We start from the raw sequence: 144,179 nt of genomic DNA on the forward strand, positions 1-144,179 counted from the left end.
CAAGAATCCATTTCCTTCCATGCTCCCAGAAACCACCATCCCACTGGGCACAAACTGGTTGAATCAACATTGTTTCAACGTAATTTCTCAACTTAATGTGATGTGGAATCTACGTGGAAAATACATTGGATTCTAACAAACTGTTTTGTGAAATTTATTCCACAGGATTATGTCATCATAGTAGTCAATTTTCAACATAGTCAAACTTTATATAAAATATGTTGAATTTGTACCATTGAAACAACGTCAGATCTTCAACATAATATCCCCTCTAAGAAGAAAAAAACAATAGGCTGGGCTGCACCTCCTACTGGAGAGTTGATCTATTTAACCAAGCCCTGTTTAGATATTTGCCACTGACTACTTACTACCAATGTGCTATTGTGAGAAGGATTGTTGAGAAAGCTCTACTGTTTCATGTTTTGGTTGATTTCAAATGGAATTTACAAGTTAATAATACATATTTTGGATTCACTTCATCTCAACCAAAAATCTAAGTTAAAGAATATAACTAAATTAAATCAAACTGTATTTAAAGTGCATTTCAAATTTGATTTAGTCCCATTCTTTAACTTTGATGTTTGGTTGAAATGGAGATGTGATTCCAACATATCTATTAATTTGTAGACAAACTAGGATTAAAGACAGACTCAGTGGCACAGATGGAACTATCCAAGCAGAAGATACTGTACATCTCCTTCAAATGTTGATATTTGGTTGCATTGACAACAAAACAATATTCACTATCACTTTTGCAATACAGTAAATAGCCAGTTAACAAATTATCAAATTATATGTTGGATCCAGTTCTCCATCTCAACCAAAAATAAAATTTCAAGAATAGGATTAAACCAGTGGCTCAGATGGAACTATCCAAGCATTAGATACATCTCCTTTAAATGTTGATATTTGGTTATGTTGTCAACCAAACTCAATATTACCATTGTAATATAGTAAATAGCCTATAGTTAAGGCTATCTTACAAACTAATGTAACCATATTTATTCAACCTTAAAATGAATAGCAGGTTCAAGATAGCATGCAAAGGAAATCTTCACAAATTCTAGAATAATCTGCAACGGCACTGATCACTTGCACCGTGTACTTTAATGTAATCTCAACTGCAATCCAGGTTATTTGGTTGTGCTATTAGATGTGACAAAATATAAAGTTGTTGTACAAGTATTCAAAATATCTCACATTGTATACCCATTGAGCTTTGTTGTGCTTTTAAATGGTTAAAAGCGCAGTGATAACACATTAAGGTGAAAACAAAACCAAAAATCGGACATTTACATTTTCCATTGGAATTTGGTTTTGCTTTTAGATCAGGGACAGGCAACATTGATGGGGTGGGGGGCCCACAAAAAATGAGTGGCCACGGTGGATCGCGGGTCTGCATACCCACACATGCTTTCAGAGCACTAGCGAGCAAAACATTTTAGCGGCACTTCACTTGACAGCGGAGAGTAAAAATGTACGTTTCAGAGTTTCTTTAAATTCTACACATGTTGCCACGGGGCGTAGAGAAAATGTTCTACACATTTCACCAACTACGAACTCTCACACGAAAATACACACACAGTTGATAAGAAAGATGGCACCGACAGAGATGGTCGCCTCGCTTCAGGTCCTTAGAAAACTGTGCAGTTTTGTTTTTCTCTGTATTATTTATCACGTTGTTAGCCCAGAAAATCTCAAGTGTTATTACATACAGCCGGGAAGAACTATTGGATATAAAAGCGATGTCAACTTACCATTGTTACGACCAGGAATACGTCTTTCCCGAAGCGGACCCTTTGTTCGGAACCTCCACCATAGACATGCGATCTTATCCCAGAGGCCGACAGAAAACAACGCGGTCGCCGCAGGAGAGGCAGATAGAGCGGCCTACTGGTCAGACTCAGAAGGCGAGCACACCATCCACCGCTTCCGAGCATATTACTCGCCAATGTCCAATCTATAGATAACAAGGTGGACGAAATCAGGGCACGAGTTGCAATCCAGAGAGACATCAGAGAATGTAACAGTATCTGTTTCAAGGAAACATGGCTCACTCGGGATATGTTGTCAGAGTCGGTACAGCCATCCGGTTACTTCATGCATCGCGCCGACAGAAACAAACATCTCTCTGGTAAGAAGAAGGGCAGGGGTGTATGCCTTATGATTAACAACTCATGGTGTAATCACAACAACATACAGGAACTCAAGTCCTTTTGTTCACCCTACCTAGAATTCCTTACAATCAAATGGCAACCACTTTATCTTCCAAGAGAATTCTCTTCAATTATAGTCACAGCCGTGTATACCCCCCCAAGCAGATCTCTAGTCGGCCCTGAAAGAACTTCACTGGACTATGTAAACTGGAAACCACACATCCTGAGGATGCATTTATTGTAGCTGGGGGTTTTAACAAAGCTAACTTAAGAACCATACTTCCTCAATTCTAGCAGCATATCGAATGCGCAACAAGAAATGGTAGCTTTCTGGATCATTGCTACTCGAACTTCCGTGATGCATACAAAGCCCTCCCCCGCCCTGCCTTTGGCAAATCTGACCATGACTCCATTTTGTTGCTCCCAGCCTATAGACAGAAACTTAAACAGGAAGCGCCCGTGCTCAGGTCAATACAACGGTGGTCTGACCAATCAGATTCCAAGCTTCAAGATTGCTTCGATCACGTGGACTGGGATATGTTCCGGATAGTCTCAGACAATAACATTGATGTATACGCTGACTCGGTGAGCGAGTTTATTAGCTAGTGCATCAGAGATGTCGTACCCTCTGTGACCATTAAAACCTTCCTTAACCAGAAACCATGGATTGATGGCAGCTTTCGCACATAACTGAAAATGCAAATCATCGCTTTTAATCATGGCAAGGCAACCGGAAACACAACCGAATACAAACAGCACAGATATTCCCTCCGCAAGGCAAGCAAAGCGTCAGTATAGATAGTCACAATTCAACGGCTTTCGAACACGAGACGTATGTGGCAGGGTGTACAGTTAAAAACAGCCCTGTCGCGGACATTGACATCTTGCTCCCAGACAAATTAAACAACTTCTTTGCTTCCTTTGAGGACAGTATTGTGCCACTGACACAGCCCGCTACCAAAGCCTGTGGGCTCTCCTTCTCCGTGACCAACAGGAGTAAAACATTTAAACATGTTAACCCTCACAAGCATGCCGGCCCAGATGGCATCCCTAGCTGCGACCTCAGAGCATGCACGTTTACGGACATATTCAACTAATCCCTATCCCAGTCTGTTGTCACCACATGCTTCAAGATGGCCACCATTGTTCCTGTTCCCAAGAAACCTAAGGTAACTGAACTAAATGACTATCGCCCCATTGCACTCACTTATGTCATCATGAAATGCTTTGAGAGACTAGTTAAGGACCATATCACCTCCACCCTAGACCCACTCCAAGTTGCTTACTGCCCCAATAGGTCCACAGTCGATGCAATCGTCATCACACTGCACACTGTCCTATCCCATCTGGACAAGAGTAAGAATGATATTCATTGACTACAGCTCAGCATTTAACACCACTTTTCTTTTCAGGGGCAGAACGACAGATTTGTACCTTGTCAGCTCGGGGGTTTGAAATTGCAACCTTCCGGTTACTAGTCCAACGCTCTAACCACTAGGCTACCCTGCCGCCCCCACCACAGTACCCTCCAAACTCATCATTAAGCTTACGACCCTGGGTCTCGACAACACCCTGTGCAACTGGGTCCTGGACTTTCTGACGGGCCGCCCCCAGGTGGTGAAGGTAGGAAACAATATCTCCACCCCACTGATCCTCAACACTGGGGCCCCAGAAGGGTGCGTTCTCAGCCCTCTCCTGTACTCCCTGTTCACCCATGACCGCATGGTCATGCACGCTTCCAACTCAATCATCAAGTTTGCAGACAACACTACAGTGGTTACAAACGACACTACAGACATTAGAGTGGACACTACAGGCCTGATTACCAACAACAACGAGATAGCCTACAGGGAGGAGGTGAGGGCCCTCATAGTGTGGTGTCAGGAAAATAACCTCCCACTCTACGTCAACAAAACAAAGGACATGATCGTGGACTTCACGAAACAGCAGAGAGAGCCCCCCCCACCCCCCCCACCCCCACCCCCACCTCCCTCATCCGCAAGACTCTCCAGAGGGTAGTGCGGTCTGCACAACGCATCACCGGGGGCAAACTACCTGCCCTTAAGGACACCTACAGCACCCAATGTCACAGGAAGGCCAAAAAGATTAAGGATAACCACCCAAGCCACTGCCTGTTCACCCCGCTATCGTCCAGAAGGTGAGGTCAGTACAGCTGCATCAAAGCTGGGACTGAGAGACTGAAAAACAGCTTCTATCTCAAGGCTATCAGACTGTTAAACAGCCATCACTAACAGAGAGGCTGCTGCCAACATGCAGACTCAAATCTCTGGCCACTTAAATGAACAGACTTAAAGGTATCACTAGTCACTTTAAATAACACCACTTTAATAATGTTTACATTGCGGTATCACTAGTCACTTTAAATAACACCACTTTAATAATGTTTACATTATGGTATCACTAGTCACTTTAAATAACACAATTTTAATAATGTTTACATTGCGGTATCACTAGTCACTTTGAATAACACCACTTTAATAATGTTTACATTGCGGTATCACTAGTCACTTTAAATAACGCCACTTTAATAATGTTTACATTGCGGTATCACTAGTCACTTTAAATAACGCCACTTTAATAATGTTTACATCTCCTACATTACTCATCTCATGTGTATATACTGTATTCTACAACATGTACTGCATCTTGCCTGTGCCTCACGCCATCGCTCATCCATATATTTATATGTACATATTCTTATTCATCCCTTTACGTTTGTGTGTATGAAGTAGTTGTTGTGAATTTGTTAGATTACTTGTTAGATATTACTGCATAGCCGGAACTAGAAGCACAAGCATTTCGCTACACTCGCATTAACATCTGGTAACCATGTGTATGTGACCAATAACATTTGATTTGACAAGCATATTGACGCCACACACACACCCACTCACACCCAGACACACTTTCACACTCTTCACATATGCTGCTGCTGTCAGAATGTGCGCAGCTGGTCGAAGGAAGTCAGGTGCAGGAGAGGAGAGATGAGTGAACAGGCACACTTTATTCAGGCAGAGGAAAACAGTCGGACGCAACTGCGTCACAACACTCCGGCCCAAGGGGAAAAGTGATAGCGCACAAATTTCTGAAAATGGGTATAAATAACAAAACCACGGGTTACAACAGTACCCGGCGCAAAAAAAAACAGCCTGAAGTGTCACACACTTAACGAACAAACAATATCTCACACCAGTACTGGGAGATTTGAAAAGCCATAGTCAATCAATCAATAATATAATAATTATTTTAGCAAAAATGTTTATTTTTCATTTACAATCTGTAGAAGCTATGAGAATAGAAAGGTTAAATTATTTTGTGAAGCATCACAGCACAGTTGAAAAATATATGGCAAATAGAAATCCGAAATGGATGTTGTTGAGAGATAGATGGGAGGGTTTGAATGGAGCAGAAGGGTGGGACTGAAAATAAGATAATGTCACGTCCTGACCATAGAAAACCTGTATTTCCTATGGTAGAGTAGGTCAGGGCGTGACTAGGGGTTTTAGTCTATTATTTCTATGTGGGGTTCTAGGTTTGATTTTCTATGTTGGTTTGTGCATGATTCCCAATTAGAGGCAGCTGGTAATCGTTGTCTCTAATTGGGGATAATACTTCATTTGCATTTTTCCACCTGTGGGTTATGGGATATTGTTTATGTTTAGTTGCCTGTTCGCGCTACATTGTCACGGTTTGTTAATTCTTTGTTTTGTATTTGCTTAAGTTTCACTTTATTCATTAAAAGTATGTGGAACTCAAAGTACGCTGCGCCTTGGTCCAATCGTTATTACGAACACCGTGACAGATAAACAATGTAAAACACACGGGGTCTGTAAATGTATATAGGTTCAGAACTTTGGTGAAATAGCACAGTTACAAATGGAAATCAAACTGGATGGACATCAGAAATAGGGGAAGGACTAAAAACAAACAAAAAATAACTATTGTAAAATAGACTGTTTCTGTAAAATGTGTATTCAGATGTATCAATTGAAGGTGAAAGCCGAAGTTTTTATTAGTTTACTCCAATTGGGGGATCGATGGTAGGGTTTGCGGGGAATAATAATAAAGGTATATTCTTTTAAAAAAGTATTTATGTCTATATAGGTATGTGTATATGTATGCATGCGTGTATGGATATATATATTTACCAAAAAAATACATGGGGGATTGGAAATGATGCAGACAATTACATTGATGGAAGCAACATTCTTTCCGCAATATTAAGCTGATCCACCCCTTAAACTTAAAATTAAAAAAACAAAACCACACACATACATGGGGGGAACAGAGGATAATATACACATCGAGTAATGAGGGGATGTAATCCAGGTGTTGTAACGGCTTTCTTCTGTGGACGAAGGATCGGACCAAAGCGCAGCGTGGTTAGAGTTCAACATGTTTAATAAAGACCATAAACACTACAAAACAACAAATGTGAAAAACCGAAACAGTCCTATCTGGTGCATAGACAGAAGACAACCACCCACAAAACCCAACACAAAACAGGCTACCTAAATATGGTTCCCAATCAGAGACAATGACTAACACCTGCCTCTGATTGAGAACCATATCAGGCCAAACATAGAAATGGGAAAACTAGACACACAACATAGAATGCCCACTCAGCTCACGTCCTGACAACACTAAAACAAAGAAAACACAAAATAACTATGGTCAGAACGTGACAGGTGTGTGGGAAAACAAGACAAAACAAATGGAAAATGAAAGGTAGAGCAGCGATGGCTAGAAGACCGGTGACGTCGACCTGCCGAACGCCGCCCGAACAAGGAGAGGGACTGACTTCGGCGGGAGACAAGACAGCTGCTATTCTGTTTATTATCCATCCTGATTGACTAGTAACTTTTAGCCCTGCCTACAGTAGATGTACATACAGTGCATAAGAAAGTATTCAGATCCCTTTACTTTTTCCACATTTTGTTACGTTACAGCCTTATTCTAAAATGGATAACATCGTTTATTTCCTCATCAATCTACACACAATACCCGATAATAACAAAGCAAAAACAGGTTTTAAGAAATGTTTGCAAAAGTATAAAAAATAAACTTAAATATTACATTTACAGAAGTATTCAGACCCTTTACTCAGTACTTTGTGAAGCACCTTTGGCAGTGATTACAGCCTCAAGTCTTCTTGGGTATGACCCTACAAGCTTGGTACACCTGTATTTGGGGAGTTTCTCCCATTCTTCTCTGCAGATCCTCTCAAGCGCTGTCAGACTGGATGGGGAGCGTCGCTACACAAGTATTTTCAGGTCCTTCCAGAGATTTTTATTTTATTTTATTTCACCTTTATTTAACCAGGTAAGCTAGTTGAGAACAAGTTCTCATTTGCAACTGCGACCTGGCCAAGATAAAGCATAACAGTTCGATACATACAACAACACAGAGTTACACATGGAATGAACAAAACATAGTCAATAATACAGTAGAAAAAAAAGAAAACAAAAGTCTATATACAGTGAGTGCAAATTAGGTCAAATTAGGGAGTTAAGGCAATAAATAGGCCATGGTGGCGAAGTAATTACAACATGGCAATTAAACACTGGAATGGTAGATGTGCAAAAGATGTATGTGCAAGTAGAGATACTGTGGTGCAAAAGGAGCAAAATAAATACAGTATGGGGATGAGGTAGATAGATGGAGCGTATACAAATGGGCTGTGAACAGGTGCAGTGATCCGTGAGCTGCTCTGACAGCTGTTTCTTAAAGCTAGTGAGGGAGATGGGAATCTCCAGCTTCAGTGATTTATGCAGTTCGTTCCAGTCAGTAGCAGCAGAGAACTGGAAGGAAAGGCGACCAAAGGAGGAATTGGCTTTGGGGGTGACCAGTGAGATATACCTGCTGGAGCGCGTGCTACGAGTGGGTGCTGCTATGGTGACCAGCGAGCTGAGATAGGGCGGGGCTTTACCTAGCAGAGACTTGAAGATAACCTGTAGCCAGTGGGTTTGGCGACAAGTATGAAGTTAGGGCCAGCCAACGAGGGCGTACAGGTCGCAGTGGTGGGTAGTATGTGGGGCTTTGGTGACAAAACAGATGGCACTGTGATAGACTGCATCCAGTTTATTGAGTAGGGTATTGGAGGCTATTTTGTAAATGACATTGCCGAAGTCAAGGATCGGTAGGATGGTCAGTTTTACGAGGGTATGTTTGGCAGCGTGAGTGAAGGAAGCTTTGTGGCAAAATAGGAAGCCGATTCCAGATTAAATTTTTGATTCGAGATGCTTAATGTGAGTCTGGAAGGAGAGTTTACAGTCTAGCCAGACACCTAAGTATTTGTAGTTATCCACGTATTCTAAGTCAGAGCCAGAGTAGTGATGCTGGATGGGCGGGCAGGTGCGGGCAATGATCGGTTGAATAGCATGCATTTAGTTTTATTTGCGTTTAAGAGCAGTTGGAGGCCACGGAAGGAGAGTTGTATGGCATTGAAACTTGTCTGGAGGTTAGTTAACACAGTGTCCAAAGAAGGGCCAGATGTATACAGAATGGTGTCGTCTGCGTAGAGGTGGATCAGAGAATCACCAGCAGCAAGAGCGACATCATTGATGTTTACAGAGAAGAGAGTCGGCCCGAGAATTGAACCCTGTGACACCCCCATAGAGACTGCCAGAGGTCCGGACAACAGGCCCTACGATTTGACACACTGAGCTCTATCAGAGAAGTAGTTGGTTAACCAGGCGAGGCAATCATTTGAGAAACCAAGGCTGTTGAGTCTGCCAATAAGAATGTGCTGATTGACAGAGTCGAAAGCCTTGGCCAGGTCGATGAATACAGCTGCATAATGTCTCTTATCAATGGCAGTTATGATATCGTTAAGGACCTTGAGCGTGGCTGAGGTGCACCCATGACCAGCTCTGAAACCAGATTGCATAGCGGAGAAGGTACGATGTGATTCAAAATGGTCAGCAATCTGTTTGTTAACTTGGCTTTCGAAGACCTTAGAGATGCAGGGTAGGATAGATATAGGTCTGTAACAGTTTGGGTCTAGAGTGTCTCCCCCTTTGAAGAGGGGGATGACCGCGGCAGCCTTCCAATCTACGTTAACGTTGTTAGCTATGTTGGCCATAATGTCTTTACATGTTAGCTAGCTAACGTAGCTAACTAACTTACCAGTCGCGCAGTCCCACTACCACCATCTCTATGATGGGCGACACTTTCTCCTCCAGCTGGTCCACATGAATGGTCTCTCAGCTCCCTTCTTCTTAGCAGCCAACTTGATGTCGGACCACTTCTTTTTTACGGCGTCACTGTCCCTTGCTATACCACCGATGGCAGAGACAGACTTGGCCACTCTCGCCCGTCCTTTCTTTTTGGTCTCTTCAGTGACCCCCGCAGTTATCAAGTCTCCCGAACAATAACCTTTCATGGCTGCTATTTCCTCCACCATCACTTCAATTTCTTTTCTTGGTCATCCATTTTGGATTTTGATATAGCTAGTCTGATGGCTATAATGTGTGAAAAATAATGAAATAACCAAATCTGATAATCCCTGTAACATAGGCTTATTTGCTGGTTTCAAGCAAGCCACTAATGTCAATGGCACATAAGAAGATATTTACGAAGTTCCTAAGAAAACTACAAATTCCTAAGAACATTTTGAGGAATTGCATTTACAAACTAGTCCACCTGTGGTAAATTCAATTGATTGGACATGATATGGAAAGGCACACATGTCCATATAAGGTCCCATAGTTGTTAGTGCATGTCAGAGCAAAGGACAAGCAAAGACAAACAGCGACAACCGAGGAGAATCACAGGCAGACAGAGTGACAGACATACAGCGACAGACTGCACAACAGGGAGGCAAGAGGCACAGTTATAGTGGTGAGTTTTATCTCCAGTGATGCGTTTACACATTGTAATTTGTAAGGTTAAAAAAGGAGGACTATGTTTCACCAGTCACTGGTACGGTAAAAGTTGAAAAACGCTGTACTATAATTAGCTATGTTATGTGTCAGTAACATTACTGCCTGTGTGGGCTGGTGTGGCTCGAATGTCAGGGAATAATAGTTTTTGTCCCAGTCCGCCCCTGGTCTCGAGACTGGAACATTCACTACAACACTGCTGGCTAGGCTAGCTTACCAATTTAAAAAAATGTTAGCTGACATGGGCTAATTGAGTGACTGTCAGTGACTGACAAAACAAGAGAAAAACTGATGTACAAGCAAATTTGAAATTTCACCTTATGTATTCTATTATTAAGTTCCTAAAAAAATTGGGACATTTACCAACTGGCCTACAAAGGGGGGCCCCCAGTTGCCCATCCCTGCTTCAGATGGTTGAAAGCTTCGTGATAAAACATTGGGACTTCAACAAACTTTTGTATTTTTGAGTGGGTGAAAATAGGTTGTACGCTCATTGATTACGTATCAAGCAAATATTACCCAATTCTCCATGTTAAAAAGGATGTGGTTTGCCCAGTGGGATACCTCTGGACTGCATTCCCTCCTGTGGGCGGCTGCACCTCAAACAGAAAGAAACAGGGTTTTATACAAGTCCTGAACATAGTGTCCTGGTTCCTTGTGGATGTGGGCCATTGTCCTGGTTCTTTGTGGATGTGGGAGCTTGTCTGCTGCATTAGTTGCCTTTTGTTTGTAGTTGTCAAATGTTGGCATTGTCCTGCTTGAATATTTCCCAATCGAAGGCGTCTAGGCAGTGCTTTAACGCACTCTGGATGTCCTCATTTCCCCGCCGTGATCTTGACAGGCTTGGCTGTCAAAAACATGACAGTAACACTTTACTTAAATCATCCAGATATAATGCATTATGTATCCTGACAAAATAACGGGCAGTTCAACCTCTACAGGATCGGTGTCCCTGTACCGGGATGGTTGAGCTAACGTGCGCTAATGTGATTAGCATGACATTGTAAATAACAGCAAATTTTCCAGGACATAGACATGTTTTATATGGGCGGAAAGCTTAAATTCTTGTTAATCTAACTGCACTGTCCAATTTACAGTAGCTATTACAGTGAAAATAATACCATGCTATTGTTTGAGGAGAGTGCACAACAACAAACCCTGGTTTGATACATTCACCTCTGAAGGTAAATATTGTACTTACATTCAGTAATCTTGCTCTGATTTGTCATCCTGAGGGTCCCAGAGATAAAATGTAGCATAGTTCTGTTTGATAAAATCAATTTTTATATTCAAATGTAGGAACTGGGTTCTACAGTATGAACCCCTGCGGTCTTTGGCTCCACACCCACCCCGCCTGGCCATCTAGATGTGTAAAAGTTAGTGTATAAGCTAATGATACATCATGTACAGTATGACATTCTGGGAGTGTGTAAACTTAAATTTTGCATGACCATATCATTTTTGTATGTTCTCTATAGTTATGTACTTAAATGTATCAATTCGGCACATTTGGGCAGACTTGATATAAAATATTGTCCACTATTGCAATGCTTCACTGGATCAATCTGAAACTTTGCGCACACACTGCTTTGCAAAATCTAAATTATATTATATTATGGCTTTTCTCTTGCATTTGAAAGATTATGAAAAAAATAGATTGTGAAAACGCATGTTTATTTTCTTTGTATTATCTTTTACCAGATCTAATATGTTATATTCTCCTACATTAATTTCACATTTCCACAAACTTCAAAGTGTTTACTTTCAAATGGTATCAAGAATATGCATATTGTGACGACCCTCCCACTCTGTCTGCCGTATTCTGTCTTTGTTCTTGTTTCCTTATTAGGATGCTGGTGGGCGGAGTTGGGAGGGTCGTCAGCTTCATGGGAAACACCTGGGCCCGGTGTCTCCCAGGATAAATAGACCTCTTCCACATTCATGGAGGAGACTCTCTCCATGCAGACACCTTTGTAGATTGTGTTGTGGTTCTTGGTGGCTTTTTGTTTGCTTTGGCACCTTTCAACACCCTGCATTATCACATTCATGCACACAAAACTCACTTACACTACTGATTACTGATTACACACACCATTGTATATTTTCCTTAGTTGCTTTAGTTAATAAATATATATTTTGTTACTCCTTATCTCCACGTTGTCTCCCTTTGTTATGGGCTTTGAGCCGGTTCGGGATTTTTGAACTATTGGTTTGGGAGACCGTGGAGGTACGTGTTTGGTTTGCATATTGTGTTTGAGTTTGATAGGCCCAGAATTGGTTGCCTTTGTTGTTTGGTTTGTGGGCTGTGTTGGAGAGAGAGATAATGTTTAGTTTCCAGGCCCTGCCTAGCCTGGAAACTCTTGTTCTACTTTCTGTTGGGAAGTCAGTCTGAGGAGGTGAGTAAATCGGCTGTGTACCTTGGTAGGAGATTTGTGTAGGGTAGTGGAACTTGCTACCTGGAGCTATAGCCTTTTTCCCCTGATAGGCTTAGCGGCGTGTTTCAATTTTGGACATGTTGGGCATGGTTAAATGTTTGTTATTTTTGTGTGGTGTCTGTGGACTGAGCAGTTGTCTCGGGGGCACATCTGTGGCTTGGTGGAATTTGCCAGCATGCTGGGGAGTTCTATTTCCTTGCCAGTGGCTACAGTGCGTAAATACCCACCGCAAATCTGCACGAAGACTAGGGTTGCGTTATTATAGGTTTTGGGGAAGCTCCTTCTCATCTCTCTTCTGTGGTGCTCAGGGTGATTGTCATTTCTCTGGTTGTGGTCTGATGTGCTCAGCAGAGGGGTTGAGCAAGATTATTTATTTATGACTATGGTGTTCATAGTCAGTTCATTCCCTTTCCATCAGAGGACCTGTTAGAATTATGTACTAAAGAACAGCTGTTGAAGATTGCTGAACACTACAAGGTTAAATGATTGAAATTAGTGAAATTCTGTTTCGTTGGCAGTGACTATGAATCGTTGGCAGTGACTATGAATCGTTGGCAGTGACTATGAATCGTTGGGAGTTGTAAAAATTAAGGAGGACCCTGATGTTCTTTTCGTTGGAGTTTGTAGCTGTTGTGGTCTTTTGTGCCATGTTCCTGAATGTTTACGTGACTGACCATTGGTTGGTTGTCATGTTCTATCTTTCCTGTCTGTTCCCTCCTGGTCTTGTGTTCTTTCCTCTTAAATATTGCTTCCTATGCGCAAAGGTTGCTGAGGTCTGGGGAGGAGGAGGTTGGCTGGGGCAGGTGGAGGTGTGAACACATAACCCCTCATCAATTTGGGACGCAGGAGGCTGTGTCAATTTGGGACGCAGGAGGCTGTGTCAATTTGGGACGCAGGAGGCTGTGTCAATTTGGGACGCAGGAGGCTGTGTCAATTTGGGACGCAGGAGGCTGGTAATGTTGTTCCGGGGTTGGGAGGGTTGTCAGCTTCATGGGAAACACCTGGGCCCGGTGTCTCCCAGGATAAATAGACCACTTCCACATTCATGGAGGAGACTCTCTCCATGCAGACACCTTTGTAGATTGTGTTGTGGTTCTTGGTGGCCTTTTGTTTGTTTGCTTTGGCACCTTTCAACACCCTGCATTATCACATTCATGCACGCAAAACTCACTTACACTACTGATTACTGATTACACACACCATTGTATATTTTCCTTAGTTGCTTTAGTTAATAAATATATATTTTGTTACTCCTTATCTCCACGTTGTCTCCCTTTGTTACGGGCTTAGAGGCGGTTCGTGACAATATCCTTGCTTCAGGTCCTGAGCTAAAAGGCAGTTAGATTTGGGTATGTAATTTTAGGCAAACATTTTTTTTAAAAGCGTCCGATCCTTGACAGTTGAAAGTGTTATGCAATGAGATATGAAATTGTAAGCCTTGTTATAGGACATAAAGGATCCTACATGCTTACAAACAAGCTATAAAGCATTACAGCTGGATACTTTAAATTAAGTGTTACCAGCAGAGGATTTTGGTGAGAAATATTCTCACTTTACAGTGCCTGTTTGTCACCTCCTAAACAGTATCCTGTTTCGTGTAGGTTTGGTTTGAGGCAGTGGGACAAAACCACATCACATCATGACAACCTGTCATCATTTCCTTGTTTAGACAACGCCGTATATTAATAACTAGATTCTCCGAAGATAACTAGGTTATGTGACAGTCAGAAGCCTTATGACAGTCATGTCAGTGTTTCTATCTCGTCAGAGGAACAAGATGCGTATCTGTTACAGCGGCTTTGTATAAACAACATACAAGCTAATAAACAGTTAAAAAAACTCTTAAAAACTACTGTTTAATACTTGTTAAAGCATAACTGAATGTAAAGTGTTACCAAAAACATTTTCCTTTTCATGGAAGAACAACCCAAAGTGACAAAGCAAGTTCCCTTGTATTGCTTACACACAATACACTGGGTCAGTGCATGCACATGGAACTCAATTGGACACCTGTGCATATTTATGACCTATCTATGACGTCTATAGTCTCGCTGTATCACTATATCTATTGTCTGGTTCAAAACATAACCTCAGACCAAATCAAGAATACACTGCATCAGTCCAAGTCATGAGACGAAAAACTCTTTGCTAATCATATGGGAATCTATAGACAAACACTGTGTGAACGCATAAGGGAAGCCTTGTACAGTATGTCAAACCAAAGAAAGGTGAAGATGCTTGCTTCATTGAAGGAAAACAATGTGAGTGTTTCCAACGATTGTAATATGTTTTGATCAGCAGGTTCTCACTTCCTCTGCGTCAGAGACAACTGGGTCATCACACAAATTATGTTTTCTTACATAGCCATTGACTACACAACTCTCTACCTACGGTATATGAACAGTAACCTACTTTATATGTTCCGCATTTTTAACAACTGAAGAAAAAGGAAAGCCAGGCCCTTCAGAGCATGAGAACAAAGGAAGGAATGTCTGTTTTGGCTACATTTCTGGGCCTGTATCCACAAGTCTCAGACCAGTGCTGAACTAGGATCAGTTTGGGCTTTTAAATCATAATAAATAGGAGAGAAGACCTGATATGATATGCATTTCTACTCTGATACACTTTGTGAATAAGGGCCCTGGTGTTAGACTATTCTAAGGCTGACTACACATACTGTTGGCTATAATCTTTGGAAATTATTTGGTCAGTATGACCTCTGAATATCTGAGGCGTCTCACATAATTATTCTTTGTATCGCTGCATGAATATGCTGCTCTATGCAAATATACTTTTCCATTCCCTGAGCTTATAGAGTAGTTACCCAATGCAAATTCAAAACAACGAATCCTCTATGCTGAGTTGGTGGATTTACTAGTTTGACATCCACACACAGAGCCCATAGATACTTGACTGGTTTTCCACACAGCAACATTAGATCATGCATGGCCAAACAAAACAAGACAAACAGGACAAGACGATGGCTAAAATAGATCGGTACACATACTACCACTTTTTCTGTGACACTCATTTACTGTACCACATGACCCAATAAACACAAACCTCAGGCAGTCACACAGTTCCCTGTAGCATCACAATAATGTTAGGGTTGAGGCCAAGATTTCCAGGACAGTAGACAATTAAGTTATTTCAGCAATAAGGCATGAGAACCCAGGGATTATTGTGTGATAACTGTTCTTAGGCCAGAGGTAGCAAACTATGATAGCAAACTACGTGCATTTTTGTTTGTTTTACCTTTTTTCTATTGCCAATTATAACGGTTATAATGATCCTAATAAATGAATTTGAATGAATGAATGAAATGCCCTTACATTGATGATTTTTTGCAAATCCAAATCAGTTTTCCACATTCTGTCATCATAACATTGATTTTTTTGGGGTTGAAATGATGTGGAAACAATGTTTTTGCCCAGTGAGCTGTTGCACAGGTAGGATAGGCACATAGCAAGGCTTATATTAACCCCCGCTGTACCAAACCAAATATTAGTAGCATGGGGAAATATTGTCTAGATGCTTTTTCCAGGAGAGATGAAGTTTATCAATTGACTGGCTGGGCTTTAACAGTGGATGCGCATTGAAAATGAAAATAGATTTTTGGGGGGTTTGTATCATTTGATTTAAACAACATGCCTACCAATTTAAATATATACATATTTTTTTGTGAAACAAACAAGAAATAAGACAAAAAAACAGAACTTGAGCGTGCATAACTATTCACCCCCCAAAGTCAATACTTTGTAGTGCCACCTTTAGTGGCAATTACAGCTGTAAGTCTATTGGGGTATGTCTCTAAAAGCTTAGCACATCTAGCCACTGGGATATTTACCCATTCTTCAAGGTAAAACTGCTCCAGCTCCTTCAAGTTGGATGGGTTCTGCTGGTGTAAATCATACCACAAATTCTCAATTGGATTGAGGTCTGGGCTTTGACTAGGCCATTCCAAGACATTTAAATGTTTCCCCTTAAACCACTTGAGTGTTGCATTAGCAGTATGCTTATGGTCATTGTCCTGCTGGAAGGCGAACCTCCGTCCCAGTCTCAAATCTCGGGAAGACAAACAGGTTTCCTTCAAGAATTTCCATTTATTTAGCACCATCCATAATTTCTTCAATTCTGACCAGTTTCCCAGTCCCTGCCAATGAAACACATCCCCACAGCATAATGCTGGTGTTCTTGGGGTGATGAGAGGTGTAGCGTTTACCTTGATGGCCAAAAAGCTCAATTTTAGTGTCATCTGACCAGAGTATCTTCTTCCACATTTTTGGCTTTTGGCAAACACCAAACCTGTTGGCTTATTTTTTTCTTTAAGCAATGTATTTTTCTGGCCACTCTTCCATAAAGCCCAGCTCTGTGAAGTGTATGGCTTAAAGTGATCCTGTGGACATATGCTCCAATCTCCGCTGGGGAGCTTTGCAGCTCCTTCAGGGTTATCTTTGGTCTCTTTGTTGCCTCTCTGATTAATGCTCTCCTTGCCTGGTCTGTGAGTTTTGGTGGGCGGCCCTCTCTTGGCAGCTTTGTTGTGGTGCCATATTCTTTCATGTCTTTGTAATGGATTTAGTGGTGCCCCGTGGGATGTTCAAAGTTTCAGATATTTTTTTATAACCCAACCCTGATTTGTACTTCTCCACAATTTTGTCCCTAACCTGTTTGGAGGGGTCCTTGGTCTTCATGGTGCCGCTTGCTTGATGTTGGCCCTTGCTTAGTGGTGTTGCAAACTCTGGGGCCTTTCAGAACAGGTGTATATATACATGTGACAGATCATGTGACACTTAAAGTCCAGCTGTGTACAATCTAACTAATTATGCAACTTCTGAAGGTAATTGGTTGCACCAGATCTTATTTTGGGGCTTCATAGCAAAGGGGGTGAATACATATGCACGCACCACTTTTCTGTTTTTTATTTTTTATAATTTCTGGAAACAAGTTATTTTTTTCATTTCGCCAATTTTGACTATTTTGTGTTTGTCTACTACATGAAATCCACATCAATTGAAATTATAGGTTGTAATGCAACAAAATAGGAAAAATTCCAGGGGAGATGAATGCTTTTGCAAGGCACTGAATACAGGAGGCACCGGTACAGAGTCAATGTGCGGGGGCACAGGTTAGTTGAGGTAATTTAGGTAATATGTACATGTAAGTAGAGGTAAAGTGACTATGCATAGATAATAAACAGAGTAGCAGCAGTGTATAATGGGGGGGTAGGTAATGTTATAGGCATTACCCGTGGAATGCGGGGATTGTGGTGCAATAACTTCTTGTTAAAACCAATCAACATCCAGTATCCAAACAACCCGTTTTTATGCTCGGACACAGTATGTCCAGAAACTGTTCAGTAAATCCCCACAAACCACCACACTCACCTTTAACGTCTCCGACCACATCCGCCCGTCTCTCTCATAAATGTCAGTAAATGGCTATGAACTTGCTCAAGGTTGTGCATGCTTATCCACCCCACTGAATGCTAATCAAATCAAATCAAAGTGTATTTGTCACTTGCGCCAAATTCAACAGGTGTAGGTGGACCTTACAGTGAAATGCTTACTTAAAGAGGGTTTGGGGGGCACACAATGCAAATAGTCCGGGTAGCCATTTGATTACCTGTTCAGGAGTCTTGTGGCTTGGGGGTAAAAACGGTTGAGAAGCCTTTTTGTCCTTGACTTGGCACTCTGGTACCGCTTGTCATGTGGTAGTAGAGAGAACAGTCTATAACTGTGGTGGCTGGGGTCTTTGACAATTTTTAGGGCCTTCCTCTGACACCACCTGGTGTAGAGGTCCTGGATGGCAGGTAGCTTAGCCTCAGTGATGTACTGGGCCGTACGCACTACCCTCTGTAGTACCTTGCGGTCGGAGGCCGCGCAATTGCCGTACCAGTCAGTGATGCAACCAGCTCTCGATGTTGCAGCTGTAGAACCTTTTGAGGATCTGACGACCCATGCCAAATCTTTTTAATTTCCTGAGGGAGAGTAGACTTCGTCGTGCCCTCTTCGCGACTGTCTTGGTGTGTTTGGACTATTCAAGTTTGTTGGTGATGTTGACACCAAGCAACTTGTGGCTCTCAACCTGCTCCACTACAGCCCCGTCAGTGAGAATGGGGGCATGCTCGGTCCTCCTTTTCCTGTAGTGCACAATCATCTCCTTAGTTTTGGTTACGTTGAGGGATAGGTTGTTATTCTGGCACCACCCAGCTAGGTCTCTGACCTCCTGCCTATAGGCTGTCTCATCGTTGTCGGTGATCAGGCCTACCACTGTTGTATCATCAGCAAACTTAATGATGGTGTTGGAGTCGTGCCTGGCAATGCAGTCATGGGTGAACAGGGAGTACAGGAGGGGACTGAACATGCACCCCTGAGAGGCTCCAGTGTTGAGGATCAGCGTGGCAGATGTGTTGCTACCTACCCTCACCACCTGGGGGCGGCCTGTCAGGAAGTCCAGGATCCAGTTGCAGAGGGAGGTGTTTAGTCCCAGGATCCTTAACTTAGTGATGAGCTTTGAGGGTATTATGGTGTTGAAAGCTGAGCTGTAGTCAATGAATAGCATTCTCACATTCTCACTGTTCCTTTTGTCCAGGTGGGAAAGGGCAGTGTGGAGTGCAATAGAGATTACATCATCTGTGGATCTGTTTGGGTGGTATGCAAATTGGAGTGGGTCTAGGGTTTCTGGGATAATGGTGTTGATGTGAGCCATTACCTTAGAATTTTGGTAGGATTTAACAAATGGAGGGCGAGGGAGATCTTTGCATGCTTCTCTGTGTGTGGAGTACTAGTGATCTAGATTTTTTTCCCTCTGGATGCACATTTAACATGTTGATAGAAATGAGGTAGAACAGATTTAAGTTTCCCTGCATTAAAGTCTCCGGCCACTAGGAGCACCGCCTCTGGTTGAGCGGTTTCCTGTTTGCTTATTTCCTTATACAGCTGACTGAGTGCGGTCTTAGTCCGTCTGTGGTGGTAAATAAACAGCCACGAAAGGTATAGCTGAAATCTCTAGGCAAATAGTGTGGTCTGCATTTCATCACAAGATACTCTAATTCAGGCAAGCAAAATTTAGAGACTTCCTTAGATTTCGTGCACCAGCTGTTTACAAATATGCACAGACCGGCCCTCCTCGTCTTACCGGAGTGTGCTGTTCTATCTTGCCGGTGCAGAGTATATCCCGCTAGCTGAATATCTATGTCATCATTCAGCCACGATTCCGTGAAACATAAGATATTACAGTTTTTGATGTCCCGTTGGTAGGATATTCGTGATTGTACCTCGTCTAATTTGTTGTCAAAGGACTGCACGTGAGTAATATTGATGGTAACGGCAGCTTTCTCACTCGCCTTCTGCAGATCCTTAGGAGGCACTAATGCTAGTCATTGCTAGCTTGCCTTAGTGACTGTCACTGATATATTAAAAACACAATTAATTATTCAATGAATGAATGAATTACAGTGAATTAGGAATGAATTACTTTTAATTATTTGTATTAATATTATACATCCGGGTTCCTACACCTTTTCAGAAATAAAATTCAAGCATCACTATCAAGGTTTTTCCAGCACCTCAAGACATCACTATGCTAAAACAACTGTTAGTTCCTTGAATAAAACACACAAATACACTTCTTGAAGGATGACAATTAATTTCAGTAGAGCAGGAGAAAGTGGTTAATAGCATCTGCATTTAGTCTAAGCAGGGCCTGAAACTAAAGTAACCCCCATGGAAGCTTGCCCTTGGCCAAACCTGTATGACTCCTGCCAGTACTCTGCTCAATTATTTTAAACACTTCATCTTTGAATTTCAAATGTGGTGCTTACCTGCTTACATGGGTTAAAGGGGTGTGGGGGTATATCTAATTTGGAGGGAAATTAACGAGCCTATTCAAAGATCAACAATAGTGTTCTCAAAATAATAAAGCACAGTACTGACAGGAGTCATTCAGCTTGGCCAAGGGCGAGCCTCCATTGGGGGTGCTATAGTGTTGATTGGTCCATGGGATATAGGTTGCTGTTACGGAGTCTAGTTGATAGGTAATCGACTAGCTGGGCTGTTCCCCAGACCCCGTATGTAGGGACTTTGTACAATGCTTGAACAAGGCTGTTGAACTTGACATTTTGTGTCTGTCTTTATTCTTTAATCTAACATATCATACAGGAACATGGTATCAGAAGTGGCTCGAGAACCACACGTTTGTTATTTTTGTAGCTAAGTGCTGTATAGGCACAGTTAGGTTCCATATGCGAACGCACGCCGTTTCCTACTGCTAACGTTAGTCACACCACTGTTCAACATGTTGTTAGCTGGCATCACTACCCACCTCGATGGCTGAAGGCAAAGAGATATCCTATTCCATTACAATGGCCGCAAACATTCCACCACCAAAACCCATGGTTCTCACAGGGGACTGGAATACTATTAGGGACTAACTTCAAGGATGAATTCGAGGACTATGCACTGGCGACCGGTCTACATGAAAAACCCAACGAGGTCCAAGCGGCAACTCTGAGGAGCTTAATGGGCAGAGAATGCCGGCATATCTACCGGCACAATCTTACCCTCACAGCACGACAACAGGGTGACGCAAAGTATGACGCCATACTGGATGTATTGGGGAATTACTTCAAACCTGCCAGGAACGTAATTTACGAGTGGTTCGTTTTTGGAAGCTGCAAACAGGAAGAGGGTGAGTCAGTACACAACTTTATAACCCATTTGAAAAGATGAAAAGGGGATTGAAAGATGAACTGATTTGTGACAAAATAGTGCTGGGAATTGCAAGAGAGAGAGAGTTAACATTAGTGACTGCCACTGAAATGTGCCGCACTGCCGAAGTCACTGAAATGAGAGCAATGGAAATCGAAACCCCACACACCGACGCTGATACTGTTCATGCTGTTGCCAGGCAGACATTCAGACAAAACCAATTGAGGTAGAGTAATTCACCACGAATGGTGAACACAGACAGCCCCATAGCGAGCAAATACTGTGGAAATGCACACGCATGAGGCGAAGAGCACTATGGAAAACCATGTAGAGCTTGTGGAACTAATAATCACTTTGCAAAAGTGTGTCGCAAAACAAGGGTGAGTGAGGGCAAGATTCGCTGTGTTGATGATATCACATGTACATGCATGAATCCATTGTGGCTGTACACTTAAGAGGGAAGAAATGGTTTGTGACACTACAATTACATAACAAGCTGCAACAATGTCAACTGGATTCCGGTGCTACGTTACAAAGACAAAATCAATCTTACACTTTACACGCATCTCTTTCCCAGCGTTACTAGACTAAAGCTGTACTCGGGAGTGCTAATGAGCTCTCTGGGCATATTTGAGGCCGAAAGTGTTATTCAGGGTCACAAACACAAGCTGGAGTTTGAGATCGTGAAAACCAGTCAACATCCTCTCCTCTCGGGCTCTACATGCGAATGCCTGGGACTGATGCAGTTCACCATACCAAATGACCTGCACATCGTGGAGCATGTCCAGCAGGGACCCCTGTCCAAAGAACAACTACTCAGCAGATATGACGATGCATTCAACGGACCCGTTGAATCAGTACCTGGGGAGGTACACTTTCAATTGAATGAGAGCTTCACTCCAGTCCAGTGCGCTCCTCACAATGAAAGTGGCTGTGAAGGCCCAGCTGGAGTAAGTATGAGGCCGATGGCCACATGACATCTGTGACTGAACCAACTGACTGGATCAGCAATATGGTCCTAGTGAAAAAGCCAGAGAAGCTGAGGGTCTGCATCAACCCAAAGCATCTGAACCAAGCACTGAAACTCACCCATTACATTATGGCGACACTGGAGGATGTCCTCTACAAGGCCTGGATTTTCACCTTGGGGGACACCCAAGATGCATTCCGGCAATGCAAGCTGGATGAAGAAAGCAGCTCTTCATGACTACCTTCTGGACCCCCTGGGGTCAGAAATGCTGGTTCAAGCTCCCGTTTGGTGACTCAGTGGCAACTGAGGTATACCAACACAAGCAGAACAAGTTGGCTGGGCTCAAGGGCACTGAACCCATCGCTGATGATGTCCTGATTGTAGGCTGTGGTGACACAGACAAAGAGGCAGAACGCGACCACGATGTGAAGCTCCTGGCACTGATGGAGCACTACCGCTGTGCCTTGGCCTGAAGAAGCTGCAGGTCAAGGTGAAAGATGTCCAGTTCTATGGCCACATTCTCTCGGCCAAAGGCCTGGAGCTGGAACAACAAGATGTTCAACAGATCAATCAGGCAGACTACTTAAACGTCACAGCCCAGCCCAGATTAGGCAACACACTGACTAGGACGAACACCTACAGTAACTGAAGTCCATGGTTCTCACAGGTTGGCCGTACCTGAAAGAGGAGACACCGTTCACAGCGAGAGAATAATAGACCTTTCAAGATGAGATCTGCTTGCAAAATGGCATCTTGTTCAGAGGTCAGAAGGTCATTATCCCCAAATAACTACACCCAGAGATGCTTACTCGAATACATTCCAGTCACATTGGAGAAGACGCATGCTAACGCCAGGCACATGAAACATTATACTGTCAAACATGCAAGCAGAAATTAAAGACTTTGTCAGCAGCTGTACCACATGCAACGAGTACACTCATGAAGAGCAAAAGGAAACCATGACGTCGCACGAACTGCCCACAAGGGCCTGGCAAATCGTCAGCATGGACTTAGTCTTTTTGTCTGTGGCTGAATGTCTTCTCATTGTTGATCACTACTCCGACTTTTGGGATATTGAACTGCTCCCTGACTTGTCTGCAGAGACGGTCATAAAGTGCTGCAAGGCGCAGTTTTCAAGGCAAGGCCAGCCTGACAACGTCATCACAGACAATGGCCCACAATTCACTGCACAGTTCAAGCGTTTCGCCTCAGAATGAGAGTTTGACCACTTGCCCCCCTCTCCAAGTCATCCAAAGGCACATGGCAAGGCAGAGTCAGTTGTCAAGATTGCAAAAAAACTGTTAGGCAAGGCCTTGCGTGACAGCAGCGAGCCCTGAAAGTAATCTTACAGTGGGGGAACATACACACAGAATACATGGACAGCAGCCCAGACTCCCATCCCCATAGCTAACAAGCTACTTGAGCCCTGCGTCATTGTTGGCATCACGGACAACTGCGCCACAGAAAGTGCTTCTACATCCGGACTGCTCGAGACCTACCAGAGCTGGAGGTGGGTGAAACGATAAGGATTGTACACATACCTGCCGATAACTGACATCTGCAAGCAGACTGGTGGCCCCATATGTCCCAGAGCGGTGGGGCCATTTTTAACAGTTGACTGAAACATCGTTTAGGTGTAGCCTAGGCTGCTGCAACATTTATGTCATGAGTGTTTGCTTGTCTGTCCAGAGTGATTACGTGTTATCATCTTTGCTAAATAAATACCGGAGGCAAGTGGAAATCCTACCTGAGCGCACTCTAAAAAATGCACTGTGTCAAGGTCTCTCTTTAATCTAACTTTAAATGGTGATGCGATGGAAGCTATTAAATCATTCAGAATTGTTTTTCGACATTCCAGAAAAGACAGTCGAAAATTCGATATGTTCAGCAAGTAAAGCATCGTAACGTGCAATTACCTGCAAGCTCCTTGTAGTTGTTAACAAGTTTGTTAACAATACTTTCCCTCTCGTCGTGTCCTCTAAAAGCAAATTCTTGCTTACGACCAAGGCTCAGACTTTCCAAGAAGCAGGGCCAGCAATACTTTTGATACCAGTTGGTATTGAATGCCCTCACCTTTTCATCCTTCATGAAACTGATCTTTTTTAAATTCACCCCTTTTCTATGTACCCCAGAGAATCAAAGGGGTTCTTCAACAAAAAGTCCACAACATTTTTGGCAGCATTGGCCATTCTGGCAGAGAAAACTGCACACTGGTGCTGGTAGCTAGCTAACTACTGAAGTTAGCAAGGAACATTTTTATAAATTGCACTAACTGGACACAAAAATAAAGTTCTAAAACCAAGAAAACTACAATATACCTCCTCTGTCTCCTGTAATTTGAAAAAACTAATTTGAATTGAATAATATGACAAAAATGCTAAACTATCACTCTTCACTCAATCTCTATCCAACAATGCCACCAAGCCTCTCAACACATAGAACCCCCAAAATGCTCTGTGGCACAATCCCAATACAACTCAATAGGTTCGTTCTCTGATCCTAATTATATGATTGGATGGACAATATGTCAGTTCATATTGCGAAAGCTTTGATTGGTTGGAGGACGTCCTCCAGAAGTGGTCATAATTACTATGTCTGTCTATGGAAGGGGGTGAGGCCTACAAGCCTCCTAGGTTTTGTATTGAAGTCAACGAAGCCAGAGGAGGATGGAAGCTAGCTGTAGCACCAGCTACTCCATGGTGCTACCCCAGACAGTGCTGTTGAAGTTACTGTAGACATCCATTGCAAAACAGTGTATTTTAATCAATTATTTGGTTACATATCAAATCAAAATTAATATATTTAGTGTTGTTTTATCTAAAAAGGATAACATTAACAATGTTATACTATTTTAATGAAATGTCACTCAGGAGGGTGGTCGTCCTCTGAGGAGACCACTGGAAGATTGTGATCATTGCCTTTTTTTTCTCTATCAGGTGAACGTCGATTTCTACACAAGAGACACCATTGCTTAGAATCTCCTCTAGCCAACGCCATCTTGTTTTGACGGTGCCCAGAGGAAGGCCTATTGTCACGGCCATCATGGGAAGAAGTGGAAGTATTCAAAATATCGCCAACAAAAACAAGGAAAAAAAAAACAAACAACCAACCAACCAACCTTGCCACTTACAAGGGCCGTAGTGCCCCTAACAAAATACAACTTCCCACAACTAACAAAGGGGAAAAGGCTGCCTAAGTATGATTCCCAATCAGAGACAACGATAGACAGCTGTCCCTGATTGAGAACCATACCCGGCCAAAACATAGAAATACAGAACATAGAATGTCCACCCAAATCACACCCTGACCAAACCAAATAGACATAAAAAGGCTCTCTAAGGTCAGGGCGTGACACCTATAGCCTTATGGAAAATGAGGTGTACCCTCGATTCATTCAGTCAACAACTACAAGGACCTGTGTTTTACTGCTGCTGTGGGTGAATTGTGCACTGGACTTGAACACTCCCTCTCCTGGATTGGTTTGCCTGCTAAACAGCTGAGGAAATCTATTGACTTCCATTAGCCTTAACAGTGTCTGTTCTTTGTATATATTTATGATGATGTATTTGTGTACTTGTAAAATTTCATATTTATTCATTTCATTGCAAGTTGTACTTGTAATTCAGCCTGTTGCTATAATGATTTAAACAATTTTAAAAAACTATCATGGATTTAGGGATGCTGAAACTCCCAGCAACCAATGCTTACACCAAACCCATGCTTTCAAAACCATGAAGGGGAGTGTACAAGTCCACACTTCCGGAGAGTAGAGAATTGGGGTGCGGCCTTAGTCCGCTTGACCCCCTTTGGCACGTTAGGGCATCAACCATGGCTCTCCACCTACACTGAACATTGGAGGAATGGCTCACCTGAGAAACACAGTCAAAGCCAGCTGTGGCAGCTGAGATTCAGAGATTTATCAATCCCAAAAGTGACACCAGACAGTGACTGAAAAACAGTGTGAGGGAAAAGTATATGTCTGGTTAAACAAAAGTGGAGATCTGGAATCTGGATTGAAGACACACACACCCCTTCCAGTTGGCATATATTGGCTAACTGCTTTTGGATCAGAGATAACTTATACTTGAAACTAAGAGGAATATTGTATTTTAAATGTAACCTTTATTTAACTAGGCAAGTCAGTTAAGAACAAATTCTTATTTACAATGACAGCCTACCCTGGCCAATCCCGGACAACACTGGGCCCATTGTGCTCCGCCCTATGGAACTCCCAATCACAGCTAGGTGTGATACAGCGTGGACTCAAACCAGGGACTGTAGTGACGCCTCTTGCGTTGAGATGCAGTGCCTTAGACAGCGACGCCACTCGGGGGCCCAAGAGAACAGACATTTCATACTGCAACACTTTGTATATTTCATACATAGGATACTACATATACAAGTACTTTACAAAACCTCTTGGTCCTTAGACAATGATTAGTGCCATACTATTATGCTTTTATTAGCAGTACCCGAATACCAATTCATGCTTGCTGACGACATATTGTCAAAGAGAAGTGTTTGACTTGACCACAAAGTTACTGACTGTTTCAGTTTGGCAGGGAGGTTGAAAGAAAAATGTAATGCTAGCACTGCAGGTATTGAGTAAACTGTGATGTACTTTCCCATAATAAAACAATTCTATTTTTGACCTACAGTGTGTTGCCTACACTACATTAAAGCCACTAGTTACATTGTACCATCAGAATATTGACACATGCATACAGTACCCGTCCAAAGTTTGGACACACCAACTCATTCAAGGGTTTTTCTTTATTTTTACTATTTTCGACAATGTAGAATAAACTATGAAATAACACATATGGAATCATGAAGTAACCAATAAAGTGTTAAACAAATAAACATATATTTTAGATTCTTCAAAGTAGCCACCCTTTGCCTTGATGACTGCTTTGCACATTCTTAGACCCACTCCAATTTGCATAACGCCCAAACAGATCCACAAATGATGCATTCTCTATTGCACTCCACACTGCCCTTTCCCTCCTGGACGAAAGGAACACCTATGTGAGAATGCTATGACTACAGCTCAGCGTTCAACGCCATAGTGTCCTCAAAGCTCATCAATAAGCTAAGCACCCTGGGATAAAACACTAAACACTGACTTCCTGACGGGCCACCCCCAGGTGGTAAGGGTAGGTAAACACCACATCCACCACGCTGATCCTCAACACAGGGGCCCTTCAGGGGTGGGTGCTCAGCCCCCTCCTGTACTCCCTGTTCACTCATGACTGTACAGCCAGGCACGACCCCAACACCATTACATTTTCCGATGACACAACAGTGGTAGGCCTGATCATAGACAACAACGAGACAGCCTAAAGAGAGAAGGTCAGAGACCTGGCCGTGTGGTGCCAGGACAACAACCTCTCGCTCAACGTGATCAAGACAAAGGAGATGATTGTGGACTACAGGAAAAAGAGGACCAAGCACGTCCCCATTTTCATCGACGAGGCTGCAGTGGAGCATGTTGAGAGCTTCAAGTTCCTTGGCGTCCACATCAACAACAAACTAACATGGTCCAAGAACACCATGACAGTCATGAAGTGGGCACGACAAAACCTATTCCCCCTCAGGAGACTGAAACGATTTGGCATGGGTCCTCAGATCCTCAAAAAGGTTCAACAGCTGCACCATTGAAAGCATCCTGACGGGTTGCATCACTGCCTGGTATGGCAACTGCTCAGCATCCGACCACAAGGCACTACAGAGGGTAGTGTGAATGGCCCAGTACATCACTGGGGCCAAGCTTCCTGCCATCTATGACCTCTGTACCAGGCAGTACAAAGATTGCAGCTACCCTAGTCATAGACTGTTCTCTCTGCTACCGCATGGCAAGCAGTACCGAAGCACCAAATTTAGGTTCAAGAGGCTTCAAAACAGCTTCTACCCCCAAGCCATAAGACTCCTGAACGTCTAGTCAAATGTCTACCCAGACTATTTGTGTAGCCCCACACACACCACTGTCACTCTCTGTTGTCATCTATGCATAGTCACTTTAATTAACTCTACCAACATGTACATACTACCTCAACTAACCGGTGCCCCTGCACAATGACTCTGTACCGGCACCCCCTGTATATATTGCTATTTTTTACTGCTGCTCTTTAATTACTTGTAAAGTTTATTCTTTTCCATTTAAAAAAAACTGCACTGTTGGTTAAGGGCTCGTAAAGTAAGCATTTCACCTGTTGTATTCAGCGTGTGTGCCTAATAAAATTTGACTTGATTTGATTTCTGGGTCTTCCTTTCCTGTGGTGGTCAGCATAGCGCAGTTTCATCATAGTGCTTGATGGTTTTTGAGACTGCACATGAAGAAACGTTCCAAGTTCTTGAAATGTACCGCATTGACTGACCTTCATGACTGTCATCTCTCTTTGCTTTTTTGAGCTGTTCTTGTCATAATATGGACTTGATCTTTTACCAAATAGAGCTATCGCCTGTATACCAAATCAAACAAATGTATTTCTAAAGCTCTTCTTACATCAGCTGACATCTCAAAGTGCTGTACAGAAACCCAGCCTAAAACCCCAGACAGCAAGCAATGCAGGTGTAGAAGCACGATGGCTAGGAAAAACTCCCTAGAAAGGCCAGAACCTAGGAGGAAACCTAGAGAGGACCCAGGCTATGAGGGGTGGCCAGTCCTCTTCTGGCTGTGCCGGGTGGAGATTATAACAGAACATGGCCAAGATGTTCAAATGTTCATAGATGACCGGCAGGGTCAAATAATAATAATCAATACCATCCTTACCTTGTCACAACACAACTGATTGGCTCAAACACATTAAGGAAAGAAATTCCACAAATGAACTTTTAACAAGGAACACCTGTTTATTGGAATGCAATTTAAGCACCTTATGAAGCTGGTTGAGAGAATGCCAAGAGTGTGCAAAGCTGTCATCAAGGCAAAGGATGGCTACTTTGAAGAATTTTTGTTTTGTTTAACTCTTATTTGGTTAGTAGATGATTCCATATGTGTTTTTTCATAGTGCTGATGTCTTCACTGTTATTCTACAATGTAGAAAATTGTAAAAAAAAAAAACAATACCCATGAATGATTAGGCGTATGCTAACTTTTGACAGGTACTGTATGCGCATGCGCACAGGCGCACACACAAAATATTTCTTACAACATTTCCAAATTCTTTACTGACAGAACAATTTGAACACCTACAGTAATCACACAATGCCACATCGCGCACCACCAGAAGGTGTTACATCATCCAATAGAAATGAACCAGTTTCCCTCCCAACCCATCCTCTCATAAGCAGAGCCTAAATTGTCATCATACCGTCAGAGTAGTCATTGCAGTATGAATTCATTTTAATTGCAAACATTACGCCTCAAGAAACAGATAAGAATCTGATCACGAAGCTAAGTACGATGTAACTAAACTCAGCAAAAAAAGGAAAAGTCCCTTTTTCAGGAGACTGTCTTTCAAAGATAATTCGTAAAAATCCAAATAACTTCACAGATCTTCATTGTAAAGGGTTTAAACACTGTTTCCCATGCTTGTTCCATGAACCATAAACAATTAATGAACATGCACCTGTGGAACGGTTGTGAAGACACTTAACAGCTTACAGACAGTAGGCAAATAAGGTCACAGTTATGAAAACTTATGACACTAAAGAGGCCTTTCTACTGACTGAAAAACACCAAAAGAAAGATGCCCAAGGCCCCTGCTCATGAACGTCCCTTAGGCATGCTGCAAGGAGGCATTGAGGACTGCAGATGTGGCCAGGGAAATATATTGCAATGGGACGCCTAAGTGAGACGCTAAGATAGCTCTACAGGGAGACTGATCGTCCTCGCAGTGGCAGACCACGTGTAACAACACCTGCACAGGATCGGTACATCCGAACAATACACCTGCGGGACAGGCACAGGATGGCAACAACAACTGCCTGAGTTACACCAGGAATGCACCATCGGTGCTCAGACTGTCCGCAATAGGCTGAGAGAGGATGGACTGAGGGCTTGTAGGCCTGTTGTAGGCAGGTCCTCACCAGACATTACCGGCAACAACATCGCCTATGGGCACAAACCCACAGTCGCTGGACCAGACAGGACTGGCAGAAAGTGCTCTTCACTGATGATACGCGGTTTTGTCTCACCAGGGGTGATGGTCGGATTCGCGTTTATCGTTGAAGAAATGAGCCTGACACCGAGGCCTGTACTCTGGAGCAGGATCGATTTGGAGGTGGAGGGTCCGTCATGGTCTGGGGCGATGTGTCACAGCATCATCGGACTGAGCTTGTTGTCATTGCAGGCAATCTCAGCGCTGTGCATTACAGGGAAGACATCCTCCTTCCTCATGTGGTACCCTTCTTGCAGGCTCATCCTGACATGACCCTCCAGCATGACAATGTCACCAGCCATACTGCTCGTTCTGTGAATAGTTTCCTGCAAGACAGGAATGTCAGTGTTCTGCCATGGCCAGCGAAGAACCCGGATCTCAATCCCATTGAGCACGTCTGGGACCTGTTGGATTGGAGGGTGAGGGCCAGGGCCATTCCCCACAGAAATGTCCGGGAACTTGCAGGAGCCTTGGTGGAAGAGTGGGGTAACATCTCACAGCAAGAACTGGTGCAGTCCATGAGGAGGAGATGCACTGCACTATGTAATGCAGCTGGTGGCTACACCAGATACTGACTGTTACTTTTGATTTTGACCCCCCCCCCCCCCCCCCCCCCCCCCCTGCCGCCTTTGTTCAGGGACACATTATTCCATTTCTGTTAGTCACATGTCTGTGGAACTTGTTCAGTTTATGTCTCAGTTGTTGAATCTTGTTTTGTTCATACAAATATTTACACATGTTAAGTTTGAAAATAAACGCAGTTGACTGTGAGAGGATGTTCTTTTTTTTGCTGAGTTTACTTGAGCATGTAGGGTTGCTCTTTAGTCAGTCAGAAGAGGTCATTGGGATAATACATTGGGATAATACTATTATGTAGGTTATGTAATTCAAGACATATTTGCCTGAGGATGGTGCTGCGGTTAAGGCAGCCTTCCTCGACAATCATTCCTTTGCCGGCATGGCGTCGAAGCCTTATATTGGTAGGCTTTTGCTTCCTTAAAACCAGTAGTGTCTATATTTTAGCCAACAGTGTCCTCTGGTGGTACTAGAAATTGAAGAAGCCTAACACCTTATGATGGTTTTAGCTCACATTAAAGTAATTGTCCAGTGAAAATCTCACATTTAAAATGTAATATTATGTTAACTCATACCCAAATAATGTTGTTACTCATCCTATACTCGTATGTAGCCAAAGCATAAATTGGCTACATATTTTTTTTTATGACTGGTAAACACCCACACCATTCTGTTGTTGGTGTACGCCCACACCATTCTGCTGTTGGTGTACGCCCACACCATTCTAACACAGAAAATCTGCTTTTTAACATACTTAATTAAAAGTAAAACTATTTCACTCATATTGCTATTAAGGATAGGTCATATTTCATAAAAATATGGAAACACTGGAGAGTTACTTTAAATTTACAGTGGACTAGGATGTGAATTTGACGTTGCAGCTCATGGCAGAGGCCCTTTATAACAAAGGCCTCTCTGAAACGATCAACTTGCAGAATATTATTTATTATTCATTAAATAGCCCACTTGCACAGTTTGCCTGGTTGACCAGACTAGTACCAGGACAAAATCTGAGCTTAGTAAAGGCCCAGTTTTACTTTTTTTAAATAATTATATGGATAGGAATGATGTGGATTATTTTATCCCCTATTTTGCAATCCAATATCAGATCAATAATGGTTGATTTTAAGCTAGTTTATCAGAAAAAGATTGGATAGGATCATTTTAATCAAGGGCCACATTCAGTAGGCAAATGTTGTCCAATGTTGCAAATAGAAATGTCATGTTGAAAAGAGGTAAGGTTCGAATTTCCCACTTTGAAAGTATCAGAATCAACCAATAGGAAGCTCTATGCAAAAAACGTACTGACATTTTAACTCAGAGGTTCCGAGTTTCTGAAGTTAGCTTGAAGGCAAAGGCATCACAAATTGACGCATAGGGAGGTGTCAGGGGGGTGTTTCCCCAACCATTACTGGCTTTATCAGAACTGATCTGATTGCTCAAAATACTAATCAGTGAAGGAAAAAAATATCAGAATTGGGCTTCCTGTGTAAACGCAGCCTCTGACAAGTAGCACAAGGAATCACATTGACTCTCTTCATAGTTTCCAAGTCGGACATTTCTGAGTTTCCAAGTTCCGAGACGTCTTTAACAAGGCAGAAGGATGAAAAAGTGTACAACTGGGGTGTAATCATTACGCCAATTCTATGGCAAAACGTTTGCAAAAGAAACCGTTTACTCCAAACGGTAAACATATTGAAAAGAAAACGAGAGTTTCTACTGGACAAATTCAGGTAGGTCCCTCCACGTTTCATTTGTTTGCTCTATTTGCTTCTGTTTGGTTCTTAAACGGTTTACGTTAAAGGTTTCTTCTGTTGCAAAATGTGCTAAACGCGGTTGAGTTCTGTTTTATTCTTAAACGGAAGTTGTAGTTAAGTCATGTTTCTCTCTTTTTTTAAGTGTCTGGAAGATTTCACTCCACTTTAGATCATGGAAGAACCGATCATTTATAGATGTGCAGCTTGTGTCACACACTTCTTAGACTATTCAGATTGGAATGGCAACCCGCTGAAACCATAAAATTAACTCCAACTTCTGTTTAAGAACCTAGGGTGAAGATGATATTTTCGACCTAGTTAAGTTAATTAGGAGTAAATGGTTTGCAACGGAATCTGAGTAATGAATACACCCCTGCTGCTGCTCATATTCTCAGTTTTCCTGGGAATTGGCTACTTTGAAAACAATGCCGCGGGTGAAAATGTATTGGTTGCGAGTTGTAGGTTTTTGAGCTACTTCTAAATTGCACTGCGGACTCCATAGCATTTCACTTTTTGTGTTATCTATTCATTTCACTGTGACCTGCTGCTGCTGACTATCAGGTAGTGAGGTAGGCTGCTGCTGTTAAGTGAGGGAGTGGTGCGGGGAAGGCACTTCATATACCGTCGTTGGAAGGGAGGGACGGACCGGAGTGCCAGAATTAAGCCTAGGCAACCGTACCACCGTGTGGCTGTCGTCTACCTTTGAACGTCTGACTAACATGACACCAAAGCCTTACCAACGTCTGCGTGTACCTAACATGTCGTCATACCAACGCATTACTAACATCTGCTTCATGCATGAGTGTTAATAAAATTCATAAGGTGCGTAGTTATATTCATTCAATCTCAACCATAAATGTTAGAAACTTAGCAGACAGAGAGCGCTTCTGCTGCAGCAGGCAGCTCAGCTGAGTCACGTCCGAGAAGAGCAGCACGAGCGCACATCTCAGTGACGTGAGATTCAACAACAAACAGCAGCCCTAGGTAGCTAGCTACATACTTCTCCCTGTAGCAAACTACATACTTCTTCTTTGCTTCATTCTTTGTGTCCTGACCGCCCCCAGTCCTACCAATCATGACAGCCAACACAGAAAGGGAGAGACACGGAGAAATACACAAACAGTTTCAGAGAGAGGATCGAACAATGTGCTTTCTCTCTGGGTATGTATGGCCAGAAAGTTGAAGTCAGAGGACAGAGGAACGAACCGATTTGATACGCTAGTTTACTGGCTAGACACGATTCTACTGTCAGAATGGCAGGTAAAATATTGCAAAGGCTGGGAAAGAGAACGGGTTATAATGTAATTGATTAAGAGCATCCCAGGAGATGACAGGAAAGCTTACTGTCGGTATTGCAAATCAGAAATGAGAGCCCACCACGCCGATCTTATTTCTCATTAACAAATGGAGAAACAAGAAAAACGCTGCTCCATTTTCTAATGCAAGAATATGACACAGGAACTGCATTTGTAAGAGAGAATAACACAGTTAAACAATCAGAGTTATTGATGGCTACACATTGCATGCCACTCCAGCATTGCAACTGTTGATCACCTGGGATGTGTTGTTGAAGACATTATCTTCAACAGTATCCACAGAACAAAATGCACAGCGCTCATCAATGCAGTTTATAGGACCTGCGGTGCATGAGGAACTAAAGGACATTGGGAATGAGTCTTACTCATTGATTAATGATGAAATTAGTGATGTCACAACCAAAAAGCAACTGTGTGTGGTGATAAGATACCACAGCAAGAAACTCTCTCAAATCACACAAAAAAAACACGAAAAAGGCATGGTGAGTAACTTTTACCATCGTTATCTTCACGCTGTTGGCTAGAGCGCATGTATAGCCTACCATGATGAGGTTATTATGGACAAAAGAGCAATATTATTTTTTTGTCATGTCAGCAGAATAAGACCCTCAATATTTATTGGAAAGGAGCATCAAGCTCATCACCTTACACTTTCACCACCCTGTGAAGTTCCTAATTTATTTTATTTGTAGCCTAATAAACTGCATGCTTTCCTGACTCATAGTGGGAGGGCCACGTCATTGACGTTTACTTCGATATGATGGATTTATATCAATACTTGCGTATTAAAGCGTTTCCACTGACATTTCTCGCATAATACATTTTACAGACACAAAAAGATCCCACCTTTCCGAGCGCATTTTGTTTTGTCTACATTTGTAAAGTTTACGGAAACGAGTTCTGTTTCCATTAGACCTGTCATGAAATTTTGTCCGACGTACTGTACTCTCATAAAAAGGCATTCGGCGACAAGGAGAACTCTGAGGGGGTGGTCAAAGTCCTGTCGTACGTGGAAGCGGTTTAGAAGGTCAAAAACACTACTGACGAGATAGAGGTCGCCCATCTGATAAAGGAGCACAGGCTGGAGCGGGAACAACTACTGACAGACCGACCACCTGAAGTCCAAAGAGGTGGGCAGTGTGCACCAACCAACTTAGTTAACCAACTCTTATAAGGTGTAATTCACTCCAAATTAAAGTTGGTCAGATGTTGAGAAGTTCTCCTCCCCGCTAGGTGTTTTTTTTAAATATATTTATTTTAGATGAATGGGAAAGATAAGCACCATATCATTTCAGCATTATGGAACTATCACTTTTTCATATTAGGGTCTCAAGACATTCTCATTACTTTTTTGGGATAAGATTGCAGGTTGTTTTTTGGTCTTCTGATTGTATGATGCCTTTTCTTCTCTGTAGGTATGGAAAACATTGTTAATGGAGATGCCCATGGCATCAGTGCTAAGAGTCATGGGTAAGATGACACCAGACCAAGTCCTCTAACCAGGAAGGTCAGATGTGGTAGCGGTTTGCGAGATGATCCAGAGTTTAAAAAAGGTGAGACATACCTACCTGCTGTCTCTCACGCTCAATGAACTGGGATTCATTCACTTGCTGCTTTCTGCTAAGGTCAAAGAAAGGGTCTGTTGAGAGATTCCGTGGGTTCCTGCCACATCTCTCCCCACATGCCACCATCTCAAGAGGGCACAGGCATTCCATGCATGCTCTGTTATGAGTACATGTCATGTAAAATTGTAATGACCATTCCAGGCATTTTAGAGAGGGAGTATTTTAACATGTACCAAGTTGGTTGTGTCTGTTACAGGTTCTTGTGCGGATGGAGGCAGAGACACTCTGAGGGAGCTATAGTTCCTTGCACAATCTCAGCCGACATGTCTCTTCGTGAAGTAACAGCTAAGCTGGTCAAGGTACAGACATTAAGTGTCACACTACAAAATGTGCATCTCGAAACGCACATTGTTTTACATGCAAAAACCTGCTTGCTTGCCAACTAGTCACACTGTCTGAAACCAGGGTCATGTCCATAAGGGAACCAAACTGAAGATAATGGACTGAAACAGGGAGGAACTTATCGGACTTGGTCCAATAAGAAAAGCTCATTTCTGTTTTCAAACGTTTTGCTGCCGAGCCCGACTGAACATGGCCCATTTCTTTGATAAAACATGACGTTGTGTAAGTGCTATGACTGTGGGTCATAGCTTACCGCTGCGTCATTGATCTGTTCACAGATAACCAGTGGCTATACAGACTGCTCTCCCCATTCTGTGGGCTTCGGAGAAAGGGATCACTGTGAACATGTTCATCATATTCACCAACAGCGCCTGCTGGCACGGCCAACCCGGCGGAGTGTCTGAGGATGTACAGACATGTAAGTTGGATGCATCAAGGTAATCCTCAGAGAATGATTATGTGGTGTACCACTGTCTTACCCCCACTGCTCTGTCAATGCCAACCTGTGCTGCATTGATTGAAAAATAGACTTTTGGAAAACACTTGCACAGATACCATTTCACATGGAATATATTTTTTAATTACATGTGACTACGCTACTAACTACTCTTTAATCACAATTCAATCATGTTTGTGTCATGCACCTTATCTGTGTCATTATGTGCAGCTTGGTCAAGTACATTCTGGGGTCGTTCCTCCTCAAAGCACAAGAAAGAGGATTTCGACACTCACCAACGCAGATTGTTCTGAAATTGTTTCTGTAGTTAGAAACATAAGAAAGCATTTCTACAACATTTTGTTGAAATATAATTTGCACTGAGAAATTATGCAAATTGATTTCACCCAAATTGGCAATTTCAATGTAGGATTCATATAATATACAATAAATATAGTATGCAACATCTGATTTCCACGAAAATAGCTTAGCAATTATTAAAATATGAGGAATCCAAATAAATTATAAAACGACACATACCCACCCCAATTGGTCAGTATATAGTATCAGTTCTCTCTGTTTGAAAAGTTGTATGAAGCTGTGACTTGGAGTATTGTTTATTCATGCTATGTAATCTAGTCAGAGTAAATCATTATTTTATTTTTTCCTGTTTAGAGAGATCCTGCTACTGCCATTTTATTTTTTTAATGATGGTGTCGTGTTTATCAAATGTATCACAACATTTTCTTTGGAACTTTGGGTAGAAAACCAATAGCTTTTGCTCATGATGAAAAGACGTTGTGGTCATCCACAATTCAAGTGTCACGCCCTGACCATAGAGAGCCCTTGGTTCTCTATGGTGTTGTAGGTCAGGGCGTGACCAGGGGGGTGTTCTAGTTTTCCTATTTCTATGTTGGTGTACTTGGTATGGTTCCCAATTAGAGGCAGCTGATTATCATTGTCTCTAATTGGGGATCATACTTAAGTTCTCCATTGTTCCCACCTGGGTTGTGGGATATTGTTTGTGCTTGTGCTAGTTGCAATGCTGATGTCACGTTTTTTTTTTTTGGTTTATTTGTTTTATTTTTTGAAGTTTCACCGTAATAAAGATGTAGAACTCTACACAACGCTGTGCCTTGGTCCATCCATTATCAAGATCGTAACATCAAGCCAGTCCTCCATGAAAAAAGTTGAGTTTGTCCTTCTCTTAGGCTTAATCTGTGTCCAGAAAACCACCCCTGTGTGTTTGGTGAAGAAGCAAACTACTAGGCTACAGCAGTTCTATTGGTTTCAATGTTATGGTCTCTAAGGGTTTTCAATGGTAAAAGTCCCAAACACACACAGTAAAGGCTTTTGTATTGGGTTAGGTTTAATGGTAAGTGTCACTAATCACACAACATACCATCACCAAATTTACTAAGAATTGGGGTTGTAACAGTTTGCGTTTCGGTACAGTGGGAAAATTAAATGTCATTCACAATGTTCCTGGCATTGTCTGTTGTGACAGGACTTTATGCTGGGACTCTTACATTTCCACTCTGATGCTGCGTTTTTGTAACCATGTGGGAGTTTACCAGTTGTGAAGTCGTAAATACAATTTGTGATGCATTAATCACTCTCAAACAATTACTCCGATCAGAATTGGATCAGGCAGCTGTGCTGACGCAGTGCATGTTTGAGATTCTGAGTAAAATTGCTTATATTGCTATTTACTATAGCCTATTTCAATAAATATGTTGTATTTTCATAAAGCAGGAGAATCTTACCAAAGCAGCACAAAATACCTATTCGGATAATTATTTTATTTTAACTCTCGAATATCTGACAATCTGGAATCAACAACCAAAGTGTATATATATTTTTTTTATAGCGGACACGCGCAGGTGTCATGCTGAAGAAGCCCAAATGTTCTATTTTCTCTTAATTTGATACGAATATGACTTGACCTATTAAACCACTCTTTCATTTTAATGCATGCTAGATTTCTCCAGCTGTGTAATTTCATTATCAAACAGATGAATGAATCCTAGAACTCTGTTCGATATCTCAAAGGTAAGTTGTTTTTGAATAACCCCAAAACATGGGATCTAAGGTAATAATGAGAGAAAAAAACAAACAATAGCAATATATACAAATCTAATGATAAATTTTAACAAACAGTGGAGCAAAGCATTAATAGACAGAAAGTATGCATGTGAGGTCAGGGGGAAAAAAATGACCAATAGCCATACTAGCCATACTAACTGAAATATGATAAAAGCATTAAGACATTAAAGTTCTGAGTATTTTCCAAACTTCTAATAGTGTTTTGTCCTAAAGTTTCAGCTTTTAAATGGGAATAATTATGGAAGTTGGAGTCTGCTATTCTCATTCACAGATTTATTTTGAATTACATATTTTAGGCCACACGAAGTGAAATTGAGCATACAATACCAAGATGGAAAAATCAAAAGTCAAAAGAGTTGAGGCTACAACTGAGGAAGTCTTATGAAATAAATGAGTAGTTGGCCTAGGCCTATTCCTTTTATTATTCTAGCAATGTGCAACCCACCTACAATGCATATAGTAGCCTAGGACTAACAAGAGAGGAGGATGTGGGAAACATTTTGAATTAGTTTATAATTCTCCAGTTCATGATGATTTACAACCCATCACAGAACACACAGCCAGCCAGGCCTGTTGACTGTCACTCCACCAGAATGGAATAGGCTATTTGAAAAGATTTGCCTCCACTAAATATATTTTGTCAATGTCATGATGCCTCTCATCCCTCTAGTAGCATTCCAGCCAAATGCGTAGAAGTATTTTTATTTAATGTGTTACTTTTTGGTACATTATTTGGGATGGCTGTTAGTGCGATAACATTGTCTATGGCAGGGATGTCAAACTCATTCCATGAAGGGTCTAGTGTCTGCTGTTTTTTCCTTTCAATTAAGACTTGACTTACTAATTAGTGACCTTAATTCATCAAGCGGGTACAAGGGAGTAGCAATAATCGATCCCTCCTATGTACACTGATTTTCAGTTTTGACCTATGGTGTTAACGGATCTTTTTTATTGTTGTTGTTTGGACAAGTTACTTCAGCTTTCGGACAAGTAAAAAAATAAATAATAATAATACTTTAAAAAAAAGTTTAATTAAAATAATAAATAAATAAAGTATTCGGTCCTACATGTCCAAAAGACAAGTCTAAAAATGTTAATGTCAAGCCCTGCTTGTGACTTTCATAAAGGGGGCATGGCTGTAGCATGGTACATCGTCCTCCCACTCCAGGGTAATGTGATGGGCTGCCACTGGGCAGATTCGATTCTGCTGAGCCACAGGGCACCGATCGTTGGCACGTGACATGAATGGGCAAAAACAATGAGGGTAGAGCGACCTTCTCAAATCGAATGTCAACAAGGCAACATGGTGCATCATCCAGAAACCTCTCTTTCCCATAAATGTTTGAATTTTCAAATTAGTTTTCATTGGGAAGAAAGGTAAGGTGTTTTTTAAATCAAAGGCAATCACTTTTGCATGTGAAAACACAATCATAATCATTATTCCACGTGGAATAATCATTATTATTGATTATTATTCAATAATTGATTATTGATTATTATATGATTATTATTATAATCATTATTCCACGTGCTCCTATGTCTCCTATTACAACGTGCACATAGGCCTGAATATTTTTTTTCAGCTCAGATTTGCTCGAGGCATAGGTCTACAAGGGTAATGTGATGGGCTGCAGCGTAGGCATAAACTATAGGCATAATGTTTTTATTTTGTAAATATATACAGTATATTTTTTTATGTATTCATTTTGGTTTAGAATGTGAACTGAACCGAGGTCCCCGTTCAGTACGAATATGTGTACCGTTACACCCCTACTGAGAATGCATTACATAGTATGAATAAACAATACTCCCAAGTCACAACTTGTCAAACAGAGATCTGATACTGTATACTGGCCATTGGTGTGGGGTTTGGGTGGTCCGTGGGTGGTGTTTGACCATTTATTTGGATTCCTCACATCTTAACCATGGTTGAGGTTTTTGTGCAAATCGGATGTTTGGTACTATATTTGACTAACTGAATCCAAAACATTTAAATGGCCCATTTGGGTGCAAATTAATTTCTCAGAGTTCAAAACGTCTTTCAACAAAATAATAAAATATCTGTTTCTAATTAATGGAACTATTTCAGAACAATCTGAGATGGTGGGTGTCATGACTTACTGAAATGACATGGAACAACACTGGTTATCAAAGTAGTTGTAGAGTTGCCAAATGTTTTGTCTCATCTACAACTATAATCAGCGTTATTCAAATCATTGTTATTCATCATGCCTCTATTGTGTTTTGTTTTTGGTAGAAAATAGGTAGCTTTTCCAAACTGATAGTGTGCGGGCTGACCTCAAAGGCCACTCCATCGCCGCCCCTGCTGAGGACAGGGGCATGCTCGACCTCTAGGGCTTTGACTTGGGAACCGTGGACGTCATCCGTAACCTTATCCTGATCTTCGAACAAATTCTGGACCGTACAAAGAAATACAAACATTGATAGAAATGGTGGAAAGACTGAAATTGACTTGGCTCGCAATGACGCACAAAGTGCCCTGGAGAACAGAAATTCTAAAAGATATTGAAATTTACAATACTGTTTTTTATTGTAATCATGAGTGAAATGAAGATGCGTCCAGCAGGTTCAATCAAATTGTGGAAACGTGTATTCGGTTATTATCTTAAAGTTGGTAAAGGAGACCTAAAACGATATCATGATATGCGACTACATATATATCACACTACAAGAATGGATATTAAAGTAAAGATTCACCCATTTTTTTTATGTCAAATTGTATTTGTGCAATTAAAAATGGGTGAATCATTCCTTTAATGCGTACAGTACTCTTATGGTATAACAATGCTTTTTTTCAAGAATAAATAATGGTAGACATTACATGGAAAGACTATTCACGATTATTCAAGATGTTTCCTTTAAATTGAGGAGCGGTGGTGTAAGAGACCTGTATCTTGTAATGGGCAATAGTTCCATTGTAGGTTTCTGTTGGAGGGGATCACTGTACAGTACATTACTACTATGATATGTTAAAGCGATAAAAAAATAAATAAAATGTTGGTACCTTATTTAAAAATTGTATGTAACTATGCACGCCAATTAAGAACAAATTCTTATTTACAATGACGGCCTACCAAAAGGCAAACGCCTCCTGCCAGGACGGGAGCTGGGGTTAAAAAAAGAAAAGAAAATGTATTTAAAATATAGGACAAAACACACATCACGACAAGAGAGACAACACAACACCACATAAAGAGAGACCTAAGACAACAACATAGCAAGGCAGCAACACATGACAACAGCATGTCCGCAGCATGACAGCAGCACAAAACATGGTACAAACATTATTGGGCAAAGACAACCGCACAAAAGGCAAGAAGTTAGAGACAACAATACATCAATCAAAGCAGCCACAACTGTCAGTAAGAGTGTCCGTGATTGAGTCTTTGTGTTTGTAGCGAACTGAAAAGATGAGCGACTCGAATGTGTTAGCTTTGGGGACCTTTAACAGGAAGAGACTGGCGTTGCATGTGGAGGATGACGGCTGCAGTAGATATCTCAGATAGGGGGAAATGGGGACTAAGAGGGTTTTATAAATAAGCATCAATCAGTGGGTCTTGCGACGAGTATACAGAGATGATCCGTTTACAGAGGAGTATAGAGTGCAGTGATGTGTCCTATAAGGAGCATTCGTGGCAAATCTGATGGTAAAGAACATCTAGCCGCTCGAGAGCACCCTTACCTGCCGATCTATAAATTACATCTCCGTAATCTAGCATGGGTAGGATGATCATCTGAATCAGGGTTAGTTTGGCAGCTGGGGTGAAAGAGGAGCGATTACGATAGAGGAAACCAAATCTAGATGTAACTTTAGCCTGCAGCTTTTATATGTGCTGAGAGAAGGACCAATGGTCTTTTGAAGTGTGTCCCCCTGTATGTAGCATTGTAAATTAGTACAGTTAAACTGGAGAACTCGATAAGAAGTGAGGCACCGAGCGTCTGAGAAAGCCAATGAAAGTCAGTTATTGGATGTTCTGTGAAAATCTAGAACTGATCTTATCGAGAAGTGTAATGACGGGGCCCTTGGACTGTTTCTGTCTTACTCAAATGGTCTGACCACTATACTCAGACTAACCAACTAGTTTTGTTTGATAGCAAGTGTTTTTTTTTTAAATTGTAAAAATTTATATTTCTGATGAGATCAAACTCATGATAGAATATCCTTGGTGCAAAGGCCCTTCTCCCCCGATTGTTCAGTTTGGCCGGGCGGCCAGCTCTAGGAAGAGTCTTGGTGGTTCCAAACTTCTTCCCTTTTAGAATGATGGAGGCCACTGTGTTCTTGGGGACCTTCAATGCTGCAGAAATGTTTTGGTACCCTTCACCAGATCTGTGCCTCGACACAATCCTGTCTCAGAGCGCTACGGACAATTATTTCGACCTCATGGCTTGGTTTTTGCTCTGACATGCACTGTCAACTGTGGGACCTTATATAGACAGGTGTTTGCCTTTCCAAATCATGTCCAATCAATTGAATTTACCACAGGTGGACTCCAAGTTGTAGAAACATCTCAAGGATGATCAATGGAAAGAGGATGCACCTGAGCTACATTTCAAGTCTCATAGCAAAGGGTCTGAATACTTATGTAAATAAGGTATCTGTTTTTATTTGTAATGCATTTGCAAAAATGTCAAAACTGTTTTCGCTTAGTCATTATGGGGAATTGTGTGTTGATTGATAAGTAAAAATAATTTTGCTGTATCGTAACAAAGTGGAAAAAGTTGAGGGGTCTGAATACTTTCCGAATGCACTTTTTGCATACCAATGGCTTTTTTTCCCAAGTGGTATCAGTTTTTGAAGGTCAAAACAAGGTACTATAAATCAAATCAAATTTTGTATTGGTGACATACACATGGTTAGCAGATGTTATACACATGGTTAGCAGATGTTAATGCGATTTGTAGCGAAATGCTTGTGCTTCTAGTTCCAACAGTGCCGTAATATCTAACAAGTAATCTAACAATTCCCCAACAACTACCTAATACACACAAATCTAAAGGGGTGAATGAGAATATGTACATATAAGTATATGGATGAGCGATAGCCGAGCGGCATAGGCAAGGTGCAGTAGATGGTATAAAATACAGTATATACATGTGATATGAGTAATGTAAGATATGTAAACATTATTAAAGTGGCAATATTTAAAGTGGCATTGTTTAAAGTGACTAATGATCAATTTATTAAAGTTTCCAGTGATTGGGTCTCAGTAAAGTGTATATACATGCGATATGAGTAATGTAAAATATGTAACATTATTAAAACTGACCAGTGATTGAGTCTCAGTGTAGGCAGCAGCCTCACTGAGTTAGTGATGGCTATTTAACCGTCTGATGGCTTTGAGATTGAAAAACAGCTTCTATCTCTTGGTCCCTGCTTTGATGCACCTGTACTGACCTCGCCTTCTGGATGATAACGGAGTGAACAGGCAGTGGCTCGGGTGGTTGTTGTCCTTGAGGATCTTTTTTTATTTTTCATTTTTTTTTAAATTTCACCTTTATTTAACCAGGTAGGCCAGTTGAGAACACGTTCTCATTTACAACTGCGACCTGGCCAAGATAAAGCAAAGCAGTGTGACACAAACAACAACACAGAGTCACACATGGAATAAACAAACGTGTAGTCAATAACACAATAGAAAAAGTCTGTTTACAGTGACTATACACATATTTTTGGCCTTCCTGTGACATCCGGTGTTGTATGTGTCATGGAGGTCAGGTAGTTTGCCCCCGGTGATGCGTTGTGCAGACCGAACCACCCTCTGGAGAGCCTTGCGGTTGAGGGCGGTGCAGTTGCCGTACCATGCTGTGATACAATCAATGAAATGTACGTTTTTTTTCTCCATTTACTAGCTCTCGAAAACCCTTCAAGGGTTTTCAGCGGGTACGGTTGGCTGGGTGTGAACTACAATTCCAACACTGTTTTAACATTTAGAAACATGCTGTGTGTGCCTCCAGTTGATGAACTCCACTTCATCCCCATGTAAAGGTGTGTTGTAATTGAACCTTTTGTATTTAGAAAATTATTTCTAGCTGATATGAAAGATAAGGTCTTATGTTTTCAAGTCCGTACCGCAAGCTATGAGTTTGTAACATTCAGAACGAGTGTCGTTGGGCTCTTACAAAACTTCCCCCTGCTAAATCAGCATCCATGAATGGGTTAGCCATTTACAGCAGCCATAGTGTCAATGCCAACCTTAATAATAGTAGTGTTTACTATAAATTGTACTTTATTTGTACAGAGAAAACAAAGAAAATATGTTATGAGGGTAACGTTACTTACATTGTTACTGCAGATATTAGTGCATCTCAAACTTTGAGGTATAACGTTAATGGGCATGAATTAAATACACGTTTTGAATGTGTGTGTGTACATAGAGGGATCAGTCAAAATATGTGTAATGCAGTTTGTTTTCAGGCTAGGTTTATCAATTGACATTGAACATAAATACAACTGGATTTTGGAATCAGGCATTCAGTGAGACCACATTGTATTCTGTTGATAGGTGACTGGAGGCCTTGCAATCATAGCTACATGAAGACAAGTGAAGATGGCGGACGTGTTGAGTGTTCTTCGCCTGTACAACATCCAGAAAAAAGAAATCGTCGCTAAAGGAGACGAAGTTATCTTTGGAGAGTTCTCTTGGCCTAAAAATGTCAAGACTAACTATGTCATTTGGGGGTATGTTCATTTAGTTTATAAATTGGTAAATAACTCTTCAATTGGCCTGTTGTAGCGAGCTAATGAGTAACGTTAGTTAGCTGCTAGCCACTGCTGTGTTGCCAAAACTTTTCTTGCTGTTTGTAAGGTGCGACTAATTGCACTGAAAGATCGCACATGCAGCTTGTTTTTACTGTTCGTTTTGGGGTTGAACTATTACGTTAACCGTCTAATTTCAAGCTAACTAACTTGCTTATTCAACTGTATACTGTTATGGTTCGTGTAGCTAGCAATGGTTAGCTTCCTAGCTAACAGAACCATGCCAGGCAACGTTGTCGTAAGCCAGCTGTCTCGCATACAATGCAAACCCACCAGGTTTAGTCAGCTAACAGTAGCTAGGTAACGTTAACTAGTAATCCAGAAGTACAATTGTATGTGAGAATCTGTCCACGATCGATTAGCTAGCCAGTTAGCTAGCTATTATTGATTTCTGCACGTGACCATAAATGTCACTGTTTGACATTTCTAGCCTGCCCAGGTAGACATTTACCTTGATGTTATGTGCAAGTCAGGTAACTAAGTTGGCTAGTAGAGTTTGTAGCTAGATAACAATCTACTTTTGCTTGCAAGCTACCTACTGTATTTCCAGTTTTTTTGCAGAACCAACAGTCTTTCAGGCCATAATAAATGTAATAGTTGGACCATCCCTTAATTTACCTCATGCACCTGAACCAAGCAAGTTGGACCAGTTGTTGGAAGTGTAATTGAAGAGCTGTGACATGGTTGCCCTGGTCACAATTTGTGTGTAATGTCATTAACAAAATACAGGATTTAGAACATTAAAAAAACAAATAGCTATTAATATATGCATTGTGCCTAAATTCCAGATTAGTTCCATAAGAGGGGGCCACGATCGATTTTTCTTTAACAACTGTGGACAAAACTGCTGTTCTGAGCTGATGGTAATTTTCACCTTCCATTTTCAGAACTGGGAAGGAGGGTCAGCCGAAAGAGTACTATACTCTGGACTCCATCCTGTTCCTGCTCAACAATGTGCATCTCCCTCATCCATCCTATGTGCGAAGGGCTGCAGTAAGTACATTTCTATCCTCATTCCAAAAGCTTCTTAGTTAGAATGTGTTGCCTGATGCTGAAATGAATGTCATGTCTTCTAACCTGGTGTTGCCATTGGCCTATTGGCTGTTGTCGGAAGATTTATAGTGACCTTTGTCAATTTTGTTCTATTTCATCGTGATTTACGTGATTTTATGATCACCCTAGACCGAGAACATTCCAGTTGTCAGAAGACCTGATCGAAAGGGCTTGCTTTCATATCTCAATGGAGAAAGTTGTAAGTATGAATTGAGAATTATTCATGCCGATTTTAAAATATTTGCATGAAAATGTCTCCAATTAGATGGAAACCTAACTAGTAAAATGAATACACGTGTTGATTCCATTGAAATCACTGTACTAAAACATATTCCCCTTTTGATTTCCCCTTCACAGCTACTTCAACAAGTATCGACAGAAGTGCCCCTATAGAGATTGGTTTGCAAAGGCCAACACAAGGTACGGTTTAAGCATTTTGGATGCTCTTCCATTGATTGACTGGATGATTTTAATCCATGCATATTAGGAAATATTTTCTCTTATCGGATATATCCACAGTCCATGCTGTGAGGCCTAATATGCAATTTGTACGCCATTGGCTTGTTGCACTTATGCAATCAGTTTGGTGAGACACAGCGAAGTAGAAAGTCATTTGAGATATTGAAAAGGTATTGCGTAGTTGGCTAATTATTCATTTTTTTTGCATCCTCAGTCAAACGAGCAGCAGACGAGGTGTCATCTGAAGCCAAAAAACCAAGGATAGAGGTGAATAATATTTTTTATTTAACCTGCAACGTTCTGACTCTTCAGCTCAATAGAAATCCTGTTTAACAAAAGGCCAGAGACCTTTTCCTAATTTGGCTACAAAGTGGGATTTAACTATACAAAATACTCTTGTCAAGGTGGAAGAAAAACATTTGTAAAAAATATTTTTTTAGGAATGTTAATTTTACTTCCACTTTGACAGAGTATTTTTTTATATATATAGATATATATATATATATATATATCACAAAAATCTTAATTAGGTAAGTATTCAACCCCCTGAGTCAATATGTTAGTCACCTTCGGCAGAGACAACAGCTGTGAGTCTTTCTGAGTAAGTCAAGGAGCTTTGCCCACCGGTGGTTGTACAGTTTTTGCGCATTATTCTTTAAAATATTCTTCAAGTTCTGTCGAGTTGGTTGTTGATCATTGCTAGACAGCCATTTTCAAGTCTTGCCATAGAAAACGGAGCATTTTAACATTCTATAACATTTTGGCGTTCTCTAGGATGAGGAACGAGTGCGTCTGGACAAGGAGCGTTTGGCTGCTCGACTGGAGGGCCACAAAGAGGGCATTGTGCAAACTGACCAGATCAGGTATTTCGGTGCTTTTCCCGTCCATTCAGTTCTAATAGCTGAATTGCTATTAAAATGTACATGGATAAAAAAGAGAGGTCCTTAGCAATGGATGAAAGAAGTTGGTAATGTTGGGTCGTTGACTTTAGCGGAGCAGTCTCACTTTCTTATGACTAGCATTAGGATAGGTATGAAGACACATTCATTGAGTTCCCTAGTTACAAAAGGGGGCAATTATCAATAAGCCACCATTGCTGCACACAGGTTTTAAGATACTAGCTAACAAATCCCAATGAGAGCGGTTAGCAGACATGAACACAAACCAGGAACCTTGCTTTATTCTCAAAATGGTGCATTATTTAATCGCATTGCTGCTCAATCAACCTCGGACATGAACCTCTACTCAATGACAACTTAGCTTTTCATCATTTTAGTAAGAAGCTAAATGATAACGTGTTCCTTTCAGCTCACCTAGTGAAATAAGTGTTAGCTGAAATAATCTCTACCCCCCCCCCCCCCCCAGGTCACTGTCCGAGGCTATGTCAGTGGAGAAGATCGCCGCCATCAAAGCCAAGATCATGGCAAAGAAACGCTCCACCATTAAGACAGACCTGGATGAGGACATCACCCTGAAGCAGAGGAGCTTTGTGGACGCTGAGGTGGACGTGACCAGGGACATTGTCAGCAGGGAGCGCGTGTGGAGGACCAGGACCACCATCCTACAGAGCACTGGAAAGGTCAGAGGTTAACCCCTAGACTAGACTGGCAATGACTGGGGGGGAGGGGTCATTCTGTCATTTAGGGATGCTGTCATTTCATGACATTATGAGGAGGAAGCCGGCCACATGGGAAGTGTCACACTCCATGTAGGCTTTACCCTCGGGTAACCATAGCACAAAATTGGCCTTGAAGGGTGGGGATGATGATCCTTATCCATAGCTGATCAAAAACCTTTTGTTTAAAACTTGTTATTTTATGCCTGCAGGTGGCAGCATCGCCACAAGGGAAATGTGTTTTTTGATTTGGTGGTGAGATCTGCTGCTGTGTTAATAAGTGATGTCTGAGATTACACATTTTGCAGAAAACCTCCATGTATCAGAATCTAGGTATAAAAAAAAAAAACTATTCTGTGGACGAATCTCCCCAATTATTAATACCTCTTGATTTATATACATTTGAGTTTAGGACATTTTTGGGTAGAGGAAGCTCAATGGATTTGTTTATGGTGCTCGCTTTACACATGTCACTGCACAATGTGCACAGAAAAGGGTCCGTTGTAGCTTTGATCCACACATCAAAGCCTTTTCTTTGGAGTGATGTCTCGCCTACTTTACACTGCGCTTATAAATCTTTTGCTCATGCAGAACTTCTCCAAAAACATCTTTGCCATCCTGCAATCGGTGAAGGCCAGGGAGGAGGGGCGCGCCCCTGAGCAGAGGCCAGCACAGAACACCACCCTGGTGGTAAGGAACATGTTTAATTTAATGCACGCTGTAGACGTACCACCATAGATTTGATTTTGGATACGCACGTTTGCAACCGAAGAATCAAGCCAATGCATTATTGAGAATGAAATCCATAGCCAGTAAAGGCTCTTGCTGAGGAATTCCATATCATCTTTGAGTACCTCACCTCCCTGTTGTAATTTCTAAAAGAAATGAAGCGTGAAATGAACTTGGTGCTTCTCCATAAAAATTAGTATGTAACCTGTCGAAGCAGGGTTGAGCGGAGTATTACCACTACATTATAATAGTCTCAATATGCAGATCATTAATTGAAAATGACCTGTGTTTTAAGTGTGACGTCTTGCCTCCCCTCAAGGACCAGTCCATAAGGAACAAGCAACCTGTGCCAGCTGCCTATAACCGATACGATCAGGAGAGATTCAAAGGAAAAGAGGGTGAGTGGGACCAGGGCACATATTGTCATTGTGATGTTGTTTCTTTGTAAACATGGCAATGAATAATAGTATTGTGTGTGTGTGTGTGTGTGTGTGTGTAAAGGAGGCTGGTGGGAGGAGCTAAAGGAGGACATGCTCATTGTAATGGAATGAATGGAACGTAGTTATGCGTTGTTGCTATGCGTTTGATATGTTTGGCACTAAGGGTGTGAATATTTAAATTAAGTTGGGATCCTTAAAGTTAAGAAAAATCCCTAACCAAAAAAACTGTTATATTACATGCTGACAACACCGCTTGTCGCGTGCGCTCGCATTGCAAAATAAATGTTAACATGTTATTCAATTATTGCACCCACACTGCTCGTGTGTGCCAACGAGCGTCTGCGTTGCCAAGCTCTAAAATAGAAGCCAGTTCTATTTGTGAATCCGCTTGCCATGCGGTAGTAGAGAGAACAGTCTATGACTGGGGTGGCTGGGGTCTTTGACAATTTTTAGGGCCTTCCTCTGACACCGCCTGGTGTCGAGGTCCTGGATGGCAGGCAGCTTTGCCCCAGTGATGTACTGGGCCGTACGCACTACCCTCTGAAGTGCCTTGCGGTCGGAGGCCGAGCTATTGCCGTACCAGGCAGTGATGCAACCGGTCAGGATGCCCTCTGTTGCAGCTGTAGAACCTTTTGAGGATCTCAGGACCCATGACAAATCTTTTTAGTTTCCTGAGGGGGAATAGGCTTTGTCGTTCCCTCTTCACGACTGTCTTGGTGTGTTTGGACCTAGTTTGTTGTTGATGTGGTCCTGCCTCTCCCATCTCCTCATTTGGTTTATAGAAGCTGATCGATGAACTGAGTTCGGTCGGTCATGGTAACTTTGAAAGTTAGATGCCAATCACCATATAACGTCCAAAGAAGAAAAAGCCTGGAAGGAGGAGAACTGACTAGAAACGATTCGGTTGACCGTTTTTGTGTAGATTAATTGTCGGAGTAGAGGACCTTGTGCATTTCAGGTAAAATAACTTAAAGTTTATATCCTAGGACAAATTAGCTAGCAACTGCACACTAGCTAGCTAAATTGCCATAAATGTTTAATACTTTTCGACCTGTCCCCAAATTAATATATTTGGTTGAGTTTGTTTTGATATTTCAACCTGCGTGTCGTGATCGCGTTAGATTGTCCCCAAACACCAATTTGCGCACATGCTCGGCCGCTTTGGGTACGGTGTTACCAAAATGTATGAACACGCTTCTGCCTGCCCCTCCCCTCTCTCCTTTGCGCTGTCTGCCTGCTCTGTCTCTTTGCTAATGATGCAAGTGTGCATTTGGTATTCAGTCAGTTGCGTGTAGGATACCTTAGCCTATTCATAGCACGATGTCGCTGGGCTACAGGGGTGTCTTCAGGCCAGTCTTGCAAGCACGGGGTACCCAACTATTTGTTTTTGTCTCATAATATGAAATTACAGTAGGCTACTGGTAGCCTTTATCAATTTAACCTTTTCACACACAATGGAATGTGTCCCCTTGAGTGCGCCTCGGCTACGACAGGTTTGTCTGTACAGGTAGGCAAACATTTTAATGTGGACACGAAACCTCTGAATATATGAACCAGCATTTTACTTGTCTGTAAAGGAATGAGGCTTCTCAAAGTGTAGCGAGTGTAGCGAAATGCTTATGCTTCTAGATCCAACAGTGCAGCAGTATCTAACAGGTAATATCTAACAAGTTCCACAACAAAACCTAATACAATAATAGTAAAGGAATGGAATAAGAATATAAGTATAAAATATATGGATGAGCAGTGACAGAGCAGCTAAGATCCAATAGATGGTAAAGAATAGATAGTGAAGGATACAGTATATGCGTATGAGATATGGAAACATTAAAGTGACTAGTTTTCCATTTATTAAAGTGGCCAATGATATCAACTCTGTAGGTAGGCCGCTGCTTCTCTGTGCTAGTGGTGGCTGTTTAACAATCTGATGGCCTTGAGATAGAAGCTGTTTTTCACTCTCTGTCTCAGCTTTGATTCACCTGTACTGACCTCGCCTTCTGGATGGAAGCGGGGTGAACAGGCAGTGTCTCGGTTGGTTATTGTCCTGGAGGGCAAGTAGTTTGCCCCCGGTGATGTGTTGTGTAGACCGCACCACCCTCTGGAGAGCCCTGCAGTTGTGGGCAGTGCAGTTGCTGTACCAGGCGGTGATACAGCCCGACACGATGCTCTCAATTGTGCACCTGTAGAAGTTAGTGACGGTTTTCGGTGACAAGCCATTTTCTTTTCAGACTCCTGAGTTTGAAGAGGCGCTATTGTGCCTTCATCACACTCTGTGTGCATGACCATTTCAGTTTGTCGGTGATATGTACACAGAGGAACTTAACCTTCTACCTTCTCCACTGCTGTCTCATCGATGTGGATGCGGGGTGCTCCCTTTGCTGTTTCCTTAAGTGTGCGATCATCTCTTTTGTTTTGCTGACATTGAGTGTGAGGTTATTTTCCTGACACCACACTCCGAGGGCCCTTAGCTCCTCCCTGTAGCCCGTCTCGTCGTTGTTGGTAATCATGCCTACCGCTGTAGTGTCGTCTGCAAACTTGATGATTGAGTTGGAACCATGCATAGCCACGCAGACATGGGTGAAAAGGGAGTACAGGAGGGGGCTGTGAACGAACCCTTGTGATCAGCGGGGTGGAGATGTTTCCTACCTTCACCACCTGGGGGCGGCCCGTCAAAGTCCAGGACCCAGTTGCACAGGGCGGGATCGAGACCCAGCGTCTCAAGCTTAATGACGAGTTTGGAGGGTACTATGGTGTTGAATGCAGAGCTGTAGTCAATGAACAGCATTCTTACATAGGCAGTCCTCTTGTCCAGATGGGATAGGGCAGTATGATAGCGTTTGCATTGTCTGTGGACCTATTGGGGCGGTAAGCAAATTGGACTGGATCTAGGGTGACAGGTAGGGTGGATGTGATATGATCCTTGACTAGTCTCTCATAGCACTTTGTGATGACAGAAGTGAGTACTGCGGGGCGATAGTCATTTTGTTCAGTTACCTTATTTTTCTTCGGAACAGGAACGATGGTGGCCATCTGGACCATGTGGGGACAGCAGACTGGGATAGGGTTTGAAGGGGACTGAAGCAATACTAACATCCATCACTAGGCCGGAACTGTCAATCAAATAATCTTGAGTTGCTGCGCCCAGCCTGCCTGCTGCCTGAGTGCAGAACAATCTCCTAAAAAAAATTAAAAAAAAGTACTTTCAAGTTTGTTAAATACCTTGACTTACCAAGACATTTAGCTCCCATACCATAAACAGAGCAGCACATCAATCAGTGACGACTGTTGTTGTTAGAGGGAGAAAAAAAATATGTAATGCTGCAGCAGGATTCTGTCTGTTTTTTTTGGGGTCTGGAAAGTTACAAATTGTCGCAATCGACATGTTATTGCAGCTGTGTTCTATGTCTGTTAAGGGTCACATGGTTAGCTACTGCGACTTGGCTAGCTACTGCGACTTGGTAAGCTAGAATTGCTAGCTGTCCTCGCTCGTTGAGTTCAACCCACATTCCCTTGTTTTGTGTCGACTAGACTGACGACTTATCTACACAGATGCTTTGTTCATCGAGAGACAAAGAAAGCGCACGCCTTTTCCGGTTGGCATTGTGCTAACTAGCTAGGCTATTAGCCCAGGCTGCGAAGCATAGCTAACTTGGCTTGCGCTTAACAAAGCCAGCTAACCATACTAGCCGTCCTACCAGCACAGACAGTAGTATTGGTTGCGCCCTTCTCTCCTTTAGTTCAATTAAGGGTGGGCGATATTAACTTATATTCATATCACGATATTTTCCACTGTCCGGACGATAACGATATAATATCACGATGTACTGTACATTTTTTAACATTTTAAACATTTTGAGCCCTTCAAAGTTAATAAATTACAAAATATTGTTTTTAGCCTTATAGAAACCAAAAGCGAGCATTGCAGTTAACTTCTTGGTGACGGGGCAGTATTTTCACGTCCGGATTAAATGCATGCCCAAATTCAACTGCCTGCTACTCATCCCCAGAAGATAAGATATGCATATTATTAGTAGATTTGGATAGAAAACACTGAAATGTCTTATTTAGCAGGCAAAACCCAGAGGACAAACCATTCATATTATTTTGAGGTCACTCTCTTTTCAATGGTTTTCATTGCGAATCCAGATTTCTAAGGGACCTTCTTGCAGTTCCTATCGCTTCCACTGGATGTCAACAGTCTTTAGAAATTGGTTGAGGTTATTCCTTTGTGTAATGAAGAAGTACGGCCATCTTGAACGAGGGTCACTTGAAGTGTACTGTTAGATAAAGGCGCGTGACCAGAAAGCTAGCTACTGTTTGTTTTCCTCCTGTATTGAACACAGATCATCCCGTCTTCAATTTTATTGATTATTTACGTAAAAAAATACCTGAGATTTTGTAGTCACGTTGAGCAAGTTGGAACCGGTGTTTTTCTGGATCAAACGCGCCAAATAAATGGACATTTTGGATATATGTCGACGGAATTAATCGAACAAAAGGACCATTTGTGATGTTTATGGGACATATTGGAGTGCCAACAAAAGAAGCTCGTCAAAGGTAAGGCATGAATTATATTTTTCTTTCTGTGTTTTGTGTCGCGCCTGCAGGGTTGAAATATGGTTTCTCTCTTTGTTTACGGAGCTGCTATCCTTAGATAATAGCATCGTTTGCTTTAGCAGAACAGCTTTTTTGAAATCTGACATGTTGGCTGGATTCACAACAAGTGTAGCTTTAATTTGCTATCTTGCATGTGTGATTTAATGAGTTTGATTTTTATACACTGCTCAAAAAAATAAAGGGAACACTTAAACAACACAATGTAACTCCAAGTCAATCACACTTCTGTGAAATCAAACTGTCCACTTAGGAAGCAACACTGATTGACAATAAATTTCACATGCTGTTGTGCAAATGGAATAGACAACAGGTGGAAATTATAGGCAATTGGCAAGACACCCCCAATAAAGGAGTGGTTCCTGGCTGATGTTTTGGTCACTTTTGAATGCTGGCGGTGCTTTCACTCTAGTGGTAGCATGAGATGGAGTCTACAACCCACACAAGTGGCTCAGGTAGTGCAGCTCATCCAGGATGGCACATCAATGCGAGCTGTGGCAAGAAGGTTTGCTGTGTCTGTCAGCATAGTGTCCAGAGCATGGAGGCGCTACCAGGAGACAGACCTGTACATCAGGAGACGTGGAGGAGGCCGTAGGAGGGCAACAACCCAACAGTAGGACCGCTACCTCCGCCTTTGTGCAAGGAGGAGCAAGAGGAGCACTGCTCAAACGGTCAGAAACGGACTTCATGAGGGTGGTATGAGGGCCCGACGTCCACAGGTGGGAGTTGTGCTTACAGCCCAACACAGTGCAGGACGTTTGGCATTTGCCAGAGAACACCAAGATTGGCAAATTCGCCACTGGCGCCCTGTGCTCTTCAGATGAAAGCAGGTTCACACTGAGCACATGTGACAGACGTGAGAGTCTGGAGACGCCGTGGAGAACGTTCTGCTGCCTGCAACATCCTCCAGCATGGCCGGTTTGGCGGTGGGTCAGTCATGGTGTGGGGTGGCATTTCTTTGGTGGGCCACACAGCCCTCCATGTGCTCGCCAGAGGTAGCCTGACTGCCATTAGGTACCGAGATGAGATCCTCAGACCCCCTGTGAGACCATATGCTGGTGCGGTTGGCCCTGGGTTCCTCCTAATGCAAGACAACGCTAGACCTCATGTGGCTTGAGTGTGTCAGCTGTTCCTGCAAGAGTAAGGCGTTGATGCTATGGACTGGCCTGCCCGTTCCCCAGACCTGACTCCGATTGAGCACATCTGGGACATCATGTCTCGCTTTAATCCAGGTCTGGGAGGAGATCCCTCAGGAGACCATCCGCCACCTCATCAGGAGCATGCCCAGGCGTTCTAGGGAGGTCATACAGGCACGTGGAGGCCACACACACTACTGAGCCTCATTTTGACTTGTTTTAAGGACATTACATCAAAGTTGGATCAGCCTGTAGTGTGGCTTTCCACTTTAATTTTGAGTGTGACTCCAAATCCAGACCTCCATGGGTTGATAAATTTGATTTCCATTGATACTTTTTGTGATCTTAGTTTCAGCACATTCAACTATGTAAAGGAAAAAGTATTTAATAAAAATATTTCTTTCATTCAGATCTAGGATGTGTTATTTTAGTGTTGCCTTTATTTCTTTTGAGCAGTGTAGTAATTTATTTGAATCTGGCGCTCTGCAGTTTCCCTGACTTTTGGCCAGGTGGGACTCTAGCCACATCTCAGAGAGGTTATATATATTTCTGTGGTAAACCTGTGCAAACATTAAACAAACAAGGGTATATAAGTAAAATATTTAAATAATATTTTTTTTTGGTGGGGGGGGGGGCTTTTTCCTGCCAATTATAAGTGGTCTTTTTCAACATAACACTTGTCGTTATGAATTCAAGTTGTAAACTTTTTTTTAAACAAACTTTGTCTCGTTAATGCTTGACGGTCTGTATGTTTCTCGGTTCAACATGTAATAATTCACTACCTCTTCACAAGTTCCGTACCAGGAACACCAGCCTATTGACAGTTTCTGGCTTCAGTTGCCCTTTGGCATGTGATCATATTGCCTCTAGTGAAACATACTCTCTGAGGGCAAACTTGTGGCAGGGATGCTGAAGTATTTCTTTGCCAGACAGCTCCCTTGTGGAAAGTTGGATGTGTGAACTTGCCACCACTCTAAAGGATCAGCCTCACTGTCTGCTGCCATCATCAGAGTGTAGCTGTCCAGCACTTGTAGCTGTCCAGCTCTTGCTCGATGACCTCTCTGTGATCTTAATGCAGGTACACTTCTGGTTTTCTTAAAGAAGCTCCTAAGGCTCTTCTTGGACTTTGCTGATTGTGGCGAAGTGGCAGCTTCTTTCTCTCTCACTCTGGTCCTGGTGAGCAGCTCATCTGTTTCCGGGTCAGTGTATTTGTAATTGAGCACCATCTTAATCTCTCGGGTCAGTTTGGCTTCACCCTCCATTTGATTTCAGAACCTCCATCTTGAACAAATGGCGGACTGGCTTCAGACACACTCATGTATGTCTCTCCTGACAGGGAATCTGTGAAATTCTGGAGGGGTTTAAGTGCTGCCGTGATAGATTCAAAGACCTCCGTGTCTTTCCAGGAGGGTGCAAGGTGCAGTGTATATTTAAAAAAAAAAAAAAAATGTTGTTTGCTGCCTGGACTCTTTCCATCTGCAGTTGAGATCCCCCACCTTGTCGTGTTCCCTGATGAGCTTGGTGGGGCAGGCTCAGTTTATCCTGTGTACTTTCGGCTTTCTGCTTCTTCCAACTATAGGAAATTGGGTTGACCACTTTCTTGCACACCCCTGTGGTTAGTTTTGGACACTCCTCAATGAAAAGGTGAAAAATAATTACATATGAATCGGAATTATTCAATAGAAATAACATTCCATCTGATGGATTTACAGCATTGGACACTGGACATGTTTACAAATGTCATCCATCTATAGATTTACATACAACTGTTGTGATTAAGAGAGCTATGTTGCTTTATGAAACGCAATCATTTATTGAGTAGGCTATTTATTATTGAAAGAGGATAGATTCATATTTTGAAACCATAGGCTAATGTATCAATTAAAAATAAAATCAAAGTAATCCATGTAATGTTTGGATAATGCACACATTTACAAATATTATAGATTTGCATAAGATGTATATATTCGGCTTAACGTATAGAAGAATCAGGCAGTGTAGTCAGCTATAGCTTTAAACAGAGGAGATAAGGAATGCAATGGGTATTCTGCATTTTAAGTTTTGTAAGTTACGTTATCTTTCCACCTAGCTCTGTTTTGGACGTTGAAACTTAACAGTAGCAATGTGTAGCCTGTGTCCGAAACACCCTACCTAGTCTTGTCCATTGCTTTGACCATGTTCGATCCGCTGTCGGTAGTCATACATACTTAATGCGACTCTTTCAAGCCCCCGGATGGAAGTGCCTCCCTCAGCCCAGCTGCAATTATTTATCCGGTGTGTTCGTCTGGGGAAATTAGAGGTCTGAAGGCATTTGCTTTGTAGCTTCCAGTTGTTGTCAATGTAATGCATCTTGAGGCTAATGTATGGCTTTGTGGTCCGGCTTGACCATAAGTCGGCAGTGGTAGAGAAGAATGCAGTGTTACAGATTTCGTTGGGAACTCTGTCCTGACATTCTGTGTAGAGTTCTGGCAGACATGTTTTGCTGAAGTATTTACGGCTCGGGATCTTGGGTCTAGAGTTCGAATCACCTTTCTGAAACCGTCTTTCGCCACAGTTTGAACTGTCTTTCGCTATGTGATATGTAATTGCACTCGTTATCTCATCCCCTTTTTTCTTCAGTCATCCTCAATGCTTGCTTACACTTGCTCTTAATTTTCGGACACTGTTGCTAACAAAAGGAGTTTACTTAACTAAATGTTAGCTCACTCTGTAGTTGCGCATGCTTGTTGACTTTGATTGGCAGGCAGATTATGTGTAATGTCCATGTTTTTAGTAAAATAAACAATTTGAACTAGCCCACTAGGCTGTATCACTCAACTGAAATGTTGAACTAAACAAAAACGCCTTGTGTCATAAATTAGTAAAATGTATCATATGGCAAAATCTATATCATGTACAATCTATAACTTACCATGTGGTTGCCAGCTAACTAACGCCTACACTAGCCCCACGGCTTTAGCATTTTCTTTTTCGATTAATTAGGAATGTAGGAGGGTAACAGTGGCATGACTGCGGCCCAACCTGACTCCCCGGTTTAACAACATGACTGAGGCAGGCATTCAAACCCCCTCGCTCTTGCGCTGGAGGCTCGTTGATGCTGGGTTTCGTTGGCTAAACTGACCGGTTACACCTCACTGTGCTATTGTCAAGAAACTCAAGATCGAAGAAGCAACTCTATTCACAGTTTTCCAACGTGCTGTCTCGCTCTATTCGTCAAAGCTACTTCAGTCGACCTGCAGGATGCTTATTTTCATAAACATTCGGCCAACACACAAGTTTCTCAGGCTTGCCTTTCAGGGAACAGCCTATGAATACCTCGCTGTTCCCTTTGGGCTAGCACTAGCTCCTCGATCTTTGTTCCTGGCACTCCCATAGGGGTAGTGTCAATGAGGAAGGTGGTCTTGACAGTGAAGAGATTTTCCACCTTCACCCAAAAGCCATGCTCCTCTGGGCCTGGCCAGTGAGGAGGAATCTGAACACCACAGGCTTGCCACTATTTTCAGGTCTCTCCGGAGATGTTCGATCGGGTTCAAGTCTGGACTCTGGTTGGGGCACTCAAGAATATTCAGAGACTTGTCCCGAAGCCACTCCTGTGTTGTCTTGGCTGTGTGCTTAGGGTTGTTGTCCTGTTGAAGTTAAACCTTCACCTTAGTCTGAGGTCCTGAGCAGATTTTCATCCAGCATCTCTCTGTTCTTTGCTCTGTTCATCTTTCTCTCGTTCCTGACTAGTCTCCCAGTGCCTGCTGCTAAAAAACATCCCCACAGCAGGATGCTGCCAATCCCATGCTTCATCGTAGGGATGGTATTGGCCAGGTGATGAGCGGCCCCTGGTTTCCTCCAGTGCTGCAGAGATGGTTTTCCTCTTGGAAGGTTCTCCCATCTCCACAGAGAACCTCTAGAGCTCTGTCAGTGACCATCGGGTTCTTGGTCACCTCCCTAACCAAGGCCCTTTTCCTCCGATTGCTCAGTTTGGCCGGTCGGCCAGCTCTAGGAAGAGTCTTGGTGGTTCCAAACTTCTTCCTTTTTAGAATGATGGAGGCCACTGTGTTCTTGGGGACCTTCAATGCCGCAGACATTTTTTGGTACCCTTTCCCAGATCTGTGCCTTCGACACAATCCTGTGCTCTGACATACACTGTCAACTGTGGGATCTTATATAGACAGGTGTGTGCCTTTCCAAATCATGTCCAATCAGTTGAATTTACCACAGGTGGACTCCAATGAAGTTGTAGAAACATCTCAAGGATGATTCAATGGAAACAGGATGTACAGTGCCTTGCGAAAGTATTCGGCCCCCTTGAACTTTGCGACCTTTTGCCACATTTCAGGCTTCAAACATAAAGATATAAAACTATTTTTTTGTGAAGAATCAACAACAAGTGGGACACAATCATGAAGTGGAACGACATTTATTGAATTTTGTAGCGCCACCTTTTGCTGCGATTACAGCTGTAAGTCGCTTGGGGTATGTCTCTATCAGTTTCGCAGATCGAGAGACTGACATTTTTCCCCATTCCTCCTTGCAAAACAGCTCGAGCTCAGTGAGGTTGGATGGAGAGCATTTGAACAGCAGTTTTCAGTTTCCACAGATTCTCGATTGGATTCAGGTCTGGACTTTGACTTGGCCATTCTAACACCTGGATATGTTTATTTTTGAACCATTCCATTGTAGATTTTGCTTTATGTTTTGGATCATTGTCTTGTTGGAAGACAAATCTCTGTCCCAGTCTCAGGTCTTTTGCAGACTCCATCAGGTTTTCTTCCAAAATGGTGCTGTATTTGGCTCCATCCATCTTCCCATCAATTTTAACCATCTTCCCTGTCCCTGCTGAAGAAAAGCAGGTCCAAACCATGATGCTGTCGCCACCACCATGTTTGACAGTGGGGATGGTGTGTTCAGGGTGATGAGCTGTGTTGCTTTTACGCCAAACATAACGTTTTGCATTGTTGCCAAAAAGTTCAATTTTGGTTTCATCTGACCAGAGCACCTTCTTCCACATGTTTGGTGTGTCTCCCAGGTGGCTTGTGGCAAACTTTAAACAACACTTTTTATGGATATCTTTAAGAAATGGCTTTCTTCTTGAACACTTCCATAAAGGCCAGATTTGTGCAATATACGACTGATTGTTGTCCTATGGACAGTGTCTCCCACCTCAGCTGTAGATCTCTGCAGTTCATCCAGAGTGATCATGGGCCTCTTGGCTGCATCTCTGATCAGTCTTCTCCTTGTATGAGCTGAAAGTTTAGAGGGAAGGCCAGGTCTTGGTAGATTTGCAATGGTCTGATACTCCTTCCATTTCAATATTATCGCTTGCACAGTGCTCCTTGGGATGTTTAAAGCTTGGGAAATCTTTTTGTATCCAAATCCGGCTTTAAACTTCACAACAGTATCTCGGACCTGCCTGGTGTGTTCCTTGTTCTTCATGATGCTCTCTGCGCTTTTAACGGACCTCTGAGACTATCACAGTGCAGGTGCATTTATACGGAGACTTGATTACACACAGGTGGATTGTATTTATCATCATTAGTCATTTAGGTCAACATTGGATCGTTCAGAGATCCTCACTGAACTTCTGGAGAGTTTGCTGCACTGAAAGTAAAGGGGCTGAATAATTTTGCACGCCCAATTTTTCAGTTTTTGATTTGTTAAAGTTTGAAATATCCAATAAATGTCGTTCCACTTCATGATTGTGTCCCACTTGTTGTTGATTCTTCACAAAAAAATACAGTTTTATATCTTTATATTTGAAGCCTGAAATGTGGCAAAAGGTTGCAAAGTTCAAGGGGGCCGAATACTTTCGCAAGGCACTGTACCTGAGCTCAATTTAGTCTCATAGCAATGGGTCTGAATAGTTATGCAAAGTATTTATAAATAAATACATTTTATAATTAAGTATTTTTTTAAAAAATGTTCGTGTTCGCTTTGTCAATATTTTGTGTAGATTGTCGAGGGGGGTAAAAATAATCGAATCAATTTTAGAATAAGGCTGTAACATAACAAAATGTGGAAAAAGTGAAGGGTTTTGAATACTTTCCGAATGCACTGTATACCCCAACTTTTGTATCACAACTAAAAGTTGGATTTATTAATTTAAAGTAAGCATATAGGAGTACCTTTTTCTTTGTTAGCCGCTCAACACAGAATGGCCGCATGTGCGCACTCCCTCAAATTATTTTATTCAGCTATGTTCAATTGTATTCTTTATAATATAAAATAATGCCGTGGAATTCTAAGCAAATCTTGTCTGCTAAATGAACTAGTGTAGCCCACAGCCATATGGCACAGCCAGATCAAGGCCTAACATAAGGACATCTCAAAGTATTCTCTTCTTCTGAAATGGACTACATTTTTTTAACATGTTTCTTTAGACCTGTCTAAAATGAATAATTGATTTATTGTGATGGTGTAGGCTATATTACATGGATTTATTAGACTTTTTAAAATGTAGATGTTCCAAAGGTTTGCATCAGTGGCTTGTAGGCTATGCGTGGAAGCCAGGAGATGCTGAATGTGTTTGTTAATTAACGGCCGTTATTTTATTGACTATCAACTGGCTGACACAATGTCATGACCGCCGCAGCCCTACCCTAAGCCACCTGAAAAGTAACGTGCATTACTGATTGATTGACTTGTGTCCTTTTAGAAACGGAGGGATTCAAGATTGACACCATGGGCACCTACCACGGCATGACTCTGAAATCTGTAACGGTAAGACCATCTTTCTTCTTTTGGGGCGTCTACCAGAATGCTAACAAAATTGGCACAAGTAATAACAAAGTCACATAGACACCATTAGCGAAATGCTAATGTAATTGCAACGAATGGCAAATCGAGCTCAAAGCTATGCAAGCATTACTAGTAGCTACCGAATGTCGTTTTTGGTGAGTGGACATTTATAAGTGAGAGAAATTGTGCAAATGAACAAAGTTGTTGTGCATGTTTTTCTGAGTGAAGAGCAGCAGGTGTACACGGAGCAGAGGGGATGTGGAAGAAACTCTAGTAGTAGGACTTCTCTAATACGGCAGAAAGCCATTGTAAGATATCTGATGGCAAACATTTAGTAGTGAATTGCATACAAGTGTAACTTATCACCTCAAGTGCGCTGCACAACAGACTTGCCAATAGATATAGAACGCTATGGACTCACCACCTCCCACTTTCTCCCGTTATGCTATTTACAAACAAATGTGACTGGCTGAACTGTTCTGGGGAACTACAGTAAGCGTTATCCTCTAAAGCATTTTACAAGGAAACTGCAGGTATTAACTTAAAGTATCTACAAATATTCACATTTACGGACAACCACTATTAGTTTTGACGGTATTGAAAAAAACAACATTTTGTGGTCTTTTCCAAATACCCCGGTATACAGTATACCACCCAAGCCTAACTAACCTCCATTGACTATTAAGTAGTAGTCTACCTGTTGGCTCTTGGTCATATCCTTCTCAATTAAAGATGCAATATCTAACTAACCTTTTGGGTGACCTGACCAAATTGACATTGACAGATCTATAACTCATATTTCTTTCTCATTGAAAGTAAGTCCAGAAGCAGTATATTTGTTCTAATTTCAATGCTTCCGGTTTTAAAGGATTGGTTTTGTACACCAGTTCCAAACAGCTGAAACTAAACATGTTGGGTTATTGAAAAGATATTTCAGTGGTCTAGATGGTACAATGATTCTCTGCACCAGGGGTATTCAACTCTTACTCTACGAGGTCTGGATGCTGCTTGGGTTCTGTTCTACCTGATTTTGAAAACAAGCAGTGGAACTGGCTTCGCGGTCCAGAGTTGAGTTTGAGGGCTCTGACAAAACATCTCAAAGATGATCAATGGAAACAGGATGCACCTGAGCTCAATTTCAAGTCTCATAGCAAAGGGTCTGAATACTTGTGTAAATAAGGGATTTTTGTTTGCAAATAAATGTGCCAAACATTTAACCTGTTTTCGCTTTGTGACTGGGGTATTGTGTAGACTGCTGAGGAGTATTTATTTTTTAAATCCATTTTATTATAAGGCTACAACGTAACAAAATGTGGAAGAAGTCAGTGGGTCTGGATACTTTCCGAAGGCACTATTTCCATATCTTCCATTGATTGGATCATCTCAACTTGCTTTGTCACGAAACGGAGGCTCTATGATTATAGTGGCGTGTTGATGATTAGCCAATAACAACAAGTTACATGCGCCAATCTACGTAGGCTATTCTCGTTGAGCAGTGGTGCCATACTGTTAACGTTTTATCCACAACATTCGGTCAATCGTTGTTGTAATCTACTGTGAAGCCAAAATATTCCCAAACTAGGGATTTTAACGATCATAGAGGATCCTCCAATTCTGGTTTATTGACCACCCCCATCGTACAGAACTCCAGAGATTTTTTTGGGGGACAATTCTTTTTTATTTTTGATGTATTCTTCCGCAGGCGGGTCAGAGGTTGCTGTATTGACCGTTTCGGTGCTAATACGTGTACCGTTACACCTCTAGACCATTGCGACTATGTCTATGCCATTTTTTTTAAGTTGCAGAATGTCCTTGATGAAAATACCCTGGCTGTTTTAAAGCAAAAACTATTTATTATGGTGAACCTGAATCAAAGTAAATTCTGAATGTTTGAAAACTCCAAGCAGCAGTTGGATGTGGGTTGTCCTCTCTGTTAAAACGCCATTCTCTACAGTGCATTTGGTAACAATGACCCAGCAAATTACATTGGTTGTCACTTATAAAGCCTATGATTTGACAGTGTGAAAGCCACTTTTATAAGCATTTGAATGTTGAACGTGCTGTGCAGATGCACAAATAGCCTATTAGAACAGGGATAAGGCCCATCTCTCGTTGACATGAGCAACTGTCTTAAACTGTATACTTATCAGATAGTTGTATGCAGTTACATGCATAAACGTTAGATAGGCTACTGAACTGAAGGAGAGGACTCGTCAATTCAGCCACAACAGATAAGGTATTTTTGGAATATTTGAAAACATTTAGTAAACCGGCAATTCATAACGTTTTGGATCGGTTTTCAAATGCTCCCATGCACTAGTATCTTATGCATCGGTCCACGGTTCAAATTTATATCTGTGAATCATTACATCCCTAATAGCTGGAGAGAATGCAATTTGCTTAATTTACACTGAACAAGAATATGAATGCAACATGTAAAGTGTTGGTTTCAAGAGCTGAAATTCCCCAAATGTTCCATATACAGTGCCTTGCGAAAGTATTCGGCCCCCTTGAACTTTGCGACCTTTTGCCACATTTCAGGCTTCAAACATAAAGATATAAAACTGTATTTTTTTGTGAAGAATCAACAACAAGTGGGACACAATCATGAAGTGGAATGACATTTATTGGATATTTCAAACTTTTTTAACAAATCAAAAACTGAAAAATTGGGCGTGCAAAATTATTCAGCCCCTTTACTTTCAGTGCAGCAAACTCTCTCCAGAAGTTCAGTGAGGATCTCTGAATGATCCAATGTTGACCTAAATGACTAATGATGATAAATACAATCCACCTGTGTGTAATCAAGTCTCTGTATAAATGCACCTGCACTGTGATAGTCTCAGAGGTCCGTTAAAAGCGCAGAGAGCATCATGAAGTACAAGGAACAAACCACGCAGGTCCGAGATACTGTTGTGAAGAGGTTTAAAGCCGGATTTGGATACAAAAAGATTTCCCAAGCTTTAAACATCCCAAGGAGCACTGTGCAAGCGATAATATTGAAATGAAAGGAGTATCAGACCACTGCAAATCTACCAAGACCTGGCCGTCCCTCTAAACTTTCAGCTCATACAAGGAGAAGACTGATCAGAGATGCAGCCAAGAGGCCCATGATCACTCTGGATGAACTGCAGAGATCTACAGCTGAGGTGGGAGACTCTGTCCATAGGACAACAATCAGTCGTATATTGCACAAATCTGGCCTTTATGGAAGAGTGGCAAGAAGAAAGGCATTTAAAGATGTATCCATAAAAAGTGTTGTTTAAAGTTTGCCACAAGCCACCTGGGAGACACACCAAACATGTGGAAGAAGGTGCTCTGGTCAGATTAAACCAAAATTGAACTTTTTGGCAACAATGCAAAACGTTATGTTTGGCGTAAAAGCAACACCCTGAGCACACCATCCCCACTGTCAAACGTGGTGGCAGCATCATGGTTTGGGCCTGCTTTTCTTCAGCAGGGACAGGGAAGATGGTTAAAATTGATGGGAAGATGGATGGAGCCAAATACAGGACCATTCTGGAAGAAAACCTGATGGAGTCTGCAAAAGACCTGAGACTGGGACGGAGATTTGTCTTCCAACAAGACAATGATCCAAAACATAAAGTAAAATCTACAATGGAATGGTTCAAAAATAAACATATCCAGGTGTTAGAATGGCCAAGTCAAAGTCCAGACCTGAATCCAATCGAGAATCTGAAAACAAAAGAAGAACTGAAAACTGCTGTTCACAAATGCTCTCCATCCAACCTCACTGAGCTCGAGCTGTTTTGCAAGGAGGAATGGGAAAAAATGTCAGTCTCTCGATGTGCAAAACTGATAGACATACAGCTGTAATCGCAGCAAAAGGTGGCGCTACAAAGTATTAACTTAAGGGGGCTGAATAATTTTGCACGCCCAATTTTTCAGTTTTTGATTTGTTAAAAAAGTTTGAAATATCCAATAAATGTCGTTCCACTTCGTGATTGTGTCCCACTTGTTGTTGATTCTTCACAAAAAAATACAGTTTTATATCTTTATGTTTGAAGCCTGAAATGTGGCAAAAGGTCGCAAAGTTCAAGGGGGCTGAATACTTTCGCAAGGCACTGTATATGCACAAAGCTTTCTCTTGTATTTTGTGCACAAATCTGTTTATCCCTATTAGTGAGCATTTCTCCTTTGGCAATGTAATCCATCTACCTGACAGGTGTGGCATTTTAAGGTGGTGATTAAACAGCATGGTCATTGCACAGGTGCACCTTGTGCTTGCTTCAATAGAAGGCCTCTCTAAAATGTGCTGTTTTGTCACACAATGCCACAGATGTCTCAAGTTCAGGGTGCATGCAATTGGCATGCTGACTGCAGGAATGTCCACCAGATAATTTAATATCTACCATAAGGCACCTTGTCTCAAGTTGTTTTAGAGAATTTGGCAGTATGTCCAACCGGCCTCACAACAGTAGACCACGTGTAACCACGCCAGCCCAGGACCTCCACATCTGTCTTCTACACCTGCGGTATCGTCTGAGATCAGCCAACCAGAGAACTGCTGAAACTGGGTTTGCACAACCAAAGAGTTTCTGCACAAACTGTCAGAAACATTCTCAGGGAAGCTCATCTGCATGTTTGTCGTCCTCACCAGGGTCTTCATAACCGACTTCAGTGGGCAAATGCTCTTCATAGATGAATCCCGGTTTCAAATGTACTGGGCAGACGTTGTGTGGGCGAGTGGTTTGCTGCTGTCAACGTTGTGAACAGAGTGCCCCATGGTATGGGCAGTCATAAACTAAAGATAACGAACACCTTTCCATTTTATCAATGACAATTTGAATACACAGAGATGCCGTGATGAGATCTTGAGGCCCTCACCTCATGCCATCACCTCATGTTTCAGTATGATAACGCAAGGCTCTTTACACAATAGACGTGTATGGCAACGTGTTCCAGTTCCCGCAAATATCCAGCAACTTCGCTCAGCCATTGAAGAGGAGTGGGACAACATTCCAACTCTATGCGAAGGAGATGTCGTGCTGCATTAGGCAAATGGTCACACCAGATACTGACTGGTTCTCTGATCCATGCTCCTAGCTTTTCTTTTTTAAGGCATCTGTGACTAACAGATGCATATCTGTATTCCCAGTCATGTGAAATCCATTGATTAGGGCCTAAATTAATTTGTTTGATTTTCTTATGAACTGTAACTCAGTAAAATCTTTGAATTTGTTATATTTTTGTTCAGTATATAAAACATTTGGGGTATTGAAAATCCTACCGAAAAAGCATATCTTCACATTGATCGTATTCTTATTATCAACGTTATATTTTGTTTGAACTATTACATACCTTGGACAACAACAGATGCAAACCAGTTGGAAGTCCAGTTCCTACTCTACTGTTGTAATAGGGAGTTCATGTTCCCCTGATCGGTTTCTGTGACTAATTTATTACCCAAAGCTTGAGATATATTGTTGTGCCCTGGCCAGCTCATTGACGTGTTCTGTTAGCTCGCTGCACCTCCAGGTCTTTGGGGCCTGTGATCTGTGTCCAGAGGCTGCCCAGTCTATAATGAGATTGGGCTCCAGGTACTGATTGTAAGGGAACCACCGAGTACAGGGAATGAGTCATGACTCGGCGACGTCTCTGCAAATAGGCAAACCTGGGAAGGTCAAGCTGCCTTTTGTCTTCCTCATCCACACACACTGCAGTGGTCTCATTTTAGTGTGTCTATCATTCTGAAATTTTAATGCTGATTCTACTTTGCCATTGCTGCTGTTTTAGTTAATCTCCAAGCTTCATTTTCATCAACGCTTCTGAAGACGGTTAATTCACAAAGCCAAATACAATTTCTCTGAATTACTCTGACGCATCCTTTTGTGGAGTCTTATGCGTAGGAATAACTCATGATGAATGTACATATCTCCTTCGTGACGGAATTATGCTGAACTTTTTTTCGATCAAGGCTGAACTTCATAGTCACTATTTTGAGTGCATTCTATTTACATTGTGTTTTCAGTTTGTTATGGTATGCACAATATAGTTGTAGCTTTATCAATTAATAGTTACATGATTTGTTGTGTGTTAGTGTTCTGTTTCTTCACTATTCTACAGTACCAGTCAAAAGTTTGGACACCTAATCATTCCAGGGTTTTTCTTTATTTGTACTATGTTCTACATCTCAACTATGAAATAAAAAATGGAATCATGTAGCAACCAAATCAAAATATATTTTATATTCTTCAAAGTAGCCACCCTTTGCCTTTATGATCGCTTTGCACACTTGGCATTCTCTCAACCAACTTCATGAGGTAGTCACCTGGAATGCATTTCAATTCAAAGTTCATTTGTGTTTTCTTTCCTTAATGCATTTTGAGCCAATCGGGTTGTTGTGACAAGGTAGGAGTGGTATACAGAAGATCGCCCTATTTGGTAAAAGACCAAGTCCATATTATGGCAAGAACAGTTCAAATAAGCAAAGATAAATGACAGTCCATTACTTTAAAACATAAAGGTGTCTATCTCAATCAAGTTTCTTCAAGTGCAGTCGCAAAAAACATCAAGCGCTATGATGAAACTCGCTCTCATGAGGACTGCCACAAGAAAGGAATACCCAGAGTTACCTCTGCTGCAGAGGATCAGTTAATTAGTTACCAGCCTATGATTGCAGCCCAAATAAATGCTTCAGAGTTAAAGTAACAGACATCAACATAAACTGTTCAGAGGAGACTGCGTGAATCAGGCCTTCATGGTCAAATTACAGCAAAGAAACCACTACTAAAGGACACAAATAATAAGAGACTTGCATGGACCAAGACACACGCAATGGACATTAGACCGGTGGAAATCTGTCCTTTGGTCTGATGAGCCCAAATTTGAGATTTTTTGTTCCAACTGCCATGTCGTTGCGAGACTGAGTATGTGAACGGATTATCTCTGCGTGTGTGGTGGTGCTTTGCTGATGACATGGAGTTATTTAGAATTCAAGGCACTCTTAACCAGCATGGCTACCACAGCATTATGCAGTGATACGCCATCCCATCTGGTTTGCGCTTAGTGGGACGATAATTTGTTTTTCAACAGGACAATGACCCAACACACCTCCAGGCTGTGTAAAGGATATTTTACCAAGAAGGAGAGTGATGGAGTGCTGCATCAGATGACCTGGCCTCCACAATCACCCAACCTCAACCCAATTTAGATTAGTTTGGAATGAGTTGGAATTGCAGAGTGAAGGAAAAACAGCCAACAAGTGCTCCGCATATGTGGGAACTCCTTCAAGACTGTTGGAAAAGCATTCCAGGTGTAGCTGGTTGAGAGAATGCCAGGAGTGTGCAAATATGTCAAGGCAAAGGGTGGCTGCTTTGAAGAATATAAAATATATTTTGATTTGTCGAGCACATTTTATTTTTGGTTACGACATGATTCCATGTGTTTCATAGTTTTGATGTCTTCACTATTGTTCTGCAATGTAAAAAATGAGAACCCTTCAATAAGTATGTGTCTGAACTTTTGACTGGCACTGTACATGGTAAGCTAGAAACACATTTAACACCAATGTTGGTTAAACCCTTGAAGTGACTACCATAGTACTGTAGACACCTTTTTCATAAGAATTATTCAATGTATTTAGTCTCTCTGCCTAGCTGATTGTCAGGGGTGGGTGTAGTGCTTTCAATATAAACAAGATGTATTGATTTATCAATCATTGGGCTTATTTTCATCTCTGGAAATGGCAGAAAAATGTATGACCTTTTATTAAATGTATTTTACCACTTGTGGTTTGTAGTGTACCACCAATATTGTTTTCCACTTTCACCCACATTCTCTCTTGCAATTGTCCTGCCCTTCAGAATTCATGTAGATCAACTGGTACTTGTGAAATGATTCAATGTTCCTTTTGATACTGTACACTTTTTACTACTAAGCTATCTGGAATTTAAGGTAATACGGAGAATAATTTTGCAATTTGATTATACATTTTATGTCCCCTTGAAGTATAAAAAAATAGTAAAATGTTTTATTGGCCTTACTGCTATTAGCCCATACAAATGCATCGAACAGCCCCCCCAAAAAAATCTAAAACAATCAGAAGTTTGTCCTGTATCTGAGAGACAGTGTAGTCAGACCTCTACTTTTTCCACAATTTGTTACTTTTTTTAAAAAATGGATTAAATTGTTTTCAATTTCCGAACAATTTCCCATAATGACAAAGCAAAAACCATTTAATATACTTTGCTCTGTTCATCTTTCTCTTGATCCTGACTAGTCTCCTGCTTTTCCCTGCTGCTGGAAAAGCATCCACACAGCATGTTGCTGCCACCATGCTTTACCGTAGGATGGGTGTCAGGTTTCCTCCAGAAGTGTCGCTTGGCATTCAGTCTAAAGAGTCAAATCTTGGGTTCATCAAACCAGATAATATTGTTTCTCATGGTCTGAGTCCTTTAGGTGCCTTTTGGCAAACTCCAGAGGGCTGTCATGTGCCTTTTACTGAGGAGTGGCTTCCATCTGGCCACTCTACTTTACTTTAAAAGCCTGATTTGGTTGAGTGGTGCTGCAGAGATAGTTGTCCTTCTGGAACTTTCTCCCATCTCCAGAGGAACTCCAGGATTTCTGGCAGAGAAGGGCCTTGGTCAGGGAGGTGACCAAGAACCCAATGGTGTTCTTGGTCACCTCCCTGACCAAGGCTCTTCTCCCTCGATTTGCTCAGTTTGGCTGTGCGGACAGCTTTAGGACGAGTTTTGGTTGTTCCAAACTTCTTCCATGTAAGAATAATAGAGGCCACTATCTTCTTGGAGACCTTCAATGCTGTATAAATGCTTTGGTAACCTTTCCCAGATCTGTACCTCGACATTATCCTGTCTCGGAGCTCTAAGGACAGTTCCTTCGACCTCATGGCTTGGTTTTACCTCTGACATCAAATTGTATTTGTCACATGCACCTAATACAACAGGTGTAGACCTTACAGACCTTACAGTTAACAAAAGACCCCCACAAAAGTAAGATAAGAATAACAAATAATTAAAGAATAGCTGTAAATAACAATAGCGGGGCTATATACAGGTGTTACCTGTACAGAGTCTATGTTCGGGGGCACCGGTGTTGAGGTAATATGTACATGTAGTTATTAAAGTGACTATGCATAGATAACAGAGTAGCAGCAGTGTAGAAGAGGGGGGTGGGGGCAATGCAAATAGTCTGGGTAGCCATTTGATTAGATGTTTAGGAGTCTAATTGCTTGAGGGTAGATGCTGTTTAGAAGCCTCTTGGACCTAGACTTGGCGCTCCGGTACCGCTTGCTGTGCGGTAGCAGAGAGAACAGTATGACACAGGTGGCTGGAGTGTTTTATCATTTTTAGGTTCTTCCTCTGACACAGCCTGGTATAGGGGTCCTGGATGGCAGGAAGCTTGGCCTGGTGATTTACTGGGCCTTACGCACTACCCTCTGTGTAGTGCCTTGCGGTCGCAGGCTGAGCAGTTGCCATACCATGCAGTGATGCAACCCGTCAGGATGCTCTCAATGGTGTTGCTGTAAAACCTTTTGAGGATCTGCGGACCCATGGCAAATATATGCTCAGATAATCGCATTGTATTCTTTCGCAGTAAATCCTTTTTTAAATCTGATTCTAGGCTTTCGATACATGTGAGACACTTGTATTTTCATGAATGTTTAATATGACTATTTAAGTAGCGATCACCGTATGTTGTGGAATTTCAGCCCGCTAACGGGTTCCGTGCGCAGAGAGGTTAAAGTAATGGACTGTTTCTCTTTGCTTTTTTTTTAGCTATTATTTTACCAAATTGGGACATTTTTTGTACACCACCCCTACCTTGTCACAACACAACTGATTGGCTCAAACGCATTTGAAGGAATAAAATTCCACAAATGATCTTTTAACAAGGCACACCTGTTAGTTGAAATGCTTTCCAGGTGACTGCCTCTTGAAGCTTGTTGAGAGAATGCCAAAAGTGTGCAAAGAGGTCGTAAAGGCAAAGGGTGGCTACTTTGAAGAATGTCAAATATATTTTGATTTGTGTTACACTTTTTTGGTTACTACATGATTCCATATGTGTTATTTCATAGTTTTGATGTCTTCACTATTATAATGCAATGTAGAAAATAGTACAAATAAAGAAAACCCCTTGAATGAGTAGGTGTCCAATCTTGACGTGTGTGTGAAAGAAAAGCACCTTTTTTTGGTTCATTAAAATAACATCAAATTGATCAGAAATACAGTTTAGACTTTGTTGTAAATGACTTGTTGCTGGAAACGGCAGGTTCTTTTTTGGAATATCTGCATAGGTATACAGAGGCCCATTATCAGCAACCATCACTCCTGTGTTCCAATGGCACGTTGTTAGCTAATCCAAGTGTATCATTTTAAAAGGCTAATGGCCAGAAACTGGAAGTTACATTAAATGGTAACCGCAAAACACCAGTCTCAACGTCAACAGTGAAGAGGCGACTCCGGAATGCTGGCCTTTTAGGCAGAGTTCCTCTGTCCAATGTCTGTGTTCTTTTGCCAGATCTTCAGTTTCTTGGCAATTTCTTGCATGGAATAGCCTTCATTTCTCAGAACAAGAATAGACTGACAAGTTTCAGAAGGAAGTGCTTTGTTTCTGGCCATTTTGAGCCTGTAATCGAACCCACAAATGCTGATGCTCCAGATACTCAACTAGTCTAAAGAAGGCCAGTTTTATTGCTTCTTTAATCAGAACAACAGTTTTTAGCTGTGCTAACATAATTGCAAAAGGGTTTTCTAATGATCAATTAGCCTTTTAAAATTATAAACGTGGATTAGCTAACACAACGTGCCATTGGAACACAGGAGTGATGGTGGCTGATAATGGTCATCTGTACGCCTATGTGATCTACCGTTTCCAGCTACAATAGTAATTTACAAGATAATCAATGTCTACACTGTATTTCTGATCAATTTGGTGTTATTTTAATGAACAAAAATTGTGCTTCTAAGTGACCCCAAACTTGAACGGTAGTGTATGTATATGAGAACAAAACATAAATGCGACATGCAACAATTTGTAATATTTGACTTAGTTACAGTTAAGGAAATCGGTCAATTTTAAATGAATTCATTAGGCCATAATCTATGGATTTCACAGGACTAGGCAGGGGTGCTGCCATGGGTGAGCATAGGCACACCCACATGGGAGCCAGGCCCAGCCAATCAGAATTAGTTTTTCCCACAAAAGGGCTTTATTGCAGACAGAAATACTCAAAATGAGAGAAATAAGCTTTTTGTGCATATGGAAAATTGCTAGTATTTGTATTTATTTCAGCTCATGAAACATGGGGACGAACAATACGTGGCGTGGCGGTTTTTATGTTTTGTCCAGTGTACTTCCATAAATTTCTTTCAACTGGTACCAGGGGACGTTCAGACGAGTCTTGAGGCCTATGGGCGTCTTGGAGCAAAACAACCGACATATTCGTGTCAGTGAGGGTCATCTTTGCACAGAGGGCAGTCCCTCCAGGATTCTGCGTTTCTGTGATTCATTGCAAAGTCAACACATATGATGCAGTAATTTGCAATTTTGACCAATTCCCACACCTTTTGCGCATACAAGGGTCCAATCAAAAGTGGGTTTGTAATTTTTTTTTTTACCAAGTACTGCACTGTTACCGTGGAAAATGGCCCAATCCAACCACACGTCAACAGGTTTTTTCTTATTTTTTTCCCTCTCTCCTCCCTGGCCTGTCAGCATATTCGCGTGCCAAGATGGGTGATTGTTGATGGCTGACGGGCAGTATAATGAACAGAAATCAATCTCATTTGCCAACAAAGATAACAGCTAACGACCGTGCGAAACAATTTCCAAATGTTTTTTTTTTTTTTGTTGACGATAAAGTCACTTCGAATCAGCAGAGCATATGAGAATGTCAGAACAGTTCCCACAGCTGCGGCAGATCACCATGACTGAACTGGTAGCAGGGAAGACTGTGGCAAGCTGTTTTAGCTGTCTTTGCTGTTTTAAACTCTCTAATACTTATCATGAAAGCACAATTTTTTAAATACATGGAATAGTAAATATCAACAATTCTCTATTTTTACGTTTTCTCTTCATCTCCCTTACAACCCTTTCAGAAAAAGTCTTCAAAATTCTTGCTTGTGATAACTTATTAGAAAGAAATACTGATCCTCAAATTGAAAGAGATTGATCAGCTTTGAATCTGTTAAGAGATGCATCCTGTGTTGATGGCAAGCCAGATGGAGAGGTGTGAATGGATTTTGACAGATGTTTAAAGGAAAATAACCAAAATTCAGCACTTTAGATGTTCTAATTGTTTTTCTATTATGTATTCTGCTTAAAGTCGTCCTCAAACTGAGCACATTACTTTTATTGCTTTATATGAAATGTATAGCAGAGTTTCAGAAAAGTTTATGCTTTTTTTTTTGGCTGTAGAAATCACAAATGTTGCTAAATCTTGGAGGGATACGGGTCATATTAGTGTGTAGGTCATACTGTTCGGATGCTGCATAAAAAAGTTGGCAGATCAGCTGTACCAACTTCAGATGAATCCCAAGTTGTGGTGGTCATAGAGCAAAATGGAGAACACTCTCGTTTGCGTGAGTCATCTTTCCATAGAGGGGTTATAAAAGTCTGTAGTCCAAAACTGTTTGGACGATTTTCTGAGACCGATTTTTGGGATGTCTCATTGTCTGACAAACTGCTCTAGCTCTATCAACTTTCACCACAGATGCGGAAGTGTGACATGTGGATCCAATGCAAAAAAAACAAAAAAAAAACATCTCTAGCTGAAACTTACAGATCTTTTTTTATTATGGTTCTTCGATTCAACCTTAGGGGGTTAAAAGGAAAAGTATTTAAACTCAAGTTGAACAAAATGGATACTAGACGGTGACAGTCCACCAATAGTCTTAAGATATATCCTCATAATAAACAGCACCCACATTTCACATAAGTGATGTGTTCCTCTGTACCCCAATGCATATATTATTTCAATCAATGAATGTATTAAACTTGAATATAAACTGTAGTTTAAATTTTTTTTTGTCTTCAAGCATTAGTTTGTCCAAAAACATGCTTGACTCATCTCTTGCCCAGTGACTCCTGCACAGGCAATGACCTAACATCACACTCAACCCTCTGTCACCAAATAGGCTGTACACCCTGCAGTTTCCTCTGAAACCTGCCCACCTTGTCTTTGGACGTGTTGATGCAGGCGTTGTGCTTGTTGCTCTGCAGGTGGTGCCAGTACTTGAGCAGTTCGTTGGGGTGAAACTGGTGGGAGGTTATGAGGTGGCTATACTTGCAGCTGGAGTAGGACACCCGCCAGTGGTTGAACAGGAACTCATTAGGCGGCGGCGTGGGTTCGATCCTCAGCTTGGCCAGGCAGATGCCCACGTAAACGTCCTCCAGATGCAGCCTGCGGATACCCAGGGAGGCCCTGTATATCTTTCCAGCCAGGTCCCCTGAGAACACATAGCCCGTTCCTGAGCAGAAAGTAGGGTACACCTCACTGGGGTACAGCTCGGAGGGCATGTACCACTTGCTATTCTTGTTCCTGTTGGGTGCATAGCCCCTCATCAGGTAGCCCGTAATATAGTCCCGTTTGGGGTGCATCTCTGGCTGGAGCAGCTTGTGCACGAGATACTCTGTGTTGACAAACATGTCACTGTCTGTCTTCATGACATAGTTGGTGCCCGGGCAGTGCGTGGACACCCAGTGCATGCCCATCAGGGTTTTTATAGTCAGGTTGTTGTAAGTGTCCATGTAATCCTGCTGGATGATGTCACGGTGCCTCCGGCTCTCGGCCTCCAGGCTGCTCTGCTGCAGGCGGCCCACCCTGCCCTCCTTTACGCCTAACAGGAAGAGCCTAACAAAGCTTAGGCCCGGGACCATGCTCTCGTTCCCCCAGGTCTGCCGAATGGTCTCCCTGGCTTCCACCTGATTGGCCTCCGTGGCTATCAGCAGCACCAGGAAGGGCTCTGGGTTGCCCTCCCGGCACTTGTCGGGCTCATTGATGATGTAAGGGTATGGCTCTGAGGTCAGCAGGCCCCTTAGCCCGACTTCCCCACTCAAGCTAGCATTAGCCGCCACTGAGTTCTCCAGTCCCGTAATCCCCTGTGGAAAGGAGAAGTCCTGAGGGGAACTGAGGTTGGCATTTCTTTCCGGAGGCGAAGGGGGAACCAGTGCGTCCCTCCATAGATTCTGTGATGAGCTGTGATTCCCTTTTTCTTTGGTAGAGTGTAGTCCTCTTTCGGTGTAAGCCACTAGGTGCTCCCTCTGCCATGTTGGCCCCCTGAGGCCCGGCAGCCAGTCTTGATGGCCCAGGATGATCAGGAGCGAGAGGAGAGACAGTAGGCCAGCGACATGCGTGTAGCAGTGGCGCCTCCTCCACTGCATGGTGTCTGTGTACCACCTCACGTGGGCAGTCGTAACACACTCGGTCAGGTCAGGCGTATGCTGTGTGCGATATTGTTGATGAACCAAGTAATTAGTCGGGAGGTGGTGCATGTATTGAACCGTAACATTCAAGTCACTTTGAATTGTTGGTCTGTTGTCAAACCTGCCCATATGTTTCAACCAGGTTCATGCGGTCTTCAGCAGAGGCCAACGTTTTTATCTAGGAGAAAAACAACAGTGAAAATGTTAGCACAAGTTAAAACCATCAAACGCTTTGTCTAGGGTGCCTGAGGGATTGTAGTGGTGTGATAACATAAAATACATTTAAAATAGCATTCAGACCCTTTACTCAGTACTTTGTTGAAGCACCTTTTGGCATCGATTACAGCCTCGAGTCTTCTTGGGTATGACGCTGCAAGTTTGGCTTGGTCAGGCTCCCGAGGCACAGAGCGCACCGCTCACGAGCATACTACTCGCCAATGTCCAGTCCCTTGACTACAAGGTTGATGAAATCCGAGCAAGGGTAGCATTCCAGAGAGACATAAGAGACTAACGTTCTTTGCTTCAAGGAAACATGGCTCACTCGAGACACACTATCGGAGTCGGTACAGCCACCTGGTTTCTTCATGCATCTCGCCGACAAAGGAGCATCTTTCTGGTAAGAAGAGGGACGGGGGTGTATGCCTTATGATTAACGAGACATGGTGTGATTATAACAACATACAGGAACTCAAGTCCTTCTGTTAACCTGACTTAGAATTCCTCACAATCAAATGTTGACCGCATTATCTACCAAGAGAATCCTCTTCGATTATAATCACAGCCGCATATATTCCACCCCCCCAAGCAGGCACATCGATGGCCCTAAATAAACTTTATTTGACTCTATGTAAACTGGAAACCACATATCCTGAGGCTGCATTCATTGTAATCTAATCTGAAAACAAGACTCCCTAAATTCTATCAGCATATCGATTGTGCTACCAGGGCTGGTAAAACCCTGGATCATTGTTATTCTAACTTCCGCAATGCATATAAGGCCCTCCCCCGCCCTCCTTTTGGAAAAGCTGACCACGACTCCATTTTGTTGCTCCCTGCCTATAGACAGAGACTAAAACAGGAAGTTCCCGCGCTCAGGTCTGTTCAACGCTGGTCCGACCAATCTGATTCCACGCTTCAAGATTGCTTCGATCACGTGGATTGGGATATGTTCCGCATTGCGTCAAACAACAACATTGATGAATACGCTGATTTGGTGAGCGAGTTTATTAGCAAGTGCATCGGCGACGTCGTACCCACAGCAACTATTAAAACATTCCCAAACCAGAAACTGTGGATTGATGGCAGCATTTGCGCGAAACTGAAAGCGTGAACCTCTGCTTTTAACCAGGGCAAGGTGACCGGAAACATGACCGAATACAGTGTAGCTATTCCCTCCGTAAGGCAATCAAACAAGTTAAGCATCCATGTAGAGACAAAGTAGAGTCGCAATTCAACGGCTCAGACACGAGGTATGTGGCAGGGACTCAGTCAATCACAGATTACAAAAAGAAAACCAGCCCCGTCGCGGACCAGGATGTCTTGCTCCCAGACAGACTAAACTTCTTTGCTCGCTTTGAGGACAATACAGTGCCACTTACACTGCCCGCTACCAAAACCTGCGGACTCTCCTTCACTGCAGCCGATGTGAGTAAAACATTTAAACGTGTTAATGTTGTAAAAGACTATTGAAGCTGGAAACGGCTGATTTTGTTTTAATGGAATATCTACATAGGCCCATTATCAGCCACCATCACTCCTGTGTTCCAATGGCACGTTAAGTTAGCTAATCCAAGTTTATAATTTTAAAAGGCTAATTGATCATTTAGAAAGCCCTTTTTGCAATTATGTTAGCACAGCTGAAAACTGTTCTGATTTAAAAAAGCAAGAAAACTGTCCGCCTTTAGACTAGTTGAGTATCTGGAGCATCAGCATTTGTGGGTTCGATTACAGGCTCAAAATGGTACTTTCTTCTGAACCTCGTACTTTCTTCTGAACCTCGTCAGTCTATTCTTGTTCTGAGAAATGAAGGCTATTCCATGCGAGAAATTGCCAAGAAACTGAAGATCTCGTACAACGCTGTGTACTACTCCCTTCACAGAACAGCGCAAACTGACCCTAACCAGAATCGAAGGAGTGGGAGGCCCCAGGGCACAACTGAGCAAGAGGACAAGTACATTAGTGTCTAGTTTGAGAAACAGACGCCTCACAAGTCCTCAACTGGCAGCTTCATTAAATAGTACCCGCAAAACACCAGTCTCAACGTCAACAATGAAGAGCCGACTCTGGGATGCTGGCCTTCTAGGCAGAGTTGCAAAGAAACAGCTATATCTCAGACTGGCCAATAAGAAGAAAATATTAAGATAGGCAAAAGAACAGACACTGGACAGAGGAACTCTGCCTAGAAGGCCAGCGTCCCGTTACACAATAGTTAGTGGCACCCTTCTCTTTTAGCGCCTCTCTCCCTAATATTGACACCCACTTTCGACTGGTACTGTATGTGTTACAATTTACATAAAAAAAGGACTACTAATGTTGCTTTGCATGTGAGTCATGCAAGTCTAACTGGAGCCAGTTACTTTTGAAGAAAATAAACAACATTACTCTTAATGACATGCCACAGGATCTATTATTATACTTGTATTTACATTTGTATCAGTTTTTTAAACCCTCACTTTTAGATGTGTTATAAAGAGGAAACCAACATCCTGTTAGAGTGACTTCTTAGCAAATCTTCTCTCTTAAATTGAGGGCTATTTGTGCCTTTCCTTGTAAGGAACCGCCCTTGTGCATGATTAAGGTTACTATCTAATATATGGGTGGACTAAATAAGTTAACTATGAAGATCTATGTCCTCAATCGCTCCTTTAAACAATTGGAGGAATTGATACTTGGATAAGGTGTAAGCAAGAAGTGGGCACATTTGGCACAGCAACCCAAGCGAACTGAAAAAGTATGTTTAATTTAGATTGCTGTGAAAGCACTGCACTGTTTTCACATTTTTGGGCAACTAGTCCCCTGGAGTGGTGTGGGTTCTCTCACATTCGACTGGATTACATGCCGCTCTCTTAAAATACCCCCCCAGACAAAGGGTTGTTTGTGAGAGCGCACAAAAGGTGCTAAAAAGCCAAATCCCTCATGTAGGCATCCTCTGGAATGCAAAGAAACATTAAACACACACACACACACACACCCCAATGTGTTCTCAGGTTCTAAACAAAAACGAGCTCTCAAAGCTATATATTCCTTCCTAGCAGCCAGCACCTGTGCAGTGTGTACATGGCAGCTTTTACTACCAATACGCTCTTGTAAGAGCATGTGTGTGTTTTTGAGCTGTAATTGAGCACGCCGGACCAGAAGACATACCTGTTCCCCCAGTTCAAGTCGTTTCAGGGCAGGGCGGAGGGCTTGCTCCTCTCATCTACTAGGGCACAACAACCTGCCCATGACTCTGCCCAGTGCTGCTGCCAGCTTCAATGGTTTATCTATTTCTTCCTGTCCACCACACACCTTGGCTCACCTCTCAGCTCCATCTCACGGTTACCGTTTTATCGCTGCTTTTCTCTCTGTGTGGGGCGGCCCAATCATGGTGCGACTGCTTCTATGGATCCCGCTTTGGACGGTGTCGTTCCTTCTCTGCCATGTTTTTCAATGCCTTTTGCTGCGAACGCACCCACACGCGCAGAGCGATCCCTCCCTTGGTTTTAAATATGACTCATTGTCAAATTCACTCGGGCACACTGGCTCTTGGTGCCTGTGTGTGTGTGTGTGTGTGTGTGTAGAGCACCCGAGCTACATTCTCTTCATCCACAGTGCTCTCTGTGTCGCTTATGTCTCTTCTGCCCCCACACGCTTCCCCTCTATCAACCTCCCTCGCTCCCTATCTCTCTTGCTGTGCTATCGCTCTGTCGCATCTGCTCTAGCTGGTGGGGGCTACTGAGAGGGGCAGGGCTGTTTTCTCTATATGGTCTGATGGATAGTTGCAGGCTTGGTGACAATATGCTAGTGTTGTCACGATACCAGATTTTAGTGTTGCACGGTATACCGGTACCACTGTAATGTCACGGTACCAAAACGCCATGTTTACTTATAATACCAACATTTTAGAATACCGTAGTACCGTGTCTTAAATACTACCGACTTTTTCAGTCCTACCAATCTAAAAAATCTGCTGGCGCCTGTTATAAAATGTTTATGAAGTCTGTTTTGTTTCAATTCAGTTGAATTTAATAAGCAACAGCCACTAGTCTCTTGTATGCACAGGTCCAATATCCACTTCACTTTCATGCGCATATCATGTGTGGCAGCTGTAATCAGCCAGCTGCATCCCCTACATGCCCTTACCTGCTTTTCTCCGTCCTCTCTTCACGTGCGTCTATTCCTCCGTCAGTTTTAGAAATATATAATTTAGCCGTGATGGCGAGCATGGATGCAGTCCCTGATGAGTCTTCTGTTAGATTTGTTACATTTGTTACATTGTATCATTATCACTTGTTATAACCGAGAGTACAGACTAGACTTTGAAAGTTCACTGTCATGCAGCCTCAGCTGCAGTGTCAGCGAGGGAACATAGAGCACCACTTCGTGACAGGCATCCTTACAGCAAAGATAAATGTTTTTTGTCTCTAGCCTAAACGGTTAAAAAAAATATGACCCATTTTTACTGGATGTGCCTTTTTTTTCCCTTTTTAATCGGGATTCACGCACATTTTATATACGGGCCATTTTAAACTAGTCCCGTGTCGCTATTTATTGGTTTGATTACAAATGTTATGTAAATATGAAAAATATTTTGGCTGGTAAAAAATAACCTCAGTGGCTGGTAGATTTGATTTTTTTTTTTCTGCCACAGTGGCTGGGGGACCAAAAATGTAATTTTAGGCCCTGGTTTGGATCATTACAATTTTTTTAATGTACCGAAGAAAAATAAAGTATCCCTTTACATTTCTCGTTGAGAGCATGGCTCTTCTGTGGCTTGTTGTGCAGGCCTATGACTGGCATTCCAGTCAGGCCAGTGTTGATGTAGTTTAAGCAGCTTGACTTCCACAGACTATCCCAGCAAAGCTGCTGATTCACTAATCTGTCTGTGAGGCCAGTAGATCATGAATAGGAAAGAGAAGACAGTGGGAAAGAAACTAGATGCGAGGGAGATTAAGGGACAAGAGCTCTAGAGGGATAGACCAAAAACCTTTGCAGGGGCAGAGGCCCCCCATACAGGTTTACTAACTTTTTGACTGGACTGGAGGACTATTGGCCTAGTATTGACTGATTTTGAGAGTTAGGGTGACCAATGTCATTAAGAATTGGCACCAAAGAAGTACAGACCTACATAGAAATGGTTACTTATATTTTCCACATACTTGGAGAATCATACTTGAATACTCCTCGCATCCTTCCTCATCCTCAAACCCCATTGGATGACAGTCACACGTCCCTCCACTCTTACCACCTCCAATGGATTTTGGAGAGAGAGGACGCGAGGGATTTGCAATTGAAATTCTCCCTTGGACTAGATGGACAAAATTTGTATTAAACCGCCCCTCTAACTCAATCCTTTATTGGTGGACGCTGTGCGCTATGTGGACAGCTAAATTAATCTGATAAAATATTCACAGTTCATTATTTTGACAATACAACACAGGCTTGCATAATTTATTGCATAAGAACTTTAATGTACCGCAATAATACATTTAAAAAACAGCCCATGGGCCTGGGATTTTCATTGCATTCTCTTGACTCTGCCCTGAACTATTGAATCATATCTGTCATCTACAACTCAAGTCTGTGCTGCTGCTCATGGAGTTAACTGACAAATCTGCAGGAAGCCGACGCATTGAGTTCTGAGTAAAATGATATGAAAACATATCTATCTATATAACTCCGAACTCTGCGTCTCTGTACAGATGGCTCTGGTCACAGCAGTTTTCCCTACCATTCAATCTGCCACCTACCTGTGTTGGAAAATAATCTATGGGAAACACTGGGTCAACTGGTGACTCTTCATGAAGTTCTGTGGACCGTGTGCCATACATCTCCAATAAAATAAGAGACTAAAGATTTATTCAACCTACTAGTAGAAATCCAACAGGAACCAATGTGTCAAAGCAACATTGCCAGTATTTCAGGGAGTGCTTCAGGGTGGAGTTTCTCCTAGGTTCTAATCTAGGATCAGCTTCCCTTCCCCCAATCCTAACCTGAACCATTAGGGGGAAATGCAAAACTGACCCAAGATCAGCGTCTAGAGGCAACTTCATCGCGTTCCTAAATTAATATGTATGCCACCGAGGTTCTGGAAAATGGTTCCTCTTTTTTTCTGTACTGAGCAAATTTCAGGTCTGCTGAGTGCAAACTTGAACTTTTAAAATTCTGTGGAACTTCCAGCATGTGTTTACTGTGAACACTGAGGCTGTACCCACTTTGAGTTTCAGACAGTGGTCAAATAGGCTTCTGTGGATGATCATAATGTAGACCTACCAGAGTGGCCTACCATCAAAAACAAAATGCATCCCATAACATTTGAACATGGAAATGGCTGTTCTATCATGCAGTGTAAAATGTAGGCTTATATTCCACGAGACTTTTGTGGAAAAAACATGCAGGACTTGACATTAACCTGTTTATCCACTTGACCTTCAGACAAGAAGGTGACTGAAAATGTTTGAGAAGAAAAGAAACCACTTTAAAAATAAAATGCATTATTATTCCCATACCATTTATTACAGAGAATTGGATCAATTATGCTACCCTCTGCCGTATTGGCTACGTAGATTAGTCAAGCTTGTCTCAAAATACAACAGTCCTACGTGTCAATACAATAGAATCAGACTCAGATGCGTTCTGCCTACAACAAAATAATTTGCATAGTTTTGCATACTAATAAGTCTTGGATAGTTTGTTTTGGTATGTTGCATTAAAAGTTGATAATGTTGATTTGATCACAATTTCCACCATAAAGAAAATCATTGAGTGTTAACTAAGGGGGGGGTTAGTGGGTTAGTGATATAACCACTGGTTTGAGTCCCAGGCTCTGGCCGGATCGACAGTATTGAGAGCTCTGACAGTATCGACACTTAGAAACAACCCCCTGTAGATGTTTCTACAGCTCTTCTTTGAAGCCGAGCTCTGGGACTGTCATTAGATGATGAATTACCACTAGACCTTAGAGAGGGTGTGACCCTTGATACACTCCCATCAGACTAGATGCACACCCCTTCCAAGGGGAATCGGCCTGAGGGAGGAGGGAGCAACAGTCATCATACACAACACTGAGGCTCTTGATATGGACAATATATACAGTGCAATTGGAAAGTATTCAGATCCCTTCTCTTGTTCAACATTTTGTTACGTTACAGCCTTATTCTAAGTCTACACACAATAACCCATGATGACAAATCGAAAATAGGTTTTAGAGATGTTTGCAAATTTAGTAAAAATGATAAACCGATATCTTATTTACTTAAGTATTCAGGCCCTTTGCTATGAGACTTGAAATTGAGCTCCGGTGCATCCTGATCATATTTGGGATGTTTCTTCAACTTGATTGGAGTCCACCTATGGTCAATTTAAATTGATTAAACATGATTTGGAAAGGCACACACACCTGTCTATATAATGCCCAACAATTGACAGTGCATGTCAGAGCAAAAACCAAGCCATGAGGTCAAAGGGATTGTCCGTAGAGCTCCAAGACAGGCAGCGATTCATTTCTTGATGCACCCATCCCGTTAGCGGGATCATTTACGTCAACATCAGCTGGAATGTAGCACGCCAAATTAAAATGTAATTTTCATGAAATCACAAGTGCAATATAGCAAAACACAGTTTAGCTTGTTGTTAATCCACCTGGCATGTCAGATTTCATTAAAGCTTTTCGGCGAAAGCTATCCAAGCGTTTATGTAAGAACATCTCTCTCAGTAGACAAAATACACTGCTCAAAAAAATAAAACAACACAATGTAACTCCAAGTCAATCACACTTCTGTGAAATCAAACTGTCCACTTAGGAAGCAACACTGATTGACAATACATTTCACATGCTGTTGTGCAAATGGAATAGACAACAGGTGGAAATTATAGGCAATTAGCAAGACACTCCCAATAAAGGAGTGGTCCTGCAGGTGGTGACCACAGACCACTTCTCAGTTCCTATGCTTCCTGGCTGATGTTTTGGTCACTTTTTGAATGCTGGCAGTGCTTTCACTCTAGTGGTAGCATGAGACGGAGTCTACAACCCACACAAGTGGCTCAGGTAGTGCAGCTCATCCAGGATGGGACATCAATGCGAGCTGTGGCAAGAAGGTTTGCTGTGTCTGTCAGCGTAGTGTCCAGAGCATGGAGGCGCTACCAGGAGATAGGCCAGTACATCAAGAGACGTGGAGGAGGCCGTAGGAGGGCAACAACCCAGCAGACGTCCACAGGTGGGGGTTGTGCTTACAGCCCAACACCGTGCAGGACGTTTGGCATTTGCCAGAGAACACCAAGATTGGCAAATTCGCCACTGGCGCCCTGTGCTCTTCACAGATGAAAGCAGGTTCACACTGAGCACATGTGACAGATGTGAAAGTCTGGAGACGCCGTGGAGAACGTTCTGCTGCCTGCAACATCCTCCAGCATGACCGGTTTGGCGGTGGGTCAGTCATGGTGTGGGGTGGCATTTCTTTGGGGGGCCGCACAGCCCTCCATGTGCTCGCCAGAGGTAGCTTGACTGCCATTAGGTACCGAGATGAGATCCTCCGACCCCTTGTGAGACCATATGCTGGTGCGGTTGGCCCTGGGTTCATCCTAATTCAAGACAATGCTAGACCTCATGTGGCTGGAGTGTGTCAGCAGCTCCTACAAGAGGAAGGCATTGATGCTATGGACTGGCCCGCCCGTTCCCCAGACCTGAATCCAATTGAGCACATCTGGGACATCATGTCTCGCTCCATCCACCAACGCCACGTTGCACCACAGACTGTCCAGGAGTTGGCGGATGCTTTTAGTCCAGGTCTGGGAGGAGATCCCTCAGGAGACCATCCGCCACCTCATCAGGAGCATGCCCAGGCGTTGTAGGGAGGTCATACAGGCACGTGGAGGCCACACACAGTACTGAGCCTCATTTTGACTTGTTTTAAGGATTTTACATCAAAGTTGGATCAGCCTGTAGTGTGGTTTTACACTTTAATTTTGAGTGTCACTCCAAATCCAGACCTCCATGGGTTGATAAATTTGATTTCCATTGATTTTTGTGTGATTTTGTTGTCAGCACATTCAACTATGTAAAGAAAAAAGTATTTAATAAGAATATTTCATTCATTCAGATCTAGGATGTGTTATTTTATAGCAGTGTATTACAAACAGCTAGCCGCCAAGTAGATTGGTCACAAAAGTCAGAAAAGCAATAAATTAAATCGCTTACCTTTGATCTTCGAATGTTTGCACTCACGAGACTCCCAGTTACACAATAATTGTTCCTTTTGTTCCATAAAATGTATTTTTATATCCAAAATACCTCCATTTGTTTGGCGCGTTATGTTCAGAAATCCACAGGCTTGAGCGGTCACGACATCGCAGATGAAAATTCCAAATACACAGCCAAAAACTCTGGGGACACACTGACGCGATGTGATCTTTCTCGCTCATTTTTCAAAATAAAAGCCTGAAACTGTCTATAGACTGTTCACAACATGGGTAAGCCATAGGAAAATGAATATGGTTGATATCCCTTTAAATGGAGGGAAGGCATTCAAAGGAACATGGAGCTTTCAAAATAGAGGCCACTTCCTGGTTGAATTTTCCTCAGGTTTTCGTCTGCAATATCAGTTCTGTTATACTCACAGACAATATTTTGACAGTTTTGGAAACTTTAGAGTTTTCTATCCTAATCTGACAATTATATGCATATTCTAGATTCTGGACCTGAGAAATTGGCAGTTTAAATTTGGGTACGTTTTTCATCCAAAAATCTAAATACTGCCCCCTACACTCAACAGGTTAAAGGTGTTTCAACAAAGTACTGAGTAATGGGTCTGAATACTTATGTAAATGTGATATTAAATTTGCTAACATTTCTAAACACGTTTTTTCTTTTGTCATTATGGGGTATTGTGTGTAGATTAATGAGGGGGAAAACGATTTAATCCATTTAGAATAAGGCTGTAACGTAACAAAATATGGAAAAAGTCTAGGTCTGAATACTTTCCAAATACATTGTAAATATGTTGTAGACGAGTTCGAGTTGGATGAACTTGCATACCCTATGCCAATATGTAGGGTTGGCTTTTCATTCATCAGGCTGTAGGTTAAGCGTTGTGTTTTTGTTTGTGTTTCAGGAGGGAGCGTCTGCCAGGAAGGCCCAGACACCAGCACTGCAGCCCGTTCCCAGACCAGGTATGTATATCTGTCACCACCAAAGCAGGTGACATGAAAACATTGTGTTAATGTAGGCCTTTTGTAGACACAGCTTTCCCAGTCATTCAAAACCCCTGTATCAGCAGTCACCACCAACCCTGGCCCAAAAAGTAACTTTTAGAGCTGGGTTGCAATAAAACTCTGCACGTCATGTTGAACCCCCCGCGGTGTGCATGGTTTCATTACAGCACAGTACTCAAACACCTGATTCAAGACCTTTATTGGTTGAATCTCGTGTGTTTTTAATGGGCAGGCCTGCAGACCCTGTTACTCTCAAGGACTAGAATTAGTGGTTGATTCTACAGTCGTGGCCAAAAGAATTGAGAATGACACATTAATTTTCACAAAGTCTGCTGCCTCAGTTTGTAGGATGGCAATTTGCATATACTCCAGAATGTTATGAAGAGTGATCAGATGAATTGCAATTATAATTGCAAAGTCCCTCTTTGCCATGCAAATGAACTGAATCCCCCAAAAACATTTCCACTGCATTTCAGCCCTGCCACAAAAGGACCAGCTGACATCATGTCAGTGATTCTCTCGTTAACACAGGTGTGAATGTTGACAAGGACAGGGCTGGAGATCACTCTGTCATGCTGATTGAGTTCGAATAACAGACTGGAAGCTTCAAAAGGTGCTTAGAATCATTGTTCTTCCTCTGTCAACCATGGTTACCTGGAAGGAAACACGTGCCGTCATCATTACTTTGCACGAAAAGGGCTTCACAGGCAAGGATATTGCTGCCAGTAAGATTGCACCTAAATCAACAATTTATTGGATCATCAAGAACTTCAAGGAGAGCAGTTCAATTGTTGTGAAGAAGGCTTCAGGGCGCCCAAAAAAGGCCAGCAAGCGCCAGGACCGTCTCCTAAAGTTGATTCAGCTGCGGGATCGGGGCACCACCAGTACAGAGCTTGCTCAGGAATAAAGCAGGCAGGTGTGAGTGCATCTGCATGCACAGTGAGGCAAAGACTTTTGGGGAATGGCCTGGTGTCAAGAAGGGCAGCAAAGAAGCCACTTCTCTCCAGGAAAAACATCAGGGACAGACTGATATTCTGCAAAAGGTACAGGGATTGGACTGCTGAGGACTGGGGTAAAGTAATTTTTTCTGAATCCCCTTTCCAATTGTTTGGGGCATCTGGAAAAAAGCTTGCCAGAAGAAAAGGTGAGCACTACCATCAGTCCTGTGTCATGCCAACAGTAAAGCATCCTGAGACCATTCATGTGTGGGTTTGCTTTGCAGCCAAGGGAGTGGGCTCACTCACAATTCTGCCTAAGAACACAGCCATGAATAAAGAATGGTACCAACACATCCTCCGAGAGCAACTTCTCCCAACCAACAGTTTGGTGACGAACAATGCCTTTTCCAGCATGATGGAGCACCTTGCCATAAGGCAAAAGTGATAATTAAGTTCCTCGGGGAACAAAACATCGATATTTTGGGTCCATGGCCATGTCCATGGCCAGGAAACTCCAGACCTTAATCACATTGACAATTTGTGGGCAATCCTCCAGAGGCAGGTGGACAAACAAAAACCCACAAATTCTGAAAAACTCCCAAGTATTGATTATGCAAGAATGGGCTGCCATCAGTCAGGATGTGGCCCAGAAGTTAATTGACAGCATGCCAGGGCAGATTGCAGAGGTCTTGGAAAAAGAAGGGTCAACACTGCAAATATTGACTCTTTGCATCAACTTCATGTAATTGTCAATAAAAGCCTTTGACACTTATGAAATGCTTGTAATTATACTTCAGTATTCCATAGTAACATCTGACAAAAATATCTTAAGACACCGAGGCAGCAGACTTTGTGAAATTTATATTTGTGTCATTCTCAACTTTTGGCCACGACTGTACAATGAGACAGCTTTCTATGTACTACTACAACATGTTCCTGCCGTTTGAAACACTTTCTCGGGACAACTGATGTTGCTTCAAGGTTGTGACCTAAGCCAAACGTAAGGGATGGTAAGATTCACAGATAAGCATCCGTCCAAATAAGCATCTGTCCTGTGTGCCCAAACCGATCCATATTAAACATGCATCAGTAATGGGAAATAAAATTAACACCTGCCAAATGCGGGTATTGGCGGGTAAGACTGCCTATTTCACCAGCCACGTTGGCGGGTGGTCAATTTGCAAGGCTCTACAGTGCGAGCATTACATTTGTGAATAAAAATAATCAAAAGTCAAATATGAGCACATGTGAGTTAGAAAAATGCTGCAGTATCTCTTTACAAAGTATTTATGTGGTTTTGTTTCATAGCAGCTAATTGCACAAAGAAATACGAATCTTATATCCCACCTCACGCAGCAACACTGCCTGGCAGGGGAGCTGTGTGCAATAAGTGAAGTTCATTCATAGATTCTTTTTTGGGGGGCATAAAAATTAGCATTATTTACTTGAATATCTACAAAGTGAGCCACTATACCATATTACTACTTAATAATAGATTTTTTGTTTTACACTGAACAACAATTTGAAAACAATTTAAAAGAGTTTACTGAGTTACAATTCATATTATAGTGCATACAGACCCCTTGACTTTTTTCACATTTTGTTACGTTACAGCCTTATTCTAAAATTGATTAAATCGTTTTCCCCCTAATAAATACACACACTACCCTGTAATGACAATGCAAAAACAAGTTTTTAGAAATGTTTGCAAATGTATTAATAAAAAACTTAAATCACATTTACAGAAGTATCCAGACCCTTTAATCAGTACTTTGTTGAAGCACCTTTGGCAGCGATAACAGCCTAGAGTCTTCTTAGGTATGAAGCTACAAGCTTGGCACACCTGTATTTGGGGAGTTTCTCCCATTCTTCTCTGTAGATCCTCTCAAGCTATGTCAGGTTGGATGGGGAGCGTCGCTGCACAGCTATTTTCAGGTCTCCAGAGATTTTTATCGGGCTCTGGATGGGCCACTCAAGGACATTCAGAGACTTATCCCGAAGCCATTCCTGTGTTGTCTTGGCTGTGTGCTTCGCCCCAGCTCTGGTGCAGGTTATCAAGGCTCTCTCTGTACTTTGCTCCATTCATCTTTGCCTCGATCCTGACTAGTCGCCCAGTCCCTGCCGGTGTATAACAACCACAGCATGACGCTGCCACCGCCATGCTTCACCGACGGGATGGTTCCAGGTTTCCTCCACATGTGGCGCTTGGCATTCAGGCCAAAGAGTTCAATCTTGGTTATATCAGACCAGAGAATCTTCTGTCATGGTCTGCGAGTCTTTTAGGTGCCTTTTGGCAAACTCCAAGCGAGCTGTCATGTGCCTTTTACTGAGGAGAGGCTTCCATCCGACCACCCTACCATAAAGGCCTGATTGGTGGAGTGCTGCAGTGATGGTTGTCCTTTAGGTAGGTTCTCGCATTTCCACAGAGGAACTCTGGAGCTCTGCCAGAGTGACCATTGGTTCTTGGTCACCTACTTGACCAAGGCCCTTCTCCCCCGATTCAAACTTCAGTTTTGCCAGGCAGCCAGCTCTAGGAGAAGAGTCTTGGTGGTTCCAAACTTCTTCTACTTAAAAATGGAGGCCACTGTGTTCTTGGGGATCTTCAATGCACCAGAAATTGTTGGTACCCTTCCCTAGATCTGTGCCTCGACACAATCCTGTCTCGGAGCTCTACGGACAATTCCTTTGACCTCATGGCTTGGTTTTTGCTCTGACATACACTGTGGGACCTTTATATAGACAGGTGTGTGCCTGTCCAGATAATGTCCAATCAATTGAATTTACCACAGGTTCCTACAATTTGATTGGAGCCAACATCCCAGGTATGATCAATTGAAACAGGATGCACATGAGCTAAATTTTGAGTCTCATAGCCAAGGGTCTGAATACTTATGTAAATAGGGTATTTCTGTTCTTAAACACATTTGCGGAAATTTCTAAACTGTTTTCGGGTATTGTGTGTAAAAAAAAAAATATATATATATATATATATCTTCACTAGGGTATGTGGGACTATAGTGTCCCAACTCAACAGCCAGTGAAACTGCAGGGCGCCAAATTCAAAACAGAAATCCCATAATTAAAATTCCTCAAACACACAAGTATTTTACACCATTTTAAAGATACACTTGTTGTAAATCCAGCCAGTGTCCGATTTCAAAAAGGCTTTACGACGAAAGCACATCAAACGATTGTTAGGTCAGAGCCAAGTCACAGAACCACAGCCACTTTTCCAGCCAAAGAGAGGAGTCAGAAATGGAGAGAGAATTAATCATTAACCTTTGATCTTCATCAGATGACACTCATAGGACTTCATGTTACACAATACATGTATGTTTTGTTCGGTAAAGTTCATATTTATATCAAAATCTGAGTTTACATTGGCACATTATGTTCAGTAGTTCCAAAACATCTGGTGATTTTGCAGAGCCACATCAATTTACAGAAATATCCATAATAAACATTGCTAAAAGATACAACTGCTATGCATGGCATTTTCGATGCAACTGCTGTGTCAGATTTCAAAGACTTTACGGAAAAAGCACACCATGCAATAATCTGAGTACAGTGCTCAGACCAAAACAACCCAAACAGATATCCGCCATGTTGTGTAGTCAACAGAAGTCAGAAATGGCATTCTAAATATTCACTTACCTTTGATCTTCATCAGAATGCACTCCCAGGAATCCCAGGTCCACAATAAATGTTTGATTTGTTCGATAAAATCCATTTATGTCCAAATACCCCCTTTTTTTGTTTGCGCGTTTAGCACAATCATCAAAATTCATGAGGCCCGATCACTAGGTGCAGACAAAGTCAAAAAGTTCCGTTACAGTCCGTAGAAACATGTCAAACGATGTATAGAATCAATCTTTAGGATGTTTTTAACATAAATCTCCAATGTTCCAATCGGAGAATTCCTTTATCTTTAGAATTGCACTGGAACGCAAGCTAACTCGCGTCAGCTCATGGCACTCTGGGAGAGACCTTACTCAATCCCCTCTCATTCGCCCCAACTTCACAGTAGAAGCCTCAAACAAGGTTCTAAAGACGGTTGACATCTAGTGGAAGCCTTAGCAAGTGCAATATGACCCCATAGATACTGTATATTCGATAGGCAATGAGTTGTAAAACTACAAACCTCAGATTTCTCACTTCCTGGTTGGATTTTTCTCAGGTTTTTGCCAGCCATATGAGTTCTGTTATACTCGCATACATCATTCAAACAGTTTTAGAAACTGCAGTGTTTTCTATCCAAATATACTAATTATATGCATATTCTGGCTTTTATGGCTGAGTAGTAGTTTAATTTGGGCACGCTTTTCATCCAAAATTCCCAATGCTGCCCCCTACCCTCGAAGTTAACTAAATCCATTTTAGAACAAGGCTGTAATGTAACAAAATGTGGAAAGAGTCAAGGGGTCTGAATACTTTGACCACCATTTGCCTCATGCAGTGCGACATCTCCTTTGCATAGAGTTGCTGGATATTGGCGGGAACTGGAACACATCGATCCAGAGTCTCCCATTGAGCATATATGGGACACATGTCGGAATATGCAGGCCATGGAAGAACTTGCACATTTTCGGCTTTCAGAAATTGTGTACAGTTTCTTGCGACATGGGGTCGTGCTTTATAATGCTGAAACATAAGGAAATGGCGGTTGGATGAATTGTACGACAATTGGCCTCAGGATCTCGTCACGGTATCTCTGTGCATTCAAATCAAATCAAATCAAATCAAATTTTATTTGTCACATACACATGGTTAGCAGATGTTAATGCGAGTGTAGCGAAATGCTTGTGCTTCTAGTTCCGACAATGCAGTAATAACCAACAAGTAATCTAACTAACAATTCCAAAACTACTGTCTTGTACACAGTGTAAGGGGATAAAGAATATGTACATAAGGATATATGAATGAGTGATGGTACAGAGCAGCATAGGCAAGATACAGTAGATGGTATCGAGTACAGTATGTACAAATGAGATGAGTATGTAAACAAAGTGGCATAGTTTAAAGTGGCTAGTGATACATGTATTACATAAGGATACAGTCGATGATATAGAGTACAGTATATACGTATGCATATGAGATGAATAATGTAGGGTAAGTAACATTATATAAGGTAGCATTGTTTAAAGTGGCTAGTGATATATTTACATCATTTCCCATCAATTCCCATTATTAAAGTGGCTGGAGTTGAGTCAGTGTCAGTGTGTTGGCAGCAGCCACTCAATGTTAGTGGTGGCTGTTTAACAGTCTGATGGCCTTGAGATAGAAGCTGTTTTTCAGTCTCTCGGTCCCAGCTTTGATGCACCTGTACTGACCTCGCCTTCTGGATGATAGCGGGGTGAACAGGCAGTGGCTCGGGTGGTTGATGTCCTTGATGATCTTTATGGCCTTCCTGTGACATCGGGTGGTGTAGGTGTCCTGGAGGGCAGGTAGTTTGCCCCCGGTGATGCGTTGTGCAGACCTCACCACCCTCTGGAGAGCCTTACGGTTGAGGGCGGAGCAGTTGACGTACCAGGCGGTGATACAGCCCGCCAGGATGCTCTCGATTGTGCATCTGTAGAAGTTTGTGAGTGCTTTTGGTGACAAGCCGAATTTCTTCAGCCTCCTGAGGTTGAAGAGGCGCTGCTGCGCCTTCTTCACAATGCTGTCTGTGTGAGTGGACCAATTCAGTTTGTCTGTGATGTGTATGCCGAGGAACTTAAAACTTGCTACCCTCTCCACTACTGTTCCATCGATGTGGATAGGGGGGTGTTCCCTCTGCTGTTTCCTGAAGTCCACAATCATCTCCTTAGTTTTGTTGACGTTGAGTGTGAGGTTATTTTCCTGACACCACACTCCGAGGGCCCTCACCTCCTCCCTGTAGGCCGTCTCGTCGTTGTTGGTAATCAAGCCTACCACTGTTGTGTCGTCCGCAAACTTGATGATTGAGTTGGAGGCGTGTGTGGCCACGCAGTCGTGGGTGAACAGGGAGTACAGGAGAGGGCTCAGAACGCACCCTTGTGGGGCCCCAGTGTTGAGGATCAGCGGGGAGGAGATGTTGTTGCCTACCCTCACCACCTGGGGGCGGCCCGTCAGGAAGTCCAGTACCCAGTTGCACAGGGCGGGGTCGAGACCCAGGGTCTCGAGCTTGATGACGAGCTTGGAGGGTACTATGGTGTTGAATGCCGAGCTGTAGTCAATGAACAGCATTCTCACATAGGTATTCCTCTTGTCCAGATGGGTTAGGGCGGTGTGCAGTGTGGTTGAGATTGCATCGTCTGTGGACCTATTTGGGCGGTAAGCAAATTGGAGTGGGTCTAGGGTGTCAGGTAGGGTGGAGGTGATATGGTCCTTGACTAGTCTCTCAAAGCACTTCATGATGACGGAAGTGAGTGCTACGGGGCGGTAGTCGTTTAGCTCAGTTACCTTAGCTTTCTTGGGAACAGGAACAATGGTGGCCCTCTTGAAGCATGTGGGAACAGCAGACTGGTATAGGGATTGATTGAATATGTCCGTAAACACACCGGCCAGCTGGTCTGCGCATGCTCTGAGGGCGCGGCTGGGGATGCCGTCTGGGCCTGCAGCCTTGCGAGGGTTAACACGTTTAAATGTCTTACTCACCTCGGCTGCAGTGAAGGAGAGACCGCATGTTTTCGTTGCCGGCCGTGTTAGTGGCACTGTATTGTCCTCAAAGCGGGCAAAAAAGTTGTTTAGTCTGCCTGGGAGCAGGACATCCTGGTCCGTGACTGGGCTGGATTTCTTCCTGTAGTCCGTGATTGACTGTAGACCCTGCCACATGCCTCTTGTGTCTGAGCCGTTGAATTGAGATTCTACTTTGTCTCTGTACTGACGCTTAGCTTGTTTGATAGCCTTGCGGAGGGAATAGCTGCACTGTTTGTATTCGGTCATGTTACCAGACACCTTCCCCTGATTAAAAGCAGTGGTTCGCGCTTTCAGTTTCACGCGAATGCTGCCATCAATCCACGGTTTCTGGTTAGGGAATGTTTTAATCGTTGCTATGGGAACGACATCTTCAACACACGTTCTAATGAACTCACACACCGAATCAGCATATTCGTCAATGTTGTTGTCTGACGCAATACGAAACATGTCCCAGTCCACGTGGTGGAAGCAGTCTTGGAGTGTGGAGTCAGCTTGGTCGGACCAGCGTTGGACAGACCTCAGCGTGGGAGCCTCTTGTTTTAGTTTCTGTCGGTAGGCAGGGATCAACAAAATGGAGTCGTGGTCAGCTTTTCCGAAAGGGGGGCGGGGCAGGGCCTTATATGCGTCGCGGAAGTTAGAGTAACAATGATCCAAGGTCTTTCCACCCCTGGTTGCGCAATCGATATGCTGATAAAATTTAGGGAGTCTTGTTTTCAGATTAGCCTTGTTAAAATCCCCAGCTACAATGAATGCAGCCTCCGGATGAATGGTTTCCAGTTTGCAAAGAGTTAAATAAAGTTCGTTCAGAGCCATCGATGTGTCTGCTTGGGGGGGGATGTATACGGCTGTGATTATAATCGAAGAGAATTCTCTTGGTAGATAATGCGGTCTACATTTGATTGTGAGGAATTCTAAATCAGGTGAACAGAAGGATTTGAGTTCCTGTATGTTTCTTTCATCACACCATGTCACGTTAGTCATAAGGCATACGCCGCCGCCCCTCTTCTTACCAGAAAGTTGTTTGTTTCTGTCTGCGCGATGTGTGGAGAAACCCGTTGGCTGCACCGCTTCGGATAGAGTCACTCCAGTGAGCCACGTTTCCGTGAAGCAAAGAACGTTACAGTCTCTGATGTCCCTCTGGAATGCTACCCTTGCTCGGATTTCATCAACCTTGTTGTCAAGAGACTGGACATTGGCAAGAAGAATGCTAGGGAGTGGTGCACGATGTGCCCGTCTCCGGAGTCTGACCAGAAGACCGCCTCGTTTCCCTCTTTTTCGGAGTTGTTTTTTTTTGGGTCGCTGCATGGAATCCACTCAGTTGTCCTGTTTGTAAGGCAGAACACAGGATCCGCATCGCGAAAAACATATTCTTGGTAGTACTGATGGTGAGTTGATGCTGATCTTATATTCAGTAGTTCTTCTCGACTGTATGTAATGAAACCTAAGATGAGCTGGGGTACTAATGTAAGAAATAACACGTAAAAAAAACAAAAAACTGCATAGTTTCCTAGGAACGCGAAGCGAGGCGGCCATCTCTGTCGGCGCCGGAAGTAGGTTCAAATTGCCATCGATAAAATGCAATTGTGTATGTTGTCCGTAGCTTATGCCTGCCCATACTATAACCCCACCGCCACCATGAGGCACTCTGTTCACAACGTTGATAACAGAAAACTGCTCGCTCACACAACACCATCTGCCTGGTACATGCCTGGTAGACTTCCTGAAGTCAGCATGCCAATTGCACGCTCCCTCAAAACTTGACATTTGTGGCATAACTGAGCATTTTAGTGGCCTCCTATTGCCCCCAGCACAAGGTGCACCTGTGTAATGATCATGGAGTTTAATCAGCTTCTTAATATGCAACACCTGTCAGATGGATGGATTATCTTGACAAAAGAGAAATGCTCACTAACAGGGATGTAAACTAATTTGTGGACAAAGTCTTAGAGAAACAGTTTTTTTGTGCATGGAACATTTCTGGTGTCTTATTTCAGCTCATGAAATTTGGGACCAGGCATGTTGCGCTTTATGTTTTTGTTGAAAAGAATCTGGGCGGCTGGTAGATTTTTTATTTTCTACCTACAACAGTGGCTGGTAGACCAATTTTTATTTTATTTTTATTCTCTCTGCGTTGGAATACTTGGGAAAAGATATCCAAAATGTTAATCACTTGGAGCTGATTTCTTGATTCTCCGTCTTATGTCCCCAAAAAATTGTGGGTGCAAATAGTTGGGGATTCCTAAACTAGAGATGCACGATATATCGGTGAACATGTCGGAATCGGCTAATATTAGCTAAAAATGCTAACATCGGTATCGGCCAATATCTAGTTTAACGGCGATGTTAAAAACTGATGTCAAAGCTAACGTGCATACCTATATAACGTGGTACATGACGTAATAATGGCAAGAAAGATTTTGCGCTTCACGTGCAACACAGCATTCCTAACCAAGCCCACAATGTCGTCTGTGTGGATCAAGCAGTCATTTGAAAGAGTAAGAACATTTTAGCGAGACAACTCAAAGGTGAATGGAATTCATTGTTAAGGGCAATCAACCGTTCTCTGTCGTGTGTGTGTGATGTTGGCTTTCGCCGACTGGTTGAGCACAAGTACACACTAGCAAGTGCGCTATTTTTCAGATGTTACCCTACCGGAGTTACACAGTAATAGCATCACTATTATTAGCTTCACGACATACATACTATGGAACGCCGTTTGGCTCATTGCGTGTCAAAAAAGATACAGTAGCACTGTCAGTGGTGCAAACACCCGCCACGAATTGTGTTTACAATACCGTGTTAGTAATAAAGCATTGTTTGTTTTGACTGCAGCTTCTGGGGTAGCTAGCTTTAGCTTGGTACCAAGCAAGCACTAATACAACCAGCCTGAAAACAATGACCAGTAGAAACTGCAGTCATTTTCATTATTCTTAGCAATGATTTAGGAATCCTTGTGATTTAAGTATTGGCTAGGTTGCCACTTGTTGTTCGCCTATTGAACATCAGTTCATGAAAACAAATGGCTAGCCAGCTGCTTAACCCTGTTGCCCAAAGCTAACATAAGTTGCTGGCTAGTGAGGCTCGACCGGACCGGGTTATGTGTTGTGAAGCTAGCCACTGTTGGGGTTCTTTTCTTGGGCTTCTATTTTAATAATGAATACTCAAAATGTGCACTTGTAAATCATATCAGTTTTAATCAATACAGCTGTAGACAGAAGTCAAAGATGTCTCTCCCGAGTTCTGCAAAATAGGAAAAGTCCAAGTTGCTTTTATTATGCTTGCCCATAGTGATGTAACTGCCTACATCAACACCTACTCATGAGACCAAGCCCATGCATATACAGTTATACAAACTTGCAGGAGCGAAATATAGTTCCAGTGTTTTCTAAGGGCTCAGCAGTAAGCTTCCACTCCCCAAGTTGCTTTATAGTGGTATGTCTCTTGTTTCTTATCTCTTTCACTCCCCTGCAGAGTTCTGTCTATGAATCTCTTTAAGCCTTGAGGTGCACTCTCTCTCACCCTGTTTTGACTGCAATAATTCGAAGCTCAAATATATGCATTGGCTAAATGCCATGCTAATTTCTAAAGATGAATATTGACAGTAGTAGCTCAACAACATTTGATCTGCAAAAATGACAAGTTAATCAGTGGGTGATGGCGGTTTCAGATAAGTGGGGGGAGTAAAAGTATAAATTGCCCCCACCCCTAATGCCTACACACACATACACACTCTACTTTGAGAAGTCATCCCATCAGCAGCAGATAGTAATAAACCAAATCACATGAATTCGTTCCCCAAATCAAATCACACTAAAACGTATCGGAGGCTATGGATCTAGATGCGTATATGGAATTGTTCATGAAAGGAGAGCTGCCAAACGTCAACGTTATAAACGTCCTGTCAATTCTGTGATCGGCATCCTACACGGAACGCGGTCAGACAAGTGTTTAGCAGCTGCCATCAAGCGTCCGTCATTGTTCCCACACATGGCAGTTATCGTGGAAATGAAAAGAACATGAGGTCCAGAGCTGAAGGTCACTCCTTCCCCGGTCTTTGTGCAGCGTGATGAATCACATGTCTGTTTTGCTATCCCCTTCTGTTATTCGGCATCTCTATGGCTGTGTAGAGAAGTCACATTCTCTCTGTGTGTGTGTGTTTAGGGGTGTGTTTTTGTGTGACATGCACTAAATATACAAAAGTATGTGGACACCCCTTCAAATTCGTGGATTCGTTGCTGGCAAGTGTTTAAAATCGAGCACACAGTCTGCAATCTCCATAGACACACTTTGGCAGTAGAATGGCCTTACTGAAGAGCTCAGTGACTTTCAACGTGGCACCGTCATAGGATGCCACCTTTCCACATATCAGTTCGTCAAATTTCTGCCCTGCTAGCGCTGCCCTGGACAACTAAGTGCTGTTGCTTGTAGACGTTTCCACTTCACAATAACTGCTCAGCCGCGACGTGGTAGGCCACACAAGCTCACAGAACTGGACCGGCGAGTGCTGAAGCGCGCAGTACGCAAAAATTATGTCCTTGGTTGCAACACTGCCTCTGGAAGCAACTTCATTACAATAACTGTTTGTCAGGAGCTTCATGAAATGGGTTGCTATGGCCAAGCAGCCACACACAAGCCTTAGATCACCATGCGCAATGCCAACTGTCGGCTAGAGTGGTGTCATGCTCGCCACCATTTGACCCTGGAGCAGTGGAAACGCGTTCTTTTGGAGTGATGAATCACGCTTCACCATCTGGCAGTCCGACGGACAAATCTGTGTTTTGAGGATGCCGGGAGAACGGTACCTGTCCCAATGTATACTACCAACTGTAAAGTTTAGTGGAGAAGGAATAATGGTCTGGGGCTGTTTTTCATGCTTTGGGCTAGGCCCCATAGTTCCAGTGAAGGGGAATCTGAACGCTACAGCATACTATGGCATTCCAAACGATTCTGTGCTTCCAACTTTGTGGCAACAGTTTGTGGAAGACCCTTTCCTGTTTCAGCATGTGAGCGATCGTGAAAGAGCGAATCTCCGTTTGGGCTGATCTGTGACCCACTAGCACCTCCCCCAGTTAGAGGTGAATAAGGCAACCTCAGTTACACAGGCAAGGGTACTTTGACACACACACGGATTAAATGTACATGGAAAGGTAGTGTTTCTGAAACAAAAGAAACGGAGGTAATGAGATGGTGTGCTAAGGGTCTCCAGCAGGGATTTCGTAACAGATAGCCTGACAGGCAGAATGTTACACATTTCCACTACTCTGCTTGTGTAGATTAATAGATGAGCCTGGTTTGATGAACTAGCAGACATCACAAATGCTGGCCTGGAGAAATGAACACTGAAACTCCACTTTAAAAAATATATATATATTTTTAATTTGACTAGGCTAGTCAGTTAAGATCCAATTCTTATTTACAATGATGGGCCTACCCCAGCCAAACCCTAACCCGGACGACGCTGGGCCAATTGTGCGCCACCCTATGGGACTCCCAATCACAGTCGGTTGTGATACAGCCTGGAATCAAACCAGGGTCTGTAGTGACGCCTATAGCACTGAGATGCAGTGCCTTAGACCACTGTGCCACTCGAGCTTTTAAAGCAGTGTTAATTTTTGCAGCTTTTTTTGTTGTTTAGTTTTTAGTCTTAACACCATTTTAGTCTTAAGTCACATTTTAGTCATTTCATCCTTTTAGTTTTAGTTATCAGTCGACAAACTCTGGACAATTCTAGTCTAGTTTTAGTCACAGCCATTTTAGTCAGGTAGTTAGTGCTTTTTGTTCTATTAAATAATGAATGTTTAGTCTACCTCTAACTTCCATTGTACACATTCAGATAGCCTTGTCCAACTAGGCCTACTATCTCCTAGTATACCTTGGCTGGCAACATTGGTATTGTGGCAGATTGTGACCAATGCCAGCCATAATTAACCATATTGGCTATAAAGCCTTGGTTACAGGTTAAACCATTTACAGCTCTGATTTTCTCCCCATCATAACCATCAAGGGGGTAATTTGAGCTTTCCAAAAAATGTCAAGTATTATTGATCAAAAAGCATCTTTTTCCCCCCCGCCCCCCCCATCTGTGGGACTGAGTTGGGCCTCTGGGGCTTGAGCTGACAATTTACCTACAGCTGGCATTCCGTAGATGTGATGTGATGTGTGTGTGACCCGAGATAGACAGCCTGGCGGAGTAGAACAATCCCATATTGTGTCCAATCATTCTTGCATCTGGGAAATGGCACCGGGTGCAGGTGACCACAGGATGAACCCAGGATGGTGCCCCCGATCTGCATGTGGAGGTGGAAGCAGCCATGACTACGCATTTTTGGGTCCCCTATATAAGATCTGTTTTTTTTTTCATTAAAGGTTAAGCTCTCGGCAAAACACCTTTTAGTGTGTGGCCGACCAACTGCATTATTGTAATAATTAATCAATATTAAATAAAGGTGATTGTATAAAGAAATTAGTCTCTCTCAGTATACATCAATTTCCACAATAGGTGCAAGAGCGGCAACAAAGTTGAATGATTAACAGTGCATATGGGAAACTAGAGCTTCTGATGTGATCAAAACAAAAATAGCCTACATGAAAAGGAGAGCGTAAACATTGGTTTTAGGTTAGTTACAAGACAAGTGCTCTGGCTTCGCATCAGTTCAAAAGTGACTGCCTGGGACAAGTGACTGCCTGGGAGCTGTGCCTGGGAGCTGTGTGGGAGAGTCGGGCAGAACAGCTCCATCAGACCGCGCAACTGAAAGATGTTAATTCTGCCAATGAGAGGACTGCAAACGGCAACAAAAAAAAAAGGTGACCCAGCTGCCTCCAATCCCCCCAAAAATGGAAAAGATAAGCACAGCAAATCTGGAAGTTACATGGTGCCTATTATTCCATTCATTTTGAATTGTGGGATATAGCTGCATCTTTAATAATGGCCTGGTTTGTGGACTCCGATGACCACTTGAGTTATGACTGACTATCTGACACATTTCGATTTTGGAGTGTTATGTCTATTTAATGATACCGTGTTTCTTCTCTTTGATTTGTGAACCCCAAATTTCAATTGCATTAATGCAACACGGTGTCTCATCTCTCGTGTCAAGTAAGCTCTTAATAATCAAAGTAGGATCAATTCTGTTTTGTGTCCTTGGTGGAAAAACGGTTGAAAAGAGATGTGAGCGTTAAAAACAAAACAGCAAATCTATTTTTGGAAGTCTCACTAGGCCTGCAACTACTGTAGCTCGCAAGGCTCTTCATATCAAACACATTGCTCTGTTATATGAGATCTGGGTAGGAGTGCTCATATAGGAGCAGATTTGCCTTTTAGTTTATAATGAATAAGATTATATTGATGGGGTGACCTGATTTCGGGACAGAGATGCTTTGTGGATATCCGTGTTTTAACTACAATAAAGACAGGCGCTTTGCTTCTGTGAAACATGCAAAACATATCAAGAGTAGCTGCTCCACTACTCATTGGATCCAATGGCTAAAGCTTGTCTTGGAACCAGACAAACTGACATCGTTACAGCTGTGCGTGTCTGAGGTAAACTAACTCCTTGAAGGTTTTTTTTAAAAAATTTTTAATGATCAGAAAATGAGTACATTAGCTTTACCTGGTTTATGCCTGTTCATTTCACTTAATTCAGGACAAAAGCCAGAGTTGTCATTTCCTCTGTTCAGTGTGTCTCATCTGTTGTCAAATTTGATACTTTTTGCAGCACATGGCTCATAATGGGATATCGGTTCTTTCTGTCACTTGTTTATTTTTCTCCTCCAGTTTCCCAAGCCAGACCCCCACCAAATCAAAAGAAGGGTATGTACTGCTACGACAGTGTGTGTGTGCGAGTGTTATTGATGAATGGTGATAAATGGTAATAGATTAACTAAACATATACATTGTGTTCGTTTCATTAAAGGCTCTCGGACTCCCATCGTAATCATCCCAGCGGCCACCACATCCCTCATCACCATGCTCAATGCAAAGGACCTACTGCAGGACCTCAAGTAAGTAGACTGTGAGTGCACGTGCATGCGCCAGGATTTCCTTTAGTTGCTGAGCATTTGTTGGCTGCTTTTCCTTCACTCTGTGGTCCAACTCATCCCAAACCATCTCAATTGGGTTGAGGGCAGGTGATCGTGGAGGCCAGGTCATCGATGCAGCTTTCCATCACTCTCCTTGGTCAAATAGCCTTTGCACAGCCTGGAGGTGTGTTGGGTCATAGTCCTGTTGGAAAAACAAATGATAGTCCCACTAAGCGCAAACCAGATGGGATGGCGTATCGCTGCAGAATGCTGTGGTAGCCATGCTGGTTAAGTGTGCCTTGAATTCTAAATAAATCACTGACTGTGTCACTAGCAACGCACCAGCTGGTTTTAGAGAATGCCAAGAGTGTTGAAAGCTATCCAAGGCAAAGGGCGGCGGCTACTTTGAAGAATCTCAAATATATAATATATTTTGATTTGTTTAACACTTTTTTTATGATTCCATATGTGTCATTTCATAGTTTTGAGGTCTTCTCTATTGTTCTACAATGTAGAAAATAATACAAATAAAGAGAAACCCTTGTAGGTGTCAACTTTTGACTGCTACTGTGTATGCAGTGTGTTCTAAAAGTATTCAGACCCCTGGACTTTTTCCACATTTTGTTAGCCTTATTCTAAAATTGATTAAATTGTATGTTTTTATCAATCTACACAAAATACCCCATAATGACAAAGCATAAACCAGGTTTTTAGAAATGTATGCTAATGTATTAAAAATAAAACTTATAAAATGTACATAAGTATTCAGACCCTTTACTCAGTACTTTGTTGAAGCACCTTTGGCAGCAATTACAGCCTCGAATCGTCTTGGGTGTGACGCTACAAGCTTGGCACACCTGTATTTGGGGAGTTTCTCCCATTCTTCTCTGCAGATCCTCTCAAGCTGTCAGGTTGGATGGGGAGTGTCGCTGCACAGCTATTTTCAGATCTCTCCAGAGATGTTCGATCGGGTTCAAGTCTGGGCTCTGGCTGGGCCACTCAAGGACATTCAGAGACTTGTCCCGAAGCCACACATGCTCTGTCTTGACTGTGTGCTTTGTGTCGTTGTCCTGTTGGAAGGTGAACCGTCTTGTTTCTCATGGTCAGAGTCCTTTAGGTGCCTTTTGGCAAACTCCAAGCGGGTGGTCATCTGTTTTTATATTATGTAATGGCTTCCATCTGGCCAGTCTACCATAAAGGTCTGATTGGTGAAGTGCTGCAGAGATGGTTGTCCTTCTGGAAGGTTCTCCCATCTCCACAGAGGAACTCTGGAGCTCTGTCAGAGTGACCATTGGGTTATTAGTCACCTCCGTGACCATGGCTCTTTTCCCCCGATTACTCAGTTTGGCCGGGTGGCCAGCTCTAGGATGAGTCTTGGTGGTTCCAAATTTCTTCCATTTAAGAATGTTTTATTGGACATTCAATGCTAGAGACATTTGTTAGCACCCTTTCCCAGATCTGTGCATGCCTTTTCCAAATCATGTCCAATCAATTGAATTTACCACAGGTGGACTCCAAGTTGGGAGGAGTCCAGGATGCACCCGAGTCTCATAGCTAAGGGTCTGAATACTTATTTACATACGTTTTTTTTATTATTACATTTGCAAAAAAAAGCCTGTTTTCGCTTTGTAATTATTTGGTATTGTGTGTGGATTGAGGATTTTTATTTGATCAATTTTAGGATAAGGCTGTAACGTAACAAATTTTGGGAAAAGGGAAGGGGTCTGAATGCTTTCCAAATTACATTGACTGCACTGGGCCTTTAAGTCAATGGCACAAATCTAGGTAGACCGTGCCTTTTTTAGATTTGGAAAAACGAAATACTTTTTCACTTCTCCCATTGACTTTCCAAACCCTAGTCTGGTATCCTTTGTGAGGGATTCCCGGAAGTGTTTTAAAACTTAGCGTTTATTATTGGCTGAAGTCCAGGAAGTTCCTCCCTGTTTCACTGAGTTTCTGGTATAGTGCCAAATTAATATGACCCTTAAGCTACCAACCCAGTCTACTGCCCGACTCTGTGTAGAGTTGCATTTGTAAACAGACCAAATAAAGCGTGAAAAACGGGGGGATGCTCACTTTTTTGTTGTTGGTATGTCGTCTATACATATACTTGGCTATACTGTACAGTGAATGTGATAGGGGGAGTACAGTAGGTCTTGTATTGTGTGTGGAGAGGCTAGCATGCTCGCAGTTACCAAGTTTTAAAACGGGCAACAACAAACTACGGGGATGTCATTTGTTTTGGTATGTAGGCTATAGTTAGTTTGATGGGTAGAAGAAGATTGTAGGACTTGTTTTGTATGCTAGAAAGGAAATGGAGGGAAGGAGTGACAGCCAAGTGGGAACAATTCAGACTGGGCTAAAATAGCTGTGCTGGAAATGAATAATAACACTTCATTAATTAGGACACTTCAGATGAAGTTACTATCACACACAAGACTGCAACATTTATCCACATGTACCAATAAACGTTTCACTAAAAAACAAGCTTCACATGTGTTGGACTTAAAAATCCCTATATTAGAATCATGTTGAAAACAACATTGCATAGCCACCATAATACTTTATTTTGCCTTGCTTTCTTGGCGGAGGTTTTGTATCGTATGCATTAGCCATTACTCTTCTCCCTCCCCTCTCCGTGAGGTTTGTGACGCCAGAGGAGAAGAAGAAGCAGGGCATCCAGCGGGACAACGAGGTGCTGCTCCAGAGACGCAAGGACCAGATCCAGCCCGGGGGGGCCACGCTCAGCGTCACCGTGCCCTACAGGGTCATTGACCAGCCCCTCAAACTAGCTCCGCAGGACTGGTGAGTCACCACCACCGTACATGGCCATTTGGCATCTTCGATACATACATCCCACTCCGTATCATTGACCAGCCACTGTGTCACCAGGACCGTACATGACCCTACTCCATAACCATTTATGATCTTCAATACATACACTTCACTTAGAACTGGTGAGTCTCCAGGACCATACATGAACATTCATGATCTTCCATAAATACAGTGCTTTCAGAAAGTATTCACACCCCTTGACTTTTTCCACATTTTTTTTACAGCTGGAATTTAAAATGGAATAAATTGAGTTTTTTTTCCACTGGCCTACACTCAATTCCACTTTGTCATTATGGGGTATTATGTTTTACAAATTAATAGCTGAAATGTCTTGTCAATAAGTATTCAACCTCTTTGTTATGGCAAGTTTAAATTGTGCTTAACTAGTTGCATGGACTCTGTGCAATAGTATTTAACATGTTTTTGAATGACTACCTCCTCTCAGTACCCCACACATACAATTATCTGCAAGGTCCCTCATTGGAGCAGTGAAGTTCAAACACAGATTCAACCACAAAGACCAGGGAGGTTTTCCAATGCCTCGCAAAGAAGTGCACCTATTGGTAGATTAAAGAAAACAGACATTGAATATCCCTTTGAGCATTGTAACATTATTAATTATACTTTGGAAGGCGTATTTATACACCCAGTCACTACAAAGATATAGATAGCCTTGCTAACTGTTGCCGTAGAGGAGGACACGGCTCAGGGATTTCACCATGAAGCCAACTGTGACGAGTTAAATGGCTGGGATAGGAGAAAACCGAGGATGGATAAACAACCTTGTAGTTACTCCACAATACTAACCTAATTAACAGTGAAAGGGAAGCCTGTACAGAATTTGAAAAAACATGCATCCTGTTTGCAACAATGCACTAAAGTAATATTGCAAAAAAATTGGCAAATCAGTAACTTTTTGTCCTGAATACAAAGAGTTATGTTTGGGGAAACCCAATAAAACCATACTACTGAGCACCACTCTCCATATGTTCAAGCATAGTGGTGGCTGCATCATGTTATGGGTATGTTATGAGTTTTTCAGGATGAAAAATAAATTAAATGGAGCTAAGCACAGGTAAGATCCTAAAGAAAAAGCTGGTCTCCTTTCCACCAGACACTGGGAGATAAATTCACCTTTCAGCAGGGCAATAACCTAAAACACAAGGCCAAATATACATTGGAGTTGCTTAACAAGAAGACAGTGAATGTTCCCGAGAGGCCAAGTTAGTTTTGACTTTAATCTACTTGAAAATCTATGGCAAGACCTGAAAATGCTTGTCTAGCAATGATCAATAACCAATTTGACAGAACTTGAAGAATTTTGAAATGAGTAATGGGCAAATGTTGCACAATCCTGGTGTGGAATGCTCTTAAAGAGCAATATGTTTCTTGTACATGTGTGTGTAGACACAACAGTACTACAGGATCGACAGTACCTCACGATATTGTGGTAATGGTCGGCTGTAAATGAAAGTACTTGACCCAAATCCACATACCGCTACACCACTTGAGCAACCAGCCCCTCAACTTACCCATGGCCACAAATGACTATACATCCTCTCTACATCTGGCTTACAATGTGAAGATTGTGCAAAACTTACTCCCATTTTACTGTGCCACACATGCAAAACGGTCTCATTTTGTTTGAATTGTTTTCACACTAGAGGTTGATGTTGACTGTTTGTGCAGGGATCGCGTGGTGGCCGTGTTCGTGCAAGGCCCTGCCTGGCAGTTCAAGGGCTGGCCTTGGCTGCTACCTGACGGATCTCCTGTGGACATTTTCGCTAAAAGTGAGATTCCTCCCACTTGCTCTTATACATACAGGGGTAGCACTTTACTTTCGACAAGGTATGTATGTCTTTCTTGTTACAAGTAAATGGTTACCCAGTTATTTCAAACTGTAAAGTGCTACCCATACAGTTCTTTGGCTACTAACCTGTGATCCCTTTAGATGGACTTAAGTTAATGTATTTGAGCTAACCTGTCCAACCCATGTCTCGAAACGAGTATTGGTCCTATCTAATTGACTGTGTGTGGTTGTGGTCACCCTGCAGTCCGAGCCTTCCATCTGAAGTATGACGAGCAGAAGATGGACCCCAATGTGCAGAAGTGGGACGTGACCGTGCTGGAGCTGAGCCACCACAAGCGCCATCTCGACCGGCCCATGTTCCTGAAGTTCTGGGAGACCCTCGACAGGTGTGTTTTGATAGCACATTGTGCACATGTAAATTCATGACGCAATGGGGTTGATACCAAGCCCACCTATACCTTGTTATGAAAACCCTTCTCCCTTCCCTCTTTCTATACTGGTCTATCCTTTCAATGAAATTACTTATTTCTGAAAAAATGTATTATTTAAAATTAATTCTGGAAGTGCACTGAATTCCAATTCTCTTCAATTGGGAAAATCTGGTGTTGGAATTTGATTTACTTTCTCATTTGAAATGATATTGACCCTAACCCTGGAAGATATGTTTCCATGTAAATGTTAGCACTCTTGTACATTGAGTTAAATAATATTCTCTGTTAAAGTTTAAACTTCATATACTCTGGGGTTATAGAAATATTTGGGATTTATATTTGAATGGGATGACAGTAGAATGCATGTGCTCCTTCTGACCACATGCCATCTTCTCTTCCGGTTCTCTCTACAGATACATGGTGAAACACAAGTCGCACCTGAGGTTCTGAGCCTAGACCGTGGCCTCCTTCCTCCACAGGTCCCGTCAAGGCATTTATAAACTCCCGCCCCAAACCTAGCCCTCCTCCTCCCCACCAGGACTACCACTAGAAGAGAAAGGAGACACACGGGCCCACAACACCCCCCACCAGCACTTTGGGGATCCAGAATAGACCCACGTGTTCAGATTGTCATTCAGGAAAATACTTTCTACCTGGTCTTCATGGTTTCCATAGATAGAAGCAGCAGATACAGTATGTCTGGACATTGGGAAGGGGAGGTTGGAGCGTCCCATGTTTTTCAAGTTCCTATGTACAATATAAAACAATATACCAAAACTATATATTTTCTAACAGTATAGCGTTTTACTGTGGAGACAGATTGAAGAGCGAGAGAAAGCGAAAGGGGGATGGATAGATGGAGGTGGGGAGAACAACTTCCCGTACTATTTCCTTTGTGAAATGGATCTTGTAAATTCCATGTGAAACATGAGCTGGATAAGAAGCCCTTTGGATCACTGCTGGCAATAAGGGATACGAGACCTCTGTCAGTTTCATTTTCTGATGTTTTTACTTCCTTACGATAGGAACATTTGTCTCTACTTTTTTACTAAGTGCTTCCGAAATGGCACCCTATTTCCTAAATAGTGCACTACAGTGCTCTATGAAGGGAATAGAGTGCAATTTGGGACAGAATCCTAGTTTGAAAGCGCATAGGTATGCAGTCTTATAGCCAAGGAGCATCTGAGTGACGTGCCATGCGATCCAAATGTATATATGATGATATATGAGCCAGACTTTGAAGATCAAAGAAGCTAGGTATCTTTTTCTTGATGCATAACAAAGCTAATGATTCAGTGATAGATGGGTTCAAATGTTCGACAGTAAATTCCAATATTTGCAGCTTTTTTTTTTGGGCAACTGCGCACCACTTTGGTCACTACATGACGATGTAAAGATTTTTAGTTATTTTTAGTTGGTGTTGTGCAAATGAAAGGAATGATGGACATTGCTTTATTTGATGTGTTCACAATGCAAATGGTTAATAAAAGTTGGTAGACGGAAAGTGTATCGTCTGTGTTGCAGTTTAAATCTCCTTAAGCTTTCTTTACCATGCAGAGTTGGGTTTCTGTTTGGACTTGGAAGTTTTTCCTTCCCTCATGATCTGAGCAGGAAAAAATCTGGGTACTAGATAGATAGATGGGAAAACTACTTGTAAAGGCATACGGTTTTTGATTGAGCTGTTTTTTTCTTCCGTTAAGTCAGAGGATGATTGTACACTTTCAGTTATAAAAAGGACCATCTTTTCGTATTTTTGATAAAGTTAATTATAGGTGTAACTGTTAGGCTACTGTTGCTTCATGCGTTGTATGCGTGTACTTACTTTCACTCTGGGTAGGTACTTTCCATTCCGTTACCGTTACTTTCCAAGCAGGAGTAAAGGGCACTGCTCCGGTTGTTGCCGTAGTAGACTATGTATTACAGTCTAGATTGTTATAAATATTAGTTATTTATTGTGTAGGCTTCTAACCTACTTGAAATAAAGTAATGCGAGAGAAAATGGCCACGTAGTTACCACCGCACCGGCGACACGACCATCAATTTATACACAGTACGAAGAACTTTGAGTCGGCAGGCACAAAACTAGAAGATTGAGCACTGACCGCCGGGTTATTGACTAGTCCATCTGCCACGCAAAACAGTCTTGAGTGCCAACAAATCGGACCGATTCGCTTTCCATACACCCACTTATTTCGACACAACCGGTCGCCATATTGGGATGCAGCTACCCCCTTCACGAAGATAGTCTAGCTAGCTAGGGTTAATTAAGGCTGCATTGCATTCGCTTTCTCATTCTACAGCTACAAATAACTCCATTCGGGAATATTAAAAAGGAGCCTGCCTACCTGTTGGCTCGGGGTCGTTGTAGCCTATCCTTCTCCCTTAATTTAGAGTTTTGTCATTTTAATTCCATTTTACATTGATTTAGATATCTAACTGTTGTCACACACTGACATGCTGACCAGACCGCGGGTGCTTCTGCCAACGCGCGCATGTTGATTTTATCCCCCACCCCAAACACGATCTGGACACGCAGGATGAAATATCAAAACGAACTCTGAACCAATTATATGAATTTAGGGACAGGTCGATAAGCAAACATTTATGGCAATTTATCTAGCTAGCTTGCTGTTGCTAGCTAATTTGTCCAGTGATATAAACATTGGGGTGTTTTACTGAAATGCTCAAGGTCCTCTACTCTGACAATTAATCCACAGATAAAAGGGTAAAACGTTTTCTAGTAATCTCTTCTCCCTTGGACTTTATTTGGCGGTTGGCAACCAATTTTAAGGTGCATTACCCACTATCGACGAGTTTGGACCTCACCTCGAGTGGACCTTCTATCACCAACGTGGGTATATGCTCCCAGGGGTGAAAATCTGATATCAACTTTGGAGGGGACAATTACATGAAATTTTCTCAAGAGCAATTCCTGAGGGGGACACCAAAAGTCGTGCTGTAACACAGCCTACGTTGTAATATGTTACATGTATATTGAGGAACCATAATTACTACTACTGGATAGTTGATAGGTACAGTAGTTAACTGAAGGGTTGTCCCAACTTGTTAAAATGTTTAAATCATTATAATAATACTACTACTAATAATGGTTATAGCAGCGTTCCTTATCAATCCAGTATGTATGCAGGTATTTGTATTTACAACCAGCAATAGCAAGAAAGGCCTGTAGGTGGGGTGACCAGACGTCCCCGTTTTTGGTGGCCTGTCCCTGGAAATGTCCCCGTTTTTAACTGTGCATTAAAAACAGACCGCAAAGTGAAAAAAGACCGGGCAGCAGAGCCTACCACGTTGTGCTTGTTTAGGCCAACAGAGGGGCCTGCTCACTACAGCAGCTTCATTCACTCTTCTTCTACTAACTATTTGCTCGTGATAGTTTTAGAGAAAACTGCTGTGGAAAACTCGGCCAGAAGCTAGCAAGTGTCAAGTGAATCCACAACATCACCACAAACGTCTTTTCAAGCCAGGTAAATTACAATCGTTTGAGATACTAGCTAGTGATGTTATATCACAATTTATTATATAGGTAGATGGATCTGCCCTATAAGGTTTTAAATAGGTTATGCTAGCTAACGTTAGCTATGTAGACTAACGTTAAGTTAGCTAGCTACTGTTATGGTAGCTAGGTTAAAACATGTAAACATGCAGTGGAAGGGCTATTTTTAAAATGTGATTATATTAAATGAATGCACAATTAATTATGAGAATATTTTTGTAGATTACAATTTTAATGGTTTGGCATTATAAGTAGTGTGAAAATATATTTAGAAATGTTCATGGATTACATTAGTAGTGGAGAGGAGGAAGAAGAGTGGAGACAGAGGAGGAAAGGTAAAGATATGGTAACAGAGCCAGACAATTTATTATTCCAAACAATGTTTTTGATATAAAATACAAATCTGATTGCCCGTGTTGAAATGCCCTCTGTCACCACATTCTTCAAGAAGGTAGAGCCTTCCCAAGAAGAATATGGTTTAGCTGTGCAGGAGGGTGTCTTTGCATACCACACTATGTGACACAATCATAGTTACAGATCTATGGACTGCACAGCACAACTGACACTGAAGCTTTGTGAGCCAAAGTTTACATGTCCTAGGACAAAATGTGACACCATAATGAGTAACTTGTTGGCAACATGGGCAACTACTTTGCTAACACAGGACCTAGACCAGGTTGAATTTGTGTCCCTGTCCATTGATGCGTCCAATCGTGGACATTTAAAGCTGCTGCCAATAGTAGTCAGATATGTAAGATATATGATGGCAGCGCATCTATGGAAACAAATCTGCTTGATTTTGTTGAATTGAATGGAGAAACAACAGAGGGAATTGCAACTGAGGTCCTGGTGGTCATCCAAAAATGTAACCTGGAAAACATTCTCTGCCGACAACAAATACCAACTTTGGAGGACTGAATAGGCTGAGGGTCAATGTCCATACCAAAGTTAAAAATGCTCTGCAGCGGGAGGTGATTGGCTTAGGTTGTCCTGCCCACATCATAACACAGCCAGAACAGCTTTGGATATGATGTTGAGTACCTGCTCACAAAGATATTTGGATATGTTCATATTTTCACCGTCAGAGTAGAAAGACTGAAGGGCTTTTGTGAGTTTGTTGGCCATGAGTACCATAACATTTTAGGACACAGCCATGTTCGCTGGATGTCCATGCTCCCTGCTCTAGAAAGAGTGCTGAAAATGTATGTGCCATTGAAATCCTTTTTTATTTCTGAAGACAAATGCCCTGTTGTCCTGTGAACAATGTTCGAAGATCCACTGACTGAACTTTGGCTGGCCTTTGTCCATGGAAACTTGACCGTATTCAGTGACACGATCAAGATGCTTGGAGGCCAGGACCACTGTGCTGTGGAGTCCGCTGCAATTCTGAGAAACATTGAGGCAAAATTCACTGCAAGACGTGATGACAACTTCATTCCAGTTTTGACTTCTGAGAGGGCTAGAGGAAAATGGAGCCATGTCTAAAGAGAGCTTTCTCAAAACATCACAATCATTCTTCACTATGGCTGTGAACTACTTGCAAGTGTAACAGTATAACTTTAGTCCGTCCCCTCGCCCCTACCCCGGCTCGAACCAGGGACCCTTTGCACACAGACAACAGTCATCCACGAAGCATCGTTACCCATTGCTCCACAAACGCCGCGGCCCTTACAGAGCAAGGGGAACCACTACTTCAAGGTCTCAAAGCGAGTGACGTCACCGATTGAAACGCTATTAGCGCGCACCACCGCTAACTAGCTAGCCATTTCACATCGGTTACACAAGCATGGGGAAAGCACACAGATAATCTAAAATATTTACAAAGTCTCCTTTTAAAAAGGCAATCTCTGCATGAAGAGATCCAGAAAGCAGCAGGCACACTGCAGGAAAAATGCCCCAATGTGACCATCAATGAGGATGCATTGTGTGACGAGGTTACTGGTCTGCAAGAGTTCCTAAAGGGGGATCGCTTGAAGAATGGAAAACATCTGAGACACCGCTGAGATGGAGCACGGTGGTTACCCACTTCAAAGAGAACGACATACCACACATACCTGGCTAGATTAGCGTCTGTTGTCTTGTGCTTACCTGGAAGTAATGCACCAGTCGAGAGAGTGTTCTCCCAAATTAATGATCTATTGACAGCAGCAAGAAATAGGTTCACTGTTCCTACCATCAAGGCCATGCTTATTGTGAAGATAAACTTCAACCTCCCCTGCCAGGAGTTCATTGAGAAGCTGGCCAAAGACAGAGCAGTTCTGATGAAGATACATTCTTCTGAGAAATATACAGATTAGGTTGGTATAAGTATATTATGTAGTTACCAATCTCATCAGCATCTTATTTCTTTATTATGTTAAGTATGTTGCTTATGTTCTCTTCTGCTCTTAGTCTACCAAGACCACTGAATGGCTGTTCAGATCGGACAGTTCTGTCTTGTCTGTAGCGTTTCTGTAATATAGTTGTCTTCTCTGTATCACACTGTGCCTGTTAGACTAAATACATGAAACCGGAATTGTCAACCCTTTTTTATTTCATAGATAAAATAACATTGGCTATTTTAATTATATATTGACCACTGAACTGGAAATGTCCCCGGTTTTCATTTCAGAAATCTGGTCACCTTACAGTAGGTGGTAATGGGTGCAGGTTTCATAAATACAATGAACATGGTGCGATCTCATCTCAAAGAATCTCCATTGAGAACCATCACAAAGTTAGTCTCCGCACTGACCTGACATTTTTATTGAACTTTTTGTGATTAATTTATATAATCATTAAATATGTGCCACTGGTTTGAGTCTATTACAACATCTTTACAAGAATAAAACGCACAGAATAAGTATAGTTCTAAAAGCAAAATAACTACTTCAATGAAAAACCCAAACAAATCAACCAAAATATTCTTCAGAAATACTTAGTTATTGTTCAGTCAGTGTCTTAACTCTTCAAACAACAGCTATGGACAAGTATGTCACACAAAGTATGCAATTTTAAATTAAATAAAATAAATAATTAGTAAGTGTACTGTCATGTACTAAAACCTACTAAACAAAATAACAAATATCATACTATACACCAGGGGTTCTCAAACAGGGTACGTGGACCCCCAGGGGTCCCTGGTGTAATGGCAAGGGGTCCATGAAATAAAAAAAGTGTAATGAATGTATTCAGCAGCACAAGGATTCCACTAACTTTACATATAATATAGAGGGGGTGGAGGTCCCTGAGGACCACTCAAAACCTTGCCTGCCTTTCCTCAAAATATGCAGGGGTTCCAGTACTCAAAAAAGGTTGAACCACTGCTCTACACACTACTGAACAAAAGAACAGAACATATGTTTGAGGGTTTCAATGGATCCAACAAATTGCTGGCAGATATTTTCCCTCAAGACTGTCTAGCCTGTCTTTATATACATTACAGACAAAATTCTGATCAGCACCTCAACTTGGTCAACTAACCCCCGCACCTACACTGGAAGCCTCCTGAGGACCTCTACTGCCTCTCAACTGCTGCTCCAGGGGTATTTGTTGCGAAAGAGAGGGAACTGCAATGAAAGAGAATCTATGTTCAGCCCAGGGTACTGATTTAGAGACTCATCCAACTCCCCCATGAGAAGCACTCTTTCCAACTTTTGCAGAATGTTTAGACTGTCCTGGTCAAAACGGTCACCAAACTGAACCTCCACTCCATCCAACACTTTAAAAAAATGCTGCTCTATAGTGATCCACTGCTTTGCCAGCAAATCGTCTTGAGTGTGTCTCAATGGATTCAATCAATGTTGTTGCTTCCTCGTACAGTGCAAGGTAGCTTTCTTCATTTCTGCTGTTTACCCCACGCGCTGGATAACTGGACACGGATTGGATTTAGCTGGTGTGCTGTTACAGTTACACAGTGGCGGTGGGTTTGGCAGTTTTGATGTGCTGCGAATTTTACAATGGCTTTTCTCCAGTTCCTAAATCCTGCACTAATGAAAGCAGCATCCACTCTTTGGCCAAAAGATGGCTGGCTTGAAAACCCTTGGCTACAGTGAAAACACAAAACTCATTTTATTGATGGATTATAATGTAGGGGGGAAATTGTGAAACCATCTCTCTTGAAACGTCAACACTCTGTTGGCAAGAGTTTGCGGTTCTATACATTGTGGGTGTGGCTGATATGGTTTTGTGCCATCACTTAGGTAACTGGACAATGCTGTGCCACTGTCCCCTATACTGGTGTAGCTGGCAATAAGGGTGACACCTGGTCCTGCCGTGGCTGTGCCACTGTCCCCTATACTGGTGCAGCTGGCAACAAGGTTGACACCTGGTCCTGCCATGGCTGTGCCACTGTCCCCAATACAGGTGCTGCTGGCAACAAGGTTGACACCTGGTCCTGCTGTGGCTGTGCCACTGTCCCCTATACTGGTGCTGCTGGCAACAAGGTTGACACCTGGTCCTGCTGTGGCTGTGCCACTGTCCCCTATACAGGTGCTGCTGGCAACAAGGTTGACACCTGGTCCTGCTGTGGCTGTGCCACTGTCCCCTATACTGGTGCTGCTGGCAACAAGGTTGACACCTGGTCCTGCTGTGGCTGTGCCACTGTCCCCTATACTGGTGCTGCTGGCAACAAGGTTGACACCTGGTCCTGCCGTGGCTGTGACACTGTCCTCTGAAGTATCTCTCCCTGGCTCTTTCCCTTTCACCACCCTCACAGTCTGTCTCCCAGAAAATAAATAAGGTGTTTGCTGTACTCCTAACTCCCGGTACCCAATACTACACAATTATTCACAACAGCAATACCATTGCCTTACTGGTGACTGAACTAAGATTTGTTTAAGTTGAGAGTGGGACTTACCCCCCAAAGGCTAACTTTCTAGCCCCTGCTATCTGCTTGCTTGCTAACCCGGTCTGCTAGCTGCTCAACTGCCGGGCCCTTGTCTGCTAACTGTTAGCTTGCCTGCCCGGTCTGTTAACTGCTAGCTCTTGCTAACTGCTTGCTTGCTAACCAGATCTGCTAACTGCTAGCCCTTGCTAACTGCTTGCTTGCTAACCCGGTCTGCTAACTGCTAGCCCAAGCTAACTGCTATCTTGCCCTGGTCTACTAGCTGCTAGCTTGTTTAGCTCCGGCCTACTAACTGTTAGCTTGTTAGCCTGCTAACTGTCTGAATCGCCGTGTCCCCAGCCAGCCCAACCACTCACTGGACCCATATGTTCACTAGGCTACGCATGCCTCTCTCTAATATCAATATGCCTTGTCCATTACTGTCCTGGTTAGTGATTACTGTCTTATTTCACTGTAGAGCCTCTTGCCCTGCTCAATATGCCTTAACCAACCATATTGTTCCACCTCCTACATATGCGATGACATCACCTGGTTTAAACATCTCTAGAGACTATATCTCTCTCTTCATTACTCAATGCATAGGTTTACCTCCAATGTACTCACATCCTACCTTACCTTTGTCTGTACACTATGCCTTGAATCTATGCTATCGTGCCCAGAAATCTGCTCCTTTTACTCTCTGTTCTGAACGTGCTAGACGGCCAGTTCGTATAGTCTTTAGCCGTACCCTTATCCTACTCCTCTGTTCCTCTGGTGATGTGGAGGTTAATCCAGGTCCTGCAGTGCCTAGCTCCACTCCCACCGCTGTACTCCTGTAAGCATGAGCACTTAGCTGTGTTCATTATAACCAGGCCTTTTGCTATAACATATTAACTTCAGCATACTAACTTCATCTGTCTACCAAGTATTACTCAATAGGAAACAGCACTCAATAACGCTGACACAAGCAGGCTGATGTCTCCACTCACGGCACATAAACAGGAACTGGCCCAACCACAATGCCTTAGTCTCAGTATCAGCCAACGGCTGGCTATGTGAAAACAGGAACTACATACATTAAGACACACAAACTCAAGACACACATATGCTGCACAAGATTATAACTTATCTAGGACACACACACACACACACCCACCCTGGACTCAAGAAGACAACAAGGACATTGAGCAACGGCTGAAGCGATGGACTGCAGGAGCCAATCATCGGAGACTACGCCTGGACCTGAACCAACCATAGAACCAGAACTTCAAGACTCAACCTACTTTCTGTGCTGTATAAAATATGTAAACAAACTGTATTAGGGGCTCTCTCTTTTAGCTCACTCGGAGTTACTTGACAGAGCCCATGCATGCTATACCAGATATCTTTACTCTGAATAAACTGTCACTTGTCATACAATAGATCACTTTGTCCGAATCGATCCTTGACCGACTCGTCCGCCTGCACATCTCACTTTATCAACACTCCTCAGGAGTACAGCAAACACCTCATTTGTTGACTTCTGTAAACGTAAAAGCCTTGGTTTGATGCATGTTAACATTAGAAGCCTACTCCCTAAGTTTGTTTTACTCACTGCTTTAGCACACTCTGCCAACCCAGATGTCTTAGCCGTGTCTGAATCCTGGCTTAGGAAAACCACAAAAAAAACTGAAATCTCCATTGCTAACTATAACGTTTTCCGCCAAGATAGAACTGCCAAAGGGGGTGGTGTTGCAATCTACTGCAAAGATAGCCTGCAGAGTTCTGTATTACTTTCTAAGAATGTACCCAAACAATTTGAGCTTCTACTTCTAAAAATGTACCTTTCCAGAAACAAGTCTCTCACTGTTGCCACTTGCTATAGACCTCCCTTTGCCCCCAGCTGTGCCCTCGATACTGTATGTGAACTGATTGCCCCCCATCTATCTTCTGAGCTCGTGCTACTAGGTGACCTAAACTGGGACATGCTTTTAACACCCCGGCCATCCTACAAACTAAGCTTGGTGCCCTCAATCTCACACAAATGATCAATGAACCTACCAGGTACAACCACCAAATCAGTAAACACGGGAACTCTCATAGATGTCATCCTAACTAATTCACCCTCCAAATACACCTCTGCTGTTTTCAATCAAGATCTCAGCGATCACTGCCTCATTGCCTGCATCCGTAATGGGTCTGCGACCAAACGACCACCCCTCATCACTGTCAAACGCTCCCTGAAACACTTCTGCGAGCAGGCCTTTCTAATCGACCTGGTCGGGGTATCCTGGAATGACATTGACCTCATCCCGTCAGTAGATGATGCCTGGCTATTCTTTAAAAGTGCCTTCATCACCATCTTAAATAAGCATGCCCCTCTCAAAAAATTTAGAACTAGGAATAGATATAGTCCTTGGTTCACGCCAGACCTGTCTGCCCTTGACCAGCACAAAATCATCCTGTGGCGTTCTGCATTAGCATCGAATAGCCCCCGTGATATGCAACTTTTCAGGGAAGTTAGGAACAAATATACACAAGCAGTTAGAAAAGCTAAGGCAAGCTTTTTCAAACAGAAATTTGCATCTTGTAGTACTAACTCAAAAAAGGTCTGGGACACTGTAAAGGAGAATAAGAGCACCTCCTCCCAGCTGCCCACTGCTCTGAGGCTAGGAAACATTGTCACCACCAATAAATCTACTGTAATTGAGAATTTCAATAAGCATTTCTCTACGGCTGGCCATGCTTTCCACATGGCTACCCCTACCCCGGTCAACTGCCCGGCACCCTCCACAGCAACTCGCCAAAGCCCCCACCATTTCTCCTTTACCCAAATCCAGATAGCCGATGTTCTGAAAGAGCTGCAAAATCTGGACCCCTACAAATCAGCTGGGCCAGACAATCTGGACCCTCTCTTTCTAAAATTATCTGCCGAAATTGTTGCAACCCCTATTACTAGCCTGTTCAACCTCTCTTTCGTATCGTCTGAGATTCCCAAAGATTGGAAAGCTGCAGCAGTCATCCCCCTCTTCAAAGGGTGTGACACTCTAGACCCAAACTGCTACAGACCTATATCTATCCTACCCTGTCTTTCTAAGGTCTTTGAAAGCCTAGTTAACAAACAGATTACTGACCATTTTGAATCCCACCATACCTTCTCCGCTATGCAATCTGGTTTCAGAGCTGGTCATGGGTGCACCTCAGCCACGCTCAAGGTTCTAAACGACATCATAACCGCCATCGATAAGAGACATTACTGTGCAGCCGTATTCATCGACCTGGCCAAGGCTTTCGACTCTGTCAATCATAATATTCTTATTGGCGGACTCGACAGCCTTGGTTTCTCAAATGATTGCCTCGCCTGGTTTACCAACTACTTCTCTGATAGAGTTCAGTGTGTCAAATGACAAACTGAAAAAAGATCAACTATTGCAAGAAAAATAACATCTCGTAAAAATGCAGCCTTCTGATTATGTAAGGCTGTTGTCTGGACCTCTGACAGTCTCTATGGGTGTGCCACAGGGTTCAATTCTCGGGCCGACTCTCTTTTCTGTATACATCAATGATGTTGCTCTTGCTGCTGGTGATTCTCTGATCCACCTGTACGCAGACGACACGCAGACGACACCATTCTGTATACTTCTGGCCCCTCCTTGTGTTAACTAACTTCCAGATGAGCTTCAATGCTATAACAACTCTCCTTCCGTGGCCTCCAACTGCTCTTAAACGCAAGTAAAACTAAATGCATGCTTTTCAATCGATCGCTGCCCGCACCTGCTCGCCCGTCCAGCATCACTACTCTGGACGGCTCTGACTTAGAATACGTGGACAACTACAAATACCTGGGTGTCTGGTTAGACTGTAAACTCTCCTTCCAGACTCACATTAAGCATCTCCAATCCAAAATTAAATCTAGAATCGGCTTCCTATGCAAAGCATCCTTCACTCATGCTGCCAAACATACCCTCGTAAAACTGACCATCCTACCGATCCTCGACTTCGGCGATGTCATCTATAAAATAGCCTCCAACACTCTACTCAACAAACTGGATGCAGTCTATCACAGTGCCATTCGTTTTGTCACCAAAGCCCCATACACTACCCACCATTGCGACCTGTACGCTCTCGTGGGTTGGCCCTCGCTTCATACTCGTCGCCAAACCCACTGGCTACAGGTTATCTACAAGTCTCTGCTAGGTAAAGCCCCGCCTTATCTCAGCTCACTGGTCACCATAGCAGCACCCACTCGTAGCACGCGCTCCAGCAGGTATATCTCACTGGTCACCCCCTAAGTCAATTCCTTCTTTGGTCGTCTTTCCTTCCAGTTCTCTGTTGCCCATGACTGGAACGAATTGCTAAAATCTCTGAAGCTGGAGACTCACATCTCCCTCACTAGCTTTAAGCACCAGCTGTCAGAGCAGTTTACTTAGGCTAAGTACATATAGGCTATCTGTAAACAGCCCATCTATCCACCTACCTCATCCCCATACTGGTATTTATTCATTTATTTTGCTCCTTTGCACCCCAGTATCTACCTGCACATTCATCTTCTGCCGATCTACCATTCCAGTGTTTAATTGCTATATTGTAATTACTTCGCCACCATGGCCTATTTATTTCCTTAACTTACCTCATTTGCACTCACTGTATATAGACTTTTTGTTTTCTTTTGTTCTACTGTATTATTGACTATATGTTTTGTTTATTCCATGTGTAACTCTGTGTTGTTGTATGTGTCTAATTGCTACGCTTTATCTTGGCCAGGTCGCAGTTGCAAATGAGAACTTGTTCACAACTAGCCTACCTGGTTAAATAAAGGTGAAATAAAATAAATCCATGGCATTTTCCAATTATGTCCCTATTTTACAAGTCAAAAAAATGGAGAACCTTTCATAATGTTGCCAAACAAAGACTCAACAAACTTACCTGAGACTCCCTGTCTCTGCCAGCCTGTCCCTGCCCATCTGTCCCCAGCTCTGCTGTCTGTGTGCCCTCTGTTGCCTGATCTGCCTAATGACATCATTGTGAAACATTGCCATTAGCATTTCACTTCTTTCTAATGAACATTTTATCAACTAGTCTTAGGCTACTAGGGTTCTTGCTTTGCGCTTTGGTGTACTGAAAAATACTCTGATGTCTGTCTTTTTACTTTTTTTTTTACCTGGCAGGCTGGCTAGCTACACACACACACACACACACACACACACACACACACACACACACACACACACACACACACACAGAGTGTGTAGGTTATTTACAGTAGGAGATGGGCTTCTATCATCTTATATTCTATCATTCTATATGGGCTTCGATCTAAAAAGTAGCTAGCAAATGTGAAACGGATTGCTGTGACAAGAGATGACAGCTGTATGAGTTCACCATTTACACAACATATGCTGCAACCTTTTGTAATTTTAATATAGTTTGTTTTATATTGGCTGGTTTCCAACAATAGCTCAATTTGCAAAGCTAGCGAGCACCAATTCTGTTTCTGTGGTCTTTGCTATAATCTTTGCTATCGTCAGTTTACTCCAAGATCGGCACACAGGTGCTTCAAAGTCCCATAGCGACAATTTAGCTTTTGCAACGAGACCATTAACGATATTTAAGACAATAGTAGAAGAGAGTGTAGTTCTGTTCAGTTGGGAGTTCAGTTTATCGCTAGCTTTATCACAGGGACTTTGAAGCACTACAGCTGCATGCTGATCTTGGAATAAACCGACAATAGCAAAGATTCCATCTTTGACGACGCCACATAAATGGAATAGATACTAGCTAGCTTAATAATTAATGTCTGCCCGCTAGCTCTGCAAATTCAGCTAGTGTGTGTGTAAACCCTGCCAACATAAAAAAAAACATTGCTATGGCGCAATTGACTGGATTAACCTCACGTCAGTTACGTGCATTGAGTGCCTTTCAGACAGTAGATACGAACCCTCTGTTACCTACCAGATAAGGAACTGGCAGTGGATCAAACCATTGTGAGGCAAAGGGCGGGGGATCGCAATCTTTTGAAATTTAAAAGTACGCTATTAAGTGTCTATAATCAGCACAAGTGCTTTCATTGCATATTATTCATATTATTGAAATTACATAGTTGTGTTTACAGTGATATGTTGGGGGTGACAAATCATATTTTTCCCAGGATGGGGGGGTCGTGTCCCCCCCGTCCCCCCTGGGATTTCCGCCTATGTATGCTCCTAAAAACCAATGAGAACCGTAAAAAGGCAAGTCAGTTAAGAACAAATTCTTATTTACAATGACGGCCAAACTCTGACAATGCTGGGCCAAATGTGTGCCACCCTATGGGACTCCCAATCACGGCCAGAAGTGATACAACCTGTAATCTAACCAGGGTTGGTAGTGACACCTCTAGCACTGAGATGCAGTGCCTTAGAACGCTGCGCCACTCAGGAGCCCACTCGGGATTTGCAGCGCATCGAGCGTCACAAATATAACTAGGGTTGCAAAGGGTCGGAAACTTTCCGATAATTTTCCATGGGAAGTTAAGCCCGGGAATTTGGGGAATCTTTCCTTAAATTCATAACAGTGCACTTTTTTGTGGGATACACATAAGGCAAGTCTAGGTCTTGTGGCATAAGTTGATTAAACTATCCCCAATTCAATGGAATTGCAACCTTCTGCATGCACAGTGCATTCTTCCATCACATATGCAGTGCACTCTTCCATCACATGTACTGCTGATTCTCAAGATCTTGCACACTAATGAGATGCTATTGAGGCCACACTACTGCACTGTCTGCGACAAGAACTACATGCTTTTACTACAAGTTTTCATTGCAATACTGGGTGGGGTGAATATATTTTTTTGTTAACTAGTATATAGTAGCCTACAGCAAAGTGTGATTAAAACATTTCTAACTCATTAACAATTTCTGCTAGTTAGTTTTTGCTACCATGTGGGTTTTAGCTTTCTTGAGCCTGCTAACAGTGTTAATTCACCTGTTTCCATACATGTTTCAGGATAAAACATGTATCTTACAAAGTTGTTTAATCTAACTGCTTAACTATTTATCTGTACATGGAATTGTATTTGGGTTTTTATAACACATTTTTCCCTAATCTTTATAGGAAAATTCCACGGGCACTATCTGATATGTGGAGATATTTCACTGCAGCTAATGTAGAAGGAAAAGCTGTGTACTTTTGCAAATACTGTGCCAAATCATATGTGAATAATGCAACAAAGATGCAGAATCATCTGGTCAAGTGCATAAAGTTCCCTCAGCGCTCACAACAAGCAACTTCTGACAAAAGTTCCTCTACTTCTATTCGAGGTGAAAATGGTGAATCAGACACCTTATCGATAGCAACAGCTCATGGTCCTCCTGGAATCAGAAGGTTTTTTTGACTCAATGGAGGAACGGAGTCAGTGAAATCTGATGAATGTCTTGCTTGAGCTGTTCACATCTGATGCTCATATGCAATGTGTATTGGAAGTGATTTCTGAATGTACTTCGCCCAGCATACACCCCTCTAACCAGACATGCTTTATCTAGTCATTTGCTGGATGCAGAGTTCAACAGAGTTCAAGTGAAGGTCAAGCAAATTATAGAGAAAGCAGACTGTATTGCAATCATATCTAATGGTTGGTCGAATGTTCGTGGGCAAGGAATAATTAACTACATCATCTCCACCCCTCAACCAGTATTCTACAAGAGCACAGACACAAGGGAAAACAGACACACCGGTCTCTACATTGCAGATGAGCTGAAGGCAGTCATCAATGACCTTCGACCACAGAAGGTATTTGCACTGGTGACAGATGGTCACTTTAGATGCTTGGTCTAAAGTGGAGGAGTCCTACCCTCACATCGCACCCATTGGCTGTGCTGCTCATGCATTGAATCTGCTCCTCAAGGACATCATGGCACTGAAAACAATGGATACACTCTACAAGAGAGCCAAGGAAATTGTTAGATATGTGAAGGGTCATCAAGTTATAGCAGCAATCTACCTCACCAAGCAAAGTGAGAGCAATAAGAGCACCACATTGAAGCTGCTCAGCAACACCCATCGGGGTAGTGTTGTCATCATGTTTGACAGTCTCCTGGAGGGGAAGGAGTCTCTCCAAGAATTGGCCATATCACAGTCTGCCGATATGGACAGCCCCATCAAGAGGATCCTCATGGATGATGTATTTTGGGAGAGAGTGGTAAGCAGCCTGAAACTCCTGAAACCTATAGCAGTAGCCATTGCACGGATTAAGGGAGACAATGCCATCCTGTCTGATGTTCAGACTCTGCTTGCAGATGTAAGAGAAGAAATCCGTACTGCTCTGCCCACTTCACTGTTGCTCCAAGCAAAGGAAACTGCAGTTCAGCGTACATGTTGGACCCCAAGTATGCTGGCAAGAGCATCCTGTCTGGTGCAGAGATCAACAAGGCCTATGGTGTTATAACTACCATGTCTCGCCACCTTGGCCTGGATGAGGGCAAGGTTCTTGGCAGTCTGGCAAAGTACACTTCCAAGCAAGGGCTTTGGGATGGAGATGCAATATGGTGGTTGTGCCAACATATCTCATCAGCCACCTAGTGGAAGGGACTTTGTGGATCTGAGGCTCTTTCCCCTGTTGCCTCCATCATCATCCTCCAAATCCCACCAACATCAGCCGCCTCAGAGCACAATTGGTCCTTGTTTGGGAACACACACACCAAATCATGCAACAGGCTGACCAATACAAGGGTTGAAAAATTGGTGGCCATCCAGGCAAATTTGAGGCTTTTTGAGCCTGACAACGAGCCATCCTCAACAGGGTTGGAAAGTGACAGTGAAGATGAGGCCTCAGAGTCTGATGTTCAAGAGGTGGACATGGAGGAGGTCCAGGGAGAAGACATGGAAGCCTGAGAGGAAGACAACCAAAGCTTTAGTTTCTAGACTTTCATTTTACAGATTTATGTTGAAAATGTTTTTGGGAGATGCGATGGATCATTGGGGATCATTCAATATTCCCTTTCTTTTGTTGTTCTGTGAAATCATCCCATGCGAAGAGTCAACTCATTTAATTAAAGTTCAATTCGTTTTTTACATTTCTATTGGAAGGATTTAATCATTTGCAATTGTCTACTTATGATAAGGTAAAAGGTTTATGTTTCTGTCTCCATATGATATGGTAAATATATCCAATGCAAAAAACATCTACATTTAAAAGGTATTAATATTAGTTTGCATATATTCTCGTTAATTCCCACGGAAAGTTTCCACCTCTGAACATTCCCCAAAATGTGCAACCCTACTGGTAGCCCCTGTTTCTAGCCTCGTTATTGTTATTTTGTGTTACTTTTTTTCTTACTTTATTTTATTATTACATTTTTTGGGGCAAATATTTTCTTACTTGCTTTTAAAAATATTCTACATTGTTAATTGCTTGCAACTAAGCATTTCATGGTAAGGTCTACTCTACACCTGTTGTATTCGGCACATGTGACAAATACAATTTGATTTGATTTGAAAACACGGTGAACACCCTGAAATATTCATTAACAAAAAAGGACAACTGCATACACTGGGATTAGCATGTCTTCCCAAATGTATCATGATGTTTTGACCCGTAGGTCAATGTTTCAACCTTTTATCATCTTTTTAGCTGATTGCCACATTTTTGGGGGAGATTGTAATGATTTGTGACCGACCACCTCTATTCGGTCTTATGAAGCAACATTTTAAATGCTGTTTTTTATTTTGGATAAAGGTAGAGACTCAGCGCTACAAAATGGTATATCATACACTGCAGTTAAGGAACAATGGGAAAGTAATTCTGCTTTGAAAGTTGCTAAACTTGTAACCCCACTTGAGGAAAGGACCCTTGAATGTTTTGGTACACCTACTAGAGAGCTCTTATTTGTCGACACTTATTCAGCATTGTTCACATCCTCTGAAGCCTTAGCCAACACCCATCTCTTTAAGAATTCACTTGTGAGGCCATGTGCTAAACAGAGTAAGTTAGTGTACTGTAGTAAACAACCAAAGATTTCAAGACTAAAAGTGGTCAAAGTTCAATAAGGAAAAAACAGCCAGTAAAAATACACTTTATCAAGCCCTTGGCATGTCACCTAATCTGACTTTGGTGCAGGTCAATTTGTTCTTCACATTTCCGTCTCTGGTAAGCACACACTATTTCAAATAAAATCAAACTTTATTTGTCACATTCACAGGATACAGAAGGTGTAAACGGTACAGTGAAATGGTTACTTGCATATTTGCATAGTAGCAATATCAGAAATAGAAAGTGCTGAGAAATATTTAATAATTATTATACTGAACAAAAATATAAACGCAACATGCAACAATTTCAAAGATTTTTACTGAGTTACAGTTCATATAAGGAAACCAGTCAATTAAATTCATTAGGCCCTAATCTATGGATTTGACATGACTGGGAATACAGATATGCATGTTGGTCACAGATGCCTTAAAAGAAAGGTAGGGGCGTGGATCAGAAAACCAGTCAGTATCTGGTGTTTACCACCATTTGCCTCATGCAGGGCGACATCTCCTTCGCATAGAGTTGATCAGGCTGTTGATGATTGTGGCCTGTTGAGTATAGTAAAGCAAAAGATGCAATATATTGTACATTTTGTAGGCACTTTCCTGGAGCAAATGTCGAATTCAAATTTGTACGAGATTAATTTAAAAACTGGAAACTCACAAGAAATGCTTGCTGCAAACACGAGAATAGCAAATTACATGCTAGTGCTAGTATGCTCTCTCTAATTCTTTCTCGTCTGTCTGTCTGTCTGGACCTGAGCCCTAGGACCATGCCTCAGGACTACCTGGCCTGGTGACTCCTTGCTGTCCCCAGTCCACCCGGCCGTGCTGCTGCTCCAGTTTCAACAGTTCTGCCTGCGGCTATGGAACCCTGACCTGTTCATCGGACGTGCTACCTGTCCCAGACCTGCTGTTTTCAACTCTCTAGAGACAGCAGGAGCGGTAGAGATACTCTGAATGTGATCGGCTACGAAAAGCCAACTGACATTTACTCCTGAAATGCTGATTGTTGCACCCTCGACAATCACTGTGATTATTATTATTATTATATGACCCTGTTGGTCATCTATGAACATTTGAACATCTTGGCCATGTTCTGTTATAATCTCCACCCGGCACAGCCAGAAGAGGACTGGCCACCTCTCATAGCCTGGGTCCTCTCTAGGTTTTTTCCTAGGTTCTGGCCTTTCTAGGGAGTTTTTCCTAGCCACTGTGCTTCTACACCTGCATTACTTGCTGTTTGGGGTTTTAGGCTAGGTTTCTGTACAGCACTTTGAGATATCAGCTGATGTAAGAAGGGCTTTATAAATCAATTTGATTTGATTTGATTTGTAGTCACAACTTTAGGGAAAAGCAGGGAAAGCATCAAGAGTGACAGTGACCTGAGGCAACTTTGGAAGAGTATTCTAGACAGACAGATTACTGAGTTAAACTCAAGATTTCAAGAAGACACATGGGATCATGCAAGCGGAAGCCTCCTTTTCCAAAGAATCCCAAACCTGCGGCCTTAAAGAGCAGCTGAAGACCTCATGCGATCATTATGCAGTATCAATTGAGGATGCTGAATTCACAGTTTTTACTCAGCAGTTGAATTGCAAAATGAACATGGGAAAGATGGACTTTTCCTCCATAATGAGTGTACTTGACAGCTGCCCTGATGATATTTTCCCTTATATAAACTCTCTGTTAAGGATCATTGTCACACTTCCAATGACATCATGCAGTGTGGAGAGACTTTTCTCAAAAACAACTAGGATATAACAAAAAAAGTAGTTTGCTGTCTTTGAGCGTGAACTGACAGATGCATTGGATTATGATGAAATCATCACCATATTCAACTCAAAGCCTCGCCGTCTGCGCATTGTGATGTAGGTCACGCCTTATGATGCATCTACTAAAGGTAAGGTACCTTTTTATAGTACTACTGCCCGCCGTGGTATAAATTGTAACATCAAATATATTGTTTACCCATCGAGATTAAAGTGCGACTGAAGATGAGTTTTATGTTGTTGGCAACTGGTCTAAAGTTACTGTCTTATTTTAATATGCTGGGAATGGTAATCATTTGTGTAACGAGGTTGCTCCAAGTACTATGCACTAGTATAAAACCATTGTGTTACAAAATAATATATGGTGCACATCGCAAAATAAATGTAATAAGTAAGTAGAAAAAATGCCTATCCACATTTTTCTAGGCCTATCCAAAACAAATACATCTGGCTACGCCCCTGGTGTAATGATCATGCTGTTTAACCAGCTTCTTGATATGCCACACCTGTCACGTGGATGGATTGTCTTGGCAAAGAGAGAAATGCTCACTAACAAGGATGTAAACAAATTTGTGCAAAACATTTGAGAGAAATAAGCTGGAACATTTTTGTGATCTTTTATTTCAGTTTATGAAACATGGGACCAACACTTTACATGTTACGTTTATATTTTTGTTTAGTGTGTAGGTGATGCTAACCCAGACACACCTGTCTAAATGTATGTGAAATAAATGCAACAACCACCCTCCAGCCACATCTAGCTATGTGGATGTGTCACTAATGTCTAGACATGTACACATGTTCATGAAATACAATGGATGGCCGTAATCACCTTCAGACACACCTGGCTAACTTGATGGGTCATGTAATCATCTGGCGATGTGGAGTCTGTTGTTTGGACATATAGCCAGTTAAACAATGAACCATAATCTCAACCCATACAATACTAGCAATACAAACAGATAGTCATAGCTAGCCACCACGCATAAAATGCAGTAGTATGAAACTAGGTTAAATGTTAGCCAGCTAGCTAACATTAGGCTACAACTAGCAATGGAAATGGATTTGAGATATGAATAATATTACTACTAAGAACGTACACGTAACGTTAGCTAGCGAGCAATCAAGTTAAAGTTCGCTAGCTAGCTAACAATACTCTTTAACTTGTAATGAAAACAACTTTCTGCCTAAATTAGAAACGTATGATATCTGAAAATGTAGCTAGACTTACCCATATACATGGAGGAACACTTCATGGCAGAACCCCTTTAACGAAGTAAGACGTCCTGTGTCTTTTTGTTTGTACAGCTTGTTTGGCCCGTTGTGACAAGTCACTCCGGTTCACACTGACCGTGTGCAGAAAGTAGTCCATCACAACTTTTCCCCACTGATCCTTGTCGATAGTGCCTGCTAAATTCAGGGCAGCAATGTTGTCGAGAGCAGTAGCAACGCTTTTTCAGTTCTCCAAGGCTAACATTATATCTTTCAAAAGAGCTGCAGTAGCAAGGATTATCTACATACTGAGCAGCTCATGTTATAGACAGAAGCATGCTACATGGCAGACCAATCCGAACTCATCTCTCGGCATGTCCAGCCCATCCATTATCTCAGCCAATCATGGCTAGCGTGAAGGTTCCTGTATTTTTCTGTGGCTGAACCAACTAGGCTTGTAATTTAACAATTGTATTCTTATTTACAGATGGCATGCAAGTTTGTTATTAAGGCACATGAAAGTTCACATGTTCCCGAAGGCATTTCTGTCAAACGCATTTTGATGGAGATAATTGTTTTTCAAATGCCTCTCTCTCATTAGTGACGTGCGACATACATATCTCTTTCATTTTCTTCTTTTCTCTGTGTGTGTGCGCGCATGTGTGCGTGCGTACGTGCAGGTATACTCCCTGATGAGAAGGTGTTGGGAGAATGATCCGGAGAACAGGATCCAGTTCAAAGGCCTGATCACAGAGCTGAAGACGCTGCTGGACGAGAGGCACAGAGGAGACAGACTGGCTGTCTGAACTGATAGAGCTCACACATAGATGGATATATATAAGAATTCATATTACAATAATATAAAATACATTGAGTATACCAAAACATTAGGAACACCTTCCTACTATTGAGTTGCTCCCCCCCCCCCCCCCCCCCTTTTTTCCCTCAGAACAGCATCAATTCGTCGGGGCATGGACCCTGCAAGGTGTCGAAAGTGTTCCACAGGGATGCTGGCCCATGTTGACACCAATGCACACAGTTGTGAAGTTGTCTGGATGTCCTTTGGGTGGTGGATCATTCTTGATACACCCGGAAAAACAAGTTGAGCGTGAAAAACCCAGCAGCATTGCTAAACCGGTGCGCCTGGCACCTACTACCATACACCACTCAAAGGCACTTACATTTTTTGTCTTGCACCATCATCCTCTGAATGGCACAAAAACTCAATCCATGTCTCAAGGCTTAAAAATCATTATTTAACCTGTCTCCTTCCCTTCATCTACAATGTTTGAAGGGGATTTAACAAGTGACATCAATAAGGGATCATAAGCAAATGCTTCTATCCAAATATACGGATGGATGGATGAAAAGGCTGACAGACAGACAAATGTCAATTAGCAGAAACAGACAGACGTGTGTTAGCACAGATAGACTGACAGACTTACATAAAAATAGACGTAATCTAGCACAGACAGACCAACACACAAAGACAGACAGACAGACGTCAACCATCACAGACAGACAGAAGGACAAACGCTGCATTTTTTACAATACAGAAACAAATTGCCCAGATGTGGGCTTGATTTATATACTTTTCCACATATTGTACATATACAGTAACTCAAAAGGATTCTGACCATCAAATGCATGTTGCTGTCATTCACCCTCATTTGTTGACTTCTGTGATCGAAAAAGCCTTGGTTTCATGCATGTCAACATCAGAAGCCTCCTCCCTAAGTTTGTTTTACTCACTGCTTTAGCACACTCTGCTAACCCTGATGTCCTTGCCGTGTCTGAATCCTGGCTCAGGATGGCCACCAAAAATTCTGAGATTTCCATACCCAACTATAACATTTTCCGTCAAGATAGAACTGCCAAAGGGGGAGGAGTTGCAGTCTACTGCAGAGATAGCCTGCAAAGTAATGTCATACTTTCCAGGTCCAAGCCCAAACAGTTCGAACTACTAATTTTAAAAATTACTCTCTCCAGAAATACGTCTCTCACTGTTGCCGCCTGCTACCGAACCCCCTCAGCTCCCAGCTGTGCCCTGGACACCATTTGTGAATTGATCGCCCCCCATCTAGCTTCAGAGTTTGTTCTGTTAGGTGACCTAAACTGGGATATGCTTAACATCCCAGCAGTCCTACAATCTAAGCTAGATGCCCTCAATCTCACACAAATCATCAAGGAACCAACCAGGTACAACCCTAAATCTGTAAACAAGGGCACACTCATAGACGTCATCCTGACCAACTGGCCCTCCAAATACAACTCCTCTGTCTTCAACCAGGATCTCAGCGATCACTGCCTCATTGCCTGCATCCGCTACGGATCCGCAGTCAAACGACCATCCCTCATCACTGTCAAACGTTCCCTAAAACACTTCTGTGAGCAGGCCTTTCTAATTGACCTGGCCCCGGTATCCTGGAAGGATATTGAACTCATCCCGTCAGTTGAGGATGCCTGGTCATTCTTTAAAAGTATCTTCCTCACCATTTTAGATAAGCATGCTCCGTTAAAAAAATGCAGAACTAAGAACCGATATAGCCCTTGGTTCACTCCAGACCTGACTGCCCTCGACCAGCACAAAAACATCCTGTGGCGGACTGCAATAGCATCGAATAGTCCCCGCGATATGCAACTGTTCAGGGAAGTCAGGAACCAATACACGCAGTCAGTCAGGAAAGCAAAGGCCAGCTTCTTCAGGCAGAAATTTGCATCCTGTAGCTCTAACACCAAAAGGTTCTGGGACACTGTAAAGGCCATGGAGAACAAGAGCACCTCCTCCCAGCTGTCCACTGCACTGAGGCTAAGTAACACGGTCACCACCGATAAATCCATGATTATCAAAAACTTCAACAAGCATTTCTCAACGGCTGGCCATGCCTTCCTCCTGGCTACTCCAACCTCGGCCAACAGCCCCCCCCCCCCCCCCCCCCGCAGCTACTCGCCCAAGCCTCTCCAGGTTCTCCTTTACCCAAGTCCTGATAGCAGATTTTCTGAAAGAGCTGCAAAACCTGGACCCGTACAAATCAGCTGGGCTTGACAATCTGGACCCTCTATTTCTGAAACTATCCGCCGCCATTGTCGCAACCCCTATTACCAGCCTGTTCAACCTCTCTTTCATATCGTCTGAGATCCCCAAGGATTGGAAAGCTGCCGCAGTCATCCCCCTCTTCAAAGGGGGAGACACCCTGGACCCAAACTGTTACAGACCTATATCCATCCTGCCCTGCCTATCTAAGGTCTTCGAAAGCCAAGTCAACAAACAGGTCACTGACCATCTCGAATCCCACCGTACCTTCTCCGCTGTGCAATCTGGTTTCCGAGCCGGTCACGGGTGCACCTCAGCCACGCTCAAGGTACTAAACGATATCATAACCGCCATCGATAAAAGACAGTACTGTGCAACCGTCTTCATCGACCTTGCCAAGGCTTTCGATTCTGTCAATCACCATATTCTTATCAGCAAACTCAGTAGCCTCGGTTTTTCTGATGACTGCCTTGCCTGGTTCACCAACTACTTTGCAGACAGAGTTCAGTGTATCAAATCGGAGGGCATGCTGTCCGGTCCTCTGGCAGTCTCTATGGGGGTACCACAGGGTTCAATTCCTGGACTGGACAATTCCTGGACTCTTTTCTCTGTATATATCAAATGATCCGTTTTGTCACCAAAGCCCCATATACTACCCACCACTGCGACCTGTATGCTCTCGTTGCCGGCCCTCACTTCATACTCGTCGCCAAACACACTGGCTCCAGGTCATCTACAAGTCTCTGCTAGGTAAAGCCTGCCTTATCTCAGCTCACTGGTCACCATAGCAGCACCCACCAGTAGCATGCGCTCCAGCAGGTATATCTCACTGGTCACCCCCAAAGCCAATTCTTCCTCTGGACACCTCTCCTTCTCGTTCTCTGCTGCCAATGACTGGAAAGAACTGCAAAAATCTCTGAAGCTGGAGACTTACCTCCTTCACTAGCTTTAAGCACCAGCTGTCAGGGCAGCTCACAGATCACTGCACCTGTACATAGCTAATCTGTAAATAGCCCACCCAATCTACCTCATCCCCATACTGTATTTATTCATTTAGCATGTACATATTACCTCAACTACCTTGACTAACCGGTGCCCCGCACATTGACTCTGTACCGGTACCCTCTGTATATAGCCTTGCTATTGTTATTTTACTGCTGCTCTTTAATTATTTGTTACTTTTATTTGTTACTTTTTTTTAGGTATTTTTCTTAAAACTGCATTGTTGGTTAAGGGCTTGTAAGTAAGCATTTCACTGTAAGGTCTGCACCTGTATAAGTCGCATAATTGACAAATAAGATTTGATTTGATTTGATGCTCGGCCCAGGTAGATCTTGTGTTCAAAGAATTTCGGATGGAGCCATTGAATGGATAAATACAGTGCCTTGCGAAAGTATTCGGCCCCCTTGAACTTTGCGACCTTTTGCCACATTTCAGGCTTCAAACATAAAGATATAAAACTGTATTTTTTTGTGAAGAATCTACAACAAGTGGGACACAATCATGAAGTTGAACGACATTTATTGGATATTTCAAACTTTTTTAACAAATCAAAAACGGAAAAATTGGGCGTGCAAAATTATTCAGCCCCCTTAAGTTAATACTTTGTAGCGCCAACTTTTGCTGCGATTACAGCTGTAAGTCGCTTGGGGAATGTCTCTATCAGTTTTGCACATCGAGAGACTGAAATTTTTTCCCATTCCTCCTTGCAAAACAGCTCGAGCTCAGTGAGGTTCGATGGAGTGGATCCTATGCAGCGACCCAAAAAAACGACTCCGAAAGAGAGGGAAACGAGGCGGTCTTCTGGTCAGACTCCGGAGACGGGCACAGCGCGCACCACTCCCTAGCATTCTTCTTGCCAATGTCCAGTCTCTTGACAACAAGGTTGATGAAATCCGAGCAAGGGTAGCATTCCAGAGGGACATCAGAGACTGTAACGTCCTTTGCTTCACTGAAACATGGCTCACTGGAGAGACGCTATCCGAAGCGGTGCAGCCAACGGGTTTCTCCACACATCGCGCAGACAGAAACAAACATCTTTCTGGTAAGAAGAGGGGAGGGGGCGTATGCCTCATGGCCAACGTGACATGGTGTGATGAAAGAAACATACAGGAACTCAAATCCTTCTGTTCACCTGATTTAGAATTCCTCACAATCAAATGTAGACCGCATTATCTACCAAGAGAATTCTCTTCGATTATAATCACAGCCGTATATATCCCCCCCCAAGCAGACACATCGATGGCTCTGAACGAACTTTATTTAACTCTCTGCAAACTGGAAACAATTTATCCGGAGGCTGCATTCATTGTAGCTGGGGATTTTAACAAGGCTAATCTGAAAACAAGACTCCCCAAATTTTATCAGCATATCGATTGCGCAACCAGGGGAGGAAAGACCTTGGACCATTGTTACTCTAACTTCCGCGACGCATATAAGGCCCTGCCCCGCCCCCCTTTCGGAAAAGCTGACCACGACTCCATTTTGTTGATCCCTGCCTACAGACAGAAACTAAAACAAGAGGCTCCCACGCTGAGGTCTGTCCAACGCTGGTCCGACCAAGCTGACTCCACACTCCAAGACTGCTTCCATCACGTGGACTGGGAGATGTTTCGTATTGCGTCAGATAACAACATTGACGAATACGCTGATTCGGTGTGCGAGTTCATTAGAACGTGCGTTGAAGATGTCGTTCCCATAGCAACGATTAAAACATTCCCTAACCAGAAACCGTGGATTGATGGCAGCATTCGTGTGAAACTGAAAGCGCGAACCACTGCTTTTAATCAGGGCAAGGTGTCTGGTAACATGACCGAATACAAACAGTGCAGCTATTCCCTCCGCAAGGCTATCAAACAAGCTAAGCGCCAGTACAGAGACAAAGTAGAATCTCAATTCAACGGCTCAGACACAAGAGGCATGTGGCAGGGTCTACAGTCAATCACAGACTACAGGAAGAAATCCAGCCCAGTCACGGACCAGGATGTCTTGCTCCCAGGCAGACTAAATAACTTTTTTGCCCGCTTTGAGGACAATACAGTGCCACTGACACGGCCTGCAACGAAAACATGCGGTCTCTCCTTCACTGCAGCCGAGGTGAGTAAGACATTTAAACGTGTTAACCCTCGCAAGGCTGCAGGCCCAGATGGCATCCCCAGCCGCGCCCTCAGAGCATGCGCAGACCAGCTGGCCGGTGTGTTTACGGACATATTCAATCAATCCCTATACCAGTCTGCTGTTCCCACATGCTTCAAGAGGGCCACCATTGTTCCTGTTCCCAAGAAAGCTAAGGTAACTGAGCTAAATGACTACCGCCCCGTAGCACTCACATCCGTCATCATGAAGTGCTTTGAGAGACTAGTCAAGGACCATATCACCTCCACCCTACCTGACACCCTAGACCCACTCCAATTTGCTTACCGCCCAAATAGGTCCACAGACGATGCAATCTCAACCACACTGCACACTGCCCTAACCCATCTGGACAAGAGGAATACCTATGTGAGAATGCTGTTCATCGACTACAGCTCGGCATTCAACACCATAGTACCCTCCAAGCTCGTCATCAAGCTCGAGACCCTGGGTCTCGACCCCGCCCTGTGCAACTGGGTACTGGACTTCCTGACGGGCCGCCCCCAGGTGGTGAGGGTAGGCAACAACATCTCCTCCCCGCTGATCCTCAACACTGGGGCCCCACAAGGGTGCGTTCTGAGCCCTCTCCTGTACTCCCTGTTCACCCACGACTGCGTGGCCACGCACGCCTCCAACTCAATCATCAAGTTTGCGGACGACACAACAGTGGTAGGCTTGATTACCAACAACGATGAGACGGCCTACAGGGAGGAGGTGAGGGCCCTCGGAGTGTGGTGTCAGGAAAATAACCTCACACTCAACGTCAACAAAACTAAGGAGATGATTGTGGACTTCAGGAAACAGCAGAGGGAACACCCCCCTATCCACATCGATGGAACAGTAGTGGAGAGGGTAGCAAGTTTTAAGTTCCTCGGCATACACATCACAGACAAACTGAATTGGTCCACTCACACAGACAGCATCGTGAAGAAGGCGCAGCAGCGCCTCTTCAACCTCAGGAGGCTGAAGAAATTCGGCTTGTCACCAAAAGCACTCACAAACTTCTACAGATGCACAATCGAGAGCATCCTGGCGGGCTGTATCACCGCCTGGTATGGCAACTGCACCGCCCTCAACCGTAAGGCTCTCCAGAGGGTAGTGAGGTCTGCACAACGCATCACCGGGGGCAAACTACCTGCCCTCCAGGACACCTACACCACCCGATGTCACAGGAAGGCCATAAAGATCATCAAGGACATCAACCACCCGAGCCACTGCCTGTTCACCCCGCTATCATCCAGAAGGCGAGGTCAGTACAGGTGCATCAAAGCTGGGACCGAGAGACTGAAAAACAGCTTCTATCTCAAGGCCATCAGACTGTTAAACAGCCACCACTAACACTGAGTGGCTGCTGCCAACACACTGACACTGACTCAACTCCAGCCACTTTAATAATGGGAATTGATGGGAAATGATGTAAATATATCACTAGCCACTTTAAACAATGCTACCTTATATAAATGTTACTTACCCTACATTATTCATCTCATATGCACACGTATATACTGTACTCTATATCATCGACGGTATCCTTATGTAATACATGTATCACTAGCCACTTTATACTATACTATGCCACTTTGTTTACATACTCATCTCATTTGTACATACTGTACCCGATACCATCTACTGTATCTTGCCTATGCTGCTCTGTACCATCACTAATTCATATATCCTTATGTACATATTCTTTATCCCCTTACACTGTGTACAAGACAGTAGTTTTGGAATTGTTAGTTAGATTACTTGTTATTACTGCATTGTCGGAACTAGAAGCACAAGCATTTCGCTACACTCGCATTAACATCTGCTAACCATGTGTATGTGACAAATAAAATTTGATTTGATTTGATTTGATTTGGAGAGCATTTGTGAACAGCAGTTTTCAGTTCTTTCCACAGATTCTCGATTGGATTCAGGTCTGGACTTTGACTTGGCCATTCTAACACCTGGATATGTTTATTTTTGAACCATTCCATTGTAGATGTTGCTTTATGTTTTGGATCATTGTCTTGTTGGAAGACAAATCTTCATCCCAGTCTCAGGTCTTTTGCAGACTCCATCAGGTTTTCTTCCAGAATGGTCCTGTATTTGGCTCCATCCATCTTCCCATCAATTTTAACCATCTTCCCTGTCCCTGCTGAAGAAAAGCAGGCCCAAACCATGATGCTGCCACCACCATGTTTGACAGTGGGGATGGTGTGTTCAGCTGTGTTGCTTTTACGCCAAACATAACGTTTTGCATTGTTGCCAAAAAGTTCAATTTTGGTTTCATCTGACCAGAGCACCTTCTTCCACATGTTTGGTGTGTCTCCCAGGTGGCTTGTGACAAACTTTAAACTACACTTTTTATGGATATCTTTAAGAAATGGCTTTCTTCTTGCCACTCTTCCATAAAGGCCAGATTTGTGCAATATACGACTGATTGTTGTCCTATGGACAGAGTCTCCCACCTCAGCTGTAGATCTCTGCAGTTCATCTAGAGTGATCATGGGCCTCTTGGCTGCATCTCTGATCAGTCTTCTCCTTGTATGAGCTGAAAGTTTAGAGGGACGGCCAGATCTTGGTAGATTTGCAGTGGTCTGATACTCCTTCCATTTCAATATTATCGCTTGCACAGTGCTCCTTGGGATGTTTAAAGCTTGGGAAATCTTTTTGTATCCAAAACCGGCTTTAAACTTCTTCACAACAGTATCCCGGACCTGCCTGGTGTGTTCCTTGTTCTTCATGATGCTCTCTGCGCTTTTAACGGACCTCTGAGACTATCACAGTGCAGGTGCATTTATACAGAGACTTGATTACACACAGGTCGATTGTATTTATCATCATTAGTCATTTAGGTCAACATTGGATCATTCAGAGATCCTCACTGAACTTCTGGAGAGAGTTTGCTGCACTGAAAGTAAAGGGGTTGAATCATTTTGCACGCCCAATTTTTCCGTTTTTGATTTGTTAAAATTTTTTGAAATATCCAATAAATGTCGTTCCACTTCATGATTGTGTCCCACTTGTTGTTGATTCTTCACAAAAAAATACAGTTTTATATCTTTATGTTTGAAGCCTGAAATGTGGCAAAAGGTCGCAAAGTTCAAGGGGGCCGAATACTTTCGCAAGGCACTGTATAAACAGAGGACAATGGAAGATGATTGTCAGACTAAAAAAATCACAAACGGTCCATATTTTTATGTACAGTGTCTTCAGAAGGTATTCATACTCATTCCACATGCTATTATGTTAGTCTGAATTCAAAATGGATTAAATAGATTTGTTTTTCTCACCCATCTACACCCAATACTCCATAATGACAAAGTGAAAATATGTTTGTAGAATCTTTAGCAAATTTATTGAAAGTGAAATACAGTGAAATACAGCAATATCTCTAATACATAAGTATTATTGTGTTATTTCTTACATTAGTACCCCAGGTCATCTTAGGTTTCATTACATACAGTCGAAAAGAACTACTGAATATAAGATCAGCATCAACTCACCATCAGTACGACCAAGAATATGTTTTTCGCGACGCGGATCCTGTGTTCTGCCTTACAAACAGGACAACGGAGTGGATCCTATGCAGCGACCCAAAAAAATGACTCCGAAAGAGAGGGAAACGAGGCGGTCTTCTGGTCAGACTCCGGAGACGGGCACAGCGCGCACCACTCCCTAGCATTCTTCTTGCCAATGTCCAGTCTCTTGACAACAAGGTTGATGAAATCCGAGCAAGGGTAGCATTCCAGAGGGACATCAGAGACTGTAACGTCCTTTGCTTCACTGAAACATGGCTCACTGGAGAGACGCTATCCGAAGCGGTGCAGCCAACGGGTTTCTCCACACATCGCGCTGACAGAAACAAACATCTTTCTGGGAAGAAGAGGGGCGGGGGCGTATGCCTCATGGCCAACGTGACATGGTGTGATGAAAGAAACATACAGGAACTCAAATCCTTCTGTTCACCTGATTTAGAATTCCTCACAATCAAATGTAGACCGCATTATCTACCAAGAGAATTCTCTTCGATTATAATCACAGCCGTATATATCCCCCCCCAAGCAGACACATCGATGGCTCTGAACGAACTTTATTTAACTCTTTGCAAACTGGAAACAATTTATCCGGAGGCTGCATTCATTGTAGCTGGGGATTTTAACAAGGCTAATCTGAAAACAAGACTCCCCAAATTTTATCAGCATATCGATTGCGCAACCAGGGGAGGAAAGACCTTGGATCATTGTTACTCTAACTTCCGCGACGCATATAAGGCCCTGTCCCGCCCCCCTTTCGGAAAAGCTGACCACGACTCCATTTTGTTGATCCCTGCCTACAGACAGAAACTAAAACAAGAGGCTCCCACGCTGAGGTCTGTCCAACGCTGGTCCGACCAAGCTGACTCCACACTCCAAGACTGCTTCCATCACGTGGACTGGGAGATGTTTCGTATTGCGTCAGATAACAACATTGACGAATACGCTGATTCGGTGTGCGAGTTCATTAGAACTTGCGTTGAAGATGTCGTTCCCATAGCAACGATTAAAACATTCCCTAACCAGAAACCGTGGATTGATGGCAGCATTCGTGTGAAACTGAAAGCGCGAACCACTGCTTTTAATCAGGGCAAGGTGTCTGGTAACATGACCGAATACAAACAGTGCAGCTATTCCCTCCGCAAGGCTATCAAACAAGCTAAGCGCCAGTACAGAGACAAAGTAGAATCTCAATTCAACGGCTCAGACACAAGAGGCATGTGGCAGGGTCTACAGTCAATCACGGACTACAGGAAGAAATCCAGCCCAGTCACGGACCAGGATGTCTTGCTCCCAGGCAGACTAAATAACTTTTTTGCCCGCTTTGAGGACAATACAGTGCCACTGACACGGCCTGCAACGAAAACATGCGGTCTCTCCTTCACTGCACCCGAGGTGAGTAAGACATTTAAACGTGTTAACCCTCGCAAGGCTGCAGGCCCAGACGGCATCCCCAGCCGCGCCCTCAGAGCATGCGCAGACCAGCTGGCCGGTGTGTTTACGGACATATTCAATCAATCCCTATACCAGTCTGCTGTTCCCACATGCTTCAAGAGGGCCACCATTGTTCCTGTTCCCAAGAAAGCTAAGGTAACTGAGCTAAACGACTACCGCCCCGTCGCACTCACATCCGTCATCATGAAGTGCTTTGAGAGACTAGTCAAGGACCATATCACCCCCACCCTACCTGACACCCTAGACCCACTCCAATTTGCTTACCACCCAAATAGGTCCACAGACGATGCAATCTCAACCACACTGCACACTGCCCTAACCCATCTGGACAAGAGGAATACCTATGTGAGAATGCTGTTCATCGACTACAGCTCGGCATTCAACACCATAGTACCCTCCAAGCTCGTCATCAAGCTCGAGACCCTGGGTCTCGACCCCGCCCTGTGCAACTGGGTACTGGACTTCCTGACGGGCCGCCCCCAGGTGGTGAGGGTAGGCAACAACATCTCCTCCCCGCTGATCCTCAACACTGGGGCCCCACAAGGGTGCGTTCTGAGCCCTCTCCTGTACTCCCTGTTCACCCACGACTGCGTGGCCACGCACGCCTCCAACTCAATCATCAAGTTTGCGGACGACACAACAGTGGTAGGCTTGATTACCAACAACGATGAGACGGCCTACAGGGAGGAGGTGAGGGCCCTCGGAGTGTGGTGTCAGGAAAATAACCTCACACTCAACGTCAACAAAACTAAGGAGATGATTGTGGACTTCAGGAAACAGCAGAGGGAACACCCCCCTATCCACATCGATGGAACAGTAGTGGAGAGGGTAGCAAAGTTTTAAGTTCCTCGGCATACACATCACAGACAAACTGAATTGGTCCACTCACACAGACAGCATCGTGAAGAAGGCGCAGCAGCGCCTCTTCAACCTCAGGAGGCTGAAGAAATTCGGCTTGTCACCAAAAGCACTCACAAACTTCTACAGATGCACAATCGAGAGCATCCTGGCGGGCTGTATCACCGCCTGGTATGGCAACTGCACCGCCCTCAACCGTAAGGCTCTCCAGAGGGTAGTGAGGTCTGCACAACGCATCACCGGGGGCAAACTACCTGCCCTCCAGGACACCTACACCACCCGATGTCACAGGAAGGCCATAAAGATCATCAAGGACATCAACCACCCGAGCCACTGCCTGTTCACCCCGCTATCATCCAGAAGGCGAGGTCAGTACAGGTGCATCAAAGCTGGGACCGAGAGACTGAAAAACAGCTTCTATCTCAAGGCCATCAGACTGTTAAACAGCCACCACTAACACTGAGTGGCTGCTGCCAACACACTGACACTGACTCAACTCCAGCCACTTTAATAATGGGAATTGATGGGAAATGATGTAAATATATCACTAGCCACTTTAAACAATGCTACCTTATATAAATGTTACTTACCCTACATTATTCATCTCATATGCACACGTATATACTGTACTCTATATCATCGACGGTATCCTTATGTAATACATGTATCACTAGCCACTTTATACTATACTATGCCACTTTGTTTACATACTCATCTCATTTGTACATACTGTACCCGATACCATCTACTGTATCTTGCCTATGCTGCTCTGTACCATCACTAATTCATATATCCTTATGTACATATTCTTTATCCCCTTACACTGTGTACAAGACAGTAGTTTTGGAATTGTTAGTTAGATTACTTGTTATTACTGCATTGTCGGAACTAGAAGCACAAGCATTTCGCTACACTCGCACTAACATCTGCTAACCATGTGTATGTGACAAATAAAATTTGATTTGATTTGATTTGTATTAACACCCCTTTGGTAGCAATTACAACTATGAGTGTTTGGGTAAGTGTCTAAGAGCTTTGCAGACCTGGATTGTACGATTGTTTTTAATCTTCAAGCTCTGTCAACTTGGTTGTTGAACATAGCTAAAAAGATATTTTCAAGTCTTGTCATATATTTTAATGCTGATTTAAGCCAAACCTGTAAGTACTCCACTCTGGAACATTCAATGTCATCTTGGTAAGCCAGTGTATATTTGGCCTTGTGTTTTATGTTATTGTCTGGCTGAAAGGGGAATTTTTCTTCCTGTGTTTGTTGGAAAGCAGAATTTCTCCATGATTTTACCTGTGCTTAGCTGTAATTCCCTTAAATGTTATCTTATAAACTCCCTAGTCCTTGCCAATGACAAGCATACCCATAACATTATGCAGCCACCACGATGCTTAAAAATATGAAGAGTGGTACCCAGTGATGTGTTGGATTTCCCCAAACATAACGCTTTGTATTCAGGACATAGACGTAATTTCTTTGCCACATTATTTTCAGTTTTAGAATAGTTTTATTCTGTACAGGCTTCCTTCTTTTCACTCTGTCATTTAGGTTAGTATCATGAAGTAACTAAACTAAGCAAAAAAAGAAACGTCCTCTCACTGTCCACTGCGTTTATTTTCAGCAAACTTGACGTGTAAATATTTGTATGAACATAACGAGATTCAACAAATGAGCCATAAACTGAACAAGTTCCACAGACATGTGACTAACAGAAATGTAATGTGTCCCTGAGCAAAGGCGGGGTCTAAATCAAAAGTAACAGTCAGTATCTGGTGTGTCCACCAAGTACTGCAGTGCATCTCCTCATCATGGACTGCACCAGATGTTCCAGTTCTTGCTGTGAACTGTTACCCCACTCTTCCAACAAGGCACAAGCAAGTTCCTGGACATTTCTGGGGGGAATGCCACTAGCCCTCACCCCCCGATCCAACAGGTTCCAGACGTGCTCAATGGGATTGAGATCTGGGCTCTTTGCTGGCCATGGCAGATCACTGACATTCCTGTCTTGCAGGAAATCATGCACAGAGCGAGCAGTATGGCTGGTGGCATTGTCATGCTGAAGGGTCATGTCAGGATGAGCCTGCAGTAAGTGTACCACATGAGGGAGGAGGATGTCTTCCGTGTAACTCACAGCATTGAGATTGCCTGCAATGACAACAAGCTCAGTCCAAGGATGCTGTGACACACCGCCTCAGACCATGACGGACCCTCCACCTCCAAATCGATCCCGCTCCAGAATACAGGCCTCAGTGTAACGCTCATTCCTTCGACAATAAACGCGAATCCGACCATCACCCCTGATGAAACAAAACCACGACTCGTCAGTGAAGACCACTTTTTGCCAGTCCTGTCTGGTCCAGTGACGGTGGGTTTGTGCCCATAGGCGACTTTGTTGCTGGTGATGTCTGGTGAGGACCTGCCTTACAACAGGCCTACAAGCCCTCAGTCCAGCCTGTCTCAGCCTATTGTGAACAGTCTGAGCACTGATTGAGGGATTGTGTGTTCCTGGTGTAACTCGGGTAGTTGTTGTTGCCATCTTGTACCTGTCCCGCAGGTGTGATGTTCGGATGTACCAATCCTGTGCAAGTATTGTTACACGGGGTCTGCCACTGCGAGGACGATCAGCTGTCCGTCCTGTCTCCCTGTAGCGCTGTCTTAGGCGTCTCACAGTACGGACATTGCAATTTATTGCCCTGGCCACATCTGCAGTCCTCATGCCTCCTTGCAGCATGCCTAAAGAAAGTTCACACAGATGAGCAGGGACCCTGGGCATCTTTCTTTTGATGTATGTCAGAGTCAGTCGAAAGGCCTCTTTAGTGTCCTAAGTTTTCATAACTGTGACCTTAATTGCCTACTGTCTGTAAGCTGTTAGTGCCTTTACGACCTTTCCACAGGTGCATGTTCATTAACTGTTTATGGTTCATTGAACAAACATGGGAAACAGTGTTTAAACCCTTTACAATGAAGATCTGTGAAGTTATTTGGATATTTACAAATTATCTTTGAAAGACAGGGTCCTGAAAAAGGTTATTTTTTTGCTGAGTTGACAATGTTGTTGATCCATCCTCAGTTTTCTCCAACCACAGCCAATAAACTAGAATCTCGAAAGGCATTAATCACTTGCACTATGTACTTTTAATGTAATCTCAACTGCTATCCAGGTCATTTGGTTGTGCTATTAGACGAAGCACAAGTGATAAAACTTAGTTGCTATTATGTTTTTTCATCAGAAATGATTGTTTATAGGTACCTCCATGTGTGTGCAAACTATAACTGTGTTCAGATTTTTTATCTTTAATCCATTGTTTAGCTGGAATGGAATGTTGGTATCCTGTATATTTGACTGCGATATGTGGTTGTCTCACCTAGCTATTTTACTGTAAGTCACAAATTTTGC

At 42.7% G+C, this 144,179-nt stretch overlaps 2 protein-coding genes and 1 long non-coding RNA gene across 12 annotated transcripts; 2 read left to right on the forward strand and 1 right to left on the reverse strand.

Moving 5' to 3' along the window:
• Nucleotides 1-32,213: 32,213 nt before the first annotated feature.
• LOC110530039 lies at nucleotides 32,214-37,992 on the forward strand. 3 transcript variants are annotated; one of them, XR_002474476.2, is made up of 6 exons: nucleotides 32,214-32,584; nucleotides 34,883-35,054; nucleotides 35,340-35,477; nucleotides 35,746-35,848; nucleotides 36,170-36,309; nucleotides 36,559-37,992. It is a non-coding gene; the product is annotated as an uncharacterized LOC110530039 (long non-coding RNA). The 3 variants fall into 3 exon arrangements; XR_005052894.1 differs by having other exon boundaries at nucleotides 35,727-35,848; nucleotides 36,170-37,992; XR_002474475.2 differs by having other exon boundaries at nucleotides 36,170-37,992.
• A 6,140-nt stretch (nucleotides 37,993-44,132) lies between these two features.
• On the forward strand, nucleotides 44,133-108,990 carry LOC110530041 (parafibromin). 3 transcript variants are annotated; one of them, XM_036985596.1, is made up of 19 exons: nucleotides 44,195-44,278; nucleotides 44,387-44,440; nucleotides 44,958-45,133; nucleotides 46,099-46,204; nucleotides 46,394-46,463; nucleotides 46,622-46,684; nucleotides 46,938-46,990; nucleotides 47,498-47,586; nucleotides 48,089-48,302; nucleotides 48,930-49,028; nucleotides 49,387-49,465; nucleotides 61,901-61,965; nucleotides 86,697-86,754; nucleotides 102,166-102,201; nucleotides 102,305-102,392; nucleotides 105,054-105,215; nucleotides 106,935-107,035; nucleotides 107,300-107,441; nucleotides 107,900-108,990. In XM_036985596.1, exons 3-19 carry the CDS (start codon nucleotides 45,003-45,005, stop codon nucleotides 107,934-107,936), a joined length of 1,593 nt encoding a protein of 530 aa, XP_036841491.1. In that variant the 5' UTR covers nucleotides 44,195-44,278; nucleotides 44,387-44,440; nucleotides 44,958-45,002; the 3' UTR covers nucleotides 107,937-108,990. The 3 variants fall into 3 exon arrangements, with proteins under 3 accessions (XP_036841493.1, XP_036841491.1, XP_036841492.1); XM_036985597.1 differs by having other exon boundaries at nucleotides 44,262-44,278; nucleotides 44,410-44,440; XM_036985598.1 differs by lacking the exon at nucleotides 44,387-44,440 and having other exon boundaries at nucleotides 44,133-44,278.
• LOC110530040 (beta-1,3-galactosyltransferase 2) lies at nucleotides 74,731-109,967 on the reverse strand. Of its 6 annotated transcripts, XM_021612810.2 has the most exons (3): nucleotides 109,309-109,786; nucleotides 100,517-100,678; nucleotides 74,731-76,567 (listed from the first exon to the last, which is right to left on the reverse strand). In XM_021612810.2, the coding sequence occupies exon 3, from the start codon at nucleotides 76,516-76,518 to the stop codon at nucleotides 75,091-75,093; it is 1,428 nt and encodes a 475-aa protein (XP_021468485.2). In that variant the 5' UTR covers nucleotides 76,519-76,567; nucleotides 100,517-100,678; nucleotides 109,309-109,786; the 3' UTR covers nucleotides 74,731-75,090. The 6 variants fall into 6 exon arrangements, 5 of the variants coding, with proteins under 5 accessions (XP_021468485.2, XP_036841494.1, XP_021468483.2 ...); XM_036985599.1 differs by lacking the exons at nucleotides 100,517-100,678; nucleotides 109,309-109,786 and adding an exon at nucleotides 109,832-109,967; XM_021612808.2 differs by lacking the exon at nucleotides 100,517-100,678 and having other exon boundaries at nucleotides 109,309-109,785.
• Nucleotides 109,968-144,179: the final 34,212 nt, after the last annotated feature.

The sequence above is a fragment of the Oncorhynchus mykiss genome, chromosome 8, assembly GCF_013265735.2.
Source record: "Oncorhynchus mykiss isolate Arlee chromosome 8, USDA_OmykA_1.1, whole genome shotgun sequence".
In the NCBI taxonomy this organism is placed as follows: domain Eukaryota; kingdom Metazoa; phylum Chordata; class Actinopteri; order Salmoniformes; family Salmonidae; genus Oncorhynchus; species Oncorhynchus mykiss.

What these genes read in the sequence shown, in the direction of transcription:
- LOC110530041 (XM_036985598.1), top strand. Translation starts at nt 45,003, where the DNA reads ATGGCGGACGTGTTGAGTGTTCTTCGCCTGTACAACATCCAGAAAAAA. An exon ending in CCTATGTGCGAAGGGCTGCA is followed by an intron (nt 46,205 to 46,393) that starts GTAAGTACATTT and finishes TGATCACCCTAG; the next exon opens with ACCGAGAACATTCCAGTTGT. An exon ending in GTGCAAACTGACCAGATCAG is followed by an intron (nt 47,587 to 48,088) that starts GTATTTCGGTGC and finishes CCCCCCCCCCAG; the next exon opens with GTCACTGTCCGAGGCTATGT.
- LOC110530040 (XM_036985599.1), bottom strand. Translation starts at nt 76,518, where the DNA reads ATGGGCAGGTTTGACAACAGACCAACAATTCAAAGTGACTTGAATGTT.